General features: G+C 40.5%; 9 protein-coding genes across 11 annotated transcripts; 5 read left to right on the top strand and 4 right to left on the bottom strand.

The window, feature by feature from the left end:
• The first annotated feature begins 73,020 nt into the window (after positions 1–73,020).
• nkpd1 (NTPase, KAP family P-loop domain containing 1) lies at positions 73,021–81,715 on the top strand. The gene is made up of 6 exons (XM_063881238.1): positions 73,021–73,597; positions 74,433–74,489; positions 75,083–75,199; positions 77,483–77,811; positions 77,966–79,426; positions 79,718–81,715. The coding sequence occupies exons 2-6, from the start codon at positions 74,471–74,473 to the stop codon at positions 80,006–80,008; spliced, it is 2,217 nt and encodes a 738-aa protein (XP_063737308.1). The 5' UTR covers positions 73,021–73,597; positions 74,433–74,470; the 3' UTR covers positions 80,009–81,715.
• A 426-nt stretch (positions 81,716–82,141) lies between these two features.
• On the bottom strand, positions 82,142–88,313 carry LOC134863020 (LIM and senescent cell antigen-like-containing domain protein 1). Its single transcript, XM_063881239.1, has 10 exons — positions 88,087–88,313; positions 86,838–86,994; positions 86,662–86,728; positions 85,907–86,027; positions 85,552–85,701; positions 85,289–85,439; positions 84,404–84,496; positions 84,242–84,290; positions 84,066–84,141; positions 82,142–82,967 (listed from the first exon to the last, which is right to left on the bottom strand). The coding sequence occupies exons 1-10, from the start codon at positions 88,113–88,115 to the stop codon at positions 82,853–82,855; spliced, it is 1,008 nt and encodes a 335-aa protein (XP_063737309.1). The 5' UTR covers positions 88,116–88,313; the 3' UTR covers positions 82,142–82,852.
• Positions 88,314–93,205: 4,892 nt separating this feature from the next.
• On the bottom strand, positions 93,206–94,713 carry txnl4b (thioredoxin-like 4B). Its single transcript, XM_063881058.1, has 3 exons — positions 94,501–94,713; positions 94,261–94,412; positions 93,206–93,652 (listed from the first exon to the last, which is right to left on the bottom strand). Exons 1-3 carry the CDS (start codon positions 94,630–94,632, stop codon positions 93,487–93,489), a joined length of 450 nt encoding a protein of 149 aa, XP_063737128.1. The 5' UTR covers positions 94,633–94,713; the 3' UTR covers positions 93,206–93,486.
• Positions 94,714–94,908: 195 nt separating this feature from the next.
• Positions 94,909–97,070, top strand: trmt10c (tRNA methyltransferase 10C, mitochondrial RNase P subunit). The gene has a single exon (XM_063881055.1). The coding sequence runs from the start codon at positions 95,116–95,118 to the stop codon at positions 96,640–96,642; it is 1,527 nt and encodes a 508-aa protein (XP_063737125.1). The 5' UTR covers positions 94,909–95,115; the 3' UTR covers positions 96,643–97,070.
• On the bottom strand, positions 96,773–101,054 carry blzf1 (basic leucine zipper nuclear factor 1). The gene is made up of 7 exons (XM_063881056.1): positions 100,967–101,054; positions 100,558–100,636; positions 99,576–100,027; positions 99,276–99,475; positions 99,033–99,161; positions 98,231–98,486; positions 96,773–98,129 (listed from the first exon to the last, which is right to left on the bottom strand). The coding sequence occupies exons 2-7, from the start codon at positions 100,574–100,576 to the stop codon at positions 97,947–97,949; spliced, it is 1,239 nt and encodes a 412-aa protein (XP_063737126.1). The 5' UTR covers positions 100,577–100,636; positions 100,967–101,054; the 3' UTR covers positions 96,773–97,946.
• Positions 101,055–101,474: 420 nt separating this feature from the next.
• On the top strand, positions 101,475–109,626 carry ercc5 (excision repair cross-complementation group 5). Its single transcript, XM_063881054.1, has 15 exons — positions 101,475–101,744; positions 102,303–102,478; positions 102,601–102,716; positions 103,382–103,483; positions 103,705–103,774; positions 103,911–104,054; positions 104,137–104,347; positions 104,713–105,663; positions 105,755–106,035; positions 106,483–106,602; positions 107,139–107,352; positions 107,648–107,792; positions 107,931–108,133; positions 108,225–108,307; positions 108,631–109,626. The coding sequence occupies exons 1-15, from the start codon at positions 101,657–101,659 to the stop codon at positions 109,162–109,164; spliced, it is 3,438 nt and encodes a 1,145-aa protein (XP_063737124.1). The 5' UTR covers positions 101,475–101,656; the 3' UTR covers positions 109,165–109,626.
• Positions 109,627–109,741: 115 nt separating this feature from the next.
• mettl21e (methyltransferase like 21e) lies at positions 109,742–114,886 on the top strand. Its single transcript, XM_063881057.1, has 5 exons — positions 109,742–110,040; positions 111,390–111,547; positions 111,651–111,768; positions 111,898–111,995; positions 113,947–114,886. Exons 1-5 carry the CDS (start codon positions 109,989–109,991, stop codon positions 114,256–114,258), a joined length of 738 nt encoding a protein of 245 aa, XP_063737127.1. The 5' UTR covers positions 109,742–109,988; the 3' UTR covers positions 114,259–114,886.
• Positions 114,887–116,012: 1,126 nt separating this feature from the next.
• LOC134862879 (uncharacterized) lies at positions 116,013–127,057 on the top strand. Its single transcript, XM_063880978.1, has 13 exons — positions 116,013–116,294; positions 117,059–117,370; positions 119,727–119,901; positions 120,336–120,539; positions 120,640–120,785; positions 120,967–121,084; positions 121,443–122,144; positions 122,845–122,987; positions 123,066–123,183; positions 123,844–124,545; positions 125,243–125,385; positions 125,464–125,581; positions 126,242–127,057. Exons 1-13 carry the CDS (start codon positions 116,013–116,015, stop codon positions 126,625–126,627), a joined length of 3,549 nt encoding a protein of 1,182 aa, XP_063737048.1. The 3' UTR covers positions 126,628–127,057.
• A 404-nt stretch (positions 127,058–127,461) lies between these two features.
• tpp2 (tripeptidyl peptidase 2) lies at positions 127,462–140,862 on the bottom strand. Of its 3 annotated transcripts, XM_063881287.1 has the most exons (29): positions 140,637–140,862; positions 139,293–139,421; positions 139,047–139,142; positions 138,789–138,893; positions 138,523–138,647; positions 138,235–138,398; positions 138,000–138,154; positions 137,838–137,914; positions 137,628–137,755; positions 137,127–137,375; positions 136,901–137,016; positions 136,620–136,791; positions 136,366–136,523; positions 136,197–136,273; positions 136,014–136,120; positions 135,670–135,824; positions 135,375–135,491; positions 135,170–135,270; positions 134,978–135,074; positions 134,747–134,884; positions 134,343–134,587; positions 133,982–134,060; positions 132,835–132,873; positions 132,233–132,384; positions 132,039–132,135; positions 131,758–131,888; positions 131,005–131,272; positions 130,635–130,754; positions 127,462–130,482 (listed from the first exon to the last, which is right to left on the bottom strand). In XM_063881287.1, the coding sequence occupies exons 1-29, from the start codon at positions 140,799–140,801 to the stop codon at positions 130,393–130,395; spliced, it is 3,852 nt and encodes a 1,283-aa protein (XP_063737357.1). In that variant the 5' UTR covers positions 140,802–140,862; the 3' UTR covers positions 127,462–130,392. The 3 variants fall into 3 exon arrangements, with proteins under 3 accessions (XP_063737357.1, XP_063737358.1, XP_063737359.1); XM_063881288.1 differs by lacking the exon at positions 132,835–132,873; XM_063881289.1 differs by lacking the exons at positions 127,462–130,482; positions 130,635–130,754 and having other exon boundaries at positions 131,127–131,272; positions 131,730–131,888.
• Positions 140,863–143,318: the final 2,456 nt, after the last annotated feature.

The following is a 143,318-nucleotide window of genomic DNA, read 5'->3' as shown; positions in this document are numbered from 1 at the left end:
TCCATGATCGATTTTGTTATCGTATCATCGGACCCGAGGCTGCATGTTTTGGACACTCGGGTGAAGAGAGGGGCGGAGTTGTCAACTGATCACCATCTGGTGGTGAGTTGGGTCGAGTGGCGGGGGAAGCCTCTGGACAGACCTGGTAAGCCCAAACGTGTAGTGCGGGTGAACTGGGAACGTCTGGAGGAGTCCCATGTCCAGGAGGCCTTCAACTCACACCTCCGGCGGAGCTTTTCAGGCATCCCTGTGGAGGCTGGGGACATTGAACCAGAGTGGGCGGTGTTCAAAGCCTCTATTGCCGAAGCTGTGGCAGGGAGCTGTGGTCTCAAGGTCTTAGGTGCGTCAAGGGGCGGTAACCCTCGAACCTCGTGGTGGACACCGGTGGTCAGGGAAGCCGTCCGACTGAAGAAGGAGGCCTTCCGGGATATGTTATCCCTGGGTACTCCTGACGCAGTTGCAAGGTATCGACAGGCCCAAAGGGCAGCAGCCTCAGCCGTGGCCGAGGCAAAGCAGCGGGTGTGGGAGAAGTTCGGAGAAGCCATGGAAAAGGACTTTCGGTCGGCACCAAAGTTGTTCTGGAAAACCGTCCGACACCTCAGGAGGGGGAAGCAGGGTACCATCCAAGCTGTGTACAGTAAGGATGGGGAGCTGTTGACCTCAACTGATAGTGTGTTAGGGCGGTGGAAGGAACACTTTGAGGAACTCCTGAATCCGACAACTCCGCACTCTATGCTAGAGGCGGAGCTGGAGTATGAAGGGGGATCAATTCCAATCTCACGGGGGGAAGTCACTGAGGTAGTTAAACAGCTCCACTGTGGCAAAGCCCTGGGGGTGGATGAGATCCGCCCAGAAATGCTGAAGGCTCTGGGTGTTGAGGGACTGTCATGGTTGACACGTCTCATCAACATTGCGTGGAAGTCGGAAACAGTACCGAAGGAGTGGCAGACCGGGGTGGTGGTTCCTCTTTAAAAAGGGGGATCAGAGGATGTGTGCCAATTACAGAGGCATCACATTACTCAGCCTCCCCGGGAAAGTTTACTCTAAGGTGCTGGAAAGTAGGGTCCGGCCGATTGTCGAACCTCAGATTGAAGAGGAACAATGCGGTTTTCGTCCTGGTCGTGGAACGGCGGACCAGCTTTTCACTCTCGCAAGGATCCTGGAGGGGGCCTGGGAGTACGCTCATCCGGTCTACATGTGCTTTGTGGATTTGGAGAAGGCGTATGACCGGGTTCCCAGGGAGATACTGTGGGAGGTGCTGCGGGAGTATGGGGTGAGGGGGTCTCTGCTCAGGGCCATCCAATCTCTGTACTCTCAAAGCGAGAGCTGTGTCCGGGTCCTCGGCAGCACGTCGGACCGATTTCCGGTGAGGGTTGGCCTCTGCCAGGGCTGCGCTTTGTCACCAATCCTGTTTGTGATATTCATGGACAGGATTTCGAGGCGTAGTCGTGGGGGAGGGGGTTTGCAGTTCGGTGGGCTAAGGATTGCACCACTGCTTTTTGCAGATGATGTGGTCCTAATGGCTTCATCGGTCTGTGACCTTCAGCACTCACTGGATCGGTTCGCGGCCGAGTGTGAAGCGGCTGGGATGAGGATCAGCACCTCCAAATCTGAGGCCATGGTTCTCAGCAGGAAACTGATGGATGTCCACTCCAGGTAGGGAATGAAGCCTTACCCCAAGTGAAGGAGTTCAAGTATCTCGGGTCTTGTTCTCGAGTGAGGGAACAATGGAGTGTGAGCGGGAGCGGTACTGCAGTCGCTTTACCGCACCGTTGTGACGAAAAGAGAGCTGAGCCAGAAGGCAAAGCTCTCTGTCTACCGGGCCATCTTTGTTCCTACCCTCACCTATGGTCATGAAGGATGGGTCATGACTGAAAGAACGAGATCGCGGATACAAGCGGCCCGAAATGGGATTTCTCCGCAGGGTGGCTGGCATCTCCATTAGGGATAAGGTGAGAAGTTCAGTCATCCGGGAGGGACTCGGAGTAGAACCGCTGCTCCTTCGCGTTGAAAGGAGCCAGTTGAAGTGGTTCGGGCACCTAGTGAGAATGCCATCTGGGCGCCTCCCTAGGGAGGTGTTCCAGGCACGTCCAGCTGGGAAGAGACCGAGGGGTAGACCTAGGACCAGGTGGAGGGATTATATCTCTTCGCTGGCCTGGGAGCGCCTTGGAATCCCCCAGTCAGAGCTGGCTGATGTGGCCAGGGAAAGGAAAGTTTGGGGCTCTCTGCTGGAGCTGTTACCTCCGCGACCCTGACGGAAAAGCGGGAGAAGATGGATGGATGGATGGACTTGCTAATGTATGCCAATCGCGATGCATGCTAATACTGATGTAGCACAGTTTAGCCTCATTTTGAGCTAGCTAATGCTATTTGTACAATAATTTGTGCTGCATGTGTGCGGGCTATGTGTAAGCGTAATGTTTAGCTTCAGTTAAACTACTTCAAAGCCACATGTACCCCTGCTAAGCTAATACTACCTAGACTGGTTTGTAGGCTACAAAGTTATTGCAGGGCATTATACACATGTCTTTCCTTTATTTTCTGTGTTACAGAACCACACCTTACAGAGCTTACACACGTATCTATCACGTATCTCAATAAATGACGACTCAATAACATTTCTCTGGATGCCGTTTTCCCCCTTTGTGTTCTGATCGGACATTCTGTAGAGGTTGCCACCGGAAACTAAGTATCAGCATCACTCCTCCATAACAATTCTTTTCAACCACGCATAATTGGGGTTTATGTGTTTTGATGTATCTGCATCTTACATTGGGATGATTGTTATGCACAGGATCTCACTCCCTTGGTCAAAATTGTTTCAAATCAAAAACCAAAGTGCAATGTTATCGGTTCATTTGAAGCCACGAAAACACATTTGAATGTGTGTTTGGGTGAAAATAAAACCTTTATTGTAATAATAAAGAACTTAGATTACTTTTTTCGTCCAATAGTTGCCTTTTGCGATTCTGAGGACCACTACCATTGAAATTGAGCATTGTGTCCAGTGAAGGAAACACCCTCACTGCTACGTTTTATCAAATCAACACCCAAGTGGTAAATACAGTGATTGCAATGGAGATGCTCTGTACAGGTGGAAAAACAGCTTGAATATTCCATCACTTTTTTAACAGGTCTCAGGTAAGGGGCCAGACTAAGATTGGTTCAAAAAGACTCCATGCATAACACAATTCGAAGCGAGGATACCCGGCCCGGAGGAAGCCCGGGGTCCCCTTCTGGAGCCAGGCCCAGAAGGAGGACTCGTCAGCGAGCGTCTGGTGCCCTGCCGGGCACAGCCCGAAAAAGCAACGTGGGCAACACCTCCGCTTCTCCGTCCCGCGGGCCCACCACCTACGGGAAACAACGATGGGGTTGGGTGCGCTGCCAGAAGGGTGGCAGTGAAAGCAGAGGGTCTCGCAATTGGGGCTCTCTGCTGGAGGTGTTACTTCCGCGACCCTGACGGAAAAGCGGGAGAAGATGGATGGATGGATGGATGGATGGATGGATGGAATTTTAAAGATAAAAAGCCAGTGCAGGGCTCGAGTTACAGCATCAAGGGCAGTTATTAATACATCAAGTAATTAGCATTGTACCGTAGTGTTATGAATGAAAGTAATTGCATTGGACCTTTTTCCCACCTTGAATCTCTCTTAAATTTTATAGCAATGGAAATTCCATCGCAACCTTTTAACCTTGTGCATTATTCAGGGGAGCAGCATACTGACTATTTCTCTCACAATATAGCCCAGGGCCGAGGTTTTTAGCATGTGGTGAAACCTCTGCAAGGCTCTGGAGAGTCGAGCGGGGATTTATTACCCTTCACACACCCTTTTGGCTTTTTGAAAAATACCTCCCTTTGGATTAAATGTTAAAGACTAAGGCGCTCACATTTTGTAAGGAAACTCAATTAACCTGTGTACCCTACAGCTCTCCTCTTCTACCTCACACTAAAAGCCAAAAAGTTCATAAAGCATAATGTTAAGGTCTATGATACAGAGAGTGGACGAACCACATGCACAAACACTCAGCTTTTTTGCATGAGACTATGGAATATTATTGTAGTCACACAGTTTAGTTCTTAATAATAATGACACCTAATCTAGCATAAATTATGTTCAGGTCCACTTGGCTATACGCTGTATGTAGATGTGCAGCAATATGGCACCAAACTTCTTTATTGATGTTTACAAAAGACTGAGAATCCATAATAGATAATGTACATCATTGTTACTCAGGTTTGCCGCTAACATCTACAGTATACAGGCAACATCAAGCTGTTTTATACAGTGCTATTGTTCTGCTATAAGTGCTGAGCTCCTCCAAAAGTAAAGTAACATAGGGCCACTCACCAGACTTGTATAATGAATTCTTCACTGATCTGTGAGCATAAAGTGAAGGGGCTGCTGTTCACAGTATATCTACCAAGCTAAGTTTTAAGTAATGTGCTCTGTCAGGTTTGATGTATAGCCTTCTGTAGACTGCTACGAAGTCAATTAAAGGTACCCTGTGGAGTTTTAGGGGTAACAAACAAAGTTTTTTTGTGTTTCTCATCAAAACTCGCTGTATATCCCTGAGGCCTGACAGGCATGTTGAATGCATTACCTTATTCATAAAACATTTGCGATGCAGATTCATTTCATATTTTAAAATGTGCATTTTTGCACTCATGTTTGCAGGCTTAAAGAGTTTTTTTTTTTCCTTGCCTTTGTTTGCAAGTGGCTATATTATTTTACATATTGTGGTAACCAACAGTCAATGCAGGCATCAGGAAAATGTATTGCATGGCCTGTGTGCGTTTGTGTTTTCTGAAATATATATAAAAAAAAGAAGTATACTCTTAAGAGCATTGCTTCAGTTTTCAGAAACTTAACAGCGTAACTTTTATCGCTTAAATCATATCTAAAGCAAATGTTAAGTGTGACATATTAAGCACTAACGTATATGAAGCAGCACTTGCCAAAGTATGGTGTCTCTGTCAAACAGTGGGTGAAAAATGAATAAGGCAAACAAGATTTCAAATTCTTGTTTTTCAGGAATATTAAGAAGAGCATTATTTGTTAGATTCACCTGAACAGCAGAACAGCTACTTGTAAGGGTTGGTTCACCCTCTGCAGCAACTTACCATTGATTATTTAAACGGGAAAGGATTTATATGCCCAATGCTTTATTTTTCATAATTTATAAGCATGATGTGTTTCTTATTCAGGAAACAAGGGGCTGTTAACGTTAAACACCAAAGACAGAGCAGCATGTAGCAGCAAAACTGTGGGTGTGAAACCTGTTGTAATGTTTGCAGCCGCAGTCGGGTGTCATTCCAGCAACGCTCTGTTCACGGATACTAAGGCTCACGCCTGTAGTTTTGCCAGGGGTGACTGGCAGTTTCTAAGAGAAAGATAGAACAAAAAATATGTCATCCACAGCTCAGACTTCACCGAAATAACTTGATAGAAAGATACAACATTTGGTGCAAACTACCAGTCCACCAACAAACGTCTATTGGATGTTTGTATGCATCTTTGATCAAGTCTCAGCTGCTGATGGCTTTAATGAATGAATAAACATCTCACGGCATGTTTGCTCATTTGTTTTATTAAGGTTTTCTTTCTTTGATTCCTCAAAAAAACGCAGTTTGGGAAGCAGCTATATTTACCGTATCTCTAGTGTTTTGAAGTTATTGGTACACAAGCCTAGGGACAAACACAAAGCAATCCCATTTTTCATTCAGACAAGAACTCATTGCTTGGCCTTGTCTCTGGCTTTATGAAATCCCCCCAGTGCTCAGTTTCAAGTGAACATCTTAGTTTACAGAAGTCAGGCTGACATGCTGAACCCTAATAAGTGACTCTTATAATAAGCTAGAAGACGTGTGTGTTTACTTATTGATGTTGAACATTAATGCACAAGATATATATATATGCTCTCTGTAGTTTTGCAAGCAGGTGGATCAGAGCAAGGGGGAAAACAGTCTCCTTCCCTGATGATGCCATTTGGAATGGATATTTTAGTATTTACTTGTTTTTTTAGAGGTGTATGGACCCTTCAATGTAAACCCGTCTGGCTGTTTTAAGTTTCTCAGAATAGGCCTGGCAATTTAACAGCACTGCGCTGACAAGAATGCACTAGCCAATCTAACATCAGCCGTATGGTTAAGCAGTCAACAAAGCAGAAAGTGAGGAAGCAAGGGGGGTTCCAGAAGACGGCAGCTCTGTCTTGCGTATTCCATCGAGTACAAGCTTTTTTTTCTGTTAAAAGACACATTATTTGTCACAACTGCATGGAGGGTACAATTCTGACGTGTTATTTTAATGAACTCACAAGCACATTACCATAGTTTTCTCCTGTTTCCTGAGGGAAATACAAGCTGTTCATTAATTTATCTGTAATTATTTTTGTTTGTTTATTGTTAAACAGTCTGGGCCTGTGGAACCTTCAAACATACTTTTGATGAGTATTTGGAAAGAAAAATAAGAGTGAAATTATTAAGTAGCATCAGTCCGACTCATGGTTCAAACAGATTCACTTTGTACCATCAATTAATGCAACACACATAAACATTGATTTTAATGTTACATTTGACACCCCAAATGTCTCCTGAAAAAAGCTTTAGTTCTTAAGCTAAAAAATCGCTGAAATTAGCAGGCTTCTCGGTGTGTTTGTGTGTGCATGTGTTTGTCTGTGTTGGGAATCGTCAAAGAGAGGAAAAACACCGGGCCATGTGATTAACTCAGGCAAGCTTCATTGCGTCTTGTCAAATTCTGTAAATCCATTGGAATTGAAAAGGCTGTAATACAACTAGTGCACACTGGTTACCTGCCTTGTGCCTCTCAAAAACAAGCTAGTCAGAGGAGTGGTGTGGGGGCGATGTTGGTGCAGTGACAAAACTGGATGAATATTTCCTGTTGAAAGCAGGTAAAATCAGATCACAGAGCACAAAGTGTGTGAGTGGGGCTTTTGTCTAAATCCCATATTGTCTGTTGAATGTGTGCGAGGATGCTTAACTATTGAATCAGGATTAGCATACGTGATATCTGATGAGATGTTTTCATCTCAAGTGTAGGAGTGTGCTTCAGGCAGTGATGTGTATTACCATGCTCGACAGCAGGGCTGGGGGTGGATGGGCCAGAGATGCAGCGATGACAGGAAGTGAGCCATGTGAGGCTGATTCCTACCTGTTCAATGTCGATGCATGATACCTGATGAGATGATTTGGTCTCAAGTGGGAACGCAGCTGCAATCTGCCTTTCAGCTTTTAAAAAAACCTTCACATCATTACCTCGAAACCAACAGAGCAGACAAAGCTTAATAATTATCTCATTCATTAGAAGGGAGTATCTAACTGGGAAGAACATAATGAACCTGCATCTTAACTGTATGAAGGTAAAGGAATACCACCAAGTGTGTAGAATGCCAGCCCCAATAAGGCTGCAATGCTTGGCACGTCAGAGTTATGTTTATTGACTGGATGGAAGGAAATGATGAGGTCAGTTTGCAGATATCTGATCCTAACCACAATGGGAGGGCTCTACTTTAAATTCCCAACTCTTTAGCATGTGGTTGTTGTGTGTCTGATTACAGAGCCTGATATATTTTTTCCATAACAACTGATACGTTTCTTAAGGTGCTTCCCAAAGCCCTTCAGTCCATTTTAATCAAATCTTGGTGTTTGTGTGTGTTTGATTTGTTTTAAAAAATTGTTCCCCGGTGCGAACCAAAAAAACGGAAGTGAACCTTCTGGTTTGATTGCAGTGAAAACAACATCCGACCCAACTGACAGAAAGTGAACCAAAATGCAGGGATTACGGGCTGCCAGCTTGGGTATTTGTTGAGATGGACATAGGTCGATGACATGTTAACATGAATGGGAGTTTTTAGGATTAGAGCGATGTTAACAGCACATCTTTGGTGAAGCGAAAATACAAAATATGCTGCATGCTGCTTGGTTTGTGCAGTTGTTCATATACCCTTGTTAAAAATTTCCATTGCCCACATTTCTAACCAATAAGACAAATATTTCCTAGTAGATTTCTGGCAATGCTCCTTTCAACAAATGTTTGATGTGGTTTGCTTTCTGTGTGATTTGAAAATGAAACAGATTAAATAGAAAAAACGACAAAAAAAACACATTTTTCTCAAGTTCTGAGTATTCAAACAGCCTGTGGCTTGTAAAAAGTGCTGTGTAGTTTGAGGCAGCATGTTGTATAATTCAAAACACATGGCTCAGACGGTTGACTGTTTCAATATAAAGATGTAATATTAACATAGTGAATACTGGCTTCTGCTGCACAACCCTACCAAAGACCTAATGATAAGCAATGCACCACAGGTGTTGATAAATCCCAACACAACAAAAACAAATTAGAAGTAAGTCTTCAAATCTGCTGTTCTGCAGAGTGATTTATTTACTAACTGAGAGACTTTCAAAAATATCACACACAACAAAACTGACAAATAAATGAACTGACAAATGAATGACCACAGCTCTTATTGAGTGTTCAACTGAGATGTAATAACATCTCAATTTGTATTTTCTCTCTCAAGAAAGCCAGTGAGGGCATTCAGGTTTTAGTAAACAGCTTCAATCAGACATACAATGTGAGAACATGCAGCAGGCACCCAGCAGGCGAAAGGTGGACTGCAATAATTGCACAATATGGAGCTGGAGAAACAAAACAGTTTTGCTGTTTTTACTTCTCTTTGTGTGTGGGAAAGAAGTACGCTGTGTGCAATCAATTAGATCAAAGTGGGCTAACAGCTGACAGAGAACAAAAGAAACATTCAGTTATTGAAGGATTCATTTCAATTCACCCAAATATATTTGATGTGTTGTATTGGATAAGCAACTCAAGTTTTAGTGAAGGACATTTAATTTAATATTTTATCTACTGGCAAGCATATCCACTTTAGAGTATACCTAATATCTGTGCATAAGTACTTTATAAATAGTCAGTATTATTCATTTGGTTAATGTTTTTGTTCACTGTGGTTAAAAAGCTGTTACGCAATGAAATCATTTTAGAAAGTCACTAAATGTCAGAACACAAGTGCTGATTACACCCACGCTGATGTTTGATAGAAAGGTTGACACCTCCACTGGCACAGTTTTATTTTGTCCTCCTTATTGATATTCATCGGGTGAAATGTTACTTTTTAGCATTATTTTTTCTTCTTTCGCCATTGATAACTGCAAAGAAAAAGAAATTGTAATATGCTAATTAAAGTAATCAGGAGTTAAACGCAGGAATAAAGCTCATCTCGTAAAGGAATGTATGATTTCAGTCGTCAGAATTTTAAAAAACACGTGTGATCGTCTTGTGTCTAACTAATAAGGGCCACAGCTTAAGAATCAATTATTCACAATGATGACTATTTAACCCAGCAAAAGGATATCATCAAGAAAAGTGCCTATCTCTGATGTGTGGCATGACAGGGGACATAATTTAAGCAGTTGAGTTGATTCCTTTCTGAAAGATGACTCTAGGCCCCTCAAGAGGAATGCAGCCAGGGTGTATAAGTGATATCTGCTCCATGGTTAATTCAGTGCGATTTTCCAAGCACAAGGTCACTCATTGTCAGTATCTGGCAGAGGCCCATTCAGAAGAATGAGATGAGCTAGGAGAGCTTTCTCATTCTGAGGCTGCAGCTCTCGACTCATAATTATCTGGATGGCGCAGGCCTGCATGACATTGTCAGGGAACACAAAGCTGTAATCTCTGCCCGATTCTTCTGTAATGAATTAACACCAATGGCGTTGAAACAGCAATGCATCAAAGGCACTGATAGATTTCATTTTAGAGAATTATCAGCGGCAATATCAAGGGAATGGCTCAAGCAACACTGACTATTTAGAGTGGAATGACCTTTTCACCAATAAGGTATTTGTGTCTGGTCAACTAAACCTTTTATTGAAGCCACAGGAGCACTGTCTTCTCTCAGACATGTTTAAGTGTTTTACATTAGTGGAATCATGATGAGATACTGCAGATATCACTAACATGCAAAATCAGACTATAAGCAAACTATGTTTTCACCTTAGGTTGTTTGTTTGTCTGTCTATGATGTTGTTGTCATGGTAAGAATAATTAAGATATTGTTCATGTTATTTTTGAATACGCATGAATATCATCTATATAAACAACGTTGGCTGTCACAATCAAAATCAATAACTGCTTTGGAAATCATCATATTTTGGGGAATATTTTTCCCACACAGGGAAAGGGCCAGTATCAGGAGGCCAACACCCAATGACCAAGCGTTGATATTTGTCTCCCAGTGAGCGCCGACCAGGCTGGCAAAGTTTCCCTGCGTCGAATAGGGCCAAACCACCTAACACCATGGACAAAATATTTTCATGCAATGTATCTCAAGACCAACTTCCATTTGTAATAGTTTTGACATGGTTACTGTGAAAAGTAAAGTAAGCTCCACGGTAAGCTTCACGGCCAGTGCTTGTGTGTGTGTGTGTGTGTGTGTGTGTGTGTGTGTGTGTGTGTGTGTGTGTGTGTGTGTGTGTGTGTGTGTGTGTGTGTGTGTGTGTGTGTGTGTGTGTGTGTGTGTGTGTGTGTGTGTGTGTGTGTGCTGCGTGCGTGCGTGTTTCTGCAGCATATTAGTAGCCCTTGTTATTGCTGAATAAAACACAAAACCTTTTAATTCTTCCAAGGGATTACTGTTTAGTTATAGCTCATTAAAAAAACATATTGGCTCCAGCTTTCTTCCTCATTACTGTAAAACATTAAATCAGGTCATTTCATTATTCATACAAAAACATGACACCTTGGGCTTAAGACTGTGACAGCTCTTACAGATGTCAAATGCATTGTACAATATGCTCAAATGAATATTATTAGACAGTTATTAGTCCAGAATATCAAAGCTGACTCTTCCCCCTCTCCTCAGATCTTGTTTTAGAGAGCCACAAACCATGTGAAAAATAGATTACATTTTCCGGGAACCACAATCCAACATAATAGCATAGAAGATGGCTTCCATGTAGAGGTTAAATTGTATTTACTGAATATGTTTTCAGTTACAATATTGGTTGAAACCTTTTTTTTAATTCTAAAAACATAAATCTATTTTAATCTAATATTGCTATCCTCCTGCTTTTCTTTTATCTCAAGCCCTCCGTCTTTCCCAGCAAAAATAATGTGGACATATAAGGAAGATGATGAAAAGATAGCAATATATTATAATTTATAATAATATATGAGACGAAAGACAGCCTTTTGTACTTTCCTTCAGTAAAAGCAGTATTTGAGGTTTTCCCAACCGTGTGTTCATGCTGTGTGGCCAAACTGCCCTCAATGTGCATTAATGTCTCCACTTGTTATTTGTGTTGGCCAATGGGACAATTTGGCAGCAAGAGTGAAAGGCTCAGCATGATTCAAAGGAACTAGTTCATACAAATCATCCAAAAATGTCATTCTTTGAATGGTCACACACAAAGACTTTTACATGTAGTGCTCGTCAGATACATACAGACTTTTGAAATTAACTTCCATCTTCACACAAAACTACCTGGTTGGGTTGGGGAATCAATGCCTATAACAGTGCATTACTTTTACATAGGTATAGCCTTGACAACATCATGTGTCAGGTTAGATGCAATGAATTTTACAAAAGGAGTTAAAACCAACATTTCACACCACAACACAAATGATTTCATAGTGTTGCACTCAGTAGTACACACACAAAGGGATGGTTGTAGTTGTGTAAAAAATAAAAATCCCTTTTGCTTTGTCACCTTTGCAAACCGACCTAGTGTACATGAAGTATACATACTTGTTTGAATGTCAAGAGTTACAAAAATTGCTTACTGAAGTCTTGACACAACACACATCCAGCTACCTTTAAACATCCAAGCCTAAGCCAAACATGTGAGCATCAAATACTGTAAACACATTTGAGGCATGGCTTTAAACCAAAAAAGTCATATTTGTTTGTGAAAAACCAAACAGATTTTTCATTTAAAATAAACAAATGCCCAAAACCCTCCCAATTTTTTCTCCCTATTGGTTATGTGTCAACTAATGACACTTTGTCAAATTGATGCATTGAGCCAGCATACCTACTGTACACCAAAGACCCTCCAGTCCTTCATCTGAAGCAAACTTCCTAATGTATAATTCATATGGGAAGATGTTCAGGGGACACAACTCTGGTAATTAAGTTGTGTAAATGACAAGGTCATTAACAAAGTTTATATGGTAATGCCGTGCCCCAAAAGGAGATAGGCAGCAGCACCTGTCGTGTTGTGGATGCTGACCTCAGCAGGCTGCCCAACAGGGGCTGACGAGGCTCCCAGTGTTGCATTAGTAAGGGAAATGTTAAACAGCAGTACAGATGTATTTACATACACACCATCTAGTCATGAGGACTTTGACTGTGATTTATAGTTTATTTATTTAACATTGTTTACATTATGCAAGCTGAAATTGTACTTCAATTTGTATCTGATTTGTATGTAACATTTAGATAAACACATTTAACCAGATGATAAAAAGAAAAATGAATTTGGGTAAAAAATGAAGGGTGCCCACCCTGGGACCAGTGACGTGTTGTACAAATACAATTCAATAGAAGGAAGGCACTATTGGCTCTGCAGCTCAAGGTGAGGCAGTACTCCTGGATATTGATTATTACACCCTTAATTCATAGGTCTTGTTCCCTTATCCCTTTCCTTCTCCTGGCACTGATGGCCTTGCTTTGACAAATCTCAAGCAACAGAGGGGCGACAGAAGAGCAGATACTGCAGTTAAGTGGATGTAAGTCAACCTGCCAATGAAGGGTGTCCTTTAATTGCAGCACTTGTGCAACAAATCAACATAAATGGCCCTGGAAATGTGGTCTTGAAAATCAAAGAGGCATCGTTGAATCACGGCTCTAAAGATAGAATTAACAAATGAGGGTTTTTGCCGTATATTCAACGCAATGTAACTCTGCCACTAATGCTTTGAAATGCACACTAGATCTCATTAATTGCAAAAAAGGAGAACTTGGGTTGCAGCTCCGGATGTGTAATTCTGTAATTTACCTTGCTAATTCCTTTACTTGGGCATGTTTTTCTTTACTCTGATTTTCCTTATTTACATACCTCAGTTCTTATTATCAAGCTCAACAGACTCTTTGTATCTAACTTATTGGGGATAGTTTAGCCAGTATGAAAACACGTCTGGTGCCTGACAAGTTTGCTAAATCCGAATTCAATCCATTCCTGCAGTTGTTTTCAGTTAATGTAACAAAATGAGACAATAATGAAGACTAATAGCTTACCTCATTTGGTTAAATACGAAATTCATTTTGATTACTGTTCTGCTTTGCTAAAATTGTATAATCTCTCTAAATTAGCCATCGCTTGCAATGTCCATAATAATGAAAATATCAGTCAAAGTCCACACCTTTGTTGCATAAATAGGTTCAGTATGAATATAAAGTTCTTAAATTGTTCAAATTGTGAGGGAAAACATCAGAAGTTTTAAAAACATCGTATTTACCCCATATCACTTTTGGTCCTATACGTGACAACTTTGAAACGATTGAATTTGCAGAGACATTCGCTTTGTTGACATTCACCTGCGTAAAATTTGTTGGTGAAGTCTTTGATCATGCCCATCTTTTCACACTCTTCTAGTGACTACTAATTACTGGTATTTCCTTTGTCTGATTTGATGCTAAAGCCACCCTAATCCCAGCTTCCCCTCTGACAAGCTTTACACAATTTACAGAGAAAGTGATACAGAGAGATAAAGTGTGATGTGTGAAGAAAAGAAAAGCTTGTTAATGTGTCCATCTCACACACACACACACACACACACACACACACACACACACGAACAAAGTGACCTGCACAAAGACGCCACGTGTATCTCCCTTTGTGAGCTGTCAAAAAAACTAGAAAAAAGCATCACATGTAAACATTGACAATTTAACTTGCAACTGTTGCTGCCAATATGAAAAGGCATCTGCTTAAAAGTGTGAATGATTCATTATTAATTTTTATTCTTTTATGCCCGTAGTCCATTAGAAAGATTATATAACGAAGTGAAAAGCCCATGAATGATGTGATCATTTTCTATTTCACATTGGTCAAGGCAGCACTAAATAATGTTCTCCCTCAAGCTTATGTTAATTGCACAGTAATATTCCCAATGTGATCCTAATCCTGGCAAATGTTTGCAACTGGTCTTTCAATGTAATGTATTCCTTTACATGGAAAAGTATTCAATCAAAGCTTTTGTAGTTTTCCTCCTGTATATTGTTGCCATGTCATGACAAAAAGAGACATCATGTCATTACATGTTGCCAAACTTTGCATGGCATGCAAAATGAAGCCAAACCATAAGCAGATAAGCTTTCTGCATGCAAATATAACACATCATACTGTCAGAGCATGTTCTTCACTCATTACAAGCAATGAGAGAACTGGCTAGCATTGGCTATTTTAATAGATTTAAATATTCTAAATAAAAATCCCATATTAGTCTGCACACTTTTTGTGCTCATTATTATTCACCATGTCTGGTGTTATTCAGTTATAAAGCTTTGAATGGGAAAAGGGTAATCCTCTGATGATTAATACCACTCTTTTACCTTAACTACAACTTAACTAAATGTTCTATTATTCATTACATGTTTGGATATACTATAGTGTTAGAAATATAAATAAATAAATATAAACACATTTAAATAATCAGTACAATGAATTGTCATGTCACAGCTGGTTAGATCCATAGATACCTGGCAATATGCTTTATTAGGAAATAGGTGTCAGGAGCTGAAGGCAACAGAAGACAACAACACTGAAATTCAAGACAGGATTTCATATATACAAGGAGTAATGAGACAACAGGCAACAGGTGAGGCAGGAGATCATGTGGAATGATGAAGGAATTAGAGCAGGCTTACACAGCGAAGGAAAACACAGATTTTGTGTGGTAGGCAGATGAAGTATATTTAAGTAATTATATTAGAGGTGCTAGGTGCCTAAAACAAAGCAAACCAGGACATATTTCATTTTAACAGGTTCATTGAGCTAGAAGAAATTGAAGAAAATATTATACAAGAAACCATTACAAAATGTCATCACACCTATGCTTAATTTACTGTGTTATTGTTATTAATAAAACTGACAAGCAGTAGAGCATTGATTGGGTGGAAGTTATACATTTCTTGATACAATTATAAAATACAACCTCAGCCTTAGCAGCATTCTGGCACTACGGCAACATAATGCCACTCTTGTTTTCTCTTGGGATTATTCACATGACCACTTCAGGCCCTCTTTGGAATATGTAAACATAGGTAGACTGTCCTCCCTAGTGAAACTACAGCATCAGTCATTATAGCAAATGCCCTCAAACTGTATCTTAACGTTCAAGCAACAAAGCCCTCTAAAGAAGACACATGTCTCTCACAGGAAAAAGTTGAAGAAGTGTAACAATAGAGGGACAGATTCTGCATAGTAGAAGAGCCCGAGTAAATGGAAAGGTCAACATAACCAAATGTTTGAAAATGTTGTAGTGAAGAAATTATGAAAAGAAAATGTATGCACCTTGTGTACTCCATTGAGTCAGTAAAGGATGTGGATACAATACCATTTCCTTGCCCATAAAATATACATAGTTCTTTTTCTCCCATACCTACAGTATAGTCCGATAACAAGTAGAGAGTTTATTTTGAAAAAAAAACTATGCAGCAGGCAGAGAGTCATTCCCTCACCTCCAGATTCTCTTTGTATTAAATATAAGTTTATCATTATGATTGAGGAATGAAATATATATGATTTCGACTCGCACTGTTCTGTTTCAGATGTGAAAGATAACAATGTGAATGATAGGTGTAGCAAAAGCACAAATGATTGTTGCGAAATAAAGTGTATTTGCCTCTTTTTTTTAATGTTCAGACGATAGGCATCTCTGCATTTGTTAAAGAATACATTAGCTGCAATTTCGGTTTAGTTTTGCGTCTAGTTTTGCAATCTGAGTCCGTGTGGATTTGAAATACCCACCAATTTTTTAATAAACAGGCAGTCCTTTTGGGCTTTTAACTTTACTGTGAAGTGGTCACAGGAGAGAGACCATGAGGGAGATGAGCTTTAGTTCAAAAGAGCAAAGCTAGTGTCCCCTAGTGGAGATCAGTGGTAAACTTGTCTTTTCGTGGGATGTTCAAGAGCAGGTCTGAGCCAACTCTGCACATACAGTACTTCTTGCATGCACTAAAATGAATACACATAATTCACAGCAGCTCATCCATATATACATCTATGTGTTGCCTGTCTATATAATCCGACATTTCAGTTTGAAGTCATATATGCCTACTTGACATGTGTTTATGGTACATCCTGTACTGTGTAAATCAAAACTAAATGATGAAAGAATAACAGGCCAGGCATAATACCCTCAGTGAATTTAGAGGTTGAGGAAGGATGGCATAGTATGTAATCAGACAAGAGAGGTATGTTGTAATAGGAGGGAATGAAATCACAGTGCTTACAAAAAGCAAAAAATAAAGAATAAACCAACTAAATGTTCCTTTTTGTGTCCTATTATTGCTCGTTCATTGGTAATGATAACTGTAGTGTTCGACAGAAATTATTTTACTTCTTTGACCAAGGTAAAAGATTGTCTTCTACACTTTATATACACTGAAAAAACAGAAATGTTGACTTGACCAATTTCACATTAATGTATTAGGTTAGTTGAAACCAAATAAATTAAGTTGAACCTAATATTTTTTGATTTAATCTTAATATTATTGCTTTCAACTAACCTTTTACAGTTATTTGGAATTTGTTTACACAATACATTCAATCAAAGTCAACGTTTCATTTTTTTCAGTGTATGGTGTGAATATAAGATAACATTATTTATAATATCAGTGATACATAGGGTCTACAGACCTCTCACCGCTCAATTATTCATAGCAATAAGTTCAAATGTGTCTGGAGTTGTGCTTAATGGGGGCTAGAAAAACCTGAACTACAGTAATTAGAGCCATAAGGAATGGAGAATTCATCCTGTCAGAGCAAATACAAATCAGATCTTCACAAAAATGTCAACGTGTAGATGAGATTGCAGCATCTCACTGACTACCAGCATACGTATATATATCAATTATCTTGCTCTACAAGCTTGCATAAAGTACAATAAAAGTTAAAATTGTGAAAGTTGAATTGACTCCATAAAGATGCTCAATGAATTAAACAATAGGACCGTAAAAGAATATCAGAATTCAACAAAAGCAACATCCACTGAACACCCAGGGAAATACTTCTTGGATGTACATGAAAAAGACTTACACAAGCGACTGATACCGCAGCTTCCGTCACAACTAAAAATCTAGGCTGTTCATTTTCCACTTGGAACTAGAAGTAGGAGACTTACCCTGTCATAATTCTGGTCTGAAAAATATGACATGAAGACCGCGTATGTAATGAGAAAATGTTTACTGTTCTGTAGTATATTATTTATGTAAAGATGTCTTGATAGAAGATAGTCGCATCCCAGATCTTAAACACCCATATATCTTTTACGCTCTTAAGTATTTGTTAAATAATTAATTTCTCAAGATCATTAAGGCTTGCAAGACAGTTTGGTTATTGAATATAAGATCAGCAAGCAAAATTAATTATAATCATGATTGAATCCCCTAATTTCTTTTCTATTTATCAGTGGCTCCAGGGGTTTTGAGGTTGGACCAGATGCTTCCAAAGAAACCACCATTGGTAAGCTCTCAAATACCATCGATAGGGTCAAATAATACATGAATGAACTAAACCCTTTGGGAAACTCTGAAGCCAAAACTGTGAATGAGTTACGATACTGCTTCTATTCATTACTTTATTACTGCTTCACCTTTCTGTGGCTCTCAGAGCAATATTAATTGTCTTTACACCAGTTGCTAAATAACACACTCCTTGATCATGACGCAAGATGTCAAGGTGTATGTATTTGTTGATTTGCAGTGCATAAGGTGAAATTACAACCGTCCATTTGTTTAAATTAGTAAAGTCAATGTGCTGAGAGTAATTATTGAAGAAAGCTCCAGTCACAGTTTGTATGAAGATGGTCCTTAATGTTCTTAATGCTTTTTTTCCCATCACTGTGCCTTAATATTGTATGTCAGACTGAAAGATATTCATATATATAAATTCATTGTTAGTGTTTGTTGTTTTGTATATTATAAAATACTAATACTGTTTTGATAAAATCAGACATTGAGGACGTGTAATGTTAGGGATAACAGAGTCAGATTATGTGTTTGTTTTGATGATCCTGCTGAATATTTGGATCCAGATCATCTGAACTCTGTATGTTTTATTCTTTGTGTGAGAGCTGATGCACAAATGCAGTTTAATCTCACTCACTGTTCTCATAATAATGTAATCAAGCTACAGAGGTCAAGTTGTTTCCACTAAATATTTCTCTAATCAGAGCTCATTTGACATGGTCTACAGTATACAACAATTACAGATATTGTCCTAAAAAGATTTTGATTGCATAATAAATTGGTTCTCTAACTGTATTGTAGACTTTACTAAGCCATAGTACTGCTGCGTGTCGGCCATCTGGACAATCATTCATGTGGAAATAATAAAATCACTCATGTCATATTGGTTCAGAAGAAATATAAATGATCCAAAAACTTTTCAGAAGGCCAACTTCTTGTATTATATCAAAACAGAGTACTTTACGACCATATTGTCACTCATGCAGATAAATCCCACTAAAGTAAAAGCAATATTTAAGCAGTAGTTGATTATTTCTTTAGGAATGAAATAATTGAAGCCATTCCTTAATAAGTCACTCATTAGTGAAATCATTCTAACTCCAAACAGATTACAGCCGATTGTGCTTTATGTCTCCAATTTAGAGTCTTGATTTTTCATACAGTTTTTTAAAAGATCACAGTTAATCAATCGTACGAAAAGCCATGATTTTAAGGCAAGAAAAACATTTAAAATTGCACTTATTTTTCATAGTTCGCAGACTATGATATATCATATATGTACGCACTCTCAGAAATTGTGAACGTTGATTATAGGCCACCTGAGTTTTGCTTGTGTGCAGCCCTGACCTTTAATTGATTGGTAAAGACCTATTGCTTCTCCATTCACCAGCATAGTTATTGAAGGCTTAAATCCTTTTTTTCAAGTAGAGTTTTAACATTTGTATATATGTGTCCATGTTTAAGTATGTGCCTTACATTATGTTTAAGAAAAGATGTTGCTGTAAAAATTACAATCTCCAAAGCCAAATACAAACACAGCTCTTACGCCCCACCCTTAGGTGGCCCAATAATGGGGCTCACAAAATTCTACTACTGATCCAAATACAACACAGAAGACACCTTTCATCAAGCACCTCATTGTAGCACGTGGCACACCTGGGCAGAGCAACTAGAGGGCAATAGGAAAGGGGAACACATACAGCCATAACACAGCGCTTGAAGAAAACGTGATATCAAAATGCACACACAGGTCGTTCACAAAAGGTTCTGACCAGTTCTTCTGTGTAGTGAATGTAGAGAATGCTCTGTATTTTGTCATTTTCCATCTATATAATCCTAATTAATCAATAGTTATTTGAATTTTGCTATTTCGACCGAGTACGCGCTTATAAAAGTCTACTAATTCTTCTAACCAAACCCAGACATACAAAACATTGTGCCCCAAAATATAATTTTCTAAATGTATACTTCTTTAAAAAAAAATGGAAGAGTAGAAACAATGAGCCATATTATTTTCTAAATGATAATGAAACACACAAAGTTTCCCAGCTCACACTTCATGCACATCAGTCACTTCTAGGAAAGGGAATAATAACCAATCCGCGGGGCAAGATATTAAAGCAAATTAAGGACAAATGACTTTCTCAAACAAAATTGGTTGCCATAACAACAGCAGGTGGTCTCTCATGCATTCAAAAACGCTAACTGAGACTCATACATTTACATGATATCCCCCAAGTATTTAAGATCTAATTCCCCAAAAAAGAAATCCCTAAAACACTTTCCCGCTGTTAATAATTACACAGAGAACTGTTAGACACACTGTGCAGTGCACCAACACATTTAACATATCACAATCATGTAGAGCACAGAAAAGGTCTTTATTAACAAGAGTAAATAGCATGTGAAGGGGTTGTATATCATATCAATATATTCATGTAAAGGAATATTTTAAATAACACAATGAAAATAACATTATCTGCACTTTACAAACCCTAAACATAAAAACTTTACTTACTTGAGCTTAAGAGGCTCTCAACGCTTCTCACAGATGTACACATGCCTGCCTGACTGCCTGCGGCAAAAGTAACACTTCATAAACCAAAAATAGGATGAATCTTTGCAGCCTGAACAAGTTTTTGTGCATCACTACGGACACACAATTAAAAAAGAAACACACACACACTCACACAAAGCACTTGGTTGTTCAGTTTATATTGCATGTTTGTTTGATGAATGCAATATATTAATGGAATACAATATTTCACCAGACAGCAGCTTGTAATTTTGAAATAACCTTGTGCACCTCTGACGACAATGTCTTCCACTCAGACTGAAATACTTTTTGATTGTAAGCCAGGAAATGTAGCACAGAAATCCATGGTCTACAGAGGACAGACTGGACTTTACTTATCATCCTGGAATCCCAAAAATATAAAGTGGTACAGTAGAGGAACATTAGGCATATTAAGGTTTCGGAAAAAAAAACTATTTCAATTTTAATCATAAACCAATACAGTATTGCACTCTCTTTCTGCATTATGTGGAAGACACATAGCTACTCCATATATATTTGGTTACTATACATATTGGATAGAACTTTTCCTACCACTGACTGACATCTATGATTTAGTGTGTTATAATGTTTGTCTGGATTAGCGCTGCAGCGCTCTAGAGGATAGAAAACAAGTCTGTTTTATTCACATTTAAATGTGACAGATGAAAACGTACATCCAAACAGCCTTGGAGGAAGCATCTCCTTTCATCCAAACTTCTGTATTCTCTTCAGAATTTCTTTCCCATGTAGATCGCCTATAACCCTATCAAATAATATAAATAATATATGAGAAGTAAACTCCCTCAATTTGTTATTGTCATGGATCTGCTAGAGAGCAGACTGTTTCTGTTTTGGTTCTGTTTTCTGCTTTACCTCAGGCAAGTGAGCACACTTGTCAGTGTTCCTTGGGATCCCCTTTAATTTGTGTGTGTGTGTGTGTGTGTGTGTGTGTGTGTGTGTGTACACTTTTGTGTAGGATTTATTTTTCTTCCCACTTGTTGTGCATATAGATAGCATAGGGTGCGGTGGGCTTGCAGTATGTACATTATGTATTGATATTTTGAATATGCATGGAGAATTTGAGACTCCCACATATACACTTTTGTTTTTATAATTGTGAAATAGTGGGGAAAGCATACCTTTATAATAACGTTATTAATGTGAATCAAAATCAAATAAGCAAAAGATGGACAGCACCCCTAAAGAGCAACAAAGTTTAATTTACCACAGTTTTTTATTATTGGCAAATGCTTCAACACATTGGCCTTTGCTACTCATTGCAGAATCTTTCCTCATTTGCGACGAGATGGAGAAGGATGTGCCAAGATGTGAAAATAAGCCCAGACTTCCCGATGAGTATTCCACTCACAGCTCCCTGACCTTGAGGTGAGCTCATCCCTGGCCAGTGTGCAGAGCTGCATGAATTGTAATATCCACATATAGGTTCAGCCCTTGCCTCTGCCCCAAACAGGACCGGGCCTTGCACAGCGTCCCTTCGCCTTACACCAGCTGGAGCTTTTCACCACAAAATAACTCTTCTCACTGAATGATGAAGTCCTGGCCCGTTAAGACACTTGGTTCAAGAATACAAAGTAGGTCTGAGGATCACAGGAGAGCTGGCGGGAAGTTGTATATGTTTTCATATTGAGTAAATCCACGTTCAGGAAGAATTTCAGTTTCAGTTTTAATTTTAGATTTCATTTAGATTGTTTACTTGTACAGATGGCTGCTGTGTTTCCTCTCAGAGGTTAAGGGATATCTAACACTTGGTTGACAAGGTGATGCGAGGTACGTACTGCAGTGTTTTAGAAAAATATATTTTCACTGATTTATTCCTCGCATCAAGATAAACAACAAGTTTCATGTTACTTACTTCAATGGGAATATGTTTACTTTTAGCTCTGTTTAAGAAGAACCAAGACGATTTACGTCATGTCAATCATTGAAAAGAATCCCATGCTGGATACCAGATTGTAATGGTAATGAAATGGCTACATTGGTTTATTTGGCATTTGCTATAAGGCCTTTAAATAAGGTATAACGAAATGTCTTATTTTACACCATTATTCCGAATCAATGTAACGCATTGTAAAGGTGTATTATAACCTTGAGTGTTTTCAATTGCAGGCACTTATTCGCTTTCTGTGGAGAGTTGGATAAGAGACTGATAGCCTACCACTGTCATATAGATGTCTAAATATGATTGTTCCGTCCTCGATATGTCTAACCGTAATATCCTGACGGCCAGCTAAACTTTTTCCCAACACCAAGACTCTGAGGGTTAATTTTGCGTTCCACAGGTTTACTGACGTTACAGAGAAAAGGTGAAACTGCATCAAACAAGAACAAATTAGCACCGCGCCTTTTTAACTTCACACGAATAAAGGCTCATTTGCATTATTACTGTTGCATTTGCGTTCGTACTTATTTTAACTATCATAAAAATGCTTGTAGTAAACAACATGTTAACATTCTGGTTATTATACCGTCTTTCACCGTCGTGCACACACGCGAGACGTAGCATGCACAAACCGTGGCACATTGAGACCATACTCTACAAACCCAACATTATCGTCCAACATAACGATAAAACTCTACAGACAATCTCAAGAAAGAAGTATACATACCAACGATGATATGCCATACACAAGATGTCGACAGATTATTTTGGACGCAAAAGATTTAACAACTTGAATAAATCGCTGAAATGCGCTTGACGTGAATGAGAAGTTTACTTCCGAACTACGGGACATGTGATAGGACATTTAGAACCATGTGATCTTAAAGTGAACACGACCTAAACAGAAACACATAAGGAAAGGTATATTCCTTGAATACATTATATTTCTGTAATGCTAATAACAAATAAGAACATGTTTGTAAGACATTTTCATACTCATAACAAGGCAATGCTATTGTGAGCAGCCAGTTTAACTTCTCACAAAAAAAACAATTCCTTTAACTTTCTAAAACATTAATTGTTGAATGGGGTAAATGCTTAGCATGAACTTCATGTACCATATTTGCTTACCTACCCACCTTTGCACTGCTCCATCCTTCTTTTCAGGTTTGAGATCTGGTCTGTGAATCTGGTGAAACAAAGATCTTCAGTTTAAGTTTGTGTCAGACTGGTCACCAAAAAGTGAAATTCCAATACAGAGATTCTACAAGAAAAGATGTTGTCAATTGTATTTCGGAAATGTACATTGTCCCAGATTACATCACTGGAAGTGCACAATGAAAAAATAAAGTCCATGGATTTTTTGAATGAATTCAGCAAGTGAAATGATTTAACAAATATTGTTTTGATTTTGTTTGCCAAACCAAGTCGTTTTTTATTAGTTTTGTTTCATACTTAACTATGTGTTTGTCATTCATTGGTTTGAAAGGATTTTACTTTTCTGGTTGGCATTATGAACTTCAGAAATAAATTGTTACACTTGTGTTTAAAATGTCGCTCCAATAAATGTGTTGCTTACGGAACAAGTACAGGTGACAGAGAATGACAGAAAAGTTTAATGAAGGAGAGAAATGGCAATAGAAAAATGTTGATGGGTGCCATGCTTTAAATTATGCTTCAGTGAGCATTCATGGCCATTCCTGTGCTATTATGCAATATCTCTCTCCTCCTCCTCTCTCGTTCCATCTGTCTCTTTCGCTCCTCTCTGTCCATCTGTCTTTTCTCCTCGCCTTCCTGCCTGTTCTCCTGTAACCCCTCCATGTACCCCAACACATACACATACACACACACACACACACACACACACACACACACACACACACACACACACACACACACACACACACACAATCACCACACACACACTTGCTCTGCCTTATCTTTATTCCCAGAGAAGGCTCCCTGTTTGAGCTGTCATTATAACCACTTTGAATAGCCTAGCCTCATGGCGAATGAGGAGAGACATGCTGTGCCCAATCACACCACTTTCTTTCCTTCCAATAGATGCATGTCATATTTTATATATATTAGTTAGGTAATATGTACTGAAGGATTTTACTCCAAAATCCTGGATTGACTGAACATAGCTCAGCTAAGGTTTCTTATGAAAAATGCTCCCAGACACGACTGTCTTTAAACTTTTTGGAGGCCTTAAGCAAGAAGAATTCCTCTGCACAAAAGGCTCAATTGTTTTTTTCCTGCAAGGGTATAATCAGGGCTGTATCTTTGTTCAGTACTTCAGAACTCTTGATTGTAACAGGATATTGAACAGTCACTCACATGCCAAGGTGTTTGATGAATCATGGACCTCATGCTGCAGAATCCTAGAGTGTGACAAAAAAATGTGTAAACCATGTATTACTGCTACAGAGGAGATCCACAAGGCAATGAATGATTGTGGGATTGTTACAGACAAATGTAAAAAGACCTTACAAATCCTATAAACAAACAAACACCCATGATAACTTATATGATAACTGCATAAATAAGCAAACAGAGAATACACATAACAAGGTGTAGGAAGTCCCAGGTAATTCGATGAAAGAATTAAGTGCCTTTACGGTGTTTGAACTACATTAATTGTAACAAATAGCCTAAGGATCGCCCAAAATGATGTGATATGTAGTTATGTATACTGTATATGCACCTGGGTTTTTACCTACCATTACATTTGCATCCTTGTAAATGTAATGGTAGGTAAAGAAAAACACAGTTACCAAACACAATTAAATCAGCCAATAAAATAAAACAAAACAATTATTATATTATTATCGCATAAGAAACACCAAAGTCACGTCTAAAAGTATTTTAAAATGTCTATACAATCATTAAAAAGAATGTGACATAATTGATCACGACTCCAACTACTGTTCACCCAGTGTTGTAGTACTCGAGTCCGGGACTCGTGAGCTAAATTTAGAGACTCGTGACTTGACTTGAACTTGAGCACTCATGACTTGAACTCGGACTTAGACTCACGATGACACGAAAGGACTCGACTTTGCCATTAAAACCCTGAGGTCGACGAATGCGCCGGCGCGTTTTCGCAACGTTTTCGATATGTTTCTATTAATATTTATGCCATAATACGGCGTAGACATTTTGCCAGAATCGGTGGACTCTCTTCTTCCCGATGCATTCTCCCGCGAGATCCTAGTGATTCACAGCCGGAGCTAGCGGGCCAATAATAGAGCTTGACGTATACATCTTTGTGAATGATATCTGTGTCAAGCTCTCTTATTCGCCCTTTCAATGGCTTTAAGCGCCCGCCATTAGGACACGCCTAGGAGCTGCGGGACCACAGTTATGTTTTTTTGAAGTTTAACAACACAGGGTTTCCCACACATAGACTTTACTTGGGCGGGCCGCCCAGGTACACTGGGACAAAAAAGTATTTAGTCAGCCACCAATTGTGCAAGTTCTCCCATTTAAAAAGATGAGAGAGGCCTGTAATTTTTTATCATAGGTATACCTCAACTATGAGAGACAAAATGAGAAAAAAAAATCCAGGAAATCACATTGTAGGATTTTTAATGAATTAATTGGTAAATTCCTCGGTAAAATAAGTATTTGGTCACCTACAAACAAGCAAGATTTCTGGCTCTCACAGACCTGTAACTTCTTCTTTAAGAGGCTCCTCTGTCCTCCACTCGTTACCTGTATTAATGGCACCTTTTTTAACTCGTTATCAGTATAAAAGACACCTGTCCACAACCTCAAACAGTCATACTCCAAATTCCACTATGGCCAAGACCAAAGAGCTGTCAAAGGAGACCAGAGACAAAATTGTAGACCTGCACCAGGCTGGGAAAACTGAATCTGCAATAGGTAAGCAGCTTGGTGTGAAGAAATCAACTGTGGGAGCAATTATTATAAAATGGAAGACATACAAGACCACTGCTAATCTCCCTCGATCTGGGGCTCCACGCAAGATCTCACCCTGTGGGGTCAAAATGATCACAAGAATGGTGAGCAAAAATGCCAGAACCACACGGGGGGACCTAGTGAATGACCTGCAGAGAGCTGGGACCAAAGTAACAGAAGCTACCATCAGTAACACACTACGCCGCCAGGGACTTAAATCCCGCAGTTCCAGAGGTGTCCCCCTGCTTAAGCCAGTACATGTCCAGGCCCGTCTGAAGTTTGCTAGAGGGCATTTGGATGATCCAGAAGAGGATTGGGAGAATGTCATATGGTCAGATGAAACCAAAATAGAACTTTTTGGTAAAAACTCAACTCGTCGTGTTTGGAGGAGAAAGAATGCAGAGTTGCATCCAAAGAACACCATACCTACTGTGAAGCATGGGGGTGGAAACATCATGCTTTGGGGCTGTGTTTCTGCAAAGGGACCAGGACGACTGATCCGTGTAAAGGAAAGAATGAATGGGGTCATGTATCGTGAGATTTTGAGTGAAAACCTCCTTCCATCAGCAAGGGCACTGAAGATGAAGCGTGGCTGGGTCTTTCAGCATGACAATGATCCCAAACACACCGCCAGGGCAACGAAGGAGTGGCTTCGTAAGAAGCATTTCAAGGTCCTGGAGTGGCCTAGCCAGTCTCCAGATCTCAACCCCATAGAAAATCTTTGGAGGGAGTTGAAAGTCCGTGTTGCCCAGCGACAGCCCCAAAACATCACTGCTTTAGAGGAGATCTGCATGGAGGAATGGGCCAAAATACCAGCAACAGTGTGTGAAAACCTTGTGAAAACTTACAGAAAACGTTTGACCTCTGTCATTGCCAACAAAGGGTATATAACAAAGTATTGAGATGAACTTTTGTTATTGACCAAATACTTATTTTCCACAATAATTTGAAAATAAATTCTTTAGAAATCAGACAATGTGATTTTCTGGATTTTATTTTCTCATTTTGTCTCTCATAGTTGAAGTGTACCTATGATAAAAATTACAGGCCTCTCTCATCTTTTTAAATGGGAGAACTTGCACAATTGGTGGCTGACTAAATACTTTTTTGCCCCACTGTATATTAACGGCTGCCCAAGTGTATTTCGCGACCCGTTTAGTTTTTTTGGTTTTTTTTTATCCGTCCGCGAGCACGACGCCATCCGCGATCGATTAACTAGTGGACAATGATCTCCTCGCTCTACGCCTCCTCTACCTGTTCGCTCTGCTATCATGCCTCCCCCCCCCCCCCCCCCCCCCCCGGACTTCATCAATAGGGACTCGACTCGGACTTGACTTGGATGAGTAGTGGACTCGACTCGGACTCGATTTGGAAAACATTGTAATGACTAGGACTTGAACACTGGAGACTTGAACCTGGACTTGGACTCGAGGCATAGTGACTTGACTACAACACTGCTGTTCACTCATGATAACACACAAAGATTTACACCCAACTGTAAATTAGATCCCACCTTTGAGGGGGGGTCAGGACTCACACCACACATATGGTGATGAAATGTGCAATTGTGGTGACAGACACAGTTAATTTAAACAAAAAAAGTCAAGGTAAACACTTGAAGCTTAACTCCTGGTACTGTCCCCCCCCCCCCCACACACACACACACACACACTGTTTCACTCACTCAGTCAGGACACTAGGTGGGTCAATACTTGTCTAAACCCATGTATGAATAAAGAAATTACACTGGTGCTTGTTCAGATGTGTACTTGACTGTAAATTAGTTTACTCAGTGGTGACATTACCTGGTCTGATTACAAGTATTAAAGCTAATTAGGTTCCAATGAAGTTCACTCCTGATGGTGTGTGCTTAAAGAAACTTGGAGAGGAAACCCATGAATGATGCGAAACAGATTGTAAGAGTGCTTAAACATCTAACCGTTTTAGTTTAGTGAAAGCAACACTGTGTTAAAAAGGTACATTGAAATAAGAGCCTATTATCATTTTTGATTCGACACTGACTGTAATAGGGAGAAGACTAAACATCTAAAGGTGGATCTAGAGAGACCTTTAGTGACAAAAATGACTTTAATGTAAAGTATTGCTTAATTAAATGTTTTCTGTTTCTAAAACGTGTGGTTTCCATGTGTATGTCTACATTATACAGAACAGAATAAATAGAACAAAAAGATAAGATTTCATTTGATAGCAACTATAACAAAGACTGGGGGAGGGGGTGTTGTATAGCAGATGAACGCACAGAAGGCACAAACAGCTAGACATTCATAATAAACTATAGATGGCTATAACTGTGATTGGTTTATACTGAGAAAGTTAGGAAGAATTCAAAGATGATAGACAACAAAGCATGCATGAGCTGAGACACGTTGTTTTTTCAAAACCAAGTCGAGTTTAGGTTAGCCTTACAATAGCCAATTTATAACCTGTGGTACCGATGTGACAATGGCCACATAGCACCTCAACTAAGGAGCCCTACAGTGCCACCTCAACAGCCTTTAGCTAAGATGTAAAATTACAAATCTGTGACTTCACTCTGGATAAAATCAAAAACACTTGCATCTTGACCTTGACTGAATATCAATGCCCTGCTCTAAGCTCAAAGATGATCAACAGGATGCTTCCCTTTATGGCTCTTGGGATCATGTGTTTGAGACCAAGAGATAAAAAGACGCCAGGTATGTAACTGTGTATTGAGGAACACAATGAGGATCAATATGGACAGCCTGGAGGTGAGTTACGGACATTTTGATAGTGCAGTGAAAAACAAGGTGACATGCCATGAATTATTTTCTCTAAATAAGTAACCCACCATCTTTGACCATCAACCTTTCAAGCATACAATAAATAACAGCTAAGTAACTTGGTCAACATGATTCAAAAGGGCCTCAATTCAATTCAATGGTATTATGTTTCCTATAACACATTTTAGCAAATATTTATTATATAATAAACGTAGTTTGAGGCAAAATATTTCTTGAACATTAATTATAGTGCGGCCTCAACATTTTGCAGGAGCACCAATGGAGGTAAGCAAAACATATCTGTATAGACCTACCTCTTATTTGTCTCCTAAATTACAAATACATGGACAATAATTAGCTATTATCACATAGCATACCATTATTTGCCAGGGTTTCCTAGACGCATGGCACTCTGTTTTAATAACTCAGATTTATACCAATTTGGATAAAAGTTGTTAAAGAATTGAAATCAATGTTGATGCTTTTGTTAAACGGCTGCACCCTGGTCTGATTATAACTGTCTTTAAGAATTAGTTTGATCACCATTTTATTACCATTTAATGAAGCAATTTTATTTTAATTGAATTCAGTTTTTATTGAATGTTCATTGTACTATTGTTGTTACACTGTTTCTGTTTAATTAATTTTAACGTCTACAATGTTTCTCAGATCAATACACTCTTCTGTTCTTTCTCTTCTCCACTGTAGCTTTGAGGGGGAGAGCGACCCTCTTCACAGAGTAGACCTGTAGACCTGGGGGAAGGGGCTCAGAGGGTGTGGAGGTATTTTACATGTATGCATTTGAAATAGATGAACTACATGAAAGGAACATTGGATAGTCTAAGAAGTAGAAACATACAAAGCATGATTGGTTATGTATGCAGGCCAGGGACTACAGAATGTTTTCTGTCTTTTTAAATGTTTTATAGCTGAGTATGTGATTTCAGCTGTGTTATATAAAAAATGAGCTCACCGTTTAAACTTTCTTCTTTGGCAGGGTCTTTCTTCCTCTCTGAGACTGTTTATTTAATGGGGAACATATACTGTAGGACCACCTGAAATTGCTGCAAAGGTTGCTGCACAAACACAAAGAGACAAGCTCTGTGCAGACAGGTCTAAAGGGTGTGCAGGTATCAGAGCCGAGCAGCAGGTGGTAATGATTGACAGCTTGTGTTGTATCCAAGATTGTCTGGCCGTTTTGTTTCTGTGTATTAAGCAGGTGAACTAAAACAAGGCTCTAAAGACCAAGCATATTTTGAAAACAAGCCCAGAAAAACAAACCATGTGGCTGCCAATATTACCAAGCAACACTTAGTTTGAAAAACAAGCCAAAATGTCTCTCAACAAAAGTGGCACTGGCAGTAATGCTGTGAACACAGCAGGAGTAGTTACAGAGCATCCATGCAAAGCCACGTCCTTTCTGGCTTTGTTCTCTTAAGAACAACACTTTACTGTGACGTTTGTCTGTGCTAAGGATTCATCAAGCATTTAACATAATGTATAGACATGTTTATTTGCATTATGCAAGCAAATAGAAGGTACGGATGATGATTGTAATTAAGTGACGCTGTGTATAAAAAATACAGTGAAGACGGCAGGGCAACAAGTGCAGACTGCAACATCTCTCACTGCTACATTTAAAGGCATAAGGCTTATTCCTACAAAATAATTGACTTTTATTCTAATGAAGTATGCTGAGACATAAGGGGTGCAGCAGGTTTTCGGAAATGGTTTGATGAGTCTCATCACCATAGTTACGATACAAAAGTACTGTAGGCGTTTCATCTGCACTGTCCAAGCCACTGTCCAAAACAAAATGAGCTGTTGGAGGAGTGTGAGCTGAAAAACGAGATTAATCTACACATTTAGAAATGTATCAGAAGATTTCACATCTCACTTCTAATGCTTCTAATAAAGTAAACCACTTCATAAATTATAAATAACTTTGTGACACATCTTCCAAAAACGGAATCAGTCATGGTGCACTAATTAAAAGGATAGATAAAATGGGTAATAAAGTAGAGACCATGTAGAACTGGTAAACTTCCTGTCAATTATTTTTCCAATTAGATGTCAGTAGAAAGAGTTGTTTAACAGAAGGTCAGCTTAACCTGCAAAAAGAAAGTAAAATAAAATAAATAAAGTTTGCAGATAAATTAATAAATAAAAAGTATTAACGTGTATCTAAAATGAGCAGTTCTTCCAGGGAAATACATATGATCATTGTAATTAGAAACAAATACATTATTTTTAGGAAAATGCAGTTACAATGCTTGTATGTTTTAAGGTCAACTCCGTCCACACATGAGTCGCCTGTGTTCACTGCCCTAGATGCTTGATTTTTCTAATGGGTCATTCATCAGTAGTAATTTGTAAGGATGATCTTCCCATTTAGTTATGTGAGGAAAAAATTAACCTAGCCAATTCAGACTGATGATTGAACCCATTATCAACGTCATGGTAAATTGAGAGGTCAAAGTAAGGTGGCAACTTGGGAAGCCAGGACCCTCCCATAAAGGAAACGCATCAACACTTGGAAAATGATCCTTCACCGCATCAGCAGTAATTAATAATAGTAAAATGTATTAAGAAAGGTAATGTAAAGCATTGCTTCATAGAGCAAAGTGTTATTCAAAGCCTCTGTTGGATGGGATTAATATTCTAGGCGGAGATGGGTGATTGAGTACAAGCAGTGTGGCAGTGCAATGGCATTTTAGCTAATTCTTCATCATAGAGTGTGGCTTGATATTAAATCACACCTCGGAGATGCACTGTAAGATAGACTTAAGACTATGAAAAAAGTACATGTCAACCTAAAGCAGGGGAATGTCCTTTGAAAGTTGTTTGTGTTATACAAAAGATTATTAACAGGACTTGTTATATTTGACATAGAATACATTTTAATAAAATAAAATGCCTTGATAACATCAATCTTAAATAGACATCCTATCAATTATTTTCAAACTTAATAATAAACACAGATTATATTTGACCAAAATGTATCTGTTTTGTCCAGGACACTGAAATCATCCCCGACACGTGAATTGGCATCAAAGAAAACTTTGGCCCACAGGTCCAAAAGCAAATCATCTGGTTGAGGCAACTGAATTTAAATTAATTGATGTCGGTCCAAAATGCCTGAGTCATAAATGTTGGTGTGCTGAGAATGATAAAGCTTCAAATTACCCTGCCATCACAGGTTCCACCAAATAAACATAGACTGAGAGGGAGCTGTCAATCAAGCACAGTCCATACACACCTACACAGTTCTCAAGAAGACATCTAATCAGGCAAGATAAGTAAAATTGTCTGTGTAGGTGTGTGGACAAAGCAAAATCAATACCAAAATCATCAAGTCTGGTGCTTAACAGGATTCTCTTACAGCGCACAACTCCACTACTCAAACTTAGGTATAATAAATTGATAATATAAATCACTACTTCATCCAATTTATGGGGTGTCTAATGGTAATGTGCATGCTTACTAACAGGGATACATGGAACAGAGAAAATTAGTTCCTGTCAGGCTTAATCAACAAAAGGTCATTTGTTTTGTAAATATGTTTTCAGTAAGTGTCAAAAATGTGCTTGTAAACACACTTTACACTGAGACTTTGAAGATATTCATCGAAAAAACTTTTCTCAGAAGCTTTGAAGAAAATTCAATGTATAGACCGGATATTACAAATATCTGTTCACTTGAGCCGTAAGCCTCAGAACGTTTTAAGACTGCAACGGTGTACTGAGTAAACCTAGTCTTATCCTGGCGAAAGCCAGTAAGTGACTGTAGATAAGCAGTAAAATTGAGCGTGCTGCCACATGCACTGTGGAAAATAGGCTATAGGCTTCAAGCGTCATGTGCCTCAGCTTATACATCATCTCTAAGTGATCATGTGGCAGTCTAGTGTCTGGTCAATATGTTATTTGAAAATATCCCAGGTATACATTTCATCGACAGAGGACTTCTCTATCAAATTAAGCAGGATAACAGCTTTGTCTTATAGTGTTTGTCTGTTTTGTTGAAAATCGGATACATATCAGTTCTATTTTAAACTCTACAAATAAAATAGCAAGTGGTAGAGAAAGAATAAGGCTGTCATGTTTTCAGAAGTGTCCACTTGCTTTCCTATACCTGGGATGCCTTGCAAGAGTAAACACTCAGTGAACCTTCATCATTGACCTGAATCCAACCCAGCATAACAAAGACACTTCTTTTGCTTGCTTGTTCAGACTGGACTATTGATCCTGACAAACAACCCATTCAGGATGTGATGCAGTCATTCAACACATCACTCCTCTTGTCTCAGTTTGAAGTTACCTCTATAAACAGATCCCCTCCTTTTTGCGTTGCAACGCAAACAGTCCACGGAGTGTACCTTCAATGAGCAGAGCCATAACAACTCACTAAGTGTTTGTTCAAGCAGAAGGTGAGGAGTAGTGCAGGAGGGAGGGATTGAGGGAGAGAGGGTGGCAGTGATGATAAATCACCAGTGAGGAATATGTGAAGCTGACAGTATTACATCCTTGAACTGTTCCTCAGTAGGCAAGGTTAGGCTGTCTATCGGTGGGCTGTGGCTCCCCCTGAGCCTGCAGGAAAGGCAAAATTAGGCAATTACAGGCAAATAAATCTTGTATCCCCTGACAGCAGCTTTCAGAGTCTGAGTGTAAAATGGTGTTAGGATTCAGATGAAGTGCCTCTGTGCAGTGTGCACCAGGACTTGGGCGTGCATGATGTACTCTGCACACCATGAAGAAAGGTCCTTCGCTTGTTACCAAAAGCTGCAGCTGATTCTCCATGCCACACACGGCTTTACATTACATAGTGTGAATTTGGAAAACATATGGTATCTCAATATTTCCTGACCAACCATAGGTAATGGCATGGTATGATGTTGCACATTTGTTAGGTTGTGACTGCTAGGTATTAATCTTCTTTTTATTTTGTCTGTTTTCACCTGGAAAATTTCAGTTAATACCTTTGCAGGGAGAAAACAACATAAACGACATCCTCACACTCACAGTTATTTTAACAGCTCACACAAAGTAGTCAGCTGGCAGTAAACTTCCAGAATAGCTGTGCAGTGGTAATGCTAGCCAGGCTATCCCTTTTGGTCATGTGACCCTCAACCTTCAGGTCGGAATGGTTTTTCAAGTCTCCCCAAATTGGACATTACCCGGACTTCATGTGATGTGTTTGAGGCCTACCTATTTATTTTAGCATTTTCACTCCAGAAACATGAAACTTACTGAGTCATTGGCTGTTGTTTCTGTTTGTATTGGAAACACATTGTAGTAATTTGTATTGTAGAAGCAAAGGGAAAGATGTATACATTCATCCCGTGTAGACGGTTTACCAGTTGATATTCTCCGCATGAAATCACACTTCAGTGCTCCTGACTTTACCAGCAGCCGAGGTGAGGCTGGAATAGTAAAGATACATTTAATGATAGTGAAACAGAGGTATAGTTAGTATTCATGAAGAGACACGCCACTCCTTCGCCCGCTCTGCTGCGGAGGGACATGGCTGGCCAAACACAGCAGCTTGAGGTAAATGCACAGAGGTAGTTTATAATGTTTGGGAGTCATAAACATTCTGCCCTTGGCTCTTTCCTAGCAGACGGACCATGGAGAATTTTAGTACTGCCATAAAGCATGTTCATCTTCTGCCTCTCCCTTTGCCGTCTCTCAGTTATAACACTCAGAAACACGTTCATACACAAACACCCTCACACACGCCCATCCCTGTCATAATTCACAAACACCTTTTGCATTAAAATGAAGGAAGTAAAAGAGAATGTGTTCTGTAAACACAACGGTTTTCCTCTTCACAATACTTGTACTTCATTAAAGAAAATAAAAACTAAGGAATAGGTCGTCTGTCAGCTGATTTTTTTCATTATGAAATGTGAATTTTATTTTCTAAAGGATAAGGAAAAATATAATTAATGGTAAGGGACTAAATAGAGGCCATGAGGCACTGATTTTTGGATTCAATTATATTTTAGTTTATTCATTAAAACAGTTTGGACTGTATCCCAGATGTCAGTCTAACTGATCATCTAAAAACACAGTGAAATGGCAGTAAGGGATGAATTTCCTAATGTAATGAAATATATTGAGTATATTATTTTGATACAAATTTGACAAGAACATTTAATGTTTTTTGGAGAATCACTGTAAAGTTTATTCTCAGAACTTCGAATACTACAGAGCTTTAAAAGCAAGAAAACAACAGGGAATAAATGTGAAGAAGGTACATTTAAAACCAAGTATTAATGTATACATACAGCACACAAACAAACATAAAACATACATACTAAGCATATAATGTGCCTGCATTGGGACCATGCCAACCTGAACACACCCTTTATTTTGATCTCAACCACACATCTTAAAAGCCTTGTGACAGCGTCTTGCACCATTGCAAAGCTATTGTGTTGACAAAGATCTGTCCACAGACGCACTAACACAGACTCACAAGGTGAAAACAGTGCCAGGGCTACTTTCATTTATTAAAAAGCCTCTCTATAAAAGTAGAACTTCAAGTGCAATACAAATCTGTTCAATCTGATTTTAGAATTTAGAACAGCGCAACTCCATATGTCAAGAAAGAAATCAAGAAATTATGCTGTCGTCATGATTTCGGTTATGTAAGCTAAGTTTTTGCTGACTGAAATACAGACTTTGACTGATGATAACCATAGCTGCGAACATATGGTAGTGGTTGGCTGTTAAAATGTTTTTATTGTTGTTTACTTTCCAAAGTTTTTTGTGATCAAATGAATAGAAAAACACCCCCCCCCCCCCATGTGACTTGCTGTTTGTTAATCAACACCTAAAGGTGATGTGAAGTGGTTAATATGGTAATTATGCACTTCTGAAATCACTTCTGAATGAGGCTCATGCTAAAATGACTGCAAATGAATGTACTCAAACTAGAACTTGTGCCACTTGTGATCAAGAAAATGGATTTCTTGAATGGATTTAATGTATTAGAGCCTCTATTGCCCATAGCTTGAATGCACTTATTGCAAGTCGCTTTAAACCATGGCATCTGTGTGATGGATTTGAGTGGTTTGTATGGTTAAATTAAAGCCTTAATCATAGACTTAATTAAGGTTCTATTTTTAGAACAATGTTTCTCAGAAGAAAGTGAAAACCTGTTAGATCCAGAGAGATACTGTGATAAATCTTCTTTATGTGCAATTCTTTAGTCTCCCTGAGGCCTCCGGTTCAACCTAGATCATAACCAGCAGTTCTTTATTAAACTTCTCTAAGGGTCAATATAAATTTGATTGAATATAATGCCAAAAGATAAACTTCTTTCTTGTCACCATTTTTTCCCCAAAATCCCTAACTGAGTATAACTTTTAGAAAGAAACTTTCTAACTGCAGTCCTTGCCGGCTTTTGCTTTGTTAGAAAATGAGCAAAACCAGAGCAAAATGCAAAATGCACCGTCTTACAATCACTTTTTACAGCAGTTTAGACATGAAGGACTTTTAGAGATTAGTCTATCATTGCTCATTGTAGGAGGGTTGAGGTGTCCGTCTTTTTGGGGAATTTTATTTGCAAGCTGAGGAAGAACAATATGATTTAGCAAGTAGACTTTTCAGTTAAGGAGAGTAGCGTTTATAGATCAAATATGGTCTAGGATACATAGTTTAAGTTCTTGAATATGAGTAACACTATCACCTTTATTAGCAACAAATGTTTTTTGGTTAAGAAATTGGCCTGATCCATGTACATTATGTCTGTTGGCCAGTAGTGTGTTTGCCTTTGGTCTGCTGTTGACAATTTAACAGAAATACACATTTATAATTAATGTAAAATGCCATGTTATGTTGGATGGACAAATGTTGTGTACAATTCTTTCATCATTATCCTAGTTGTGAATGGATTATTCCATCAGAATTGTAGATGAGTTTGCCTTTCCTAAAGTAAATGTACTTACATAGTGCGATAGGAAGCATCTGACAATTAGATAATGTCTAACAAAGCCTGACAGTGAGATAATGATGATAGCCTAAAATATTATCATAAAGTGTGTCTCTAAGGACTTCACAAAGACAAGCCTGTGTACGTCTAATTAACCAGCAATCAATCAAAGCACAAAATAAAAAATAACTCTATTCCCAGCTGCAGACCACATGACAGTAAATGTGCCTCCATACCAAGATCAACATAGATGAAGATTTCTTAGACAGATCTCCTTGTATGTATGAACAGGATTAGGTATACTGGTTGAGGATCAATTGCATCCATACCCAAAATGCATTTGTATTGTTGAATCAAGAAAATATGAAAGAATTTAATAAAAACATGGCACTAATACATTTACTTAGAAGATTGAGCCTTTGCTTCCATTGCTTTGTAAAATATTAGTTTCATTCAAACCCATAGCATGTCGCACACTGCTTTAGTGACATACAAACTTTATGGCAAAATAAAGCTTATAAAATGCTGTTTCATCATGACACCTTACTTTGGATCCATTTAAAGTAAAAGTTATAAAACATTATACTCCCACATTCAGTTAACTATAGGCCCTGTGAAACCTGTAGTATGGTGGGTACATTAAGGAGCTGATGTTATAACAGATACTAAGAGTGGAATCCTTTAAGCTCACAAAAATCTGTTGGAACACCATGATGAAAGAATATGTATGTATTTACTGTCTGTGTGTCTTTGCGGTGCATGTATAAACATCATTATCATCATCAAACAGTAATTTAACAACCCTTGAATAATATGTTGGGAAAATGAATCCCTTATAGGTTCAGCTAAAGCAAATCAGTGAACAGGAAGAGTAACGGGATCCGAGAACCAGCACCTTATCGTGGTGGAGAGGTTTGTGTGCCCCGATGAACCTGGGGGCTCTGTTGTCTGGAACCTTGTGTTCCTGGTAGGGTTTCCCATGGCAAATTGGTCTCAGGTAAGGGGCCAGACTAAGATTGGTTCAAAAAGACTCCATGAATAACACAACTGGAAGTGAGGATACCCGGCCCGGAGGAAGCCCGGGGTCCCCTTCTGGAGCCAGGCCCAGAAGGAGGACTCGTCAGCGAGCGTCTGGTGGCCGGGCTTGCCACGGAGCCCGGCCGGGCAATGCCCGAAAAGGCAACGTGGGCAACACCTCCGCTTCCCCTTCCCGCGGGCCCACCACCTACGGGAAACAACGATGGGGTCGGGTGCGCTGCCAGAAGGGTGGCAGTGAAAGCAGAGGGTCTCGACGGACCAGACTCAGGCGACAGAAGCTGGCTTTGGGGACGTGGAATGTCACCTCTCTAGGGGGGAAGGAGCCGGAGCTTGTGCGGGAGGTGGAGCGTTACCAGTTGGATCTGGTGGGGCTCACCTCTACGCACAGCGTCGGCTCTGGAACCTTGCTTCTGGATAAGGGTTGGACTCTATTCTTTCCGGAGTTGCCCAAGGTGTGAGGCGCCGAGCGGGTGTGGGGATACTCACAAGCCCCCGGTTGAGTGCCGCTTTGTTGGAGTTTACCCCAGTGGACGAAAGGGTCGCCTCCCTACGCCTGCGGGTCATGGGGGGGCAACCTCTGACTGTTGTGTGTGCTTATGCACCAAACAGCAGTTCAGAGTATTCGGCCTTCTTGGAGACCCTGTAAGAAGTCCTGTATGGGGCTCCTGAAGGGGACTCCTTAGTCTTGCTGGGAGACTTCAACGCACACGTGGGCAATGATGGAGACACTTGGAGGGGCGTGATTGGGAGGAACGGCCCCCCCTTGATCTGAACCGGAGTGGTGGTTTGCTACTGGACTTCTGTGCTAGTCATGGATTGGCCATAACAAACACCATGTTCGAACATAAGGATGCTCATAAGTGTACGTGGTACCAGAGCACCCTAGGCAGAAGGTCCATGATCGATTTTGTTATCGTATCATCGGACCTGAGGCCGCATGTTTTGGAGTTGTCAACTGATCACCATCTGGTGGTGAGTTGGGTCGAGTGGCGGGGGAAGCCTCTGGACAGACCTGGTAAGCCCAAACGTGTAGTGCGGGTGAACTGGGAACGTCTGGAGGAGTCCCATGTCCAGGAGGCCTTCAACTCACACCTCCGGAGGAGCTTTTCAGGCATCCCTGTGGAGGCTGGGGACATTGAACCAGAGTGGGCGGTGTTCAAAGCCTCTATTGCCGAAGCTGCGGCAGGGAGCTGTGGTCTCAAGGTCTTAGGTGCCTCAAGGGGCGGTAACCCTCGAACCTCGTGGTGGACACCGGTGGTCAGGGAAGCCGTCCGACTGAAGAAGGAGGCCTTCCGGGATATGTTATCCCTGGGTACTCCTGACGCAGTTGCAAGGTATCGACAGGCCCGAAGGGCAGCAGCCTCAGCCGTGGCCGAGGCAAAGCAGCGGGTGTGGGAGAAGTTCGGAGAAGCCATGGAGAAGGACTTTCGGTCGGCACCAAAGTTGTTCTGGAAAACCGTCCGACACCTCAGGAGGGGGAAGCAGGGTACCATCCAAGCTGTGTACAGTAAGGATGGGGCGCTGTTGACCTCAACTGAGTGTGTGTTAGGGCGGTGGAAGGAACACTTTGAGGAACTCCTGAATCCGACAACTCCGCACTCTATGTTAGAGGCGGAGCTGGAGTATGAAGGGGGATCAATTCCAATCTCACGGGGTCACTGAGGTAGTTAAACAGCTCCACAGTGGCAAAGCCCCGGGGGTGGATGAGATCCGCCCAGAAATGCTGAAGGCTCTGGGTGTTGAGGGACTGTCATGGTTGACACGTCTCATCAACATTGCGTGGAAGTCGGAAACAGTACCGAAGAAGTGGCAGACCGGGGTGGTGGTTCCTCTTTAAAAAGGGGGATCAGAGGGTGTGTGCCAATTACAGAGGCATCACATTACTCAGCCTCCCCGGGAAAGTTTACTCTGAGGTGCTGGAAAGGAGGGTCCGGCCGATTGTCGAACCTCAGATTGAAGAGGAACAATGCGGTTTTCGTCCTGGTCGTGGAACGACGGACCAGCTTTTCACTCTCGCAAGGATCCTGGAGGGGGCCTGGGAGTACGCTCATCCGGTCTGCATGTGCTTTGTGGATTTGGAGAAGGCGTATGACCGGGTTCCCAGGGAGATACTGTGGGAGGTGCTGCGGGAGTATGGGGTGAGGGGGTCTCTGCTCAGGGCCATCCAATCTCTGTACTCTCAAAGCGAGAGCTGTGTCCGGGTCCTCGGCAGCACGTCGGACCGATTTCCGGTGAGGGTTGGCCTCTGCCAGGGCTGCGCTTTGTCACCAATCCTGTTTTGGATATTCATGGACAGGATTTCGAGGCGTAGTCGTGGGGGAGGGGGTTTGCAGTTCGGTGGGCTAAGGATTGCACCACTGCTTTTGCAGATGATGTGGTCCTAATGGCTTCATCGGTCTGTGACCTTCAGCACTCACTGGATCGGTTCGCAGCGGAGTGTGAAGCGGCTGGGATGAGGATCAGCACCTCCAAATCTGAGGCCATGGTTCTCAGCAGGAAACCGATGGATTGTCCACTCCAGGTAGGGAATGAAGCCTTACCCCAAGTGAAGGAGTTCAAGTATCTCGGGGTCTTGTTCTCGAGTGAGGGAACAATGGAGCGTGAGATGGGCCGGAGAATCGGAGCAGCGGGAGCGGTACTGCAGTCGCTTTACCGCACCGTTGTGACGAAAAGAGAGCTGAGCCAGAAGGCAAAGCTCTCTGTCTACCGGGCCATATTCGTTCCTACCCTCACCGATGGGCATGAAGGATGGGTCATGACTGAAAGAACGAGATCGTGGATACAAGCGGCCGAAATGGGATTTCTCCGCAGGGTGGCTGGCATCTCCCTTAGGGATAAGGTGAGAAGTTCAGTCATCCGGGAGGGATGTAGAACCGCTGCTCCTTCGCGTTGAAAGGAGCCAGTTGAGGTGGTTCGGGCACCTAGTGAGGATGCCACCTGGGCGCCTCCCTAGGGAGGTGTTCCAGGCACGTCCAGCTGGGAAGAGACCGAGGGGTAGACCTAGGACCAGGTGGAGGGATTATATCTCTTCACTGGCCTGGGAGCGCCTTGGAATCCCCCTGTCAGAGCTGGTTGATGGGGCCAGGGAAAGGAAAGTTTGGGGCTCTCTGCTGGAGCTGTTACCTCCGTGACCCTGACGGAAAAGCGGGAGAAGATGGATGGATGGATGGATGGAAGAGTAACTGACACAAGGAAAACAAACAAACTGATGTCAAGAAGGCACACAGATGCTCTATTCCTTTTTCATCTTCTTCTCATCTGATTGTTCTAATACTCAGATATTTGAACCTCCACATGGTCGTCTGAAATCAAGCTAATTGTGAGTGGTGTGAAAATGGTTGGCAAACACTGTTTGTTTTAATGTGTGCATCATAGCAACGGCTTCTATATTTTCAGTACTTCAGTTTCCATTTTCTCTTTTTGAATGTTGAATGTTGTTATGAAGAGTTATTTCCTCTCACAAAGGCGGGGACCATTGTTAATGGCTGGCTGCTAGCAATTGAGGTGTTCAAATTCGACTTTTCGGCCCAGACACAGGCAACATGAGGCAACACAATAATCAGCCCCATTGCATCCAATTTTTCATAGCCATATTTCAAAACAGAGATGATGTCAATAATTTTTTACAGAGGCTGTCCAAAGACTTACAGATTAATAACTGGTTTGTCGTTGCTAAACCTTTTTTAACTAAGAGCGCACCTTTATTCTGACTTTTATTTTGCTCAGAATGGCTGACCCCATCTTATCACACATTCACATCCAGTGAAAAGCTACACAGTTTGTTGTGGCAATAAGTGAGCTCTTTTGTTACAGCTTCTGAAGCTCAGACCGTTGCTTTGTAGAGATGTCCCACTCTTTGAAGCCCTCTCTCTGCCATGTTTTGTCCACAATGGTAAGTTGGCCATGGGGCCAGCGCAGTTGAAGAGAAAGGTTCATTCCAGTTCAAATGGCCAGTCAGAATTGCTTTCTGGTCCTTTATAGTTCTACAAAAGTGATTGGTATGCATTAAAGAGATAATATTTGCAGTTATACAAGTTGCTGTCACTGAAAGTTTTTCTCAGCATTTATTTTTGGAGCCAGATTGTAGCAATTTCCCAAAATCTAAAAGTCAAAATTATTCATGGTGCGATATGGAGCTGTGTTAAGCAAATAGACTGGCAAAAGTTGTATAATTCAAGCTAGTTTTTCAAGCAAAATTGCAGCAAGTATATCTTTACTGTTTAATGTGGGTAAATGCTTTTTATCGGACTGAAAGAGCATACCAAAATTATTACGATTAGATGTGTCCAATGTAGCATGTGTGGGAAGGCCTGCTGTATTTGGGCTGTAAAAGCATGGGCGCATCATTTTGAGAAGGAAGCAGCAGGTGTGTGCCTGTTGCTAAGCAGCACCAGGAAATTGCAAATGCAAAGCTAAAAACAAGGCAATTTTTATTTAGAGATCAACTTGTTCATTTAACAGGAACATACTGTATTATGCTCATCAGGTTCAGGTTCTTTATTTGTACCCGTAGGTAGATTTTGAAAAGACAAGGGACACACTCTAAAAACAAACCCAGACAACAGACACATCTCTAATAAAAGTACACCATGCTCCATCAAATCTCAAAACATTTAAAAACATTTAAAAAGCTCATTGTTACGTTTTTGTAGGCTACTTCAGGTTTCTACTAGATAAGAAGTTCAGAGGCTCAAATTCAGCCTTGATTTGCTTTTCAGGCTGTGTTTAATTAAATGTTATTTTCACCAAGCAAAAGTACCATAGCAGTGTTCATATAAACTCTGTTTTGGGTTAGTAACATGTTGAAAAGCTTATAAGACAACCAAACACTACACATTTACTTGTAATACTCAAAGACATAACTTTACAACTCTGGAGAGTCCTCAATTATTTTATCTTTACACAAGATGCCGTGTTGCAGAAAAAGTTGACCAATAAATAAAAGCCTTGCTGTATTCAGAGCTGAACTAAATATTGAGGGCTCACAAACAGAAAACGCTAACCAAGATTGATGACTACAACTATGTATGCCGGATAATGTTAGCTCATCACTCATGATCTTTTTTAACTATAAATGTATACAGTTTTTAGGCCTCAAATATATTTGAACAAGAAGAGAAAGCTGATGCGGTTTGAAATACTGTATATTAAGTAAAGCCACACTGATCAGAATTTTAAAAACCTTTATGTGGCAACATTAAAAGATGATGTCATTGAGCGTCAATGTTATTTTTTAGTTAAAGGGTTTGATAGAACAGATGCTGGAATTATATTGTAGATAAATACTGTCAGACTGTAAAATGTGTCAAAAGGAAATGTGCAGTTATACATTACACACATCATATGATTCATATTCATTAAATCTAGTTGTTAATTATAACTGGAGTAGTTTACTTTTATAGCCATCTTCCATCGCTTTCATATTCATATAACGTATAGTGCGATGGTAAAGAGTGTGACGTAAAGACATCTATTGACATCTTTAAAGCTCAGATGCCGCTAATACAGTGTCGACATACTGGACTGCAAACATTCCAACACACACACACACACACACACACACACACACACACACACACACACACACACACACACACACACACACACACACACACACACACACACACACACACACACACAAACACACAAGCCAGCAGCAAAACATGCAGTCCAAGTAAACAACAGATGACTATCAGTGCCACTTCCCACAATCCTTTTCTTCCTGCTGTGGTCTTCCTCTCTCCAACACATGCCGCTGAACTTGAGCGAAAATTGCTTTTCTGATATCTCACAAAGTGTGACCTTACTCACAAAAACACTCACTCAACCACTCCAAACCAGAAATGGGACGCACACTCTCCCACAGATGAATACAGATATCTAGCTGTCATGTCAGATATACTGCTTGGCCTCAGTGAGCTGCTAGCCTAAATCAAAAATCCATTATTAGTTTCATTTTGTCATCACTCATAATATGCCCAAATCAAAGATCAATGAATCCTGGTGAGTTAATAAATGACTGCAGCAATGAAAATTGGCTGATGGGTAAAATCATGATTATGTAGTATTTTCATTCAACAAGAATCACTTCGTATGACACTGATTTAGTGTTCGTTCTCTGATCCAACTTAAAGAGGAGGCTGGAATGAAGCTGCAACTGCTGGAAGTTGATGCAGCAACAAAATATCCTGAAGTCTTTATTACATTTGCTCTATTAACTGGCCTTAGTGACAATAAAACAAAATCAGATAATGGGAAAAGTTGGAAGCAAGGAGATGGATCCTCCTTTAGGTAACAAGACAGATCTTACTACCATCTTTAAAGGGTAATTCTGGTTTATTACAACTTGTGTGTCGTTTTGGTGAGTCACATATAATAAAATTGTACTCAACATGGCCATTACCGAGAAAGACAGACAAACACAAATCGAAAATAATCATTGCAAACAAGCCAACAGTTAAGCTAGCATTTCTGAAAGTTAATCTAAATCTGGCTAACCTAGGTTAATGAGTAAATCATATATAGGGATAATAATGATGGCCGAATACTATAAATACAGCCCAGTCTCCTAGGAATTATTTTAATATAACACTTTTTTTTAACATCAAAACATTTGACAGAATACAGATGTATGTAATGTTTACAACACATTATGTTTTAATCAACTCATTTCCTATCAAGATGTTCACACAGAACTTATTTTGCAAAAACATTTAACATATTTAATTTGTTTCCCCTCACTTATTCTCTCACTAGTGCTGTTCAGGTTGGAAACCCTGGTCTCAAATGTCAAAGCACTGCTCTTTGTACAGCAACTATTCACTCCTTTCTTTGAAAAGCCTTTTTTGAGCGGTACAAAAACTTAGCAAGTCCCTCTTTTGAAAATTCGATGTATATTATGCAGGCAGCAGTTATCTTCCTTGTCAGACAAGGTTAGAAAATCAGGACCAAGTTGTAATACATTTAAAATATTATTTTTAAGGTCATCGTATCAGGATTTCCTGCTTCTAGTTATCTATCTATTACCAAATGAAGAGGTCTAACAGTTGTAGAAAACCCAAATAAAAACTTCTTCATAACGAATAACAAAGTATTCTCGTTTCTAGTTAGAATTTGTATTTCCTCTCCCATGTATTATTCATTCCTTGATAAAGTGTAGTGCAGCCCTTCTGTCATATCTCACCTGCTCTGTCTATTTATACTACAATGTGAACCAACAGTACATTTTCATAAAGCTTATCTTCCATATAATAACTAAAGAGAGGTGTGCAGGATGTGCAGCAGACATTGATAAACGTGATCAATCCTCTAAAACGACTCAACCGTTGAGTGTATTTTAAGACTATCTGGGGTTTATGTTCAGCCTATTAAACTGAGCTCACTGTTAGTGATTTGACCTTCAGTTCTTCTGTCATGAGCTGGAAATCCAGAGTTAAAGTGACATCTAGCTGGCATTCACTGTCAGTAGATGAGGAGGAGGTTTAGATGTGTGCATGAGAAAGAGATATTAAACCATTACAACCTAGTGTGAGTGCGACTGACAGCTCCTCCACTCCTCTTGTTTCCTGCTCTCATCTCCCCCCGTGTTGTTTCCCTTTCTCACTCAGTCATCTGACAGCTCGCTGAAGAACTGGGAGCCCTTCAACGAGGGGGTTGCCATTAAATTGCTTTTTCTACAGTCAAATGCTCTTGCGCACAGTTACATAAAAATCACTTACATGTGTACAGAAGCAATAAAGCATACAAAACATATTCACATAATTCAGATCGATTGGGGCTGTGGATCAAAAGAGGTCAACACCGGGGGGTGTCGGAAATGATCTGCCAGCTTGTTTATTTTTTACACGTCAACGTTTTAGAAGAAGGAGCATCAAATTGTGTTGGTGTCTTTTTTATTTCCTTGCTCATTCTGCGTGGAACTTAGCCTGCAGAACAAATAGCATCTTATTTTGAAAATGCTAATTGGAATTCAGCAGGCGTCATATTGATTTATTCAGTCACAGCTGGTCACAGACAGTAATGTAGTGGGGAATAAAAGCACTTAAATCGTTTTAATTTCTTTATAACCCAAATGTATTTGTGTTTTCTTAATTTATGGCAAAGAACAGTCAGTATAAAAATGTCAATTATGAAACAAACACTTTACAAAACACTTTTTTTGATTACGGGAACCTAAAGCTGCTGGGAATCTTAATTACCAATCCACAAGCCAGCTGTGTAGTTTTACAGAATATATAGGAAGCCAGGCTTTATCTGTTCAAACTGTTCATTTTATTTTAAAATATATTTTATTTGTTAAGTTTTCTTTGCCTCAAAATACTGCTGCCTTGCTCTCAGGTAATACTGTCAAAAACCAAGCAAGTTAACGTAGCTGCCACCGTGAAACTGAATGGTAAAAACTGAACATACAGTATATTCATTTTTTGAGCAGGCTCCTTTTAACTGATGAAAACAACTTCACAACAAGGACAGGTAATGATATCAGCCTTCATGCTTTTATCCCTCAACTAAGGTAGAGCTACTTTTAAACTGGACCTGCAGTAAAGTAGAAGAAAAGACAAAAAGTCTGAGCGTGTTTGTTGCAGAGTCACGGCCACTTAGAAAAAATATCAGTCCTTTGTGCTGGGAAGTCCATTGGGAAATTATGTGACTTGGTTATTGATTGTTATTTCTGCGATGAAGGACAAAAGGTCTTCTTTTTAAATAGGGTCACATGCCCCCTCTCTCTCTCTGTGATTATGTGTATAAACATAAATGATACTATTGATATGGTTGTTTATATGGTAACTTTATAAGGCTAACTGTAAAAATAATGTGACTTATGTGCCAGGAAGTAGTTGTTAAGATTATAGATGGGGCACAGAGGAGCCCTGCACACTTAGGCTCCAAATAAATACTTGATGACTCTTATTGTTTTTTTAAAGCGGTGTTTTGATCCACAAGGTTTTCCTTAGGCCTAGTAGATTGGAACAGTGCCTTCAAAAGAGAATAAAAGAAATACAGTATTTATTTGGAGCTTTCTTTGTGCCCTGCAGTTATTTTCAGTCTTGCACCTGAGTATTCCTGGATGTGAGCACACTTGGTCCCTCTTCTAAATTACAGGCAGGCCCACTGAAGTCATTTTTCATTGCATGTTGTCTCCACAAAGTAGCCGGGGACCATTGTGTTTGGAATAAATTATAATATTAAAAATCAATCCCGTATTGGGCATTTGATAAATAATCATTTCTTTTTTGAACTTTTTTGAATATCCATTGTAGACAATGTTTTTGTCATGTGTGGATGAATGTTCTGTTGTTGATTACTGTATATTTACTCTGATCTGTACTTGCTTTTAGATTAGACATGTATGCAACAAACACCTAAATGACTTTATAATTGTTGTGTTGTTTTGTTTATGTTCAACCTTCTTTTTGTATCAGCGTACACAACATGGTGCTGCAAAATTGGTTCAAAGAGACAAAAGCTTGACAGAGGTGAAGACCGAGGTGTTAAATCTTAGTGGAATCAGCAAATCAACAGCAGTTCTCTTTCATTCTATTGAGACTACTACTTAAACCTTAAAAGATAACACACATTTTTGGACAGTTTTGGTGACAGGTGGTGATCTTTTTAGCAAACCATTGCTTATTTACTGCATCCTGAACAAAAACCATTAACATTTATTTGTTATGTGACTTTGGCCGCCTTGTTGAATATGTAATTTCCCCTCTCTTGTAGCTCTGTTTTACTGATAATTATTTGTGGGTTCATCACTAAGAGGGACATTTTTTTCATACAATACTCATGTGATATATACTAAAGTTATTTCATTGGTTCATTTCTTTACTTTTCCCTGCTTGACATGCGCAATCTCATAAACTGAACATTTGAATTGTCATTTAGAGATAGTCAGATCAGGTCTGAAGTACAATTCTGAAGCCATACAGAATCTGTGGGAGATAGAAAAACATTTCAGATTTAGTTTCCCATCTGTGGGTTCATGCACATGCACATTCACACACACAGACACATTTGAGTTTGCTTGTGTGAAAATGATGACATCACCTGCATGCAAGGTTTTTACACACACAGCCCTATTTGGCCCAGCACAAACGCATACACACTTCAAAGGCGTGGGGTTTGGATCAAACGCCGTTGGTGTAGGTAGGTGGTGAATGTACACAACTCTCGCCATGGCTCTGCTCCCTTCATCTATGAGTCTTTTTATGTCTGTGCTTGCAGGAGCCACATTCACTACAACACTTGAATCTTAATGTGAATAAATGAGCTTTAATCAAATAAAACTGTGGTTCAAATAAATTACATGTTTGAACCTGTGTGTAAAGTGATACTTGACCCTATGCCTTTTGGTCATAAAAGTCATTTGAATTCAAGGACTTAGCTAGAAAGTGTTTTAAAACTCTATGGACCTTGAAAGCTGCCTTTCAGAACAGTCTCTTATACAACCACATTAGTACCCTTGCATTGTAGGCACCACAAGGCAGTTTCTTCACATCAAAAGACCCTCAGCCCTCCTTCCATCGTAAAAAAGTGAAGACAAAATACCTTTCATATCTCCCCCCCTTATTATAGCATCTAATAACAGGGAGAAGAACTATTTAAAATTACAGAAAAAAATATATTTGGAAGGGACCTGTAAGTGTTGTCCAAGTCCCATCCACTAACATGGATGGAGCAGGATTTGTTACCAATTCTGCAACTATACTACACGGTTATCAAAATGTTTGGCTTTAATGGAGCTGACATGTGTCCATATGAATAGAGTAGACAGAACATGCTCTTGTTAAGCAGGAAAATTACGCAACATCTGTTTCAAATCATCAATTTCACATAGATGACCCAGATCTGAGTGCGTCCTATGATCCTGCATGAAGTGGCCACTTATAAACTTCCACTTAAGTGTGTTGATAGAAATCCCTGTGGCTGTTCTGCTGCCCATGTCACACAGTCCTTCAAGTTTATGCTTGAAGTTTGACTCGTGTTCCTTTGGGACCTGAAGGTTGGAGGCGGCGGGTTGAGTGTCCCTTCTGCTTTCCTTCTCTTCTATCCCCTCCACCTCTTCTCCTCCCTCTCCCGTCTCCTCACTTCCCCCATGGTACACGGGGAAGGTGGAAGGGGGTCGCACAACTCAAACGCATGACCAGCTCTATGTCCATTGTCAGTGACCAGTGCAGTCATATCAAAATCTGTATTTATTCTAAATTCAACCTTTTTTTCGCTGTAGACAGGTATCCGAATGATGCATGAAAGCAATAATTCTGTTGAAAATGGCCAGAATCAAGCCCTTATCCAGAAAAGTTTCAAATATGTTTTGACTTTTGGGGAATTCAATAACTCTTCACTGCAGATGTGTACTTGCACCTTTCTAAATGAATATTGTGTAAAATATGACTGTATAGCTGAACTTAATTGCTTTTTTATTACATTTTTATTGACTTTGTTTACTTTCACTACCCTTACATGCTGCACTAAATGTATTATCGTATTTTGAAAAGATATGGTTGACAACTACGAAGTTTACAATTGTGTTTTTGATAAACCAGTAACATTAATCACAGGTAACAAGATTACACTCATCAAACTCCCATCCCAACCCCGCAGATTTGTCCAGATTCATATCTTCAGATTCTGACTGTGTCTTTATTGAAGTCCTAATCGAACGTGATTGATGATAAAATATCTTGTGATTAAAAAGATCTGTGAAGGAGATGGTTCTGTTGTTGACTGCAGAAATGTCACTATAATGTATTTAATGGCATATTTTCCAATTGCCTCTGTGATTTACAGGGTTGCAAATAATTTAATATGCCAGGCCAGTAACATTGTTGTAATAAGCCATCTAAAACAATTTATTGGATGTTCTCTCACAATAATTCATGAGGGTCATGCATGTTTTATGAACAATCAATCATACTCAAACACCAGCAAGCTGGATAATGAGGAACTATTGAGAAGAATGAACCAGAAATCCGCCTACGAGCTACCCTGAACATGGTGTCGACATTTTTGTGTGTGTGTGTGTGTGTGTGTGTGTGTGTGTGTGTGTGTGTGTGTGTGTGTGTGTGTGTGTGTGTGTGTGTGTGAGTGTTTGTGTGTGTGTATGTGTGTCTCTGTGAGTCCGTGTGTGTCTGTTTGTTTTTGTGTTTCTCTCATTGATAGAGAATGCATTTGCATTAGTTCATTTTGTGAAAAGATGCACTGTCATTTGTGACATCTGTCCACTGTTACATCCTACACTTCTTTTTTTTCATCCAGTGTGCCATCACAATTCAATCCATCACTCATTTTTTAAGGGGAACCACATTTAGACTAAGCAGAGAGAAACATCTAGTTTAATGCTCCCATTAGCTTTATAACTTTGCATTACCTCCATTACACTCGTAATATACTGCATTGTATTGCAGAGGCTACCAGGAGTAGAATTGTGGTGCAATACATAAATGTGTGTACCACTTTTAATTCAACAACACAAATAGCAACTTCATAGAGGTGATATTCACCTACTTTGGGGGCTTGAGGGGATCGCAAAAAAATACACCATCTGAGTGCCATAAATGTACAAATCTAAGTGGCAATCCAGTCAATCATTTCAAGACATTATGCTCAGAAACAAAACTGACAACTTAATTGTGGCACTAATAGAAAAGTCTATGGAAACAAAAGTCATTACGCCTCATCCTTCTGGGACCATGAATGTCTGGACATGTATGTATGTATGTGTAAAGATTTATATTTATTAATACACTATTTCTATTCTTAAACCTTTTTACACTATGGTCATTTGTGTACATTTAAGTACATGCATAAACATCACTTTGTATTGACAAGTATGTCAAATTTTAATGAACTAAACTCTTTCACTTCATGTTTGCTCTCCCCCAGGGAACATGCAGTCTCTTGCTCTATTACCTGCCCATTATTGGGCTAGTTTCCAGATGTGTGTGACCATGCTGTAGGTAGAGCTAATCCTGTAATGACACAGACACTCAATTGATTGCAGTCTGATCTCTATCCAAGGCTCTCCCCTAAATGTGGAACTGGTGGCTTGTGAGAAAAGAAGTTAACCTTCTTTCAGTAAATTGCTTGAGAGAGGGACAGAGCAGGAAACACTGTAAGCCCATCCTCGGTGTGGAGCGGATAAGCAGCTGAGAACAATTACTGATATGTCATTTTGTCAGGAACGCTGCACTATTCTGCCGTCATTTCATTTTGAGAACATGGAGCGAGGCAAAGATTTTCCAAGAAAAACACTCACATAAGAATCAGATCCTTTATGTATTCTGTCTTTTATATTCATTTTCATGTCCACGTTGCTACGCACATGATGCAAGAACATGCAATGAATTTGAAATTGAAAGCAATAAATCTGATTTCCCATCTTCAAAACCAAACTCTGTATTGACGTGAACTGATTCCTTTGTAAATGTGGATTACTCAGGAGAATTTCTCCAGCTGAACAGACTGGGTGGGCATGCCCTGAAGTCATCTACCAAGAAAAGACTCATTTAGCAATAGCACTGTTCAGAAATGTTAATGTTAGTGGTTGAATATTTGATGAGGGGCAGAAATAAAATGTCAGGAATAATTTGATAAACTCAAACTACAGGAGACTGCGTGGATCCATATGCAGTCAATCCATAAACAAAATTGATTTGAATGACATTTAACACATTTCTAAACTCATGCAGAAAATAACACTGTGGATCAAAAGCTTACAAACAGACTTTGTCCCTGCTTTTAGAAAAGGAAACCACTTAGGTACATCTCGTGCTAATTTTCTGGTTCATGATTGTACTTCAGATTTCTACTATAAAACATGTACATGCTTTAATATTCAATAAACATCCTTTTTTTCTCATGATGTCTTTTCTAAATATAATGAGTATTCATCATACTGTCTGAAAGCGCTTCTTTAGCACTTTTCCCTTCAAGCCCACCTCCAGATAAAGCCAAGTCAATTGAAAGGTAGTTCTCAGAGCCATGGTAGTACAGTCTCAAACTATTTATTCCTATGAGCCTGCGTGTGACATAGGAGGGGGAGCAAATCTGAATAGCTTGATATGTTATTTCGTGACTTAGGTAGACCCACAAAAACCTGACTCTGTTGTCATATTTCAAAGTTTGTGGATTGGTTGCTCTCCAGATACCCAAATGTATCTGCACTAAAAAAGTTGGTTATTTATAACATGTCTCCTTTAATGGTTCAGTATGCTTGGAACAAACCAGGTTGTTCTATTTGTCCGGTATACAGTATATAATATAATATATATTGATTATATATTATATATATTGTCTAATGTGCGAACACACCTGAATGCAAAGTGTTCAGTTCTGCATGCCCACCCTTGAAGGTGGGTTGAGTGGGCGAGCTTGTCTGAATACACAGAGCTTTCCCAGTTATCCAATATCTCCCAGTGATGTAAAGGTGTTTGGAAACATATTTCAGTTAAATTTCCTGACAAGGACTTCTTTTGAAGCATACTGACCCTCACCAAGTGATGAATGATACAATAGACAACACATCCGGGGATCTCTAGCTTGAAAGATGAAGAAGCATTTTGTCTATAAGTGCAGACACATTGAGTACCTCAGTGACCACATTTATCACACTCTCAAGAAGCATTTCTGTTCACTGGATCATCTCAGAACAAGGGCGCATTTCAATACGTAAATTAAATATTTACATAATAAATGTATTTATTTTATTCTCCACATCTGTAACTACAACTGCCTCCAACCTCATTGCTCCCAGTGTTTTATCAGCCCATAGATATCCCCAGAGTATAGTAATGGAACCGCGTAGTGTTACCCCAGGAGTAACAGATAAGGGATGTTGGTTTATTCCAATGTAAACTGTATAATAACTATATATATATATATATAGTAACTGTGTAATTAACACTGAACCAAGCGTCCCTATATTGCTATGCTGCAATGAACATGATTGACAGATGGGTGTGCAGGAGAAAGGTTAGAGGGGCTTTGGAGGTAGCAATGGAATTATGGGTTGGGAGGGGGCGTTGAGTGCAGATCACGGTAGAGATCACGGCATGCTATCCATACCAATGGGCTCATGCACAGACACTAGCGAACAAATCTTCAGCCCAGTGAACTCGGTGTACACATGGATGCATTTGCACACATGACTAAAATCAACACAAACGGGTAATGTGTTGCGTCTCCTCATTTGCTTCCTGTATATAAACAATTCTTACCATCTCATTTACCCATACATGAAAACAGACTACTGATAGGGCCTATTTTTATTTTATTTTTTTCTGGGCCAATACCAATTTATTATAAGTCTTTAACGAAGTTGATATTTGAGATCATGGATTGAAGATTACACATGATACGAACACTTTCTTAAATCATGAAGCTGATTGTTACTGTACAATTATTTGGTTCATCAGTGAATTTCTAAACAACCCTGCAGACTGGTTTCTCTACTAAGGCTGATAAGAAGAACATGTCAAAAGCAGTTGACTGCACACGTGTCTGGTCTGGTTAAATATGTCTGATGTGTTTTAATATACTCTCACTACACAGTATTTTAATAAACTATGATAAAATGGTCATCACATCTCTGGGAACAAAGCAGGTCAAATTCATGAATTCATCAATAAATCGCATCACTTGCAATAATTTCAAGGTCTTATACACGTCTTATACAGTTTATATAATAAATACACTTCCCCCCGGAATTTGTATGCACATGGGCTTTATTCCAATATTTTTTCATGACAAAACTGAGATTGCATCCTGTCATTGAATCCTGAAATAAACGTATTTGAGTGGGGTATAATAATATCAGGTCTATAATGGGTCAATCCTTAGCATGGGCACATACACGCCGGTCCTTAGGTTAGAGGAGCCCAGTGTGTCCCAGGTTACACAGCAACTGGGCAGAGTCACCGTCATCTGTGAACTGTGTCTCACGCTGACATTGTATTGACGGTCAGCTATGATGGGGTGGCATGCTGAGGCAAGTTCCAGGTGACTCGATAAGAGAATGGTAGGGGACTACAATTCGCAAGAAAAATAGAGAGGAGAAAAAGACATACACGGACAGAGCAGAAACAGAATGGTGTGAAGAGTTGTACAAAGCCATTTTTTTCGCAAAGAAGAGTTACAAAAGGGAGAAAGGCAGGAATAACAAGATAGGAGAGGAAGGATTTGATTTTCTAAGAAAACAGCACAAAAAAGAGAAAATATGGCAGAGCAACAGAGAGAAAAGACGGGTCTCAAAGAGAAGAAAATGAGGTAAAGGAAGCTGTTTTTCATTTGAACAAAAAGCCCAGCATCAGTATGAGCAGAAAAGTGAGCTGCAGTCTTGTCATCATGTCCCTTCTTCTTCCCAGATCAACCTGTTTGATGTGAACAGAGTAATATGGTGAACAGTGGGGGGTATCCGCAGCATCAAAGAGAATTTAAAACACACACTGGCCCATTACAGTATGCTTATTGTGTGTGTGTGTGTGTGTGTGTGTGTGTGTGTGTGTGTGTGTGTGTGTGTGTGTGTGTGTGTGTGTGTGTGTGTGTGTGTGTGTGTGTGTGTGTGTGTGTGTGACTTTGTGCCTGCATATTAGCGACTGATTGCATGTGTGTCAGTAAATGCACAATTTGACTGTATCCCTTTGACGCCCGGTGACAATTAGCAACCAGCAGGTGTTCTTAGCATGATGTGTCTTAACTACCAAACACAAATAGCCCCATGTCCGTTGACTGTAACAAAGGAAGTAATAACAATGAATTGCTTTTGATGATCCATGACAGAAAAGACCAGGGCACAGGGACAAAGTTTGTTTTTCTGCAGAACTCTGTCGTTTCTACTGAGATCAAGCACCAGCAAACACCCGCCGCTCTCTGGTAGAGGGAGGAGAGGTAAAACAGCACGAGAAAAGAAAGGGGACGAAAGTTACTCCTAACCTGAGTGCGTTGATGGATGGTCTACTCAGTTTGGCTCAGAGCTCACATGAATAAACATACACGGCTGGTGTTTGCTGCAGAAACTCCACATGCAACCCTTTGCATAGTAAGTAATTAAATAAAAATAAAAAATGGAATCTGATTATGGCTATGGCTAGAAGAGAGATTCAGTTATGGCTGAATTGTTAATGATATTGTGAAGGGTACGGTTTTGATTTTTCACAGAAAACAATTTGATGTGACTTCACGTTCACTTCCCTAAATTGTCAACCTTATGTTTTTCACCTTATGCAAATCAGAGTAGGTGTGAGGTGCATGTTATTACCTATTCAATAGTTTCAATCAACGCCTCTGCAGAACCTTTTCTGACTTTTATCCACTGTCTTACAGCTCTGCTCAGTGAATTATGGACATTAATTTTCATTCATAATTATGAGAAATAGATTTTCTGCTTTAGTTTCTCTCCGTCTCCCTGAGGCAAGGCCCACACTGAGGCCCAATCTTGTTCCAGTATTGGCCGACAGTTCAAGACTGCCGTGCTGAACAGCTTGCCAGGATCAGTGTTTGAATGTGAAGCATTGCTGAAAAATTAGCAAGTATGCACGGTCAGTCTTATATTTAGATGAATAAACATTAGTGAAACCTTCTGAGACAAAGTGTCACATATTTCCAAAATTAAGTTTACAAACCTTTTTATTTTATCAGAGTGAAACTTTTATTGTATTTCAAACCTGTAGTAACATGTAATTTCAGTGCAATATACTCTTTTTTATACTCAATTTACTCTTCACTAACTCCAGAGAAATATACATCTAACAAGGATCAAAATGTTCCACTGCATTCACCAGCTGTCTGGTGCTGAGCAGTGTGTTTTCCCTTTCAACAGTTGCATGCCTCTCTTAAACAACATTAATGAGATTGAACCAACATTTTTTTTTAAAAGCTGCCGACCCTGCATAACACCAATCCAAATGAGATGAAAGATTCTGAAGTGCTCTGGGGAGGTGAGGAAAATTTGCAGTGGCTTCTTCACCACAAGAGACACCCTTTCATACCAGAAGTCATGCAATCCATAGTTGATATGAAAATATTGATTATAAGAGATGCCCTCAAACCAATACAAAAAATGTGTGTCAAAGCTGAGGCATATTTGAATTCAATATTGGATAAATAAAGACAATAAAAGTCCCAACAGCATGAATGACTCTGATTTCTGACACCCAGATTGTCAAATTAACACAAGTCTTTTATTTTGGGCAAAGAAGTGTAGAAAACATTTAACTAGGGGAGGATGTGGCTCACTGAGTTAGTTAGCGCCAATCTTCAGATCAGGAGAGCACTGGTTCAAACCCAACCGCAGTCAGCATGATGTTGTGTCCCTGCGCAAGACACTTTACTCCAAATTGCTCCTGTGGGGATTGCCCATAGTATTGAGTGTATGTAAGTCGCTTTGGATGAAAGCTTCTCACAAGTGACATGGAAATTAAAAAGATGTAATGTCGCTAGCAGCACAGAGTGTTTTCCTTGTCCAATTCCTCTAAAAACGTCACCTACTGTTGGCATTCCTTCATTCAACACTTTAGGTCACTATCCACAAACAGCGCCACACCCCCTCCCCTCTTTTTGGTTCCATTAATCTAATGTAGCTTATATTTGTCATGGTTGATGTCATACCCTTTCTCCTGCTTTATGTCTTGGATAAGGCTATGATTGGAATTTACTTTAAAATGTTTTCAGGTATTCATCAATCGTTGTAAAGATTGTTTAAATAATTGTGCAGTTTAAATGTCTCAAGGAACATGAAGGATCAAATACAAAACATTTAAATTGATCATCATATTTACAAGTGACTCTGATGTGATTAACACGTGATTTTTTGGGATTGACAGCATATGCAAAGTCATACATAGCCTATTATGCTCCATGTTGTCAACTCTGGAGAAGCCTTGTCAGTCAAAGAAGTCCTTATTTAAAATAACACAAATGTTCATTATATTGTATCCAAATGAATAGATCAAATTGTTTGAAGTCTTTATGGGAGTGTGTTGACAGAGAAATATTTGTGCATTGTTGCATGAACTGTCTTGATTATGACGTCTTTATCACACATGATTATGTTTAATATGTCATAGTGGTTACAGTATAGCAGGACACGCTGTTTTTCCTTATCGAGGCAGTGGGAGAGCTGAAGAGAGATGGGCAGTCAGGGAGTCAGAGGACACATCTCTGCAGGGTTTTCGTCCCATGCCAGCAGGGTTAACAGTGTGTAGTCTCTCAGCGGAGGGCAACCAATTCTTCTTCATGGTTAGTCTGAATCTGATGCCATTCACTTCTCCTACATAAAAAAGGACATGTCTTCTTTTACTTCTGGCATTAGCAATAATTTTGGTTTATATTGTCTAATATGTTTGTATACTAAACATATTAGTCATATAATATGTTTAGTATATGTTTGGAATGTGTATTTCCTGCGTAAGTTTTGACCGATATGTTACTGCATTAAACATGATGTTGCCTCACACATAAAGGAATCATCGTTGTCTCTGTAATGGCCTACTAAGGCCTATTCACATCAAATGTATATTAAAAGATTCGGATTCCTGGCCACACCAACACAGTGAGAAGGACACCAATATGTGTATAAAATGATTTATTTATAATTCGAAGTTACTTTAAAACATTCCATGTATAGATATTTAAATAACATATGGTTAGAATGATGTTCAATTTATCTCAACTACTCAAATACAACATGCAGTTCAGACAAGGGGTTCAACCATACTAAAAAGTCCAATCCGGTTAATACCGAACTCCACTCTGGTTCCCTTTTTGCCGGAAGAAAGTGTCTTTCATTGTTCAAGTCCGGTTAATCCAGTGCCAGAGTTTGCACTTTGCCGGCCTGCCACGCCGTCCGTCAGCTTCTGGTCGCAGAGCCCTCGATATACAAATAAGACGGAGACTCAGGGTACACCAATATAACCTTGATTACTTAAAACCAACAGCCGAGAGCAGGAGAAATAGCTACTTCCCTTAATCTGGAGTCTGCAAGCGTTGGATCGCAAGGGTCGAACGACAGTCTGGTCCAGTGGCGAAGAGGAACTGCGGGGGTCCGTCCTTTGCGAGTAGCAGTTAAGGGATCCGGTCCGGTCCGATCTGCGGCGATCTGAGGCAGTAACTGTGAGGAGAAAAATAAAACGCCCCGTCTAACAGGTAATCGGCGTATTTATGGGGGAGTGGATTTGCCAACTGGCGAATGGGATCGCTGATTTTCACTGGTTTCTGGTGTGTCAATTTGCAGTGTCTGTGTCTTTGTTGTGACAGTTCGTTAGGGAGGTTAACCCTTGTATTATGTTAAGGGTCAATTTGACCCATTTCAGTTTTTGTGTTGACCAAAGTACTGGTTATCCTTTCTTTTTCTTGATGAAATTTGGTGACTTTTCATCATCTAGGGTCATGAACTGGTGTGTAAAATCTGGACACTTTGATGTGTAGTGGAATGTCTGTGCAGAGTTTGTATACAAAGATGATGTTGCGGGTCATTTTGACCCAGACCCTTTAATGTGGGTAAATAGCTGTTCAGATCCAAAATAAACATGTCTCTTTGATGTACTTTTTACTTTGATGTACAATTGTTTGTATTTTGATTGCCTCTGAGACCCAGAGCCAGGTGTGTGAAGAGAGGGAACTTTCTCACACTTGTCCTTGTCACTGTTCTCATGTCATCTCTTTGACAAACTCACCAAAAATGAGCTCCAGAAGGACGGCAGCTGAGGAGGCTTTATCACAGATTTTGAACTGGGATAGTGATGTAGAGGAAGATATTTCAGAACCAGAGGATCTTTCAGAGACAGAGGACAATGTTATTGCTGGATTCAGAGGACGAGTCTGCCGTTGTTCCTCCAACAGATGAAAACCAAGGAATGCAGCAATCATCATCCACAGAGGGGACATGGGCATCTAAGGACGGTAATATAAAATGGTCAACATCACCACACCCAAGCCGAGGCAGACTGTCATCTTCCAATGTGATCAAAATGACTCCCGGTCCTACAAGATTTGCTGTCACACGAGTTGATGAGATTCAATCAGCATTTCAGCTCTTCATATCCTCACCAATAGAGAGGATTATACTGGAAATGACCAACTTGGAGGGGAGACGTGTGTTTCAAGAGAAATGGAAGCCACTGGATCAGACTGACTTGCATGCTTACATTGGAGTTCTGTTATTAGCTGGAGTGTACAGGTCAAAGGGAGAAGCAACTGCAAGTCTATGGAATGAAGAGAATGCAAGGCCAATCTTTCGTGCAACAATGTCTCTGGAGACATTCCACATGATATCTCGTGTGATCCGCTTTGACAACCGCGACACCAGAGCTGGTCGACGTGAAAGAGACAAACTAGCTGCGATCAGAGATGTGTGGGATAAATGGGTTGAAATTTTACCTTTGTTGTACAATCCTGGTCCCCATGTTACTGTAGATGAGCGCCTTGTTCCATTCAGGGGGCGCTGTCTTTTCCGACAGTACATGCCCAACAAGCCCGCCAAGTATGGCATCAAAATATGGGCAGCCTGTGATGCAAAATCCAGCTATGCATGGAATATGCAAGTATACACTGGAAAGCTACCTGGAGGAACATCTGAGAAGAATCAGGGGATGCGTGTGGTGCTGGAAATGAGTGAAGGGCTGCAAGGTCATAACATCACATGTGACAACTTCTTTACATCCTACCGCCTTGGAGATGAACTTCAGAAGAGAAAGCTGACCATGTTGGGAACAGTCAGAAGAAATAAGCCAGAACTTCCCACTGAAATTCTGAAGATGCAGGGCAGACCTCTGCATTCCTCAATATTTGCTTTCACCTCAGGTCACCCGACCAACCTGCAGCCTCACCCAACCCAACCTCACCCAACCAACATCCAGTGGACACAGGTGGAAAGAAAAGGAAAAGATGCCAGGTCTGTCCCTCCTGAGAGGACAGTAAAACAAGTACCTCTTGTGTGAAATGCAAGAATTACATCTGCAGAAAGCACACAGTAACATTCTGTCCATCATGTGGAGAACATTGAAAATGTTGAAGAAAAATGTGGAGAACATTGAAAAGTTGAAGTTCGCAGGGATGAAGTTAAAGTTGAAGTCAAAGTTAAAAAGAAATGTGTTCATGAAGAGGGAAAAACGTAGCCCTTGTGCTTTCTTTGGTCAAGGAAGGAGGAAGGGAGGAAGGATAGAAGGTAGGAAGGAAAGAAGGGAGAAAGGAAGGAAGGAAGAGAAGAAGGAAGGAAGGAGGAAAGAATGAAGGAAGGAAGGAAGGGAATAGAGGAGGATGAACAGAGAGAAGGAAAACAGGATGAGAAGAAGGAAGGAGAGAGCATGGCAGGAGGAAAGAAGGAGGGAAGAATTATCATTTTGACCCGGGAGGAGGACAAGAGGATTAGACTAAATAGTTCTTAAATATAGTGTTGGAATTAAAAATGTATTGTATGTCACTTTTCTAAATGTTTATGTAATCTAAAATAAAGTTGTTATTGGTTTAACCTGTTTTCTTGACTGTTTTGAGTGCATTTACACAGTATGGGTCAAAATGACCCGCAACATAATCAATGTAATTTTTTTTCAACATAATACAAGGGTTAAACAAAGCATGCATATGTTTATAAATAAAAAAAGTTCATCGCTAAATAGTGCACAACAACCATCAAAAATCACAACAACATATAAAAAGGTTTAACCATCCATCCCACTGTCTAACATGTTGACTTCATTCCATGACACTCCTCCCCCCTTTAACAGTTGTCATCCCGACAATCTTACTGTCCATACCTGTCTGGAGGCCTACCCCTATTTTGTCTTTGAGACCTTCGCAGGGGTGATGCATTTCTTGGGTCTTGTGGGGCCACAGGGTCCTCTCCAACAGGACCTGTGGGAGGGGCAATTACTGTGGGCACAAGGGTCAAAGGCAACAACAGGGGCCTATGAAGTAGCGCATTGGGGAAGATGGGGTTCGTTTCGATATCTGGGGCATTTTGTGGTACTTGGGGTGGATCGAAAGGGCAAGGCCTAAGATGGTTACGATGGATTGTCTTAATAGGGCCTTCCTTTCCTTCTGGCCCGATCTGGAAAACTGGCAGGCCAGGGTGTAGTTGATCCAGAACAACATAGAGTTGGGGCTACCAATGGGGCGCCAACTTGCCCTGCCCTCTGCGGCGGAAATTTCGCAACAGCACCCGCTCTCCGGGTAGCAAGGGGAGGTGCTTTGCTTTGTGATCATACCTGTCCTTGTCTCGCAGTCTGTTTGCTTTGGTCTTTGTTGCCACTTGTTTATAGACTCTCTGCAAGGTCAGGTTATGTTGGTGAACCCAGCCTACCAGGTCATGTCTCTGGGTCAGTGGTGGTGCACCCACAGCAGTTTCAACAGGCAGACAGGCATGTCGGCCAAACATTACAAAATGTGGGGTCATTCCAGTCATCTCACGAGTGGTATTGTTATACATCTGGAGCAGAGAAGGCAAGTGGTCTTGCCAGTGTACTTGGTCTTCCAAGCTCAATGATCCTAGAAGGGACAGCAGAGTCTTGTTAAATCTTTCACAGGCCCCGTTTCCTTGGGGCCTGTAGGGTGTGGTTCGGACCTTTGAACACCCATAAAGGCTGCACAGCTGTGCCACTAGATTTGACTCAAAGGCTGCACCTTGGTCAGACAGGATACGTTCCGGACAACCCCATGGTTGGATGAGGTGTCGCCAGAGAACACGAGCTGTGGTGGCTGCCGTCTGGTCCTTTGTAGGGATGGCCCATCCATACTTTGTGAAAAGGTCAGTCATAACCAATAGATAAGGGTAAGTGTCACCAGGCCGGCCAAGAGACAGGTAGTCAATTGCGACAATTTCCAAAGGGTATGATGTTAGGATAGGAACTAAAGGGGCTCTTACCTCTGGGCCCCTTTTCTGTTGGGTGCAGCTTGCACAATTGGATGCCCATGTCTGTAGGTCAGTTCCCATCCCTGCCCAGTAGAAAGTCTTCCTCAGCAGGGCATCGATCTTGGCTACGCCCATGTGCCCTGAGGCTTGGTGATACTTGTCCCACAGCTCCTTCGTTTTGTTAGCGGGCACCACAATTTGGGAGAGGTTCAGCCCAGTATGGCGTTCTTGGGTTCTCCGCACCTTCTTGGATGTGTAACCGGCTCCATTCTCGCAAGAGGCGTTTTACTGCAGGCTGACTGGCTTTCCTTTCCTCAGCTAGTGGGAAGTGTCCTCTTGTCACCCACTCCTTCACTTGAACCAGTGTTTGGTCTCCGTCTTGACAGTGCTTCCAATGATCTTCAGTTTCAGGGGTGCCCTCCGATTCCACCGCTGCTGTCTCTGCTTGGACCTGCTGGGTGGGTTCTGCATCTTGTGATAACCTGGACAAAAGATCAGCATTCTTGTTTGCAGAGCCAGGGTGATATTTCAATTCAAAGTCAAAGTTTGCCAGCTGGGCTGCCCACCGCTGTTCAGTGGCACCCAAGTGTGCTGTATTCATATGGACAAGTGGGTTATTGTCTGTAAAAGCAAGGAATTTGCTGCCCCACAAATAATCTTTAAACTTTTCAGTGACAGCCCACTTGAGGGCCAAAAACTCCAGTTTGAATGAACTGTAGTTTTGGTCGTTCCTTTCAGTGGGGTGTAAGCTTCTGCTGGCATAAGCAATTACCCCCTCCCTGCCATCCTGTACTTGTGATAGCACTGCCCCCAATCCTCCTAGGCTAGCATCAGTGTAGAGATGGAATGGCTTTGCAAAATCGGCATATGCCAAAACTGGGGCACTCACCAAAGCAGTCTTCAGAGCATCGAATGCCACTTGGCAGTCTGTAGTCCAATCAACAGCATTCTTCCCTTGTCGCATACTGGCAGAACCTACTAGGAGAGCGTTAAGGGGTGCAGCGATTTTGGAGAAACCCTTCATAAATATACGGTAATATCCCACAAATCCAAGGAATGACCGTACCTGTTTGACGGTTGAAGGGGTTGTCCAGTTCTTTACAGCAGTGGTCTTTTTTCAGGGTCTGTGGATACTCCATCCTATGAGATGACGTGTCCAAGGTAGTTGACCTTTATCCGAAAAAAGTGGCACTTATGAGGCTGTAACTTCAGGCCATGGATAGACAACTTTTCGAAGACCTGCTCCAGGTGTTCAATGTGGGTATCGAAATCAGGGGAGTATACTACTACGTCATCCAAATAGATCAGTAGGGACTCGTTTACCTGTCCTCCCAAGCAGCGCTGCATTAGTCTTTGGAAAGTGGCAGGGGCATTACAAAGCCCAAAAGGCATCTTCTGGAACTCGTAGAGGCCCATGGGAGTGGTGAAGGCCGTCTTCTCCCGATCCCTTGGATCCACTTCCACCTGCCAAAATCCACTGGCGAGGTCTAGAGTGGAGTACCAAGTGGCCTGTTTTAGACTTGTGAGGGATTCTTCAATTCTGGGCAGGGGGTAGGCGTCTTTGTGAGTCAGGGCATTGAGCTTTCTGTAATCGACACAGAAGCGCCAGGATCCATCTTTCTTTTTCACCAGTACGATGGGTGCTGCCCAAGGGCTAGAGCTTTCCTTAATAACATCTGTATCCAACATGTTTTGGATAAGGCTCCTCAACTCAGGGTAGAGGCTTGGTGGGATTGGTCTGTAGCGCTCCCGGCTAGGTGGTGCAGAGCCTGTGGGGATGGAGTGGAGGACAGCATTTGTTTGGCCAAAATCCTCATCCCCTGCTGCAAAGACATCCCTCCATCGTTGCAACAGGGAGTCCATTTTCTGCTGTTGTTCGATCGACAATCCCTCTCCTTTTAGCAAGTTCACTGGATGCTGGCCTTCACAGGTGACCCGGTTCACCTGGACATCCACCTCTATTACACCTGGGTCTGAGGTTTTCAGCACAAGGTCCCTTTCTCCCCGAATCTGGCTCGGTTCAACCTGGAAGATATTAGCAAGCGGGCGCCGTTGGGGTATTACGACTGGGTAAGGATTTAGGTTACATACCCTTATGGGGAGCCGTCCTTTTACCACCCAGGCGACGGTGCGGGCTACCTGCCACTCGTCATCTCTTTCTGGTCCTTCCACTAGGGCACAAAAATCTGACTTGGTCTTCGCCCCATACAGCTGTGTCCAGAGCACCATCTCGCTGTTTGGAGGCACAACCACTGATTCTTGGTGGGTCAACCTGGCCACTCCCACCGGTACGTCTGAGGAATCTGTTTGTGACACCTTTTGGCAGACAGCAAAGGCACGTTCCCACTCTCCTTTAGCTTGTTTGGACATGGTGGCTCCGAATGCAGTCAGCCCGGGGTGGACTCCCTGAAACCGTTCTTTCCAGCAGTGTGAAATCACATTCATCCCTAGTATACCTCTTTCAGCCTTCAGACACTCATCTTTGACAATGATGACTCCTTTACCTTGCACAGTGACTCTTCCCACTGAGAAATCCAGGATGGCGTACCCGGTGTAGGGGATCTGTAGTCCATTGAGAGTTAGCCAGTGCAGGTCTTGTGGGCTCCTTTTTTGTTCTCCACTCAACCATTTCTGAAAGAAGGTTTTGCTAAACAGCGTAACTTGTGAGCCGGTATCAAGCAAGCAGGGTAATTTTACTCCTGAGACTAGTATTTCAACCCCTGGACGCTCCCCAACCATAGAGGGCCTATCTGTTTGGTTTCCCCTTATTCCCCTCCCCAACCACTTGGCTCTCAGTGACTGGGGCTGTTAGTTTAACTGTCCCCTTACATGCTGGCAGTTTCTCTGGATATGACCAGCCTGCCCACAGCCTCTGCAAATAGGTTGGCCACGTTGGTCCCACTCAAACCTTTGTTGCCTGGGTGAGGGTGTGTTATGTCCTCTCTGAACTAGTCTGCTATGGGGTGGGGTGGAGTCTCTGTGACCAACTGGGGCATTTTGAGGGGAGAGTTGGCGTCTGATCTCTTCTGTGAGGGTTTCTTTAATGATAGACAGTTGGTCTTTCATTTCATTCCTGAGTTCAGCTCTCACTGTGTCTCTCCATTCTTCCAGGCTAGGTGATGCCATGGCCGACCGTGGCTGTCGTACTGAAACACATGTAGACTCCATCCTTAGTTCAGTTTCTAAAGCTCTAACTTCACTATACACCTCACGGAAGGACATTGTAGGATTTCTACGCACCTGCCTTTGAAGTTCCTGCTGTACCATACCGGACCTTCTTGACGAAGGAGGACAAATACGCGCCGGACGCCGGACAGGGCATTGAAAAGCCGGACTGTCCGGCCTAAAGCCGGACGTCTGGCCACCCTACCTGGTCACCCTAGGGTACACCAATATAACTTTGATTACTTAAAACCAACAGCCGAGAGCAGGAGAAATAGCTACTTCCCTTAATCTGGAGTCTGCAAGCGTTGGATCGCAAGGGTCGAACGACAGTCTGGTCCAGTGGCGAAGAGGAACTGCGGGGGGTCCGTCCTTTGCGAGTAGCAGTTAAGGGGTCCGGTCCGATCTGCGGCGATCTGAGGCAGTAACTGTGAGGAGAAAAATAAAACGCCCCGTCTAACAGGTAATCGGCGTATTTATGGGGGAGTGGATTTGCCAACTGGCGAATGGGATCGCTGATTTTCACTGGTTTCTGGTGTGTCAATTTGCAGTGTCTGTGTCTTTGTTGTGACAGTTCGTTAGGGAGGTTAAACAAAGCATGCATATGTTTATAAATACAAAATGTTCATCGCTAAATAGCAAACAACAACCATCAAAAATCACAACAACATATAAAAAGGTTTAACCATCCATCCCACTGTCTAACATGTTGACTTCATTCCATGACATCTCTTCCAAGACTCATAATTAATAATCGCTGTGGTCGCTAGCTTTCTCACGCTCACAACATTAATTACTTTTTGTGACATTCCCTGATACAAAACTGTTGTTTTCTTGGGAGGATAGTCAAATTGTAACTGACCTTTAATACATCCTGAAGGAAAAAAGCAATCACTGAGCACTGAGTGATTGTCCTAAAATAATATCCTTGGAGTAATACACATCATATTTTAAAGACAATCCATTTAACAATATGTGGGGCTAATGCAATATTATACAGCGTTCACTCTGAGAGGCACAGCCCCACCCTTTAACTACATATTGATCTTATCTGTGCAATTTAGCACTGCCTCTCTTCCCTGCAGATCCCCTCCCTGGAGGAAAAAGCAATACAGCCTCATCATAAACACACAGACACACAAAAACACACATGTTCATACCACACACTGTGGGTGCATGTGTCTGTGTGAGTGTGTTTTAGTGTGTGTGTGTGTGTGTGTGTGTGTGTGTGTGTGTGTGTGTGTGTGTGTGTGTGTGTGTGTGTGTGTGTGTTTTAGTGTGTGTGTGTGTGTGTGTGTGTGTGTGTGTGTGTGTGTGTGTGTGTGTGTGTGTGTGTGTGTGTGTGTGTGTGTGTGTGTGTGTGTTGGTGTGGGGGGTCACACTCGAATACATGACTAATAGACTGTCGACATAGATAAATTACTTTTTAAGTAACAGAAAATTGCTCTGTATTCCATTCACTAAACAGTGGTTTCCTCTCGTCTCTTTATCTGCCTTCCATCTTTCTTTCCCTTGTCCTCCGCTCATTCATCCTCCATTTTTCTGCTCCCTAGTCATCATATCTCCATCCTCTCTCCCTCTTCATCTCTACACCTCTGCAACACTCCAGTCCTTTCTCCTCTGCCAGTTTGCTGATCCTTGTACTGTACTGCTCTTCGTTTCCTCCTGCCCTGTTCCCAAAGCAACAAGTAGCAAAGGTTCGAGACTTGTTTTTCTTGTCCTTTTTTCAGCTGTGAAGGAGGACACTGAAAAATATCTGTGACTGCAAAATAGTGGAATAAAGCACATTAATCCACCCAGTGATTTAGTCTCCTAAATTAGATTCACTTTCACGCTAACATTTGTGTGTCCACCTTTTGTCTTTCTCCAGCCTGGTTATTTAAATAGCTGCTGTATCTCTGCACCATGTACCAGACATGTGGACTCGAGTCACATGACTTGGACTCGAGTCAGACTCGAGTCATGATTTTAATGACTTCAGACTTGACTTGATCAAATTCGGCATGACTTACGACTCGACTTGGACTTGAATACTATTAACTCGAGACTTGACTCGGACTTTGCCTCTTTTACTTGTAATGACTTGACATGCCTCGAGTCAAAAGCTAAATTTCCTGATCATGGACATCCTTCCCTGCAATGCGAACCTGCGAAGCCCCAAAGACCGCAAAGTGAGAGAGCCGGCAGGCAAGTGCGAGCAATGCAATCATGTGGTGGATTTTGGCCTTTTTGGATTGGATCAGGGACCTAACCAGCGTGATTGGATAATCCCCGGGTTTCCCCTCATTAATATTCACGATTTCCCCGGATTTCATCTACGGAAAAGATGCAATTGTGCCACGGAAGGGAAGCCTAGTCGAGAGCTGTCCGTCTGGTCTGCGTCTCTCTCTCTCTGTCTCTCTCTCTCTCTCTGTCTCTCTCTCTCTCTCTCTCTCTCTCTCTCTCTCTCTCTCTCTCTCTCTCTCTCTCTCTCTCTCTCTCTCTCTCTCTCTCTCTCTCACACCCTTACATTTGGAGGCACAACCAGAGAAAAATAAATGTTCCTGATGACTGTACCCGTATTTTTCTCTCAACTGTACTGATTTCTGTTGCACAGATGTTGTAGTTCTGCACAGATGTTGAACACACTGTTGTCAAAGTTGACTTTACAAATGCTATTCATCTTAAGTTCATCAGACATCTTCTTATTTTCACACACACACACACACACACACACACACACACACACACACACACACACACACACACACACACACACACACACACACACACACACACAGTACATAAATACACGAACACACTCACATACAGTACACAAATAACTAAGATTAGGGAGGTGTACTCTGTCTCTCTCTCTGTCTGTCTGTCTCTCAAGCGCCTACCCCCAGCACCTTTCATTGTGTGTAGTCATGCTGCTTAATTGTTATGCAGATTAAACATTGTTTTATTGAAATATTAGGTTTCTTTGTGATTTAAGCAAAATGTTGACCTACTGTAACTGGCATCCACTGAAGCATCAATGCCAGTTACATGCATCCACACAGTCCATGCCTCACTAGTCAAGGCGCTTTACCAACTTTAGGATGACAGTGGTGCCTTCCGTGCTCATACATTTCTAACCCACCATTCACACACAATACTTTGAAGGTCTTTGGGCGCATGCGTATATACAGATATATAAAATATATGCATAGTTTAATCTGTATGTATAAAAAAATACTGAAGATTAGGTTGATATGTTGAAATTGTGTGATCGTTAGTCTGATAATGGCATTATTAAGTGAAGAGTACATGATGACTTGTTCAGGACTCGAAGAAGCTTGGGACTTGGACTTGGACTCGACTTGGCTTTGGTGTTACTTGGACTTGGACTCGACTTGCCGTTCTCTGTCTTTACTTGGGACTTGACTTGGACTTGACTGCTGAGACTTGGGACTTACTTGGGACTTGCCAAACAGTGACTTGGTCCCACCTCTGCCATGTACACAGACCTGACATCTCAAGAACTGGAAACACAAGCAAAACAGACTACAAGAACACATTAATATATCTTGACACCTCTGCAACAGAGAAATCTACATGTACATGTTTATATGTGTGAAGTGTGAGAAATGTAGTTTTGATGATGAGCCTGTTTTTCACACATACCTGAGCGACTCCTACATGTTACCACCGTTTCAAATCTCATTTACACCTTATTATGTGTATGACACCAGAATGGTTTCATTTAAATAATCTGTATTTCAGATGAGCCTGTTTGTGCATTGTAAACCACCAAGTTTATCAAATCATGATACAGGCAAGACCAAACCAATCCAAAGGCCACCGGAAATGTCTTGGAGCTCCTAATCTCCATTTTGCCCCTGGCTGGATTTTGCCTCGTGAAATTACTTTTTTTGTTCCTTCTTTAAATTTAAATTGATGTAATATGCAACCTGACACCTAATGCAAATATGTTACTCTGCAGAGGCAATAGCAGTGTGTGTGTGAGGGTCTTTGTCGGGAACAAACTGTACGCCCAAGCTGGTCATTTACAAGTAACTAATAACACATGGAAATCCCTGTATATATTTTTATTGCAAAGTTGGCTAATTCAAAAACAACATGTTGTGTTGCTGTTTATGCATGAATTTTGCATTTACAATTTAGCCTGTCCAACATGTCTCTCACCACCTTTGAAGTGGTTTGAGAAGCTAGATCTTAACACATACTCTGCGTCATCAGAGGCAATCACATTTGGACTCGTACTGAACTTCTATATAGATGTAAATAAGAGTTATAACAGCAAAGCTGGCAGCTTTCTAAGGCTGCACTTTGTCACTCAGGTGCTTTGAGCTCAGCTTGCTAACATGAGCACAAAGACAATGCTAACACAATGTTCAATGTTCACCATCTTAGTTTAGTGTGTTGCTTCTCATATGTGTACTAAACAAAAGGAGAAGATGTCATTAGGTGGCAGGTATTTGATATAAAACCTTATTATTGTAAAAATCTGATTTTTTATCAGATGATGCGCTACAGGAAGGTTATGGTCTATTCTGAGAGGTCAGGAATATCTGCAGCATATTTCATTGCAATCCATTCAATTGTTCTTTAGACATTTAACTCCAAACAACACATGTCAACCCAATGGTGGCATTAAATAAATGTGTTAAGAACTTAATGGCAATGCATTGATAGTTGTTGAGATATTTTAGTCTGGACAGAGGAAGTGTTCGTACTAAACTGACAACAGGCCGAGAAAATCCAGAAATGGTTATGAACAAACTGAGTAAAAAGGTTGCGTTATAAAAAACATAAATATGAACAAGCTTACTTGTTGATAGACGGTATGTGTATCCTTCAAACTGAAGTGTCATACACATCCTCCACAGCAGTACGTGCCTGCAGGTTCACTTTTTTTATATTTGTTTGTTCAAACCCTGAGACATAATGCTTTTTACAGCATTTTTCTCTCTGATGCTGAAATGATCAGTGAATGCTCAGGTATGTTGTTAGAGCTTTGAAGCAAGCTAACAGCAGGTTTCGTTGTCATGATGCAGCGTATGCTGCGTGCCTTGAGGTGTATTATGCTCATGAAATACAAATACGATTAGTGTCCTTTCTCATATGACAAAGCAATTCTATCATTCGCATACAGAGAAAGACTGCAGGCTGTGTTGACTGTAAAACACAGATACAGGTGGTTTAAGAGAAATGTGTGTGTTTGTGTATGAGCAAGGCAGGAAGGAGAGTGGGAGTTAAGAGCGGATCTATAGGAGGAAGGCAGAGACTCAACAATTGTATCTGGCTATACAGATACAACCCCCCATGCTTCAGTGAAGGTCTGATAGGGATCAGATTTCATAACAGCCTAATAACACCCTCCATGGGATCTCAACCTCAGCTTTTCTATCTCTGCAAGTGCTTCCATCATCTTCACCTCAACAATCCAGCCCCTGTCAACAGCCATCAACCCCTCAACCGACTGATATTGACAATAAAACAGGAGGCAGGATCAGCGGGTTGGAGTGAATATGTGCACACATGCGTGTAAGGTTGGGTGAAAGGTCCAAGAGCTGGCACTCTTTCAAACACCACCACCCAGAGAGGAGCTCGTTGTGAACCTGGTAGCTATACTCTCACACGGTGGGATAAAGACAGATTTCACGGAAGCGTGGAGAGGAATACAAAGAGGCAGCCGCACAGAAAGAAAAATGTATAATGATCCCCGTTGTCACAGCCATGACTTTTGGACAGCTCCACTCGCAGCATGCTGCAGAGGAGATGGAGAATTGTAAGTCCTGTCATGCATCATAAATGTAATACCATATGGGAATGTAGCACTCACACGCAGAAGAGAATAGGAAATTTGTGCGCCTCATAAAGGAGAATGTATTGCCTTTTACGAGGTAGCGAAGGACATATTGTGTGGCAGGCCTCATAAACATACACGTTTCTTATGAGTTTTTCTGGGATTTGAAGAAAGGCTGTATAGAATAAAAGGGTAGGATTAAGAACTGGATAAGCAAAGACACTATTTACATTGAAATGGCTGTACTGCTTGAGAAGGGATGAGGATGAGGAGAAGAGGATGAAATGGAAATAGATGAGAATGAGATGATGTGATCTGGGATCTGAATGTGAATGGAAAGGAGGTTGAAGTGCAGGCAAAAATAATCATGTATGGGATGTTTGTGCTGATGGATACAAGATCAGCATGCATACCATTCTGCTCACCTCTGCACCCCCAGGGCTCTTCGGTGGCAATCTCATAGCTGCCTTTTTTTTTCTCTTAATATTTGCCACAGAGGTATCAAGCAAAAGTGGATTTTGCACGTGTGCAAGAGTTTTCATCTCGCTGTCTCTGGTGGGATTGTTAAAGCAGACAGTGTCTATAGATCTTTGGAGGTCACAGCATTCAGAAACCTCCATTTGTTGGTGCCATCATCCCCTGGTGACAATAAAGGACAATTGGTGTGTGTGAATCAGCTTGTGGCAGGGATCTGGACCCCTGTGCCTTAGGGTGAAGACCCTATCATCATCCTTGCTTGCTGCGCAGGTCTGCCGAGGGAGCAGCAAAGCTTAAGACATCATGCCCAGATTTAGCAGCGTTACTCTCATTATATCTGGCTATTTCTCTGTCCTCTCCCTGTGACTTAGCACAGTCTGCAGAGAGACTGATCAATAGATCACACCAACAAGAGGTCTTGAGGCCAATTAGGCCTGGCAAGCCGGTGTCAGGTGTGTCAATACTGAGGCTTGTCTGCCGTCAGGAACAATGGATAAGGTATAAAGCGGATAGATATATACGTGAATGTGTGCCTGTGCGTGTGCTCTGCAGCTTCTGATTAACGTTAAAGATCATCAGCCCATCCAATATAAGTTCTAACACATCTTAAGCTCTTGACCGCTCCCCATTTTCAGTAAATGCCTCCTTCACTGCCGGGTCTGCCCCTACATACCAAACAGAGCACAGAAGTGTGATGAAGGGTGCTGATCAAATGTCATTGTCCAGCTTCCATGCACAATACTTTAGCGCCCTCTGTTGGTGTGTTAAATTACAACAGTCTTTTTCTAAATACTACACATTATTTGACTCCTGAATCACAGTTGATGCAAATGACCCTAAGTGCACACAATTTCAACCAGAATCTGACAGAAAAAAATTACCTTTTCCTGAACCTAACATATTAGAATATAAGTTTAATTTCCCTTGCCTCAAACTTAAAATCCCTCCAAGTCTGCCCAATACTGAATACAATTTATCATCGTCTGATACCTATCTTGGATTAATCATGAAGGTGAATTCATTAACTTAACTGCAAGGTTTATGTGGTGAAAGATTGAGGTGTGTTGAGGGTTCACAGAAGGGGAGATACAATCCAATTAAATCAGTATTGGTTTGCAAAAGACTCCTGGCCAAGTAATAACTGAGAACCTCTTTCTCTCACACACAACCTCACAACCACACACTCACACACCCTCACACTCTCTATGACAATCAAGTTAATTAAAGTAGTTGAACAATCAGGTACTCTGAGTAAAGGCAGAATTAGTCACCCTCAGGCAGAACATTTTAAATCTTAATCAGACATACACTAATTAAACTTCATTTCATCAATATCACCTAAAAACAGAGTTTTTTGCTCTCTGGTGCTTATGTGGGGAGTTGTTTACGTATTGACACCAATGTGCATTTGAAGCATGTATGTTAACATTGGTAACAATACAAAAAAATGAAACTTTAAAAAATCACATGCATGCCTGTATCTATTGCTAATGGTAATATTTCTGTACACCACTGTGCACACAATGCTCTCTGTTGGTATAAATCAATGGTTATTATACATCTATGTTTAAATGCATTTGGAGCGATCTCTTAATAAATGACAACCAAAATAGAAATGCTACTTTTTTAAACCCTTCAACAAAATAATGTAACATGTTATGTACATATAACTTTGGAACATTATGTATTAAATACACAGTTTATTTGTAGTAGCTTTTGAAGGACTTGTCTTGTGTATACTGCGACACCAGATGGTAAAAGAAAGCTACTGCAAAAAATAGAATCGAGCCAAGGGAAATCTGGCTTCTAGCTTGTTCGTCAAAGCTTGACTAACCAGTTATGTCATAACAAATACGGCTCTGGGCAGAAAGGCTTTGGTGCTGCTGCTTTGGCAACTTAAGCTCTATGCATGTCAGTTCAGGCCAGGAAGAGGAATCCAGCTATTCCCAACCTGAGGGACTTCCAACTAGGAATTCAGTTCATGATTCATGCAGACCTAAGGCTCCAGCATGGCAATCACTCATTTGTTACATTTTTGCAGGAAGTGAAAAACTTGGATAGTGAATGCCAGAAGCTATCAACAGAATGATTTTTGTACCTCGTAATGCTTTCAGGAACTACCCACTTCACTCGGATGTTATGAATAGGGTAAAAATTGGGAGCAGCAGGAGTAGTATGGTGTTACGGATTGGAAAAGGAGAATGGAAAAAATGTAAAGCTCCATCCCTCAGAAATTATTCTTGCTTGTGACCTCACTTCCTGGAAAATATCCGTCCCACAGACGTTGCCTGTGGTCACCAGTTGCCTTTTCTTTCCTTCTGTTATCAGTGTTATTAAGTTTTACAGCATTTACGTCATGGGGGTTTAATGTTCACCAAGCCTTAGCTGCATGGTCCTTTCCTCCTTCTGGATATGTTAATATTAGCTATTCAGAGAAGAGTCAAAGTAAAGATCAGAACTGACATTGGAAGATAAACAGGTAAGCTTGTTTCATTATTAACACATTTCTACCACATCAGTTATTATCTTGGGAGCTGGGAGCATAATTAAAGTTCTATGGTTTACAGTACTGGTTTGTTAACATTTATATGACGTGTACAATCAAAGTAAAACATACCTTTTCTTTAAGCATATCTTTTAGATGTATTTTGGTCTGTTAGACTATAGAAGTACATTAGGCATGTGCAGACAAGAAACAATGGGAGTGAAGTATGTTGCCAGAAGGGGAAAGGTCTAGGTAGTGTAAGGTAATCATTGACAGAGCAAAACTGTTGACATTTACATGCACAAAAGAACAGCCTGTATTCCATGGAGAGAGCATAAAACAACTCCTTGTAATGCCTGTCAATCAAAACTCAGAAAAAGGAAAAATACCTGTGGGTTGTAAATTGTTATTTTTGCTGCTTAAGCACTCTCAAGTACCTTTATTCCACATTTCCATTTAGTTGTAGAGGTGTTAAGTACATGAACAAACAGATCTTTCACACTGAATACCCAAGTTAAACTGAGTGTACTTAAACAACACAAGGGTTGTCAAAATGATTGGGTTTTTGCATAGGAGCTCCTCTCACTGATGACTGAGAGCACCATAGTTTAATCAGGCATGATATACAGCGAGGAGGGACCTGTTACCAAACGGAAAACACACACACACACACACACACACACACACACACACACACACACACACACACACACACACACACACACACACACACACACACACACACACACACACGTGCACACACACACACACACACACACACAACTCCACAGTCTGCATTGAATTCCCTTATGTTTCTCATTCTTTGCAGGTTAAGGGGATTTCTCTCAAAGCTCCCACACAGTAGTCATGTATAATCCAACAAAAGGTGAGTTTTGCAGTTTATGATTTAATGGATGAATATTAGAATTAATGTGTGCATAAGTATGAATGCCAAAATATCTAAACCACGGATGAGCGGGTCATTAATGCAGGGTCCTGTCTTACCTCATGCAGTTTTCATCACAAAACACATAATTTATCCAGCAGTATTCATCTTGAAACACCTTCTCTATGACTTGTTTCTCTTAATTGTTGTCATTATGGATAGCAGAGAGTACAGAGGATGTATTTTTGGTTTGACACTCCTTCTTTGTGCATTAATAAGTTCACCATATAAATTCCTAAATGAACACGTGTTATGTGCACTACACCTGTCATTTCAGCTCAGTTCAACACTATTGATCTGAAATCATCCTTGGTTTTAACAAATAATATGTTCAGTAAAGATTAGTGTTTTGAGCATGTCTATGGGAGATCCAGTTTTCTCAGCTTAAATGTCTCAAATATCTATTCAGCTATTTATTGTATGTTATGTGTTTGCTATTAGAAGACTTTGGTTAAAGATATTAACTAATGGATTCAGAATTTAAATATTAAATGAGTATCAATGTTGTGTTTTCATCCCAAATTTCCTTTCAGATGATGTATATGCATATGCATTGTCGAAGACCCTGACAAAAGTTTCCTCACCTGCAACTGTAGGACTCTACTCTTCATGTCAGAATCGAATTAACATGATCCTCGGACAAATGGAAGGTATGTTAACACATAGCCTGTCGTCTCTTTTGACTGCTGTATGATTACAATGACAAATTTAAGGCAGTGTCCAAAGTCTACTTTAGAGGAACTTCAGATTAGATTAGATTCAACTTTATTGTCATAGCACAACGAAAATGTAGTTTGCATCCAATCAGAAAGGGCCAAGAGTTGTGAAGTGCATTAGTTTTCAATGAATTTACATAACAGAACAAAGATAAGTTTTAGTATGTTATCTTGAAAATGAATGTTGGCATCAAACATAAAACTTCAAATGAATTATTGTCATTTAATTGACACCACAAAGTACACTGTAAACATGACTGAAGTGCTTGAAACAATGATATATGTTGACTGTAAAAACTGCACATGCTAATTAAATGCTATGGCAGCATAGTAAACCTTGTGTTTTTTCTTTCGCACTGACATGGACCCTGTGGTCATAAAAATCACTGAGGTACTTCTTGGCATATGATTCGGCTGTTCACAACCTCAGCGCCGGCTCATAGTTAAATCATTTCTTTACAACTGACTGAAAGTAGACTGTAGATTGTATTTCTAATCTGTAGGCCTCTAGGGGATATTTGTGTTCAGTACACATTCTCCTCAACATTGTTGTCAGCAAAAAAATAAAAACAACAGTGCATTCAGAAAGTTTTAGGACCCCTTAACTTTTTGTCATTTTGTTGTGCATCAGCTATATGCTAATTTATCAATGATTCTACACCTGTGTTTCCGACACAAAGACTTGGGCTGGCCACCCAGGAAATGTAACAGAGCGAAATACATTATCTAGTATAACGCTAGATAACGCAAACATTATTTGCAAGGGACAAATCATATTAACATAAACTCATCACTCAGTTGAAACACCTTTGGCAGAGTTAAGAGTCCTGAGTGAGTCTTCCTGGTTATGACTGATTTCTTCCTGACAAGACATTTATAGTTAAGGCCAAACAGTTAAATTGTTTTCACAGACCCCAGAATCTAGAGTTGTGTAGTTCTTACAGTGATTTAGGAAAGGCTTCATGTGGATATATGGTTGTCCGCCTGACTAAAGCCTTTCTCTCAGTTTGGGTCCCTGAGTCCCCTGCTATTATAAACTTCCTTACAGACGCTAAAGTCTTTATTCACTGTGTTCCTGGAAACCTCCAAAACAGTCTATTTCAATTTATTTTTAAGCTTTTCCCTGATCTGGGCTTAGACACAATCTTGTTTCTGCGGACTGTTACGTTGACCTCTTGGCTTGATTTTTGCTGTAATATGGTTTGTCTGCTTTGAGACTCATATGGGTCTTTCAAAAAAATGTCAATTACACTGAATTTACCCCAGGAGGACTCCAATCAAGTTTGGAAAAACCTCATAGATGATCAAGACAAATAAAGGGTACCTTTGCTAAATTTCAAATAACAAAAGGTTGAATACTTATTTGGGATACTTCAAATTTTTGTTTTTGATACATTTGCAAACATTTGCAAACAAAAAGTTCCTGTTGTTGCTTTGTCATTATGGGACATTATAAAAGGGGGACAAATAATAGTGATCTGAATGCCTTCTGAATGCTCTGTTTATCCGAGTACAAGGTCTTCTCAAATCACACAACTTAAATTATTATAAGCATATTTTCCTTTCATCAATGACAGATAAACAAGTGCCACCTTGAACTATAAAAATACATTTATGAATAACAAGCTCGGCGACTCCAAATGAATATGTAGTCAACATGCACAGGAAATATGTGAAGACTCAAACATGAGAAACACTTCTGTATTTGTAGAGTGACATTGAACAGACTGAATGGAACATGTGCTGCTATAGTGCAGGTCTCAAATTGAAAGGACCTGTATCAGGTTTTCTCTTTGTGTTGTCCAAACGGTTTTGTGGATTGCCATCATTTTTTTAAATCGTGGTGGACATTATTACCCAAGTTCGACCAGGCTTGGTGTTCACATATTATTTTAAATTACAGATTGAAAGGCACAATCTTTTGCATGTTAGTTTTCCTGCAGACTGATTATTTTCCCTGGAGCAAGTTTCATGTTTAGCACCATGGCCAGAGTTGGTGCAAGCCAAATTTGTCCAATGAGAAGTTAAGGCTATAATATTCACATAACTTCTATTTATATCCTGTTTATGTCCAAGCCATTACCCAACATGGTGTTTTATCTATCTCAGTGTTCTCTCTCTCTGCTTTAACTTATAGGTTTATCCATTTATGTACCCCAAATTGCTTGAATTATGTATCTTATATAATAATATTATCTATGTTTTGTGACTCTTCAGTGTACATGAAGCAGGAAGCGTCGAGGATTGAGCAGGAATACAAAGGAAGGTTCAGGCCGCGCTCAGCTACACCATCATTGGGCGGTTTGCTTGCGCTCATTGGAAGAATGCTCTTCTACAGGCCCATTTGGACAGAGGACAACCTGCAGCATGATAACATCAGATTCATTTATGTGCATTTCAGTGCCTGGCATTTTGCAGGCAGTGACTTGCTGTGGGCCGGGCTTGCCATACGACTGTTTCAGGCCATGCAGATGAACTTTGGGAAATTACAGATTGTACTCTATCGAGTGGCTCAACATGATGAAGAAAAAGAAATCGAGAATAAGGTTTGGGAATTTATTTTCACTTCTCTAGGTTATTAAACAAAGAGTCTAGAGTTGTGCTAGCGGTTCTTCATGCTAACCTTCTTGGTTTATGATTTTAACTAGCATGTTAACGTTGTTCTGTTCCGTCTTTTTGTTTTTCATTTAAAAAAATTAGAGAGTGGAGGAAGGTCTTAACCATTGGAGGTCCAAAAAGGTCTGCTGCTGCCCTTTGTGGTTTCTTCTCCTCTGCATCCTCATGGTACCACTTTTCATCCTGGTTTTCAAGTTGACTTTTGGTCTTCCCGATCCTGAGATGAATCCAGGTGGAGCAGTGAATGGAACAGACACAAGCAAGGTAGGAGTGTTTGAGGGCCTGATCATCACTTCCATTGGACTCCCTGCAGTAAGCGCATTGAGGTTTGCCTTTCCGATGGTTAAGAACCTCATCTTCAGTCCGAATCAGAACATCAGTAAGGGAATGGACAATGAGCGGGTCAGCAGCCAACTTGGCTTCATGAACGAAGTCAGGAAAGAAATGTGGTTTCTCTCTCAATTCATCCAGTTTATGGAGGTGTTTGAGAGAAGGAAGATCAGAGTGGTACTGAAGATCACCAATCTTGACCGCTGCTCCCCAAAGAAGATAGTTGCAGTTTTGGATGCCATTAACATTCTGCTTTCAGATGAGGAAAGTCCATATATTTCCATTCTGTCCGTAGATCCAGATGTTCTTGTGCAGAAAGTGAACTTTGCAGATGGTTGCTTCAGCAAACAAGACAGAGCTTATGCACTGTTGAACGGAATCGTGACTCTGGCCTTTACAGTCCCACCACTGGGTGATGACTCAAAGCGCAGTTTATTTTACAACCTCGCTAGCAATTCAAAATCCCCTGAAGACATGAGCAAATATAAGCAAGGAACTGGGGCTCTCAAAAAAAACTCTTCCTCAGATTTATTCTCAGTGGAGTTTGCAATTGAAACGCAAGATTCATATCCACTGATGGATAAAAATACAGCTGCACTGGATGTAGAGGACGAGGAAGTAGAGAAGTTGGTTAGGAGCATCCAGAGCAGCAACGAAAGGAATCTTAACCAGTACATGTCAGAGGACGCCATGTCTATGAGGAGGGTGATCAACTCCATTCGAGTGACTGTGATAATCATGAAGGCATTGCAGAAAGAGCTTCCTAAACCAGAATACGTCGCTGCATGGGTAGTCTTAGCTAATCAGTGGCCCTGCCGCCTCAGCTGGATCCTACAGTGTGTGGAAGATGCTCAGCAGAGAGTAGATATTGATGTTGACAATGTTCCAAGGGCTTTCGATTCAAAGACCTTGTGGAAAGTCTTCCAAGAGAGCCGGGCAGAGCTGTATGTGATGAGTGCACAGATTGAGGACCTCCTCGAGCAGGATGGAGATCCTGAAATGTTTGAAAGATTTCTCACAGTAGATTTCAAATTCACCATAAAGGACTTGAAGACATTTGAAGAGTCGACAGTAAACCTGGATCATTCAATCAGGAAGCAGCTGGCTCACATCAGAGGGACATCCAGGCTGAAAGATTCTGGCTGGATGAGGAACCTAGCTCCTCTGCCAATCACAGCCATCATCAATATGGATACAGAAGATGTATGTAAAGAGGTAAGAAAAGATATGTTTAAGATTACAGTCTGGATTCATTTGGATTGAAAGGTGGTAACAGCAAGTGCAGTGTAACATTTGTTGGGGACCTACTTTATCAGATATACAACAGAAGAAAACCGTGTACATCTGAAGCGAAAACATTAAAATGTTTGGAAATTTTATTGCAAATGCAACAGGAAAAAAAAGTTGATATGATCACAGTATGATCACAGTAATCACAGGGAGGATTTAAAATAAATCATATTACTCTTGTGTTTATAATGCTCACATTTTTCTACTTTTTTGTAGTTGGAGAGGCTGGACTACCACAGTAAGTACAATGAAATTGTGAGAAGAAATAACCTCAATGGTTCAGCCCTGCTCTTTGGTGATAGAAAAGACCTCAAAGAGCTTCTTCAAATGTCCTTTGGTGAATGGACAACTTTCAGACTGCACTTCCTGGGTGTACCATCACATCTCAGACCACCATACAAGAACATGGCCCCGACAGCTTCTCATCCTCAGGCCCAGCCACCAGGACATCACTTCCACATTCCTAATCAGTACTCGTCTAATCCAAATCTAGTTAACAGCATGTAAGAATCCAATCCATGTCCAGTATCCCTAAAATGATGATCTGTAACACATATTAACAATGTTTAGAGTAACAACACGTGTGCAGAGTTCAGAAGTTTATTAACAGTGAAGTCATTACATTCGCTTTGTTCAGCTACAAGGGCTCGTGTTACTTGATTTTGCTAATCTCATGCAACTGTGACTAATGATTTTCACATACATGTCCGTTAACTTAAAGAAAAGCCCAACAATCAAAGATGTAGTGTTACCTAGAGGTCCAATCAAGTAGAAATGATCGAGACGTGATCGTACAATTGTGTTTATCATGGACACATTTTTCATTTTTATCAAATTATGAAATGCACATTTAATGCTTTTTTTTCAAGGTCCTGGTATTGTACATGCTAAATCAGTCACACCCATAGCTACAATGTGACACTTTGGTAAAAGTGTTTGTCACCAATAACACCTGTGCTTTTCCTTTTATAAATACGGAGAATGTTTGCTGTGAAAGACTTATGAGTAAGTGTATTTTTCTATCAATGTGCTATTATAGGTGGCACATAGACAGGATCAGAAGGACAAAAAGCTGTAAAACATGTTACATAAGAACACACACTCACAGACCTACTGCTTTTTTACTTTAAATCATTTTCCATAACTAATAAATATACAGCTTTGGAAAAAACAGACCACTGCAGCATTATCAGTTGCTCTGGTTTTACTATGTATAGGTATGTCTTGGGAGTTTCTTTATTGTATTCTATAAACTACAGACAACATTCCTCTGTGTTGGAATTCAACAGACACTGGAATGGCTGCCACACATGTAGAGATTGAGATTTAAGAACCACTTGGAGTGGCGTCTTAATTTTTTCCGGAGCTGTACATGTACAAATAAGAATACCATCTCAGTCTAAAATATGAAGCTCTAGAGGTGCTATTTTACAGTCAGTCTTTCTGTTTCTGCTCCTCTATCACACAAACTGTTGGGAAAATACTGAATGTAATCTTTCAATGACAGAGGTGCACATGATCATGAAGGCCCAAGTTTATTACAGTGTATATGACAGGATGTAAGATTAGAAGAACAGGACACACTGTTTTAGGCGTATGATAAGCTATGTGACAACGATTAACATGATTCAGCCTCTAGGAGATTGGCATATGACAAGCATGATCCATTCTGATGTGGGCCTTCGCTTATCTGAACAAAACGTTGTATACCGCTTTATACCGGTATTCTTCCATGTTGTGACTGTAACACCCTCTCCTGTGTATAAGCACGTTAAGGCGGTTGATCGGGAGGCTCCTTAATGCAGAACATTGCAAACTGATTTTAGCTTTTAGATTCAAATTTGTGTTGACCTTTTTTTAATTGTTTGTACAGTAACTTTACTCCCAAATCCATGAATGTTTATTACAAGGTGTGTGATCTGCCCATGCCATACACAAACAACTTTATGTTCAGGTTGTTGAAATCCTTTTGATGCATGGACAGAGGGATTGCACTTCAGAGGCAGGACAGGTTTTGCCAGAATATATTTGATATTTGACCAATTTAAATGTACTATGTTTACGAATACTTGATGATCCTTAAGAAAACATAAATATAATTACTGTATATGGTGCGGGGATCTGTAAGTGAATGATTCAGGAAACTCAATAAAATGTAAGTCCTTACAATAAAATGCAAGAGTAACCAAAAATAAAAAGGCTCATCAAAGCAAATGTTTTTTCAGTAGCATTTCTTCCTTTTTCTAAATACTTTTGCCCAGGCAATGTGCTGACTCAGTAATGATATTTCTACATCAAAGTGTTCTCATGGTGCATAATCAGCTGACGGGTTCATTTCATTTGGATTCCTTTGAACTATTTCCCTTGGAAAGTTGCAAACGTTAATTTAGAAATATGAGGCTCACAAACTGAGGCATTTACAGTACAAGCAATAACATTTCACTATCACACATCTTCAAAACATTCAGTACATACTGGAGGTTAATTTATTTTTAAACAGAGGATTTGTATCTTTTCTAATCTCATATTTGTTTGTTTCAAAACATTGGGATTAAGGAGCTGTGAAAAATCAGACAGCAATTATTTCAGTCAAACATTCCTGTGGAGACAGGTGGATAGAAAAGTGACAAGAGGCACGAGTTCATCAACATTTTATATTCATTTTATTTCCAGTGGATTCATTAACACGTAAGGTTTAGTATATGAGCCTTGCTCCTGGTAAAGGCTCTTTCTTGAAACACTTTATCAGAGGATGCATCATTACAACATCCTCATGAATACAGTGGTTGTGTTGTTATTAATCATACTGAGGTAAAAAAAGAGCAACAATTAAAAGGCTAGTAACATTTTGCTTTAAAATGATACTTTGTCTAATTAAAATTGATATAATAAGGCATAACAATAGCTGCAGGTAACTCACATTTAACCGTAATTCGCATTTTAAGACACAGTTCATATATTCAAGGCACACGTGTAAATCAATATAATGTCAATCATTTTTTTCTAATTCCAAGATCATTTTAGACTTGCAGTTGGCAATTATGCTCATGGTTAAGTCAAATGAACTACATCACCACGTGTCTGTTTGAGGAGAGAAAAAGTCATTTGGACAATTTAGGAATGATTCATAAAAATAAAAACATTTGCATATAGAAGAAACAAAAGGTTAAAAAAAAGACTGCTAACAGGCACCTTTAGAACAACACCACAGTGATATATATTTAATGTTTAAATGGATCCCAGATTATTAATACTGGTGTACCTTTATAAGACCGCGTCCTTGCGTTGACATGCAGCAGTTATTCTACCATCACAGGCATAGCATTTGCAGGTTGTTTGGCAGAAAGCAGCTTACTTGCGTCCCAACGACTCAGCCAGCTTCTTCAGCCTTTTCTTCAGCTCCAGAGGAAACTTCTCATAACACTTTTTACACACAGGCTTCATGTCAAACTCAACAAATTTGTTCCTGCAAAGAAAGGAAAGAGAGACACCGTCAACACTAAATATGTAAACCAATGGCTCGTCACGGCCCTTATTGACCTTTTTGATTTCCCTACCAGCTGCATTATCTTTCTCTTAACATAATCATCACTGCAGTGTTACATTTATTTCGATGTCTCCTCATCAGCATTAGGGACACACACGGAAGCAACACGTCAGGGAACTATCTTGCAAACCATGGAAAATGTATGCAGCTCTGTCCTTTAGTGTAGCAATTACTTATCCCACTCAAAAATAAGCATGAAAATTGATGGAAGTGGGGCTGAAACAATTAGTAAATTAAGCTATAAAACTATCTACAGATTGAATAAACACCTATGTCGAGTGAATATGGTAAAAAATACGGCAATTCTGAGAGCTCAGCATACAGCAACTTAAAAAACACATGCAAATAGCCAAAAGCAAGCAAATGGAGAAGATGTGTTGAATGTCTTTTTGGATTTAGGCCATCAATTGGAATAAACAAGATATTTAAACATGTCATTTTGGACTGTGAATGTATAATGATTTGATTTATTTTCATTTTATATTAAAAAAAAACTAATTATAAGACAATCTTAAGCAAATACAATTTTAACAGCCATATTCATAAGCTTGTGCCAACATTGTGCCAGACAAATGACATCAGGCCATGCTGCCAGGCACGTACCAGCACAGAATAAGAGAAGAGGAGGCAGGGAAAGCACCAACCAACGGACGGAGTGGTGAGTAAAGAATCATAACTAGACAGCCGGTCTTTTCTTGCGCTCTTTGGCATCGAGCTCACGTCGAGCCAGGCGGCGTTTCAGCTCCTCGGGCATGTGCTCATAGCAGTGCTTGCACACCGGCTTCAGATCAATTTCAACAAACTTATCTCTGAGTAACCAGGAAGTGAAGTGAAGCATGTAAGAGGAGAAATTTGAAGAAAAGTTGGGAAGAGCAGAAAAGGGAAGACTTGTTGTAGAAGATACAGTGTTAAGACGGGAGTAGGGGTTAAATGTTAGAGACAACTGGTGAAAAACTGGTAGTATTGTACGCAATAAGTTAGTAAACAAAGAGGCTATTGATGAGCCACATCACTTACTTGAGGGTGAGTTTTGTGTTGCAGGTGGAGCATGAGAAACAACTGACACACCAGGCCTTGTTGAGAGCAGAAACCACTGAGAAGAAAACAGGAAATGATGAACATTCAACTCCAAATGCTATGTAAATGATTAAATACAATGTACTAAATGTGAGCTTGATTATATTCATACTCACCATCGCCTTCAATCACACGGTTGCAGTGATAGCACACGTCGCCGAAGAGCTGGATGACAGAGAAACAAGGAGAGTGGGTTTCTGTTCAACAAGGGATGCTAACATCATGATGTCCGTCATGTCCTCCAGTGTCATTATTTTCCCTGCACTTGTGTTTCTTACCTGGTTATAATGAGTCTCACAGTAAGCCAACCCCTTCCTCTCATAATGCCGATGACCGAGGAAAGGCTTCTCACACTTGGCACATACGAAATGCTGTAAACAAAAACAAATGTTGCTGAGGGAGAGAGAGAAAACTTCTAATGAAGGCATGAGAAACTGACTGGAGGAGCAGGAGCCTATACAACATGAATAATACATGAGCCTCATATGAATATGTTTACTGAGATTTTTTTAGTAAGTGATAGACCTGACCTATTGGGAAATATTACTGTTGTATCCTGAAGTGTAGCTAAAATCATCATCTGCTGTTGACAGTCTCTGGAACAGTATGACATTTTGAAACCTCCACACACATTGACAGTGAACTTATTCAGCCTCAGAATAACTTCTCTTTTTTAAACTGCTCACATTTCTCCTTCTTCCTCAAGTGATCTCATTAACAGTCTTTTGGTACAAAATTAAGAACATGTAATTGATTAAAATGCATAGGTAATGTTACTGAATGTAAAGTTCATCAGTGTGAAGTCTAAACATACAATATATCAACTGCAAAAAGGGGTAGAAATTACATTTTACCACTATTATCAACCACAGTCAGAGGTCTTACTGACCATACTCCATTTGGTCAAACTTTCAGTGTGCAGAAGAATTTACCAGAAACACTTGCATTACCAAATGGCAATCCTTTTGTTATATTATTATTTATTTATTTAGATTTAATGGTCCCTATTGTTGACCTCTATCTGGGTTCGACACATCAAGGTGACAATTCAATGTACTTTAATAGGATGAGCAAATTCCTAATGTGAACCCTGCATCAAAACATCAAAGACACAAATGTAATGTTGTATTGAGTGTATTATACATTGTCTTATGTTGACAAACCTCCACATGCCACTGCTTGCCCATAGCGTTGACAACACGGCCCTCGATGGGTCTCCTACACGCACCACAGATCGGTACACCCATCTTGTCGTGGCAGGGCAAACAGTAGAGCTCTCCCTTCAGTTCCCTGGCTTCAACTGTCAATTCCTTCCTGTAGACACACGAATATTAAAAACACATTAAGATCATTTTTATGTGGTAATATATTCTGAAGAGTGTTCCGTGTTCTGCACTCAATAATAGGTTGGTATGGGAAGACTGACCCACAATTGCTGCAGTTGAAGTGGTCTGGGTGATAGGGGTCATTCTTAAAGATCAGCGGCTGCTCTTCAATGATGGCGTGGCACTTCTGGCAAATGTACTTGCCCAGGCCCCGAGCTTTCTCGCGGTTATGGCACGGGCGACATAGGTGCCTGAGGTAAATGAAGGAGGACAAAATGTTAGGGGTGTCAAGAAAGTATAATCAGTATAACATAACGGTTTAACATACTCTACCACAGCTCCTTAAAATGTCAATACTTCAATAAAAATTGAGTCAGCAGCCTGACGTGTGTAACCTGCCTGATTCACAGGGTGCTGCAGTGTTATAAAAAGAATGTAATAAAATAAGATACGCACCTGCCAGCATTTTTGACAAACCCCACATCTGCAAGCACAGCCTGGCAAATGTCACAGCAGAAGCAGTCGGGGTGCCAACTATTGTTCATGGCCTTAATGACACGACCAATGATGAACTCCCCTGAGGGAAACCAATAAGTGAGACAGCAATTTGAGTCTAAGTTGGACTTTTACAACATTTATTGAGACAGAATTATATTTTTTAGATAATGTACAGTAGTTCATAATGAGCTCCATTTGGGAGTCCTGCGGTTTCTCCAATGCTCTGCAGTGTTTTTATAGGGTTCTCAGAGTGACACTTTAATGTTAAACGCATTTTAATTGTCCATGTATATTAATTACAGCATGTTTGTCTCTCCCTGGACATAGTCCACTAGTATTTAAATTAGGCTTATGGAGCACTAACATGCATCATGGGTAATCTAAACACAAGTGGGAAGTTCTAAATAAAAGTATGATTAGACTTAAAGATCAGTGAGGATCTGAACTCTCTAACAAGGTCAGTGATGCTTACATGCACATATGTACTGTACTGCATTGCACCAAAAAAGAAAGCGGTGCAAGGAACTCTGTACAATACACAAAATCATCACTTGAGGCACATGAGATGTATTCTATGTAGAGCCCAATTACATCCAGATGAGGCCATAATACATCTGGACACAAGATATTTTATTCTTTACACAAAGTGGGATCCACACATTCCCACCAACACTAGTGCAAGCCCTAAATGAATGAAGACCTCTAACACTCACCACATTGGTGACAGCAAGGAGCAAAGAGCATCTGGAAGTCATGTTCACAATATTTTCTTCCTTCAAACTGTGAATAGAAAAAGATTGAAAACACTTAACTCAAGAGAAAGACAGGAGTATGGTTTAGCATTGTGTTGATATGTGAAATTATTTTCAATTATCATTTTGTGCACTACCTCATAGAAAAGTCCTTCTGGGAACTGCTGAAAACACTGGGCACACACAAAGCACTGCTCATGGTACAGCTCTCCATTACTATTCACAATCTTCTCCGTAGCAGCAAAGCCGCTCTTACATCGCTCACAGGCCGCACTGGCCAGGGCATTAGCAATGCTGTTGCATGAGACAACAAAATACATATTAATACATTACTTCCCCAGAGTCCCCCTTTGAACTGTTAGGCTGACAAATAACTGGGATGCAAGGCGGACCAGTGTTTATCATTTCTCACATAACTCCTACAACTGAGCTTTAGCAGCTGTCACCATGGAGAGGGGGAAATCATTTGTGAATCATTTGGGGAACTCACTAACACTGTTACTCACTGCACCGCCAGAGCCTAATTTGGTAAAGGAGTAGATGTACTGAAACATAGCTGAGGGACGATGAGCAGCCTCACACTCTCTCTCTCTCTCTCTCTCTTCTCTCTCTCTCTCTCACACACACACACACACACACACACACACACACACACGTTTTAATGTACAGTTGAGTGCTATGCCACATCTTACAAGTTTTTTTTAGAGTAGTTTGGTAAATACCGAAACTATTTAAGTTAAGCTGCAAAATAAAACTACAGTAGCTCACGATCCAAGTAATTACATTTTAGTTTCTGTAATTTCCCCCACTACAAAATAATAATTGAAAACTGAATAATAATTATAAACTTGAGTTGTACAGCACCTTTGAACACATATGGATTAACATGTTAAAAACAAGTAGCCTATACAGCAACACTTTAAAGTCGAAATGGAAAAAAAACAATAGTAATTTAAAAACAGAGGTACGATGGTAGCAATGGAATAATTTGCTATATTTGAGTAACTTCAAATTAACTTGTCAAACTGAATTGTCTTTCTGATCAGGGAAGGGGAGTGCTAATATTACCCATTATTTTACAACAACAAAAAACATTAAAACGCTAGCTAGCATGTTACTCATAAAGATAGCTCTAAATCAGGGGAGGAACACCCACACAGCTATGTCTTCTAATATTATTTAACAAACTATAACGCATCATTACGTCAGAAATAAACCAACTTTTAAACTGTGACCCCGAAATTCATAATTATACTATTGTCGCCTTAAAAAGGGTTAGCTAACTTCACCCCAATGGTTACGTTGGCAAGCTAGTTTGCTAGGTAAAGCTAGCGGCTGTGCAGGTTTGCTACAAGCTAACGTTAGCAAGCTAATGAAAAGTCTTACCTGCCCGTCATCCCAGCAACACCAAGCATCACCTCTCAGCACGACAGTCTTAAAAAGGTAGTTCAAAAACTGACATCTGTTGGTGTGTGTGCCTGTTCCTTTCGCTGAAGTTGTGAAAAGTTTTCAAGTGAATGCAGGAGGCAGTAGCGCCGTGTCTTCCACTCCCAGCAGAGCCTGAGAGAGCGAACAGTAGCTTCTGGACACACACTGGGGGAGTGTCCAGAGGTGGGAGAAATACTCAGATCTTTATAGAGTAAAAGTACAAGTACCAGAATGTAGGAATACTCTGTTACAAGTATAAGTCCTGCATTCAAAAGGATAATCAAGTAAAAGTACACAAGTATTAACATCAAAAGTACTTATTATGCAGACGTTGGGTCTCATGCCAACATGTTTCATAGTAACAATTACGAGTGATTGTTACTATGAAAATGTCTAGAATTCAATATCAATGTTACCTCTTATCTACATACGTGTCTTTCAGTCACTTCTGCCCAATTAACTCATTGACTGCTAATAAATGTGCTTTTACTTCCAACATTCACTCTGAAATGTGTCCTCCTGTAACTAACGAGATCCCAAGGTAAAGTACCGTTTAGGGGATGTAAAAAGTGTTGCACCAATGCACCGTTATGTCTGTTATGATTGTCCTTGATAAATCATATTCCCAACATAATTAGTCAATCATTAATAATCATACTCTCCTTAATAGCTATCACTTCTTCCATTGGTCAGTACCTGCTTGTGAAACATTTTAAGAGATATAAATGAAACAGAAGCACTTTCTGTTTTTCACATCAGCTTCAAATGTGCAGCCATACCACTTTATTTATTATTTGTCTCCTAAGATTAATTGTCTGAAGAAATTAGGGTAGATATCCCTATAACGGATATCAGTTCGGTTTCATTAAGTTTGTTATAGCCCAACCCCCAATAATTGGTAACTTATTGGTTAATTAAAAAGAAAGGCTTAATTAGGTTTGGCCCCATATTATAAAGCACTATCAATTAAGAAGGCCTGAAAGGTTCATATTTAGGGATGTAAATGTCTTGCCTTTTATTTTATTTTATGTTAGCTTTGCTGAAGTTTATTGCCACATTTTGGTCAGGTCGGGTGCTCAAAACAACCAGCCACTGATCACACATTCTGGCGCCAGGCCTGTAAATGATGTTACAGGTCAGAGAAGCTCATGTGAGTAATCGGCCGCAATAATGAGGAACATTTTGGTTAAAATTGGCTAAAATTGTAACTTACAAAATGTTATGTATAAATTGTGTCACCAGGTCACTGTAAAGGCAAGAGAGTGGCTAACCTTTCCCTTCAAATAAAGATGATCATTGAAATAATAATTTGGCTGATGCGTACCTTGGGCAGACACATAATGCTGGGCCTGGCTGTGAAGATGAGCCCCAATATATTCAGAGAATAGTTCACCAGCTGTGAGAGGAAGTTGCATGCTGCCCCTGCCGACTCTCTGCTGCTGTCTAACAGAGCAGCATGAACAAAGAAAATAAAAACCTAGTGTATTTTACTCAAACTGAACATTCAGAAAAATTCACTTCACTTCCATTTTTTATCACTTTACCCCCCATCTCCTCTTCATCATTAGTTCATACCCTGAAGCTGACATACTGCAGGTGGTTGGCATGCTTTTTTATTGTCTGTTGGATGAGGTCTGCGTGTGTGGCCTTCAGGTAGGAGCTGGCTGGCTGGTTCAGCTCTAACTCAAAGCAGCGCCACAACTCCAGCATGTTAAAATCATTATTCCAGCCCAAGCACACCAGTAGTAACACCGAAAATAAAATACAAATCTAACTCAAACGATCTAATTTACAAATTCAAAACTGAATTAACAGAAAACAAGCACTGTTAACCTAATAGTCGTTTTAATGTGTCTCAAAACAGCTAACATCAGCAGCAAAACTAACCTCAACTGAATTATTTAAGTATTTACAATGAATACGATTAGCATTAACTCATACTTTAATAACATTAAGCAATATTTATCACAATAGAAATTGTTGACTAAAATTGCAGAAATCATTACTGTAGCCTGAGGCACCTTCACCACAGCGCAAGTGTAAGGAATAAAATACTTGTTTTGTGTGTTTATCCCTTGCTGCTTCCTTGTTAAGAGTCAAACTGTGGAAACAAGCTGTGTCTGTCTTTCTCTTTGGTGCTGAGCATATAGTGTTCAATGGGGAATAAGAGCGATTTTGCCGAAAACAACTTTATGAAAGGAGTGGGACTTGTAAGATTGAATGCTAACATTAAAATTGAGGGCTAAAAGGCAAAACAATGAGTTGAATATTGTTATCTAGGGAAACTGCAAAATCATGTAACAATTTTCTGTATGTTCATCACTGAGTTCACATTGCCACTCTATTTTATTGTTTTCACTTGATATGTTGTTGTCATAAAAAAGAATATGACGTGTAGCTGCTTTGGCATTGATTTAAACTACACAAAACCCAAAGTAAGAATGACTTTACACAGCACATGACTGCTATTTGTGATGAAAATATTGTGTGTTTTATTTATTGTTGCAATATCGCCACTGTGTTGATGCAACCATTTGAATAGGGCGAATCAGTCAGAATTTAATCACATACACTTAATTTGTTATTAGTAATCCAGTAGAAAAGCATTGAAAAAAATAAAGCAACCATGCATTACTCAATCATGTGTAGTACGGGACTTTCAAAACAACTTTCTTGTCATGGATTCTGCCTCTGCAAATGCTTCCTTTTCTGAGACAGATGAGAGTATGATATAAAACTACAGGTGGTGAATAAACATCATTAAACAACAACTGAACAAGCATTGCTTCCTTTGTAGTGATCATTACATGGGTACCTGAAAAGTGTAAGCACAGTCCAGCAGAGGCAGGTATGGGGAGAAGTGGAGCAGGATCTCCTGAGGTAGACACCCCCAGCGGGGTCCCTCTTCCAAATCTTTCTCTTTCCTCTCCTTGCTCCTTGTTTAAGAATCTCCATCCCAGCTCTCCACCTCTCCTACTTTATTCCCATAAAGACATATTTTCAACCTGAGTAAACAGAGGGGATGTTAACAAAATCAAGATGAATGGGCATTTCACTCAAGAAACATTTGAAAGGCATATTTATATTTTATAAATGTCCTCCCATTAATCCTATTATTGACAAGCTTGCAGTCCATGTCTTGTATGCTGATGCTTGATGACACATATTGAATATATATTTTTGAAATTATTCATGGTTGTAGTACTTTAATTTCTTTCATTACCTGTTAATAATTCATATGAATTATGTATGAATCAATTTCTTAGCACATAACATATTCAAAATAATAAAATAAATGAATTGCACAATGATGTGGAAATAAATCACATTTGTGAAGCTGCCAATTATATTTTGATATTTGCCAATTTATATTTTCTTTATTACAAACTAACAGAATTTTACAGATTCTTTAAACTCTCAAGAGTAGTTATTCATGTGTTTGCCCTACAGGGTTGTAGCATGAACAACCCACTATCTTGAAGGGGATTACTTGTCAGTAGGTATTCATAATAAGCACTTATATATACAGTAGATAGATAGATAGATAGATAGATAGATAGATAGATAGATAGATAGATAGATAGATAGATAGATAGATAGATAGATAGATAGATAGATAGATAGATAGATAGATAGATAGATAGATAGATAGATAGATAGATAGATAGATAGATAGATAGATAGATAGATAGATAGATAGATAGATAGATAGATTATGTTGCCTCAAGGTGCTGGGTGGACTGAAGTTACATTGAACTGTCGAGAAAAGGCGCCAATTACCTTAGATACAGATATTCTTCTCTTTTTTTTATGACCGCTTACGTTATATCCTTAAAGTTGTACTACTGCCATCTTCTGGAGTTCTGGAGTTAATGCCTACATTGAAGGGGAGTGTTATTGAAAGCAATATACTGTAGGGTGAAATGTGACTTGTTCTACTTCCAAAAGATTGCAGCAATCTTGTATAGTACTGGTGTCTCTGTTTGATACTCTTAATCCTCTCTTTTTTGACATTTGCTTTCATTGCAACTAGGGCTGGGCACATTTTGCCAAAACACTTGAATATCAATAGTGTGATGATAATTGATCATTAACGCATTCACAAAATATTTACACAATGAGTATTATTCAGTAATGTGAATATAATAACTAAGGTGGAAAGACAAGTTATAGAACAGCTAGAAAAACATAGTAAATCAATTTTAAAAAGACATTACTTTACAGAGATACAGCGTTTTAACCAGGGGAAAAAAACACACTTACGCTATTCAAAACCTAAGATAATATTAAGTCACACATACAGAATTATTATTTTTTAAAGCTTTTTGATAAATATAAGCTGCTGATTATGCTCACCTTTATCACTCTAAAGTTCACAGTATTTAGGCTTAGAAAGATACATAGTGCAACATCCTCGTAAAATAAAAAAAATGTTTTGAAAATGAAGGGTGTAAAATAAAATAAGGACATTTATTATCAAAACCGAGCATATACATTTGAAAAAATAATTGTATCTCTTCTGATATACAGCGCTTTTACATGGGAAACATCAAGATAAGATTAAACAATAAATAAAAACTGTAGAAATATAGGACTACTGTATATCAAAATGCACATCTTCTCCATCAAACATAAAAACATGATAAAGACTTAGAAAATAGCAACATTTATGGAATTATCAATTGATGTTTTATGAGAAGAATTTCCTACTTTTTATAAATAAATACAATTTAAGAAAGCCTGTTTTATTGAATGTACTGTCAGACCTTAACAATACCTTAAAAGGTGCCCTGTGGACTTTTCTTGTTCTCGTTTACATTTACAGTGTCTGTTAAGTAGTATATATAGTAGAGGGCTAAAAGGCATGTATAATGCATTACATTCCTCAGAAAACATTTAGCATATTGTGTAAATATTCCTTTAGATCCGTTACGAGGATTGCTGTCTTTTTCTTCATTTTCCCAATGTGCCTTCACTTGAGTGTAAATGTTACCTGTAGATCAGGATAATATTGTGAAACCATTGGCTAGAATGTGTGCCCCGATGTGTGCATGAGAGATAATGAAACTAGGATCCATACAAAAATATATATTGTTTTAATATAGTGTAAACAGTGGTCAAAAACTCAACAAGGTACATTTAAACATAGCAAAAGGACAAGTAGTAAATAGCAGTATATTTTGGCAAGTCAATTCTATATTAAAATTAACTTCAGGCGCTTTATTGTGATACTTCATATAATTGCTTGAATGTTAAAGCTATTTTGACAATAAAGCAATTCAGTAAATCAGTCAGACGTGGTTGAAGCCACTCAGTGAAATCCTCTTGGGATAAGCTCACAAAGTGGAGGTATTGATTTTAAATCCCATGGTAAAGGAGATCAAATTTGGGAATATTTTGAGGATCTATGGGACTCTGGACAATCATCTTTCCACGCATGGCTCCTCTGTAAATGACCTCTATAAGATCCATGAAATCTTGTTTGGTCTTGAAGCTGCCAATAAACTTGGTGTGATCTGGGGAGCTGAAAGAGAAAATAAAGTCAAACTTACTCATTTTATTTACAAAGTAGGACATCTTTTAGCAGCTAAGGTATGTATGCAAAAGGCAGCTTCTCAAAAGTAAATATTTGCTACTTTTATTTAGTGTCATAGCTTGAGTTATGGACTTTTGGCTCTAGGGAACTGTGAAGAACTGTTTACAGCCCTTTTATTTACACAGCTACATAATAAATTAGAAAAGGGCTCTGTTAATTTGTTGGTTGATTAAATGGGTTGATGTTAAGGAATTTCCTTAAATGTATGCAGTATGTTGTTTTTATGGTTTTACTGTAATTGTAAATGTGTCAGTCAATATACATGCATTGGCACTTTTGTGTAAGGTAAATTCCGTTTATTCAATCAATCATGCAGGCTATCTATATTTTATTACCAAATGCTGCGTCTAATGTTTCAGTTGTTCACTGTTTTCAACTGTGAGCACGAATGCGAAACTCAAACTACACCTTTTCCACAATTCCTCATTATGAAACATTAAGCATATTAGTTGACGATAAAAATCCTACATTATAGTCCCATTTTCAAACAAAAAGAATCCAGTGTTATCAGATAATAGTTCCCTTCTTTTACGTACCCATAATCCACTTTCATGTGCTGTCCGTTGAAAAAGAAAACAGTGGAGGGGATGTAACTGATGTCAAAGTATCTTGTGTACACAGGGGATTTATCCACATCCACGATGTAGATGGACGCCATGTTACTCAGGTCATGGGCAGTTTTTGACAGCTAAGATGGTAAGAAACGGACAAATTAGAAAAACAGTCATGACACCAACATACAGCACCCATTTTACAGATATAGTTATCTTGTTTACAATCTCGTCAAGATGGAGACAAATCGAGTCCTCGTCCCTCCCAAACCTCAGAACTACGACCTTTTCTGCTACCCCTTTAATAACTTCATCAATGTCTTTTTTGCAAGTTAATTTTGGCAAAAACAAACTCATTTTCGAAGATATAGGCTAGCTATCCTTGCTGTGCCGAAAGGAGGAAATCACGTCATTGTTACTGTACGACACAGAAATAAGTCCGACTAGAAATAGCATAAGGAAATGTTTCGTATTATCATTTATATCGACCTTTCCTAAAATAATTTAAATAAAAATAAAATTGTATTGATTGGATTGTCTTGCTTTGGTCCAGCTAGGTAATCGTTTAAGATAAGACGAGCTAAGTCATCTGTTCATGTCATGTGGTGGCATTTCACTACGACACATTATAGTGTGACACCTTCTAAACAACGTGACCTTCTCCTAATGTTTGAGAAGCTTTAACGCCGCGACAAGTAGATATACGTTTGGGTATATTAAAGGATCGAGATGAAGATGTGGCTTGTCACATTATTGTGAAACTGGACTTAGAGGGTTCCGTTCAATTCCGTAAAGACACAGTGTCTGTATTTCCTTGTTTCCCTACTTTTGACAGCTGCAATGTTGCGTCTCTTTGCTAACCAGGGGTTTTATAAACTCTGGAAAGCCAGTCATTTTGCGGCAGCGTGTGTAACCAAGAGGCAAGTCACAAGTTTCCTCCCAGTCAGCAGCACCGCTCATCCCCGACTACACATCTCTGCTCGCCCCTTCAATACTGGGATCCCGGGGAGGAAAGACGCCCTCCAGCCAAAAGAAGATATTCCCGAGGACACAAAGACGCTAGATCTGGATAAATGGAAATCTGTAATGAGAGCCCAAGCATCAGAAGAAAAGCAAGTTAGTGATAAAGAGGAAGCATGTGATGATAATGACGACCTGACAGAACCAGGTGGCGATTCAAAGGATAGTTCTTCACTGGAGGCAACTCGGGATCTCGTTGTAATGTGGCGCCAGGCTGGCAAGCTTGTTCCTGAAGAGATGACGGATGAAGAAGTCCAGACGCTGGCAGAGCTTACCACCAAGTCCTCCAGGAAGAAGTACCTCAAGTACCTGTCCATCAAAGAGGGCCACAAAAAGGCTCGTAAGGTGAAGCAGCAGAAGAAGAAGGCAGAGAGAGAACACACAATGGAGGACCCCAGAGAAGATTATGAGCTTGAAAACACATTATTCCTCAAGTTCTGGAGCCGCACCATGGACAAGCACCAGGCCTGGAGGATCGCCCAGTCCATGATGTTCGATCAGCCACTGGTGTTTGACATGAGCTATGACTCCAACATGGCCAGGCGCGAGTTGGAGAACACAGTGCAGCAGCTGATGGAGGTTGAAGGTTGGAACCGGCGTGCCACTGAGCCCTACAACCTCCACTTCTGCAACCTAAAGGCAGACGGGGCCTATCACAAGGAGCTGCTCAAACGCTACGGTGCAGAGGTCTGGGAACGCATGCTTATCAACAGTTCTGACCAACATTACATTGATCTGTTTCCCCGTGAACAGATTGTATACCTTACTGCAGACTCCCCCAATATTCTCCGCAAATATGACCACTCAAAGGTCTACATCGTTGGAGCTCTGGTGGACCGGTCCATCCAGTCAGGCTTGTCTTTAGCCAATGCCAAGCGTCTGAATCTGGCCACAGCTCGTCTACCACTGGATCAGTATCTTCACTGGGAGATGGGAGCCAAAAATCTGACTTTGGACCAGATGATCCGCATCATGCTCACAATTAAGGAGACAGGGAAATGGGAGGAGGCGTTGAAGTTCGTACCTAAGAGGAAGTACGATGGATTCCATCATGAACGGACACAGCAAGAGATTCCCAAAAACAGAGGAAAGGGAGTTACAAATTATAGACCAAGACAGGATGGTGAAAGGTTGTTAAGGTCTGGAGAAAGGACATTTAAAAATGAGGACCAACGTCTTTACCGGCCCCATAAAGAGTCTGGATTCAGTGGTAGAGACAGAATGGCTGGACTGACAAGTGACAGAGAAAAGATACCATCTGCCACAAGAGTACGATCTTCATTTAAAAGCAAATTTGAGGGAAGAAAAAGTGATGGCAAAGGAAAGATGTGGTGGAATGACGAGTGAAGTCAAACTTGGGATAAAAAGGACACATTTACATGCACTGTCTGAGGAAATGTCAGGCTGAGATGTAAGAAGTAGTCATTGGTTCTTACTGAATACTTTTTTGATGGATGGAAGACATTTACAAAAGAAGTACAAACATCTTTGGTCTTTATTTTCATCTGATCTGTAAAATGAAAAAGAGATGTATAGATGTTTTCTGGTGTTATTTCACTGTAAAGTATACACTCAATATCAATGCAAACTGTTCAATAGAAATGAAATAAACCAAAGTGTTATACAGCTTGGTTTGAGAAAAAATGTCAAAAAGGCATGTGCAGTATGTTACTATCATTCATTTCATAATAGCGTATTCCAAAGCAACAGAAAACAGTCTTTAAATCAGTTTTTTAAAAATGCATTTCAAAATAAATCACCCAACTATGCCATGATTCAATGAAAACAATTTGACAATCATTTTTGTTAAAGATGTTAATGGACTTTCTAAATAATTATTTTGTTGTTGCAACAAACAAAAGTCAAACTCTTTGCTAATAATTGGACACACATCTACAATAAGTCTATTTTAGTACCGTCAATGAATATATATTCAAATGCCTTTGCAACATGCATTATACAAAATATATATTTATAATATATTTGAAAAAAATATAATGGCATGGCAAACTGCAAAATTTGGGCCACCCCTTCAGTGTAAGAGGCATCATCACTTTTTTTATTTGAAAGGTACAAATGTTTGACTTCAATTAGCTAATTTACAGTTTGTTAGCTTACCCAAAGGTTTTACCACAACAAGATGCCTGGTTTGCTCTATTGCACATTCATTCATTACAGTAATGGGTAAATACAATTTAAAACATACTAGTATAATGTTCAAGTTTGGATAAGCAGACACCCTAACAGTGTCTGTTCACCATGTAACACTGACTCATCTCGACCTCACATCCTAGCAATAAATACCACTCAATAGTTTAAACCAGGATGCAATGGCTCTGAAATGCATACATCATCAGTTTCACATCATGACCCCTGAAAAAATAAATTAAAAAAAACATTTTCCAAGTTAAAGAGAGCAAAACAACAGCAGGTTGTTTAAAGGACAATGATATGTGTAGCAAAGGACTCACACCGATAGAAAAAAGGTTTGCTGCAGCAGCTAAACCTCTGGTGTCAAATAAAGCCACTCAGCCAATGCAAGGCAAACATGTTCTCTAGAGTACAGTCCTGTTAAGATCTCAGTCATTTGAAATGAGCTTTGAGGCTGCATCTCTGTCCCATTGGGACATTTTGCTGTTTCTCCATGTCCTCTACAGCACCATAATGTCTCCAGTGCAACGCTCGCAGCAGTTAAAGGTAATGTTCTCATAGCGAGTGTAGGGGTGAAACCTGCCGATGCTCTTCTTATTGCTCAGGAAACCAGAGGGTAAGTCACAAAGCGGGGGGTCAACCTGGTTTTCTGTACAGGAAATTGGATCTAAACTCTTCAGCACCTAAAATACAAAACAGAACATTTTTTAAGCACTGGATTTTAGGATACATTTTATAAAATTATTTTATATAACATTTATCTACAAGGATATAGACTCTGTACCTTCTCAGCCATCTTCTCAGCCGGAGTGTTGCAAAGCTGCTCCGCGGCTGCACTGCTGCTCTTCACCACGCTGCTGCTGCTGCTGCTGCTGCTGGTGGTTGTGGTGGTGGTGTTGTTGCCCAGCAGGTGGGAGTTGATGGCGTCTGCTAGCTTGTGATTGGATGCTGCCAGCTCTCCTGTGCTAAGGGGCTGTGCACTGGGGTAGTATGTCTGCTGTCGTCCCCACTGCAGTGACACTAGGAGCTGCTCCAGAGATCTGACCACAGAAAAGCAACACGTAAACTCTCTCATTTGCCGTGTTAGTAAAATATTTCAGGAGGTGCAAAAACTGTTGGAGGGTATTTCAATCTGTTTTTCGGTTGTGCATCCTAGACTGATGTACAACCATCAGTGGCTAAACTGGGACTGTTAAACCTTGTGTGTAAAAGATTATTGTTATGCAGCGAGACAAGTTGTACAAGCAGATTCCTGCCGTGGTTACAAGTTACTTTAGTCTACATGGATAATCAAAAATAACTATAGCCATGTCCAATCTACAAGTTTGTGAAAGCGAAAAATATGTGTCTATATGAAGCTAGTAGAGCTAACTCTTGCATAAACGCACCAGAGAGGGGACATCTAAAGTAAAGTGCTTACAATCTTAATTTTGATGAGTATCTGTTGGTGGATTAAAGGTTACAATAGAGCAACGTTAAATTTAAAAGGGTTTAAGTGTCCCTCTTTTTCTCATTTCCATCTGTATTGCAATTTATTATTATTATAAACAATTTTCCTAATTTAGTGGTTAAAGACTGTATGTTACCTGTGAGTGAGCACCATGTTTCTGGAGAAGTCTTCTCTCTCCAACAACAGGTCCTGAATGGCTCCTTGTGCCTCTCTGGTCTGCCTCTGCAGAGTGGCTCTGGCATTGGTCAGCTCATCTGCCATGACTCTTAAGTGACAACAAGTGTTTAGTCATCATGACAATGGTAGTGCTGTGAAGAACAGTCTTTTTTAAAATCTTATTTGATTAAAAAACAACAATTATTTGGTCTGTTATTCATACCTGCTAGCCAGGAATTTACTCCTCCAAACATCACACTGGATACTCATTCGCTCCAGCTGCTCTGCGGTGTGTGCATGACATCGACCCAGAGCCTCATTCTCCAGGATCATCTGATTCTTTTCCCGTGACAGACGCTCAAAGTGGTACTGTAGGTCATCACCCACCGAGGCAACCAGAAGTTTCTTCAGCTCACGGTTCACCTGGCACACGGAATGAAAGAGGTTTACCAAATTCATTCAGTTTTTCTTCATTTTCACCTAAAAGAAAAACAAAAAGTATCTGCTTCCTTTCGGGTGTTACCTCTGTCATCACACGGAGCTGATTGGAAAGGCCTTCCTTGTCCTGCAGTAGCCTGCGTTCAGAGTTCTGCAGCTTCTCCATCTGTTTTCTCCAGTCATCCACAAGAGGCCGCGGGGGAGGGCCATGCTCCTCAGCCTGTTGCCCCACCTCCCCTTTGCCCTGAGCAGGTCCTGTTCTGATGCGCCGGCTGATAGCTGCACGTGGGACGATGATCCTCACTGCCTCCACCTCTGTGCAGGCCTCTCGACTCACTTTTCCCAGGTGGAGCACTCCGAGAGGCTCAGGGGGAGCAGGAAAGCTAGATTTTGGGCTGTGCTTAGGGCTAGATGCCTTCACAAGGGGAACAGCAGATGGTCCTGGTGGTAGTGTATCTGTGATAACCTCGAGGATAGCGGGCGGTTTTTCAGTTTCCATGCCATCGCCAGCGCTTCGAATAGGCCCTCTTGCAGAGCCTGCAATGAAGAAAAAATTAAGTTTACAACTTAAACTTTACTGTTAACTAAGATCAAATCAGAAGCAACCCACTTTTAATGCAGGGGTGAAAAATCTAATAACTCATTATTTTTATTGAGGTGTCAAAAAAAGGCTCACTAGCAGCATGTAGCTGAGTGAGGAGACTTAATATTTGTGTTGGTACCCACCAAAATATGAAAAAGCACTAACGTTCTATAAAAAAAATGTGTATCCTTCTTGTGCAGTGAAGTTATACAATGTTGCATATATTGGAATAATTGGGCACACATGACATGAAAGCTACGGAAATTAAAATAGACTTTTCAACAAAGAAACTGCTCCATTTTCATAGCTTTATTCATATCAATTAGAAACCACACGAATCCTATAAACAACAGGTGTGACCCAGTTGTTCAGTGTATTAATACAATTTTGATTCGGTTTCTAGTCACTGAACAGAAATCTCTGTCTGTCGAAACTGATTGAACAGGTATGATTTGAAATTACTTGAACAAAAAAGCAAACATACCTCTCACAGCAGCAGTCATGTTGATGGCGGTGTTGGGAACAAAGTTGATAGTTCAGATGAAACCAGGTGACTAGTCGTCCTATGACAATAGACAAAGGAGTAGGTAATTTGGTGTTCGTATCTATAGCCTTCCGTGATTGTAACGGCGATCAATGAAGGCTGCTATCTAAAGGTCAACACAAAAATGTATTATTTATAGCCGAGTCACTGATAACGTTAGATAACGTTACAAGATAACAGTAGCTTGTCTGGCTGGTAAGCTAACTTGCTTGCTAACTTAAACAACCACAAGATACAGTAACGTTGTCGCTTTTTGATAAGGTGCCACTTTGCTATCCAGACAAACACTTTGCACTAGCTCTATTTGGTATAAAATGTGATGATTCGGGAACATTTATAGATAACATACCGAGTTACAATGGGTCCACCGTCCTCGATAAGTTCACCGTAGGCACCGGAAAGCTGTTTATTTTTCCGTCACCGGACACAGTTGGCCACTGTAGTGAGAGGGGTAAAATGTGCCTTAAAGTTAGCTTTTCAGGCAACACTTCCTGCCAAGACACTTCCCCTTTTTTGCAAACTAAAGCCTCAATGGGTTACCTGTTCAGAACTGTTCACAGATAAATAACTCAAGTGATTATTCTAACCTCTATCTTTACAATATCTTCAACAATGGAAAGGTTATTGAACCAGCAGAATTTGACAAAAACACCCTGACAGGCTAAACTTAGGGAATAACTACCTGTGTAGTTCTTCCCGTACCCATCACACAAAACTGATCTGCAGTCAGTTTTTATGTTGTTGAAATGGAAGTCTTATTGAAGCAACTTGTGTGAAACTGAATTCAGATCAGAAAATTGATGCTGCCCTGGATGTAATAGTGGATCGTAAACCGACATGTATAACGCGGAACCTTCATGAGAAGTCTATGGTTGCTCTACGGACAAAAATAGCGTTACAGCAAACGTTGAAAAGTGCCAAATAGTGCATTGTTCCATTTTAGTGGTTTTGGAGTCGAATCGGAGATGCTTAAATTTGTCGAAAGTTAACCTGATGCTGTGTGTTTCTTGATAATCACATTATTTGAACAACAGTTATCATGGGAGTGCATGGACTGTGGAGGCTGCTGGAGAGTACAGGGAAGCCCGTCAACCCTGAGACTCTGGAGGGAAAGATCCTTGCTGTTGGTATCCTGTCCTGGCTGTCATATACATATATATTTATATTTGTCCCTCATTGTTTGATAAGGGTCATCTTTCCCTTATGTCCCTGTCTGACGAAAGCTGTTGGTATATTATTAACTTGTTTATGTGGATCCCCGTTTGGAACTACCCCTACTATGGTCCACATAAGATACACACATCATATTTATAAGTAATTAAAAATCTAAGCAAAGTGCCATTAGCTATTTTAATCTAATTTTTTAAAAAGTGTATACTTATGTAAAACTAAGTGTTTATGTGTGATGGTAAACTATTCCATATTAATTTCCCCTGAACATAATAGTACTTTGACTTACATTTTTTTTAGATGAACATAGATGAAGCATTTTACACTTATGTCTATTACTACTATATAAAATGTAAACGCAGAGCAAAATTGCATTTATGCTCTGCGGGTAAAGTCCAGAGTGAGTCGTGCAGCTCTATGCTGGACTAACTGCAGTGCTTACTCATTTGAACTGCCATCTAGTATTGTGGTCAAGAGCATCATTTAGCATTTACCTTAACCAGACTTCCCCACAGACATCAGTATATGGCTGAACCAGGCAGTGAAAGGGGTGAGGGACCGTGAAGGTAACAGTGTGCAGAACGCCCACCTTCTCACTCTCTTCCACCGCGTCTGTAAGCTGCTCTTCTTCCGCATCAGGCCAGTCTTTGTTTTTGATGGGGACGCACCGCTGTTGAAGAAACAGACTCTGGTACGTGCAGTGTTCTCTGGAGAACATAAGCAGGATGTGTTCATTATTTTAAATTATTCTCCCAAATGGATTTGATTCTCCCACATATTTTGTCATTCAACATAGCTGTGGCTTTCCTGCAGGCGCTGAGGAGGCAAAGGAAAGATGAGTTGAGCCGAGAGTCCAAACAGACAAATGAAAAGCTCCTCAAGACGTTCCTGAAGAGACAAGCTATCAAAGCTGCACTTGGAGACACCAGGTAAGGGAGAGGGGGTTATACAAGTGGAGGGATGGTTTTCTGTCTGTCGTTCTCTACTTAGCTGCTGTCTTAATAAATAGTATCTTAAAGAAACGACAAGATAAATTGTCTACTCTTGATGGTTCCTACCCACTATCGAAATGTACTAGTTTTACTGTTGTTTTCACATCAGTATAACTATCGAAAAAGGTACCGAAAAATTACAGGTTTCCAGACTGCTGCCACTATTCTACTTTCATAAATATACCATTTAGAGTTTTGCAAATTTAATTTATCTCACAATCAGACTATTTAATGGCATGTGGAGCAGGCAGTCGAACTTACTGTGTATTTTTGTGGACTGAAAAGTGTGTGAACAAAATGCAAGTTTTCCAAAATATAAAGCCTGGTTGGCTAATGATTCTTAACAGGAAGAGAGAGCTAAACAGCTCCCAGGCAACATTTTTAAGCCATATGCAAGGGACAAAGCAATGTTGTCTTGTCACAGCATCTGCTGCATCCTCCCATAGTCACCAGGTCAAATATGGACAGAGAAATCTACAGAGAACTCTGGAAATTTGAGTCGTAAAAAGTATGGAAAATGTGATGGAACACAGTCTCCTTGTAGAGTCATTGTACCCTCAACTAGTTTTGTTTAAAGTACACCGCTTTTTTTCCTTTCACAGTAAGGATCCTCTACCCAGCCTCTCCACTGTGAGGAGAGATGAAGTGGACGACATGTACGTTCTACCAGCCCTGCCAGCTGCAGAGGAGAAGGACAAAAGCAGGTCAGAAGAAGGTTACTATTTACTAGGTATTTTGGATAAAGTTGTGAGTAATCCTATCAGAATACCTACAGTACACACCACAGTTTTACATCCATTGTTTGCAGTTGAAGCTTGAAGGCCTTCATGTGTGTTAGATAGGAGAGTCACAAGAGGCACTTTGGATAGTACAGTCATTTCACGTATAAAACTGACACATTTTAATAATTAGAATTTTCTTGCAGTTCAGAGGAGGAAGAGGAGGAGGAGGAGAGAGAGTTGGAGGAAACAGATGAGGGATATCAAATGTATCAGGTAAAATTATGACATGCGTAAAAGAAAAAAAGCATGACACATCACATTATAAAGACAAGTTTGTTGGCTTCATCCTGCCGCCTTTCTTTGTATTAATGCCCAGTATCATAATTGACACCAGCTTACTGTGTTTCAGGGAGAATTATATGAAAACCCAAACTCAATGGACATCAACTCAGAAGAGTTTGCCAGCCTTCCACTTGAAATGAAACATGAGATACTCAAAGACATGAAAGAGTTTTCCAAAAGGCGTCGGACCATGTACCAGAAACCCCCAGAGGTATTGTTCACTCTCATTTACACACACACATACTGTCCTATAGCCTGCTCATTCACACTGACTCCTCTTCACTTTCTTTCAGCGCTCAGGAGACTTCTCACAGTACCAGTTGGCCGGCCTGCTGCAGAGGAACCATCTGAACCAGCGTCTGCGGGGTGTGGAGAGCGAGATGTGCCAGCTGAGTGCCGGCAGCGCTCCACAGCTCTACCAACAGGATGGTGACCAGCAGAGTCACAGCATCGAGTCACACCGCCTGGTTTCAGAAGACAATTCCCACTATATACTCATTAAAGGTGAGGACATTTATGAGGGTGTGTTTACTCAGTTCTCAGTACAATCATCAGTTGTCAGATTGCTAGAGCCCATCAAAACAAAACATTTCTCAAACAGTCAGTGCCCACATCCGTATTATTAAACAGTTTCACTTTAGAATAAAGGTAAGCAGACTAATTGTTAAGGGTTATAAATGACTAATTGCAAACATAATTTAAATCTCTGCAAAAAACTTTTGTGTCTACAACCTCTGAATGTGTTTTAGACAGTGGTGTTATCGAGTGCATTTTGCAATATTTGTGGGGTTTCCCTTTGTTGAAAGAGACTATCATGTTGATCCGTAAAATGCAAACTTGTTTTAAACACAAACATTTTACACACACAGGCTCTAAAAAGATCAAAACCGCCCCTGAGAGCCGCCCTGCAGCTGCAGCCTGGGCTGGCAGTGCCTTGACAGGCTCTAAAGGACGAGCAGTGGACAGACCTGAGCCCCTGTGGCGTCCTGCCGCAGAGGAAGGGGCCGACCGGTGGGGTCATGCCTCAGAAGACTCCAAACCTTCTGTCTCCAAACCTTTTTTTGGAGACACATCCCCACCCTCACCTCGTACACTCAAGGCGATCCAAGGTGCAATGGACGACAGCTCAGATGAGGACAAGGTGGACCAAGATAGGGGGCAAGGTGGTGTGTCCCCACGGACCCTGCTGGCAATCCAACAAGCTCTCACTGAGGAGGAACATGGCCATGCTGGACACGGGACTCTAATCTACAGCTCGGCCACCAAACTGCAGGTTAACATTCCTCCTCCTGCACCTCAAGTGGTCATCAGCAGCTCAGAGGAAGAGGCAGAACCAGACACTTTGCCCAATACAAAATCTGATTTTAAGGGAAACCCAACAGGCCAAAGTATACATGTGAAAGACATTTTACTTAGTAGTAGTTCTGAAGATGAGACTGATGCCGTAATTGGTAAAATAAATGAGGCTGTTCACTTTGCAGCACTGCAAAAACCTCACAAAACAGGGCTGGGGATGGAAAGGGTGACACAGAAAGGAAAGTTGGCAGAGGATATGAAGATTGGCAGTAGAGGACAAGATGAACTGGAGATAAGAGAATCAGAGGACGGGTTGATGTCAAAGCCAGAGGGTGCTGCTGCTTCCAGACAAAACACATTATTGAACAATGTCTCTGCTGCAGTGTGTGTGAAACCTCTCAATGCAGAGAAGGAGGTGCATCCTGTGCTGTTAAAGCAGGAGAGTAATAAGGTGATTAAAGCTCTACAGGAGAGGAATGGGGATGATATGAAGCTGCAGCGCAGTGAGGAGAGCGACTCAGAAGGTGCAGTAATATTCACGGTTAAGATCAACATTTTTCATAAGTTCTTAAGCAAGTAGATATTAACAAAAGTGCGGTTTTCATTTTTTCCCAGGAAGTTTCATCGAGGTATCGGATGAAGAATTGAAAGAAGAGGAATCTGATGATTCACTTGTAATTACTGGAGACGAAGGACCTCCGGAAGAGGTCAATAAGGACGGGACCAAACAAGAAGAAGAGTCCAATAAAGGTTTGACAGAGGTTCCAGCTGCTGCTTTACAGGTAGAGGATGAAGAAGAGAAGAAGAGACAAACTGAAGAGGAAGAGTTAGAGGAGGGCACAGAGACAGAATCCAGCTCAACTCCAGCGATCAATGAATGGGAACACTTTGATGTGGTAAGCATTCCTGCCTGTGAGAATTTGACTTCAGTGTTAATAACTATTTTAAAGCCAATGCATAATTAATCCACCCTCTACATAACGCTCCCCCATTTTCTTCTGACTGGCCATTCCCTCGAAAGCTGTAATGCATGCTTTTACATTCAAGCCCTGCCAAACAAATACACACAATGCTGATTAAGCCTATCACTGCCAATAAAACTCTCTGTATTTTGCAGTACAGCAGTTGTGGTGTCGCTGTAGGCACACTGTATGGGGCTGCAGCGTTGAAAAGCAGAAATCTAGATGTTTTTTGAGTGATGTGGTTGAATCAGGCAGATGTGCTTTAGGGTGACGATTCAGTGATGTGATGTGTATGAGACACGGCTAAAGGTGTGTGTGTGTGTGTGTGTGTGTGTGTCTGTGTGTCTTTGTGTCTTTGTGTCTTTGTGTGTTGTGTTGCAGGACGAGCTGCAGGCTCTGGAGAGCTCTCTGCAGGTGGAGCAGAGCAGCCTGAGGGAGCTGAAACAGCAGCAGGAGAGGATGGCCAACACAGTCACCGGACAAATGCAGCTAGAGAGCCAGGTGAACCAAAGACTCTGTGAAATTACAACAGCACTTACAGACACATTTTAACCGCACAAGCATTCCAACCTCACTCCTGAGATATGACAACCTAGCGTTAGGCCGACAGTGGGATACATTCATCTGTGTTGCCTCTGCCAAAGATTCCCAAAGATGTTCAGACAGTATTACTTCACAATCTTTGATGCAAGTGTATGTGTTAGCGTGTGAATGTGTCTGTCAACTCACTCCCACTCTCAGATGTCACTGTCAGCATCTTCTCTTAAAAAAAAATCCCATGTAATTTAAAACCGTAAATGGCCAGTTCTTTATTAAACTCATTAGCTGTTTGGATAATGCTGCTAAGACCCACTGTATTTCTCAGATAACTACAGAAACTTGCACATTATAAAAAAGTTGTAGGTAAGAGTGCAGTGCAAAAGATCATTGAACTCTTGGCAAAAAGTGTCAGTGTTATCAGAAACCAGTATGAACCAACATCAGGTTTGGACATCGTGTATTGATAAAGACAAATTTGTTTCCCTCTCTGGTACCAGGAGCTGCTGCGACTGTTTGGCGTGCCATACATGGTGGCTCCGATGGAGGCCGAGGCTCAGTGTGCAGCACTGGACCGCGCTGACCACACAAACGGGACCATCACAGACGATTCTGATGTGTGGCTGTTTGGAGGGAGACATGTGTACAGGAACTTCTTCAACCAGGATAAATATGTTGAACATTTCCAGTACAGTGACCTTCAGAATCAACTGGGTCAGTGCTTGCAATCATATGCTTAATGGTTTGCCCTTCAATTGTTTAAACAAGTTTTAGAAGACATTTAAAACAAGTCCTGTTTTTTTAAAGTGTTAATCTGGTCTTAGTTTAAATGTATAGTCTATAAGATCATATGAGAGCTATATTCCCTTTTTAAATTTTGATTCAAGATGCTTAATACATTCAGGAAACTTTCATATATTTTTGGACAGATTTTGACACAGTTCACATTGTTCCACGGACATCAACTTTTAAACACTCTTGGTTTTCGGTCCCCCTCTCTATCTCTCAGGTCTGGACAGGACTAAACTGATAAACCTAGCCTACCTGCTGGGCAGCGACTACACCGAGGGTCTGCCCGGGGTCGGGTATGTGACAGGCATGGAGATACTGAATGAGTTCACAGGGCCGGGCTTGGAACCTCTCACACAGTTAAGGTTAGTTAAAGAGGTTATTGATCTTGATGTATTGTATGGTATCATCATTGTATGGGTAAATGTTTGTCATAACACATTTTTAACACAATATTGCATGTTTAAACATTGATTTGCCTGCTTATTGTATGTTTTCTCCAGGGAATGGTGGTCAGAGGCCCAGCAGAACAAGCGTCTGGCTTCTGATCCTCGGGACACAAAGGTGAAGAAGAAATTGAGAACCTTGAAACTCCATCCTGGGTTTCCAAACCCTGCGGTGGCTCAGGCCTACCTGCAACCTGCTGTGGAGCAGTCCGACAGCTTCTTCAGCTGGGGACGTCCACAACTCGACATGATCAAAGAATATCCTTTCTCTGTGTGTCTGTGTCTGTGTGTGTGTCTGTGTCTGTCATTATTTATTATATGTATGCAGTTTCCCTAACCAGTCTTTTACATTTTGTCTGAGTCGTTTTGGCTGGAGCAGTCGGAGGACAGAGGAGACTCTTCAGCCTGTGATAAAGCAGCTAAACACCCAGCAGGTGACCTGGAGTACTTTTGCATGTGGATTCCTAACTCATTATCAGCTCATCTAAATTAGTTTAACTTAAATACATTTGAGAAATACTAACATGTTTGTGTTTAGGGGAACACCATTACCGTTGTTGAGCCGCGGAGGAGAGGACCGCTTTGAATGTTGTTTAAAACCACCATCAACAATATCTCAAATAGCTCATAGTGCCTTTAAAAAGTAATCGAAAAATAGTTTTAACATCCAGTTGCAAGTAGTACAAATGCATACTTTGTTCAAATGCACACTTTATCGTTCTTACATCATTAACACTTCATCACTGTTTTGGTTTAGACTCAGCTGCGGATCGACACATTCTTCCGCTTGGAGCAACAGGAGAAGCAGGCGATCCGCAGCCAGCGGCTCCGCAGAGCTGTCACCTGCATGAAGAGAAAGGAGAGGGAAGGAGGAGAGGAGGGAGAGGACAGTGAGGAGGACCTGTCACCCCCTTCAAAATCTAAGAAAGGGAAGGCACCATGCAAGAGTCCGAAAAAAAGAGGAGAAGGACAGAGAGAAGTCGAGATGTCTGTGTCCGGAGGAGGGTTTCTGGGGTCGGAGGCGATTGTTAAATCTCCTCCTCCATCTCTGAAGGATGTGAGTTGCACCAGCCAGGAGTCCCTGTCAGTGAAGGCCATCCCTCAGTCTTCTAACATTTTACCTCAGAGAGCTAGTGGCAGCAGCTCTGGGGAGGACAGCGATGGTGGTGGCGGTGAAGTTGCTATGGTTACAGCCCGATCTGTGTTCGATGGCGGCCGACGAGGGCGTGGAGCAAAAAGTACAAGAGGGAGAGGAAGCACGAGAGGAAAGAGAAGGGGAAATAAATCGTGAGGGGGGAAACTGAACTTCAAAAAGCAAACGTGAATATATCATTCATTCAAAATGATGTCTGCAAAATTAGATATTTATAACGGTAATTATTGAATCATGAACAGTGATGAATTGACCTTCCTCTGTATTAAATAATCCAACTGTTGATGTGACTGAAAATAGGTTACCTGTTTAGAAGTATATCTGTCGAGAAATGAGAATATTTTTGCATTAAATCTTTGAGTTAAAGGTTTCTGTACGTCAGTTTGGCTCAGAATTCAGCCACTTGTCGTGCCAATATATGACTGAGACAGGTGCAAGTCTTCACATAGCTTAAATTACCTTCTGGCGGTATTTCAGTCGCCTTCTGCTTCTGCATGTACTCTCCCCCTTTCTCCCTCTTCCTCACACACAAACAATGAGGCTTTTGAACAGGAATTAAAATCTGAATAAATGGCTTAAGTTTTTCATTAATTGCACCAAGCATATTTGAACTTTTTTTGTTGAACTGGGTAGTTCTGTGGCCTTTTTCTTTTTTTTTTAGACATGACCCCCCCCCCCCCTTCTTCGGTCCCTTGCTGCAGCTTATGAGTTGGTTAGAGCAGCTGTCTCTGTCAGTCAGTCCGTCATGCTGCATCATAGAAGGTTTAAGCTTGCCCACAGAGGGCTAGAAATGTTGGGTGGAGACAAGTAGTTCGGATTCACTGTATTTCTGTGTAACTTATCTGGATTAATATTTACACAAACCCAAAGGTATTGATCCTAGACTACAGACAAAAAACAATAGTTGCTTTTAAAGATTTTCTGTGTGGGGCATTCTTGTTTCCTGCTTGGACACTTTAAGCATGGACACTCAACAGTCCAATGCCATGAAGGAGGACTCAAAGACCAAAGAAGGTGAGACTTTGGAGCAACACAACAAAAATCTGGAGACTTGTCAGTGCATTTGGTTACTGCTGGCAGCTTGGCACAGGTTTTACTTTTTTTGGAACCAGATCATACTTTCAGGGCAAGCGTTTTTCTTAAAGATCGTGTCAAATATTTGAAGAGGTAGTATTCATTCCAAGTTAAATATAAATCCCATAAATCATGTATTTTCAAAAAATGGAAGAGCTGTGGTTGTGTTGAAATATTTATTCCATATAAATATCTGCATCTCTGCTGGGAACAACAAATATAGCAGTTGTATTTATAGTGAGCAATAAACTGAGCACCAGGGCATTTCCGACCTTAAAATTGTTCCTCTGTGGGCTCCCCTGACCTTTTCACTGAAGCAGTGTTGCATAACTGAAGTGGTAGCTGTTATCACCGACACATAGCATGAGTCTGACACACTGGCATTATGTTACACAAACAGCAGGATAAACGACTTAATGTAATTCATTTATAGATCAGAGAATCAAATGTAACCTGTAATGTGATATGAATGAAACAACACGATTACTCATCTGCTGGATTTAAGTCTGGAGTATTTCAGTGCCACTTTTAAGTGATGACAGGTCATGGACAAGATAAAGGAAACACCTACTGCACTCACACACCTCTGGAGGAGGCTTGGTGTTATCCCCTAAAAATATGTGCATTAAAGAAAATGAACATGTCTTTGCAGATACACTGACACTGTTAATCTTGGTGATCCACCCACAGCCCTCACTTTGAAGACTTTTACTTGAAACTATTGCAGTTCTAACTTTAATCACATAAGGAAAATTAAGGCTTAAAGAGATTTTTGGTAATTTGGTCTTTCCAGTCGTAGTTATGTTGCACTAGGAATTCAGTTGAACTCCTGATATCAGAAGTATCAATGCAGTTTCACAGGTGTGTAATAGTAAAACTAAAAACAAATTAGCAAATTAATTGAGTTGCTGGATCAGTAACACTTTAAAACCTGGCGAGAAATCTGAAAACTCTTACATACCAGACAGGGAAACAGCATTGGGAACAAAGAACGGTGCTCAAGAGATGGGAATAGACTGCAAACACTCCAATCTTTGACTTCTATCAGTAGAAATGTAGAGTTCTTGCTGCAGAAAAAGCACAGGTGGAATAAGGTTCATAATAACTCACTATCATTTAATTACCAATGATGCAAGGGTATTACACTCTATGATGTCAAAATGTCAGCTGTGAAAAATATTTATTTGCTTATTTTAAGATTCTGCTTTCACTCTCACAGGGTCACAAGATGTGAACTCTGTGTAAACATGTTTCTTATTTGCTCGTCTCTTCTGTGGATGCCTGAGCAGGTGCTGCTGTGGATGCAGAGCTTGCCAAAGCCATAATGTCTCGATGTTTCCACCCCTCCGTCCTTGGACCTGAACCCTGGGAGGGATACATCTTCTCTGATCTGGAGATCCGTATCAAAGAGTCCACAGACCTCTATGGAGCTGTTCTCTGGCCCTCGGTACGCCCGAACGTAAACATTATCCCAAAAATATTGAGCTGATGTAGCTGACACTTACTTTGAGCCCTGCCAGTGAACCATGAACATGTGTTCCCAACAACAGGCAATGGTGTTGTGCCATTTCTTGGAGACCAACCGTGACGAACACCACATGATGGATAAAAATGTGATTGAACTCGGTGCAGGAACCGGGCTCGTCTCCATTGTGTCCAGCCTGTTGGGTACGGAAACAAAACACTCTGGGGACTAGCTGTCACAAGCCTTGACTAGGTTTTACACATTTCTTTAAAATACTTCTTCTGCCTTTTGTATATGTTTTCCTTCAACGCTTAGCTGCTCTGTCTGTTCAGGTGCTAAGGTGACTTCAACTGACCTGCCAGATGTTTTGGGAAACCTCCGGTACAATGTCATGCGCAACACTAAGGGTCGATGCAAGTACATTCCTCTGGTAGGTTTTCTGTTCAGACATCATATACAGTATCTCACAAAAGTGAGTACACCCCTCACATTTTTGGAAATATTTTATTATATCTTTTCATCGGACAACACTGAAGATATGACACTTGATACAATGTAAAGTAGTTGGTGTACAGCTTGTATAACAGTGCAAATTTAATGTGCCCTCAAAATAACTCAACACACAGCCATTAATGTCTAAACCACTGGCAACAAAAGTGAGTACACCCCTATGTGAAAATGCCCAAATTGTGCCCAATTAGCCATTTTCTCTCCCCGGTGTCATGTGACTCGTTAGTGTTACAAGGTCTCAGGTGTGTTATCGCTCTCACACTCTCTCATACTGGTCACTAGAAGTTGAACAAGGCACCTCATGGCGAAGAACTCTCTGAGGATCTGAAAAAAAAAGATTGTTGCTCTACATAAAGATGGCCTAGGCTATAAGTAGATTGCCAACACCCTGAAATTGAGCTGCAGCACGGTGGCCAAAACCATACAGCGGTTTAACAGGACAGGTTCCACTCAGAACAGGCCTCGCCATGGTTGACCAAAGAGGTTGAGTGCACGTGCTCAGCGTCATATCCAGAGGTTGTCTCTTGAAAATAGACGTATGACTGCTGCCAGCATTGCTACAGAGGTTAAAGGGGTGGGGGGTCAGTCTGTCAGTGCTCAGACCATACGCCGTACACTGTATCAAATTGGTCTGCATCGCTGTCGTCCCAGAAAGAAGCCTCTTCTAAAGATGATGCACATGAAAGCCCGCCAACAGTTTGCTGAAGACAAGCAGACTAAGGACATGGATTACTGGAACCATGTCCTGTGGTCTGATGAGACCAAGATAAACTTATTAACCAGGTGAGGAGTATGAACACAAGTGTGTCTTACCAACAGTCAAGCATGGTGGTGGGAGTCTCTTGGTTTGGGGCTGCATGAGTGCTGCCGGCTGTGGGGAGCTACAGTTCATTGAGGGAACCGTGAGTGCCAACATGTACTGTGACATACTGAAGCAGAGCATGATCCCCTCCCTTCAGAAACTGGGCCACAGGGCAGTATTCCAACATGATAACAACCCCAAACACACCTCCAAGATGACCACTGCCTTGCTACAGATACTGAGGGTAGAGGTGATGGACTGGCCAAGCATGTCTTCAGACTTAAACCCTATTGAGCATCTGTGGGGCATCCTCAAACGGAAGGTGGAGGAGCGCAAGGTCTCTAACATCCACCAGCTCCGTGATGTCGTCATGGAGGAGTGGAAGAGGATTCCAGTGGCAACCAGTTAAGGCAGTTCTGGAAAATAATGGTGGCCACACAAAACATTGACACTTTGGGCACAATTTGGCCATTTTCACTTAGGGGTGTACTCACTTTTGTTGCCAGCGGTTTAGACATTAATGGTTGTGTGTTGAGTTATTTTGAGGGGACATTAAATTTACACTGTTATACAAGCTGTACACCGACTACTTTGCATTGTATCAAAGTGTCATATCTTCAGTGTTGTCCCATGAAAAGATATAATAAAATATTTACAAAAATGGTGTACTCGCTTTTGTGAGATACTGTATATTTTAAATATCAAGCCAAGGTTTAGTGGACAAAAAAGCCATGAGAAATATATAAACTTAATACAAAATGTAAGGAAATGTATGTTTGGTAGCTGATTTCTTTTTAAGATGTATTGCCAAGAAGCATTGTTACTACAAAGAAATAAGCTGACAAACACAAAGTTCCTTACTTTTTGTGTTAAGTTTATTTTATTGTGTTTTGTTGATTTTTCTCTTTGGCTAATGGACCAACAATAACATTTACTCTTTTTCGTTCCTTGAAATTGTGTAGCTAACCCGATATGAATTAGATGAAAAGTAGCGTAAGAATGGGCTTTGCATTATAGAAAGGGATTTAATAAACCGTATAACTCAACCCTAAGTCTGTTGTGTTTCCAGGTGACAGAGCTCTTCTGGGGTAAGGAGGTGGATCAGCGTTTCCCACGTGCCACACATTGTTTCGATTACATCCTGGCAGCCGATGTGGTGTATTCCCATCCTTACCTTGAGGAGCTGATGGACACTTTTGACTACCTGTGCCAGGAAAACACACAGATCCTGTGGGCCATGAGATTTCGTTTGGACCCAGAGAACAGCTTTGTCGACCGCTTTCGGCAACGCTTCAATCTGGAGGAGTTGTACAACCTCCCCAGCCTGAGCATCAAACTGTACCGAGCTTCGAGGAGGGACAAGAGAGCGACTACTTCCTGATTGTGTGTGTGTGTGTGTGTGTGTGTGTGTGTGTGTGTGTGTGTGTGTGTGTGTGTGTGTGTGTGTGTGTGTGTGTGTGTGTGTGTGTGTGTGTGTGTGTGTGTGTGTGTGTGTGTGTGTGTGTGTGTGTGTGTGTGTGTGTGTGTTGATATGGCAATGTTCTATTTCTTTTTTATGTCAAGTGCTTTCATGGATGTAGTCCAGTGGTCTAAATCTCTCTTCTACCTCTCGTCTTTATGATAGTGGTTTGATTTGCCAATATTTTGCAACATTAAGTTATGATCCATGTTTTTCACCTTTTGTAATTTGATTTACTTGTGTATTTATTTACTAAAAATGCAATACAATGCAATAATATTAAATATGACCTCAGACTCCAATAGTACCATTAAATTCAATCTGCCACCGTTTCCTTGTTGCTGATCTGATTATTAAGTGCCCTCTGAAAACTAAGGGATATTTTGAACCTAAATTGTTTTCTTTAATAATTAATTTGGCAACTTTGTTTCAATGCACACATTTAATGTTGTTCATGTTTAATAGGGTGGCATTTTGGGTTGGTCTCACCAGTTAGGATGGTGACATCAATACTCCAAATGCTTTTTTGTTTTTGTCACATGGCTAAGCTCCCCCTCTGCAGGATCACATTCAGTTTTTAAAGCTGGTTGACAGCCATCAACAGCCACACTCTCAAATTTCAGGTCTTGGTTGATCATGTTTTGGTTCAGTCACCTCACAGCACTAGCGATTGGGGTCAAAATGGCTCTGGATTTTCAGTAGATTTCTGATGACCTTATGCATTTTAGTTAGGTGGTGTGTTGCTGTTTAACTCAAACATGGACAATTTGATCACGTTTTAATCACTGTCAGAAGAGGAATATATTTATTTCAATATTTCAATCAAAGTATTGAAGCAAACCGAAACAAAACACTCCGGGGACTAGCTGTCACAAGCCTTGACTAGGTTTTACACATTTCTTTAAAATACTTCTTCTGCCTTTTGTATATGTTTTCCTTCAACGCTACCCCTATGTGAAAATGCCCAAATTGTGCCCAATTAGCCATTTTCTCTCCCCGGTGTCATGTGACTCGTTAGTGTTACAAGGTCTCAGGTGTGAATGGGGAGCAGGTGTGTTAAATTTGGTGTTATCGCTCTCACACTCTCTCATACTGGTCACTAGAAGTTGAACAAGGCACCTCATGGCAAAGATCTCTCTGAGGATCTGAAAAAAAAGATTGTTGCTCTACATAAAGATGGCCTAGGCTATAAGAAGATTGCCAACACCCTGAAACTGAGCTGCAGCACGTGGCCAAGACCATACAGCGGTTTAACAGGACAGGTTCCACTCAGAACAGGCCTCGCCATGGTTGACCAAAGAGGTTGAGTGCACGTGCTCAGCGTCATATCCAGAGGTTGTCTCTTGAAAATAGACGTATGGCTGCTGCCAGCATTGCTACAGAGGTTAAAGGGGTGGGGGATCAGTCTGTCAGTGCTCAGACCATACGCCGCACACTGTATCAAATTGGTCTGCATCGCTGTCGTCCCAGAAAGAAGCCTCTTCTAAAGATGATGCACAAGAAAGCCCGCCAACAGTTTGCTGAAGACAAGCAGACTAAGGACATGGATTACTGGAACCATGTCCTGTGGTCTGATGAGACCAAGATAAACTTATTAACCAGGTGAGGAGTATGAACACAAGTGTGTCTTGCCAACAGTCAAGCATGGTAGTGGGAGTGTCTTGGTTTGGGGCTGCATGAGTGCTGCCGGCTGTGGGGAGCTACAGTTCATTGAGGGAACCGTGAGTGCCAACATGTACTGTGACATACTGAAGCAGAGCATGATCCCCTCCCTTCAGAAACTGGGCCACAGGGCAGTATTCCAACATGATAACAACCCCAAACACACCTCCAAGATGACCACTGCCTTGCTACAGATACTGAGGGTAGAGGTGATGGACTGGCCAAGCATGTCTTCAGACTTAAACCCTATTGAGCATCTGTGGGGCATCCTCAAACGGAAGGTGGAGGAGCGCAAGGTCTCTAACATCCACCAGCTGCGTGATGTCGTCATGGAGGAGTGGAAGAGGACTCCAGTGGCAACCTGTGAAACTCTAGTGAACTCTATGCCCAAGAGAGTTAAGGCAGTTCTGGAAAATAATGGTAGACACACAAAATATTGACACTTTGGGCACAATTTGGCCATTTTCACTTAGGGGTGTACTCACTTTTGTTGCCAGCGGTTTAGACATTAATGGTTGTGTGTTGAGTTATTTTGAGGGCACATTAAATTTACACTGTTATACAAGCTGTACACCGACTACTTTGCATTGTATCAAAGTGTCATATCTTCAGTGTTGTCCCATGAAAAAATATAATAAAATATTTACAAAAAGGGTGTACTCACTTTTGTGAGATACTGTATATTTTAAATATCAAGCCAAGGTTTAGTGGACAAAAAAGCCATGAGAAATATATAAACTTAATACAAAATGTAAGGAAATGTATGTTTGGTAGCTGATTTCTTTTTAAGATGTATTGCCAAGAAGCATTGTTACTACAAAGAAATAAGCTGACAAACACAAAGTTCCTTACTTTTTGTGTTAAGTTTATTTTATTGTGTTTTGTTGATTTTTCTCTTTGGCTAATGGACCAACAATAACATTTACTCTTTTTCGTTCCTTGAAATTGTGTAGCTAACCCGATATGAATTAGATGAAAAGTAGCGTAAGAATGGGCTTTGCATTATAGAAAGGGATTTAATAAACCGTATAACTCAACCCTAAGTCTGTTGTGTTTCCAGGTGACAGAACTCTTCTGGGGTAAGGAGGCGGATCAGCGTTTCCCACGTGCCACACATGGTTTCGATTACATCCTGGCAGCCGATGTGGTGTATTCCCATCCTTACCTTGAGGAGCTGATGGACACTTTTGACTACCTGTGCCAGGAAAACACACATCCTGTGGGCCATGAGATTTCGTTTGGACCCAGAGAACAGCTTTGTCGACCGCTTTCGGCAACGCTTCAATCTGGAGGAGTTGTACAACCTCCCCAGCCTGAGCATCAAACTGTACCGAGCTTCGAGGAGGGACAAGAGAGCGACTACTTCCTGATTGTGTGTGTGTGTGTGTGTGTGTGTGTGTGTGTGTGTGTGTGTGTGTGTGTGTGTGTGTGTGTGTGTGTGTGTGTGTGTGTGTGTGTGTGTGTGTGTGTGTGTGTGTGTGTGTGTGTGTGTGTGTTGATATGGCAATGTTCTATTTCTTTTTTATGTCAAGTGCTTTCATGGATGTAGTCCAGTGGTCTAAATCTCTCTTCTACCTCTCGTCTTTATGATAGTGGTTTGATTTGCCAATATTTTTGCAACATTAAGTTATGATCCATGTTTTTCACCTTTTGTAATTTGATTTACTTGTGTATTTATTTACTAAAAATGCAATACAATGCAATAATATTAAATATGACCTCAGACTCCAATAGTACCATTAAATTCAATCTGCCACCGTTTCCTTGTTGCTGATCTGATTATTAAGTGCCCTCTGAAAACTAAGGGATATTTTGAACCTAAATTGTTTTCTTTAATAATTAATTTGGCAACTTTGTTTCAATGCACACATTTAATGTTGTTCATGTTTAATAGGGTGGCATTTTGGGTTGGTCTCACCAGTTAGGATGGTGACATCAATACTCCAAATGCTTTTTTGTTTTTGTCACATGGCTAAGCTCCCCCTCTGCAGGATCACATTCAGCTTTTAAAGCTGGTTGACAGCCATCAACAGCCACACTCTCAAATGTCAGGTCTTGGTTGATCATGTTTTGGTTCAGTCACCTCACAGCACTAGCGATTGGGGTCAAAATGGCTCTGGATTTTCAGTAGATTTCTGATGACCTTATGCATTTTAGTTAGGTGGTGTGTTGCTGTTTAACTCAAACATGGACAATTTGATCACGTTTTAATCACTGTCAGAAGAGGAATATATTTATTTCAATATTTCAATCAAAGTATTGAAGGGCAGTCTATAATGTTGTACTCTGGGGACCTAAATACAGGAGGGTAAATCTTAGCTTCAAAGTTATTACACATCAACTTATATATAGAGGTGTATGATTTGCCATCTTCAACTCAAAATATTTTAAATGCACTTCTTGGAGTTGGGAAAGTAAAAAAGATTAAAACACAACAAAAACTTGATTTTCTTTCATTTTTTATTAACACACAAAAACTTTGCATGTTTCGGAAACTCTACAAATAGCTTGTTTATCTTAGAAAGATTCAGTTTGAGTCATCTGTTATTAACATGACCTATTTAATCTGATACTGAACACATCCTTCCAAGTCTTAAAACATTTTCTGTCCAGCTATTCTTGTGAGTTTTCCCCTGTGACGGAAGTGAGGCAGCGATGCACAGTGCAATACATCACTGACAAAACAAACAAAGACTCAACAGCTGATGACTGTCTGCACCCTAAAGAGGTATCGAGTAACTTTATCATTCTTTCAACAGTCTTTAGAGAAGAGAAACCTTTCACTCAAGGATCAGAAAAAACTGCTGCCCTTCATCAAGCTTAAAAACTCTTATCTGTAATCCAAATAAGGCTTCAACACATCAACACACATTTGAGCAATGACCTAACCGCTGTACACTCCCCATTAACATTGCACTTCAAGTTTTGGGATGTTAGTGGGTTTAGTTTCACGATTCCTGAAACTGGGAAGGAAAACTTTATGTCCAAAGGCTGTGAATGTGTAACTCAGAGACATCGAATTGAGGTTTATCTTACAGGAGCACCCTCCTTAGCTTAGGGGGGCTAGGGTGTAAATGCCAGCCTGATCCTGTTACCTCCCATTTCTGGTAGAGCAATTGAGGACATTGCAGGAAAAAAAGAGCAGCATGGACTCATTCTAGATTATGTTTGTTACCTTTAAGTAGTAATATGCATGAGGCCTCTTCAAATGAGGCTTTTGCGTTCAAAATGTTTATGTTTCAACTCACAATTCGAGGGCTTTCTGCTAAGATTCTCTCAAGTCAAACACAAATCATGTATCGGTCTAGTTTTTTCTACCTTATTATTTGTAGACTACCAGCTGGATTACCAGTGCAACATGCAATATTTGTCTGAAACCCAAGACATTCATCAGCTGAAAATCATTCAGTATAGTTAAAATAGGAGCCAATAATTCACTGCTTCATTTTATATCCATATAAGTGATATTCCGTGTGAGGTTACAGTCCATTGTGGCTTCCAGAAAGTACAAGCAGAGAAGCCCATAAGTTTTACTGGAGGCAAAGATAAATGGCTGCTTGGTATCGTCACTCGCTCTTCTCGTTTTGGCTCCCCCATGGACTCATCTTTGTTGTTTGTGTTAGTCTAAGCGTGTGTGTGTGTGTGTGTGTGTGTGTGTGTGTGTGTGTGTGTATGTGTGTGTGCTTGTATCTAAGTACACTCTTGCCTGTGTTCGGTTCTCCTGCAAGGGTCTAAAAATACCCTATGCCCTTGTGATGGTGATGGGTGTGGCAACAGGATGCTCAGTCTCTATAACCTCAGAGTCAGAGGTCTCCGGATGCAGTCTGATTTCTCCTGAGATCCTTTACTGGGAAAACGAGCGCCAGCAGGTAAGGTCAAAGGTCACCGGCAGGGGGTTTGCGAGTGAGGTGTTGACTATGTTTACAAATCCCTGTAAGAAGAAGAGTAGTATGGTATACTGTATATCAAGTGACACTGCAGTATTTCATTTGATGGTATTGTTTTTTTTTAAGAATTTGCAAAGTATGTTTGGAAACGTTTCTCCCACATATTCATAGTTTTTCCATGCTTATCATGCTTTACAGTATTTATGATCACATCAGCTGGTGTAAGTAAAAAATTATGGTATGAGCATATCAATTACATTACAATATAAAAATGAAGGGGAGAAATGCTGAACTAAAAGTGACAAATAACAAATATATGTTTATCCTCTTATCTGTTTTATGTATTTTCCATTTTAAAAATTAGGACATAGTATCAGAAATAAATATATATATTAAAGAAAAGATTCAACTAATTTAAGGACAACTTTACATACAATCTGTCTGTCCTAGGCCAACAGCAGACAGGATCCTACATGGATACTTTGCCACCATACTATTTGTTGGGAAACTATCATATGATAACTTCGGAGGAAGGAGAGGAGGTAGAGGAGGAGGAGGAGGAGGAGGAGGAGGAGGAGGAGGAGGAGGAGGAGGAGGAGGAGGGAGAGGAGAGGGAGGAAGATGGGGGTGAACAAGATAAAGAGGAGCAACCAGGTAAAATGAATATGAGCAATATAAAGCATGATGTGAAACATTTCAAAACTCGTACAGAGAGACCACAGAGATCTAAGTGTCTGATTTTTGTATCCTTCAGAGGAATCAGAAAACCAGGAGCAAAAAAAACTACCCTGGGTTCCGTGCTTCTGCTCCAGAATAGATAAAGATGTGTACAATTTTGCTGGGGAAAGGATTGTCATTGGAGGGGCTTTGGACTCCTTCGCAGGCACCGTTTGGCCGGGGGTGAGAAGCACTTTTTTTGTATTGCATTCACCACAATTTGAAAGACAGTACATCTTTACACTTCTTAATACGCTTTTGAATTATGGGGAGAATTATTGACATGCTTTTGCTTTTACTCTGAGGCTGTACGACAAAATTAACTCAGAGATGTTGAATTGTAAGTCATGTTGGTTTCCCTCAGGCTCTGACTCTGTGTCACTACCTGGACACCCAACGCCAACAGTTGAATTTAATGGACAAATCGGTCCTGGAGATCGGAGCAGGAACTGGCCTTCTGTCCATTGTAGCTGCGCTCCTTGGTGAGAGGTTCAAATATATATACATGGGCTCTTAAAAGTAAGGAACATCAAGTTGAAACAGAAATGTTAAAAATCCTTTATTCATATGGTTATTTCAGAGTGACTTACTTAAACATAGACAGAAGTTAAAATAAATCAAATGTAATAAAAATTGAATAAAAATAAATGCAACTGATTGGTCCATTTTCCCTACATTACGGTGGACCTTTTTAACAGCAACACTAGAGTTAGAAAATCCAGTTATTCTCAGTTTGTGTTATGGAGTCGGGTGATGTACTGTGAGTTCACGTGCTGTGGGTTTAAGGTATCTTTCTCCAGCCAGAACAAGGAGAAACCATTAACCTCTTTTTGTCCTCAGGTGCCTGGGTGACAGCCACAGACCTCCCAGATGTACTGAGCACCCTGATGACCAACGTGAATAGAAACACCAGGGGCCGCTGCAAATACACACCCCAGTCAGCAGCTCTGTCCTGGGGCTACGACCTGGAGAAAACCTTTCCCAAGTCTAAATACAGGTACGACTACGTGCTGGCAGCTGATGTGGTCTATCATCACGAATTCCTGGACGAGCTCCTGGTCACCATGAAGCATTTCTGCAGGCCAGGAACTACTTTGATCTGGGCCAATAAGGTGAGGTTTGAGACTGATCTAACTTTCACTGAGAACTTTAAAAAAGCTTTCAACACAAGTCTGCTGGTTGAAGATGAAGAGATGAAGGTCTTCATGGCAACGTGCAGAGAAGAAGGGGGAGAGAGTGATCAGGAATTCCAGAGTGTGAGAGGGAAGGAGGAAGGAAAGGAGGAAGAGAAAAGCAACGAAAAGCTTGTAGAGGAAAATCACGACACTGAACTTCAGCTTGTAAATATAGAGACAAGTGAAGACAATGATGTAACACATGAGCCAGACCCCAGGAGAGATGATAATGAAGGAGAAAACATGCCTGAGTCTGATGGACAGGAAGAGACAGAGGAGACAATGGTCCCCAAAGTCGACTGTAAAGATGAGGAGGAAAAACCAGAGTTAATTTCTAACACCACAGCCAGTGAGGACAACGTTACAGGTGAGTCAACTTCATGATCTGTGAAAATGCAAATTCACCAAATTCACCTCTGTTTGAAAGGTCAAAAGTTTTTGTCACCCACCTTCAGCGATAAAGACACAAAGAGAGAAATGTATACAGGAAAGGTATACTAATGTTGTATTTTAAACCAGTGTGGCTTGGATCAATGAATTTCAAGTTTTGTTGTTGGTTGGCCCATCAATCAGCACTTGATGCTAGGGCTCAGCCTTTTAGGTCTTCATATGGTTTTAAATGTATTAAGGTTTGATACTTATCAAAAATGGAAAAGTTTACACAGAAAGGAAGGAAATATATCTGGAGTAAACAAACATTTTTAATATGCAGTGTTTTTCATTGATTGTGATTTTTTTTTTTTTTTACTTCTATAAATACAAAACACCTGTAGGGCTGTCCTGTGGTTTACATTAATATAGCAGTAATAATAATAAACTTTATTTATAAATCTTTATGAGGAAGTTATGAGGAAGAGAAGCAGCAACTTTTTAATTCACATACGAAATGATCTGACATATTTTAAATGCATCATATCAAACAGCTGACTCATGATCCTTTTCCTTGTGTTTGATGTTTATGTTGCATCAATGAGTGTCCACAGTGTGTTTGTTCATTTGTATTTATTGCTTTTAAGGCTGACTGTAGATATATCTCTGTTAAAGAATGATCCCTCCTCTCCTCGCAGAAAAAGCTGAGCATCAGGACAGACGTCCAGCCTGGGTCCCCAGCAGCAAAAACCCCTTTGGTAAAGATGTCTACCATTACGCAGGGCACGACATTGTCATTCGTGAGTCCATAGACTCCTATGGTGCAGTGATGTGGCCAGCAGTGAGTACCTCTAAATACATTTAATAAATACAGTGTTGTAGTTTTCTGTGGTTTTACAGAGGTGTGTTTGTCCTGCAGGCGTTGGCTCTGTGCTCATATCTGGACAGCAACAGGCAGAGGGTAAACCTGCAGGGGAAGCGGGTGCTGGAGCTGGGAGCAGGAACTGGCCTGGTAACCATTGTGGCCAGTCTGCTGGGTGAGCGCCTCTCCATCGACTTACACAACAACAGAAGTAGAGACACTGACATCATAATCAGTGAAATTTAGGAAAGTCCAGATGATAAAAGACACACACTTTGACACAAAGCAACAAAATACTTAAACTTAACAAAGACACACACTGTGAAAGAGCTGTAGTGATTTGGGCATAATTTGATTTAAGCAAACTGTACAAGTTACTTGATTTTGCTGGCAGATCATGCATTATACCATTAACCCCTCTGTTTCAGGCCTGCTTCAAAAGTGCTGATTCTATGTCTGTAGCTATGAATACAAATCCACGCCCTCTGCGAGGTATAAGGGTGCTCTAGGAGGAGATTCATGTGACAAGGTGGGCGGGTGTACCTAGGTTGGTTATTGGCTCATGGTTACAAAACCCCCCCAAAAACGTGGCCAAAATCTGATCAGCTAATATTCAGACAGGTTTTCATATAAAACTGAATCTTGTTTATGAAAAATACTTAATACCAGTCACTTATGAACATAATAAAAGCTGAGGTTGTCTCTGCTTTTCAGCAGCGTATTTATGATGTTTTAAAAAACAAAACAAGCACTGACTATCTTAACAAAGCAGTATGGTGTGTTTTACTGTTTCTGTAGCCATGTTGATGACAGATCATTGTTTCTGCATCCTCAGGAGCCTCAGCCACAGCTACAGACCTACCTGATGTGTTAGGTAACTTGCTGGCCAATGTGATGAGGAACACCAGGGGCCGCTGCATGCACACGCCGCAGGTAGTAACTCTGTCCTGGGGCTACGACCTGCAGCGCACCTACCCTCTGTCTGCTCATCACTACGACTACGTGCTGGCAGCTGATGTGGTCTATCATCACGAATTCCTGGACGAGCTCCTGGTCACCATGAAGCATTTCTGCAGGCCAGGAACTACTTTGATCTGGGCCAATAAGGTGAGGTTTGAGACTGATCTAACTTTCACTGAGAACTTTAAAAAAGCTTTCAACACAAGTCTGCTGGTTGAAGACGGAGAGATGAAGATCTTCATGGCAACGTGCAGAGAAGAAGCGGGAGAGAGTGATCAGGAATTCCAGAGTGTGAGAGGGAAGGAGGAAGGAAAGGAGGAAGAGAAAAGCAACGAAAAGCTTGTAGAGGAAAATCACGACACTGAACTTCAGCTTGTAAATATAGAGACAAGTGAAGACAATGATGTAACACATGAGCCAGACCCCAGGAGAGATGATAATGAAGGAGAAAACATGCCTGAGTCTGATGGACAGGAAGAGACAGAGGAGACAATGGTCCCCAAAGTCGACTGTAAAGATGAGGAGGAAAAACCAGAGTTAATTTCTAACACCACAGCCAGTGAGGACAACGTTACAGGTGAGTCAACTTCATGATCTGTGAAAATGCAAATTCACCAAGTTCACCTCTGTTTGAAAGGTCAAAAGTTTTTGTCACCCACCTTCAGCGATAAAGACACAAAGAGAGAAATGTATACAGGAAAGGTATATTAATGTTGTATTTTAAACCAGTGTGGCTTGGATCAATGAATTTCAAGTTTTGTTGTTGGTTGGCCCATCAATCAGCACTTGATGCTAGGGCTCAGCCTTTTAGGTCTTCATATGGTTTTAAATGTATTAAGGTTTGATACTTATAAAGATTGGAAAAGTTTACACAGAAAGGAAGGAAATATATCTGGAGTAAACAAACATTTTTAATATGCAGTGTTTTTCATTGATTATGATTTTTTTTTTTTACTTCTATAAATACAAAACACCTGTAGGGCTGTCCTGTGGTTTACATTAATATAGCAGTAATAATAATAAACTTTATTTATAAATCTTTATGAGGAAGTTATCAGGAAGAGAAGCAGCAACTTTTTAATTCACATACGAAATGATCTGACATATTTTAAATGCATCATATCAAACAGCTGACTCATGATCCTTTTCCTTGTGTTTGATGTTTATGTTGCATCAATGAGTGTCCACAGTGTGTTTGTTCATTTGTATTTATTGCTTTTAAGGCTGACTGTAGATATATCTCTGTTAAAGAATGATCCCTCCTCTCCTCGCAGAAAAAGCTGAGCATCAGGCCAGACGTCCAGCCTGGGTCCCCAGCAGCAAAAACCCCTTTGGTAAAGATGTCTACCATTACGCAGGGCACGACATTGTCATTCGTGAGTCCATAGACTCCTATGGTGCAGTGATGTGGCCAGCAGTGAGTACCTCTAAATACATTTAATAAATACAGTGTTGTAGTTTTCTGTGGTTTTACAGAGGTGTGTTTGTCCTGCAGGCGTTGGCTCTGTGCTCATATCTGGACAGCAACAGGCAGAGGGTAAACCTGCAGGGGAAGCGGGTGCTGGAGCTGGGAGCAGGAACTGGCCTGGTAACCATTGTGGCCAGTCTGCTGGGTGAGTGCCTCTCCATCGACTTACACAACAACAGAAGTAGAGACACTGACATCATAATCAGTGAAATTTAGGAAAGTCCAGATGATAAAAGACACACACTTTGACACAAAGCAACAAAATACTTAAACTTAACAAAGACACACACTGTGAAAGAGCTGTAGTGATTTGGGCATAATTTGATTTAAGCAAACTGTACAAGTTACTTGATTTTGCTGACAGATCATGCATTATACCATTAACCCCTCTGTTTCAGGCCTGCTTCAAAAGTGCTGATTCTATGTCTGTAGCTATGAATACAAATCTACGCCCTCTGCGAGGTATAAGGGTGCTCTAGGAGGAGATTCAGTAGACAAGGTGGGCGGGTGTACCTAGGTTGGTTATTGGCTCATGGTTACAAAACCCCCCCAAAAACGTGGCCAAAATCTGATCAGCTAATATTCAGACAGGTTTTCATATAAAACTGAATCTTGTTTATGAAAAATACTTAATACCAGTCACTTATGAACATAATAAAAGCTGAGGTTGTCTCTGCTTTTCAGCAGCGTATTTATGATGTTTTAAAAAACAAAACAAGCACTGACTATCTTAACAAAGCAGTATGGTGTGTTTTACTGTTTCTGTAGCCATGTTGATGACAGATCATTGTTTCTGCATCCTCAGGAGCCTCAGCCACAGCTACAGACCTACCTGATGTGTTAGGTAACCTGCTGGCCAATGTGATGAGGAACACCAGGGGCCGCTGCATGCACACGCCGCAGGTAGTAACTCTGTCCTGGGGCTACGACCTGCAGCGCACCTACCCTCTGTCTGCTCATCACTACGACTACGTGCTGGCCGCTGATGTGGTCTATCATCACGAATTCCTGGACGAGCTCCTGGTCACCATGAAGCATTTCTGCAGGCCAGGAACTACTTTGATCTGGGCCAACAAGGTGAGGTTTGAGACTGATCTAACTTTCACTGAGAACTTTAAAAAAGCTTTCAACACAAGTCTGCTGGTTGAAGACGGAGAGATGAAGATCTTCATGGCAACGTGCAGAAATTGAGAGATTTATCAATTACCCCTACAGGCCTCTGTTTAAATGCATCATTATCATTATTCTTTGGGAAGTGAAGGGCGACAATCACAGCATAGTGCACAGTTGAGCAAATATAATAAGTAGAAACACTTCAATAGTTTGGGACAGCGCAGCTTTAAAAGTTCAACTTGCATCACTTGTGTCCTTTAATATTATTTACACATTTACTCGCTTCATCTGAATAAGTCCTGTTATAATTGACCTGGATAAAACATAAATGATCAAATGAGGCCTTTACCTGTGTGTGCTTTAGCCAACTGGCTCATAATCTGTGCGTTTAGGTGCAGCTCCTGGACACTTGCACTTTTTACTACACATCATCCAGGTCTAATACTATATATACAACCTTATGAGCTACATGTATATCCTGATAAGCTCAAAACTGTTAAACATAAGGTCTGAGTCAAGTTTATCGGAATCAATTCCAATATGTGTCTGTGAGAAGGGGGACAAAAATATTTCAAGGAAAAATGGTTGATTTTTGCATTTTTCCACTTTGTGAATTTTTCTGATTTATTGTGTTCTCTTTTTTCGGTGTGATAGTATCCTTAATTTGTTTATGTTTCACATTGTTTTGAATGCACACGTTTGAAAGAGATGTTAAAGACAAAACAATTCATCAGTTAAATCTAAAAAATAGTTTGCTGCATGGTTGTCTCAGTTATGAAATGCCCTGTTCTTGTTGGCATGTAAAATGTTTATATTGTTGAATACAGTCAAATAACGGTTTACTAAAAACACAACAAAAACACTCTTGAAAAACGCTCAATTTACATGCAAATTATGATTAGAGCACAGTAATTCTTCCAAATCGTTTTTATTCAGTTTTGTTTTCCTTGTATGTGACTTATTTCCATGTGACAATAAAATAGTGTGACAGTAGCTCGGGTCTTTCCCATGTCATCAAGGAAGAAGGGGTATAAAATTATACTAAGAGCATACAACCTTATTTCATAACATTCTGTAAAATATTGGCATTTACTACATTTTATGACTACAAATATAAACACTCAACATCCAGAAGAAGTATTTCCTGACACCAGTAGAGTGAAAGCAACAGATAAAGAGAAATGGACGGTACAGTCCTGTGGTTAAAGTTAAGGCCATTTGTGAGAGAGACTGTTAGTGGCAATGTACTTTAGACAGGAGAGACCTGAAGGTAACATCTGCAACAGCCAAAGTCCAAACACATGAAAAAGAAAAAAGACAAAGAGAAAACAAAAGAAAAAAAAAGCCTAAAAACAATGAGCACAAATTCATTTAAACCCAAATGACTTGAGTAAGCCCTGGGCACTCTGAGAGGCCGGTGCTGACACTGCTGCAGAGAGTGTCTGCAAGCCCTGGCTAAAAACAGAAACACGAGGTGGCGTTAACCAGGGTCAACATGGGCTGCGCCAACTGCTCGGCGGAGTGTGTATAGTTAGTATAGTTTACAGTCATCTCAGAAGATATTGTTTACTCGAATGAGAATGAAAGGCCTCGGCTTTCAAATAGCTGCATTTGAATTCCTATGTATGCATCCTTCACATGTGAGGTCATCGAATACAATTTCGAGCCATTACATACGTGTGGTTCTCACACTGGGTGGTTTTAAGGCAAGTCAATTTCCTCCTATTGTAAAATTTTATAATGCTGTGCCTTTTGTGTCTTCACACCAACTTATCATGGGGCAATCCTTTGTTAAACTGGTACCACTACAGACCGACAGAAAATAATTCTCTTAGTTTTACAGATTCAAAGCGGAAAAAGGTCACAAATCTAAAATAATTTAAAGTACAGATTTAAGATAATTGATGAGGTGACATTTTTTTTAAAGGAACATGCCTGTTGTATGTGTATGAGATGCAGTTTTATACTTGGCAGATCATTTTTCTTCTCCTCTTATATTCTGTGACATTGCCTGTAGAACCTGAACCCAGTGAGGTAGAATAAACAGAAAGCTCTCATGTGGAATAAAAACGTTCTAAATTTGTCAAAATGTTTTATCCTTATGTAAAATCTCCACCATTCCTTGGTAAATAGATGAATACATTTGGTTTAAAGTCCTTTAATGCAGACTTGGTGTTCAGTATGAAGGTTTGAAAAAATCTCCTAATCAATCTTGAAAAAAAAAACAGTTGACTGAGAAAACCCATTAAACATAACTTAAGATCCCATGTTAAATTGCTATGTATTTTTAGAAAAGCTAATAAAACATACAAAACCACTGGCACGTAAATAATGTATCAGAAAACAAACCAAAAACAAATCCATGCTTAGCCTCCTAATTGGCTACCATCCGTTCTGTAGGGAGAAAATGTTCAGGGACACAAAAATATGTTCACAAGTAACAAAGTCATTCACAAACACACACTCATGAAAACAACAAACAGTGGACAATCATCAGAACCTTGTTTGGGATTTAAAACCTTTCTAATTGAAACAAACTAAAATCTGCTTCAAAATAAACCATTGTTCCTCCTTACACCCTAGAAGACATGCATATATGCAAAATACATCAATTAGAATAATATTTGTTGAATATACCTATTGCATTTTAATATTTTTTTTACGTTATGTGTGTATGTACATTATTTTATGACACTGTGTACAAATGCAACATTTTGAATGCTGCAGAAAAAACGTCTAATACTGCGTGGACATTTTACAATGAAATGTTGACATCCTTCCGCTCTCTCTAAACTGCAAATTGGATGTGATTGAGGTCTGTAAGTAAAGTTTTTATTGAAATGTGCTGCTCATTACATCCGAAGCCTTGAAAGTGTTTGTGGCTTCCTAGTAGCTGACAAGTCACTGACGGCCTGCATACTGCAGATATATGAGCTTTAGGATGATGGGTAAAATGAGTGTTTGTAGACGCTACTGGTTCTGCAGCCTCGCACTTTCTCATCGCAACTGAAAAAAAGGGTAAGGTACAAGTAGAAAGGCACCCTTAATATTGTTTTGTGTACTCTAGTCAGAGCCTAAAAAGACAGCCGGACAAAATGTTAAATTTATCGACCAGGCCTGGCTGAAACAGTCAACAAACAAAGAAGAAGTGATCAAGTTCTGACTCCCTTTTATTTCAGGGATAGGGCAGACCGTGTGTGACCTCGTATGTCCGAACATCGTGCAGCAGCAAAGTCCTCCTGTCTTCTAAGTATCATAACGGCCAGTTTTTCTGCTGTCCCTTTTGAAAGTGAGTCGATAGGGTCGCAGTCATTTCTTTCTTATTTTCTGTAAAAGACTTCGAATGCGTCCCTGGAGTCCGCAGTGGCCTTCTACAATATTTACATGAGAGATTGAGGTGATCTATGTGATGTGCAGTGAATGAGGTTACGTGTGTGATATGGAGTCTGGAAATCTGACGGACGAGCAGGGATATGAAAGCCTATAAATGTGTATCTGACACCAAAATAAGAAGGACAACAGCCAATTAAGAAAGCACCGAGCTACAGTATATTCAAGCCTTGACAGCGGTTTAAAAGGTTTAAAGAATATGAAGTAAATGATTTGTAATTTGTCTGTTGTGTCTGATGTTGAACACTTACAGACAGGACGAGAGTGATCCCCTCTCGCCTTATAAGTTGTCGAGTGTCTCTAACTGTTCACACTCTTTGTCATCCTTCATTTTGGTGTCCGTCTACATCTACATTTGAAAACCACAGATGCATAGACCATGTAACCCTGAGGGGCATGATATTCAAGTTACCATGTGATGGACTGTGCTCGTGCATGCATGTGCGTCTGTGCCTAGAAAGCAGTGTATTCTGCGGGGTACATGACAGGGAGCCAGTTCTCACTGAAGGTGGCGCAGTGGGTCCATCGGAGGTGTCGCATCAGCTGGAAAACAAAGAGAAAGGTCTTACACAGGAACAAAGCGGACAGATTACAATAAATAACAACTGTGGTTTGTTTATAATTCCATTTCATATTTGGAGACTATGTAGCCAAAAATATTGAGTATTTCATTACTGGTTGCCCTGCTCTCGTACCTGGATGCAGTTCTTCATGTTGTCTTTGCTGGGCTTCTCCTCCACCATCTTTGAGGCATATTTTAAAGCTCGGCCGTACATCTTGTTCACGAGAGCGTGTTTGTATGAAAACATCAATACCTGAAGAGTGGCAAAGATGAAAGACAAAAACAAATGATACGCTTAAAGTGTATCGCAATCCCATTAACAGTAGAGAAAATAGTTTTTAACCGTTTTTGAAAAAGGAAAATATCGGTATTGGTAGTAGACCACAACAATGGCAGATGAAATCCAAAATGTTTACTTCCAATAGCTAATTAACTTAAAAATCCTCTTTTGAAAGGGAAAAACGTTGACCTCTTCTTCATTTCTAAAAAAACATTTGTCTCACCTTGGAGTCAGTTAGCTCCGCCCACTTCTGCACCTCCCAAAATGTTTCCGTCAACGCTATAACCACACTCTGCACGGAGTCATCAGAGCTGCTGGCCACCTGGTCCCCAATTTCCTCTTCTTCTTCTTCTTCTGCTGCCGGTGGTGGTCCCGTCAAGACCGCAGCGGCACCGTCCTGCGGCGTGGGGGGCAGCAGGAGCTGGTCGGCCTGAGCGCAGCCCTTCCTGCACAGAGCGTCCAGCAGCGACGACTTCTGCTTCTCCATGTCACTGAAACAGAGGGGGAAGAAAGGTCAGAAGCGGGTTCAGCAGTTCAGTAATATTTGTTGGGATGATGACTTTTTCACAACTAAGAAAGATCCTCCTTACGTTTTGATAACTTAAGCATTTGCTGGCTGTACCAAACAACTGCAAGCATGACAGAAGAGAAATGTGTAAAGGGCTGATTATTTCAACTCCCCACCAAAAAGCTCCACAGAGACACGTGCCGTTATTGTAAACTCCAAATACAAACTAACTTTATAATTTGGTGAAATATGTCACTATCTGTGTTACTACCACCCAAACCCTGCTACTGTTTCTATGAGTTGATGCCAGGTAAGACACAAGTTGAAGTTATGTTCAATGGGGTACTGTCATTTTCTTTTTCTGTGGTTAACTCTCTTATTCTCTCACTCTGTTGCATCAATTCTATCAATTGACTGTGACAGTGATAAAAGAAGTTTACATTTCTTATTTTCTTTTGTCTGGCATACGTTTTGATGGAGGCGGCATCAGGCCGAGGGTCAGTCTTCAAGGTGAGGTAAACAGCCAAGGCCGTCTGGTCGATGTGGGAGATGACGATGTCGGCTGCAGACACAACCTCCTTCAGACGTTTGGCGCGCTCCTGAACAAGAACAGAAGGACACAATGTGAGCCGAGGAAGTTGCTGTGTTTAGTCTCCTTACTTGAGGAAAATAATGACATGCTCCTGAGGTTTAATGCGGCTAAAGATTTGTCCATTTCCTCTTTTATTCCTGCTGGTGTGCTCCCTTACCTTTTCAGAGTCCAGCTGGTGTAGTCGTTGCACGTGCAGGGGGAGGTAATCTTGGTAGTTTTCCCTCAATTCATCATAGATGATGCTGGTGTCCAACCTAAACAGAAAAGAGGGAAGATGACGGATGGTTAACTGAGAATTTAAAAGAAAAGCGAGCAATGTGTGAACAGAAGCAGGAGAGTAACTGTGCACACTTTGTCATCCACTGGATCTTTAAGTCTCTCATAGCTTCCGCAAACTCCTCCTTCACGTCCTTCTCTTTGTCTGCTTCCTTGTCCTTCTCCTTTCCTCCGTTCTTCGTTTTGTTGGGAGCAGGAATTAGGTGGTAGATGACCGGAACGATATCCTTTACGAACACACACAAAAATTGTTCTGTCAAAGAAATAACTGATTCAATATAAAGAATGACCTCCTGTACTACTACTGCAAATATCCCCAACTCTCAACCTCTTCTTGCTAATGTTCTGTGACTCCAAGTCTTTCATATTATGTCCTTTTTAAATCAAGATAATTGTGTTTAATTCCCAGTTATACAAGATTAAAAAGTGTCATTATCAATCGATGTTCATATTTATAGATACGATATTAAGCTAAACCGACCACCAGAAAACTTTATCTACTCTATATCAAAAGAAATACCCACTAAGGCTAGCCTGTGCATATTTCACTACAGCAATTATGACATAATTTGGAATAATTAATGAAGATTGAAGAAATGCCATTTAGTTGTAAGCTCCATCTGTTGCAGGAGAGCAGTGGACGTTCTGTTGTACAGTGTTTCTAGCTCATCCAGTACCTTTTTAAACTTTCCTTGTCGTTTTGCAGAGGCCTGCCCCTGGTGGTCAGAATAACACACAGTAAGGAAAAGACAACACAAACAAACCAAAAAAAGGATTCTCTCTTCATGTTTCATCTTTCATCCTCACTGTCAGGAGTGTAACCCACCTACCTGTCATACTCTCCTCAATGATAGTTGTAAACAGCTGTGTACTTGATGTTGACACTCTGATTTATCTCTGAATATTTGACAAAAGTAAAATTCATGTGTGCAAGAGACCCCAACTTAAGAAAACGCAAAGTGAAACAATACATAAAAACATTGACCACAATTTGTTAATAGGTGCTGATGCCACCGAGTCACACTAAAGTCTTCAGAGATGTGCGATGCATCAACACTTTAGCTCGGTAAAGAGGAGCACTTGCAGCCCATAGAGTTTGTGAGAATCAGCTCAAGAAGAAAATCCATTTGCCATTGTACTGCACACATCAGAGAGCCTTTTACATTTTTGCTCTTCCATTTAAATATGTCACTTAAACATTGTCTGCTATGATATCTGTTCCTCCATTAGAAACGACTGATCATTTTATACAGACCTTCTGTTTGTTTTATATCATTCCTCGCTATTATTTATATCATCTGAGTCCGTTCGATCAGGTTAGCAGCTTTAATTATTATTAATAATTTGCAATCCAAATGAGCCCATACACAGCCAGAACCAGTAAGTGGAGATCTGACAGCGGTGCTCACAGCAGAAGCGCAGACAAAGGCAAATGAGAAGGGTAAAAAAAAAAAAAGAGAAAAGTTCCAAATGGTATGCATCAAACAAGAGGTTAATAACCAATTCAAGCAGAAAAAAAACCCAGACTCCGACCAGGTCTAAAGGTGGTGACAGATACCATAGAGAACCTTAAAAATGGGAAAGCAACAAGCATTGGAGCAATGATCTTCTTCTCTAGGAAGAAGTAGCTGGGGCATTACACATTAAATGAGTGAATTTCTGATTTGTATCATTAAATAAGGTCTCGCTATAGGATTGACCAAGATCTGTACAATTGTGTATGTCTGAAGTATCTAGTGTAGACTGAAAGCTACCTGACTTTAAATCACGGGATGCAGGAGGACTAATGCTCTGGAAGATAGAGGGTAACAACAAATAACTTACTGCTTTCTTGCCAAATTCGCTCTTGGGAACAACCAGCGAACCTGAAAGATAGCATCCTGGACTCGTCCCCTTTGGGACCCTGAAAAAAATAAATAAAAGAGAGATAAACAAAGGGAGAAAGAAAAAGACAGGAATATTAAATAGATTTTTCACAATAATAAAACAAATAATGAAATATTTATTTATTGTGTTTAGAATATGGATTCAATTGTATTCTGTTACCGGGGGGCAATCTTAATCTCTGAGCCAATTTAATGAGAGATTTTGAGGGTCTGAAAGGATCGACAGCTGTCAAAGCTGGTTGTTCCTCGACTGTGAATATGTTATTACAAGAGAGAAGTCCCTAGTCAAATTGACTCACTTGTCGTCTGGCAGGGCTGTGACGTAGAAGGGCTGAGTGGCGCCCGGGCACAGGGTGAGAGAGTTTGCCTTCTTCTTGGCCATGAGGGCAGCACGGTGCGACTCGTAGACATCCAGACTGAGTGTGGTGGACAGACGGTGGGAAACCACAAACGGTAGGTCCTTAAGGCGCTCCAGCTCGCTGGACTGCTCGTGGCGGACCTGCAGACGCACAGTGTAGTCCCCCTTTTCCAGCTTCAGAGAATACTGGAGAAGCAAAAAAGACAGAGGGGAGATGTGTTAGCTCATTGTGTGCACTTATACCTGTAAAATCCTACACTTCAAACTACAACAAACAAAACCACAAATACGAGTGAACATCTGTAAAAGACAATGTAATCTTAGCTCTTATCGTGGCTATGGTACCTGGTGAGGGTAGGCATCCCCAGAGCCCAGTAGCCTCTTGTTCTGGTCATACAGCATCCAGAGCTGACTGTCAAACTCAGACTCATACAGCAGCTCACACAGCATGGGACAGCTGGGGGTGACCTCTCCGCTCTTCGGCTGAGGACAGAGCAAAAGGAGATTAGATACACACACACAAGAAAACAAGAACATCAACATTCCCTCTCAGAGTGCAGATGGTGTTGGCAGTACCTGGTGAAAGCTATAGGTGAGCACAATCTCATAGAGTTGTCGGTTGTTTGGCAGAATGTCCCTCAATCCAAGGGCTTTTATCTTTGAATTTAACGGCCTGTAACAAGAAGTCGAAGAAGGATGAAACAATGAACTGCACAGATGTGGAACAACACAATCCACGTGTGTGTGTGTGTGTGTGTCTGACGTTACCTGAGAGGCTGAACCCAAGACTTAAAGGTGATAGTGGGGGACACCTCCTCGTACCTCAGTGGAGACGACACATCAAAACTCGTCACTCCCTCTGAGGCATGCTGGGAAGAGACAAATGAGAGTTACAAACTGACAATGCCTGGGTTATCTGTCAGCGTTGCTGATATGTATTTTTGTTCTGTTTTTGCTCTCTCGCTCTCCTTACTATGTGCAGGGGTGAAGGGGAAGTGTGGAGTCCATGGAAGGAAATGCTGTAGTCCACTGTGACGTCTCCAAGGCTCGCCCACCAGCGTGCAATACAAAACTCTACTATCCTGCCAGACTGGAGAGGGGATGCAATAATAAGTAATGAGTCGTTTTTGTTAATTTACTAGATAAATAAGTTGCTACATTCAAAGCACTTGTGGAGATTTATTTGAGCTGCTTCACACACACACAGAATGACTGTGTAAAACCCTAGATAAATAAAAGTTTTAAATTTGTATATTAGTTATACGTACCAGCACTGGGAAAGCTTCAATTAGTGAGCCTCTTTCCAACAGGGAGGAGAACTTGTAGAATTCATTAGCTCGGTAGGCTTTCTGTTTGACCAGGTGCACCGCATGGAGAACAAACTTGGAGGACACGTCCACCGAATGAGAGGTCAGTGTGATCTCTGCAGGTGGGGGGTGGGATGAGAGGGAGAAACAGCAGAACAGTGAGAAGAGAGAATGTAGATGATGACAAAATGATGAAGGGAAAGTGATTTCAAGTCACTGACAAGAGTATTTAAAAAGATACACTCTATTGAACTAAACTTTAGAGCAAATTTATATTAGAAATGCAAGGCACGAGGTGCACTGACCTGCCCAGGAGGCTCCCTGAGGAACCGTGATGAAGTGGCGTCTGATCTGACCCGGTCTGAAGTGGACGTCTGTGAAACACACCTCTGGATTACGACTATCTGTCACTCTGTCAGGTCAAAGAGGGAGACGGTTGTCAGCCACAGAGATACCTCTAAGAGAATCAATTTGGTGTAAGAACTCACTTGGCAGGGATTATAACTGTGATTGGGACTCTGAAAAGAGGTCCACAGCTAGGTGCTGATGTGTCATACCCACACACCTAAAAAAAACACAATCAAAGCGACCAGGTTTATACGAAAACACACAGAAACAACGCCCATATTTTCATTCTTCTCTCTTAGTTATCCCTACCTCTGTGTAGTGCACTCCCTCTCTCAGCCCCACAGGATCGATGCGGACGTTCACATGGCGACACTGGTTCATCAGCTCTAGATGGGAGGGGCACTGGACCCAAGGGGCGGCACATGTCAGCGCTAAGTGTAGCTGCAAGGTGATTCGCTCAGGGTTCCCTGTGGTGGACGTTGGAAGATGGATTAAAAGATATAAAGACTTGACAAATAGAAAAGATGTACATGTGATGAGTGTGTAACCAAATATAAAAAAACCTGTGTTTTCCGGGAAGATTGGTTCAATTCCTACTCCGTGATCTGAGGGTGCGAGAACATGGGCTGGGTCCCTGAGGTAGATGCCTCTCTGTGATCCGACACTTACTGAGAAGCCTAGTTGGCTTGTGGGTAAAGAGGCGTGTTGAGTGAGGTAGTCTAAAGCCTTATCCACCTGAGATGAAGAGAGGGAGCAGATTACAGGAAGGCACACAGAAACATGTTAGGAAACGGCTAAACACTTATGATGATGCTAAGACGGTCACAAACCACACAGGAGTTACCTGGATTATTCCATGGCCTTGTGCAAACACCTCGATGTCATCGATCTTCAAAGCTGTTTGCTCCAGCGCCCTTCTCACCGCAGGAACAGAGGGAGGGATACCATTCTGCTTTAATCCTATAATCACACACAACCACACACATTAGCATCATATTTAAATGTTTGTGATTCTTCCATACATGCACTATATTCCTACATCTATTATGAGTCCAAGATCCTGTACGCACCTGAGAGGATCAGTGCGATGCCGCCACAGGCATTAGGGGACGACATAGAAGTGCCGTTCATTAGCTGTGTACCACGAAGAGTCCAGTTGGGTACAGATGCAATGGCCCCACCTGGCGCACTGATGCTGACTCCCAGGGCCCCGTCTGTACTGGGGCCCCGGGACGACCAGGTGTACTGGTTGGGAGGTAGCTTCTCTCTCAGGGAATACTCTGCCACCATCATGTCTGGAGTCACATATGCTCCAACTCCTACAGAGTGGAAGGGGGCAGGAATTAACATGTAAATCAAATGAATACATACATAATTTGTAACTCAATGTACTTTAACCTTTTTCTTTTTTTTAACCATGATTGCTTTCAGAATTTCCATGGTAAAACATACTCCTAACTATTTTAGCTGTAGGAATAATGGCCATAATGTGTTTCTGTATTTTCTACTGTAAGTATTAAAAAGCCATCACGAACAAAGTTAAATAGGCTAAACTATGATTGACTACGTACCTATGACACTGCTGGTGGTTCCTCCTGGGCAGCCGACCGTCGAAAGGCAGGGGCCGTTGTTTCCTGCACTTGAAACAAATATCACATTGTGCTTCTGCACAGCCTCAGTGATCACCTCACAAATCCTCCTGGGAAACAAATTGACAAATCAGTGAACGTGTTCCACACAAAACAAACCCATACAATCACACCCCCAGCTGCAATACATACCCTGTATTAGGCCAGTGGGTGGCTTCCCCATAGCTGTAGTTAACCAGGTCACACTTGTAGTTGATGACTTCAATCATCTTTGAGTGAGAAAAGAGAGAAAATTAAAAGGCTGCAAGAAGAGGAAAAAATGATTGTTTGTCTATATTTGTCTGGGCATCATACCGCGCGGATGAGTCCAGTGCCTGTTTCCATTGTGCTGAGGCGAGTGTCTCCAATCTTAAGAGCCAGGATTTGGGCACCGGGGGACACGCCGTTGCGCTCAGGTTCCTCTGGGAAGTACCCTGCTGCGATGCTTGCGACATGTGTCCCATGAGCCCCTTTAAAAAGCACATAAGCAAGTTAGACTAGAGAATGCGCCGAGTACTTTAAGAGATGGACTACTTGCTTTGGGAAATACCTCCACTGGTGACGATGCAGAGTGTGTTTCCCTCATCATAAATATTAACGGAGTAGTTGAGCATCTCAGCATTTCCCAACGTGGCATACTCTTGTGACTCTTTGTAGGAGGTCAGCACGGTGCACTGGGGCAGGTCTCCACTCTCTGAAGTGTCGACCACAGCCCTAAAGAGAACAAACAAGAACAGACAATGTGAAGGAAAAATATGCTATTGGTAAGGAATAGTATGAAGTGACGAGGAGTGGGAAAAAAAAATGTGTGTAAAGGATAAATGTTGGTATGGTTTACCTCCATGTGAATCCATCATGCCAAAGAACACAGTCATATACAGGACCAGGGTCACTGTACTTCTTTTCTAGTGACGCCAGCAGCTCAGACTGACTCTGCAGCTCTTCTTTCTGTAACTTCTCCATCTAGAGAGAGAAAGCAAGGACATATTGGAAAGAGAAAGAAAATAAGATTAGGAAACACCAAATTACTGTGACTAGAAACTGCATTGACTCAAACTAAAGAAAAAAAAACTCAAAAAGAACTCAAAAGTGTGTAGGTCTGACCTGTGAGGGTGTTGGGTGAGAGAGGTCAAACTCTTCGGATTTGCGTGAGACCTCTGCTAGTGCTGCTCGGTGTGGTGGGTCCCACAACTTCTCCTTTCGCTCTTTCTAATAGATGTACAACATAGGTGCAATAAAACAACCACAGAGGATAGCAAGCAGATACATTTTCATAACTTTTATCTACAGGACTCTGAAAACATGCATTTTGAAACAAACCTATGACAGACATGGTAGAAAATTAATGTCATGTCTTCCTACCTGTATTCTTTCTTTTAGAGCCTTAGGGAAGAACTCATAGCCATTTTTAACTCCAATGCGATACTTCCCTGATGGATTTACCCAGGAAGGTGGGATCTGGAAGACATAGATAGACAGTGTGAGATTATACTCAAACAAAATACAAAAACGTAGATCCAATGATATAGTTAGATAAAACAAACATGAGTATTTGCTATGCAACATACGCGTTATCCTTTCATTTTTTTATTTACTCTTTGTACTAACCTTAAGTGTTCTACCAGAGAGGCCAGTGATTGTCCCATCTTTAGGTTCTGCCAACGTGGTCATATTCACGTCACCGCTGCCTGTTGTATCGATGATGTCGACGATCTTTGGCTTCCCTTCAGTTGTGACCTAAAAGAAGGAGTGATGATTTTTAATTTGACTGAGTAATGCTCAAACCATCATTAATAGTGAAGAAACTTCAATTGCTTTGCCCCTACCCCATTATCATCAGTGACAAAAGTAGACCTTAATTAGCATATCTTTAACTTTAATAGTTGAGTTTTAGAGAACTATGAAAAGTGGTTGATGTCATTGGTTGATGTATTTATTGTAAGTGGTTTTGGATAAAAATGCCAACTAGATGAAATGAAATGTATAGAATGTAAAACAGGTATTGTGATGGTTCACTTTATTAAAATGAGAAAGACGGAAAATAAAAATCAAATAAACACTACAAAATAAAAACATAAGTAAAAGTATCTTATTATATCTAACTATTGTTCTAAAGTAGGGGGTTTGGTCTTTATTGTCATGTCCTTCTTGTGATCTCAGTTATATAATTATGACATAGTCATGTTTATTTCCAATGTACAAAACTTTCCATTACCCTGGATACCTTAACTGAAACATACATAGTCTCCCAAAATGAGAGCAATTTATGACATTCCCAAGAAATGTGTGTGGTTTGCCTCTGAGTTGCCACACAGTACCAACACGATTGTTATGCACAAGTGGGTTTACTCTTTATTTTAAGTGTAATAAAGTAGCGGTAAGAAAAGTGTCAGGATGTGCCAAACACGCTGGTTTCAAACAGACAAAACTGTATGGAAACTGTCAATGACTCACTGGCTTTAAACGGTGTCGATAGCTGCTAAGCTAACGTTAGGTTCCAGTGTGACTTGGCAGTAAACATGTAGTAAGGACACACTAACATTCAACTAAACGACCATACTATATTTTTGCAACTAATAATATCGTTTAAAAAATAATTTAGCTCCTAATCGTAACAGCCAAATGGTAGTTAACCAGCTGACAGGCAAAACTATGAATAATTAGTGGGGAGGTTGAATCAAAACTAAAGCGGTCATATTTAGCTCTTAGCTGCCAGGCTAACATGCTAGCAGGTATGTCAACCAGAACATTTTAACGTTAGTATGTTTTTCTAGCACCGAAACACAATTGAACAACTAGGGGAAACATATGCAGTCAATTTTTCACAACACCCATGGAGCTTGTTTTCATAGTTATTGTGAGTATATAATGTAAAAGAGTTGGGCCTTTAGATTTGCTAGCTTCCAACTGCTAGCTAACAGCTATCGTGAGACAGCTGCCGGTGAGATTTACCTGCATGCCGGGGGCCCCGGGATCAACGCCAGTGTCCAGGATAGCGATGAGCACTCCTCGGCCATCGTACTCGGGGAACCTGGTGAGATAAGACGTGGCTCCTGTTTCTTTTTTGGGAAGCAGTCCATGGAAGGGGAACGGTTCTTCTGCAGAATGGGCAGCCATGATCAGAGGAGCAACGATGAAAACAAAGCAGCGAAATGGGGAAGAGAGCCGCACGGAGAGGGAGACGAGAAGGAGAGATGTTTAAAGGGGCAGTGCCAGCCACATCTACCTTTAACCTTTAATTCCTAAACCACTACACATTATAATGTTTACCTATCCTTTAATATTATTATAATAATTGTGTTGCTGATTATGAGTCAAGGCTTATCTAAAAGTTTAAGCCTGGACCCAGAGCTTTTCTGGGTCCAAAGGGCCCGAGGTCAACATTGCCAGTCAATTTGTTTTAATTTGATTTACAGAAAATAGTTTTGATGTAGCATGGCACAATATACCTGCTCTATATTGATGTATTTGATATTATGAGTCACACTTTCCTTTCTCTTCCTTTTTTTTGTTATTTGATGCCACAGGTCAGAAGGTGTCATACATGTCCGTAGTTCTGAATTACCCTTGGGGTTGCGAAGTTTTAAGGCTTAACACATTTGGCTTTAAATATGTGAAAATATATTTTTGATTCACCAGTCTAAGGGTAACATAAACACTGCCATAACACTATACAAGGCAGTCTTTTTATGATTATCACCCCCCTCTTGTTAATGATTGGGCCTTTAAGTACACACTAGGTGGTGCTATAACACTGATCAGTCTCACTTGGTTCTCTTTTCTCTCAATGGCTGACAAACTGATGTTATTTATTGCAGAGTTGGCAATGGTGCTGCTACATTAACTGCCAAATAAATTGATTCTTTACGGTGTTTTCGGACAACCTATTGGACATTAATGTCTAAAGATTTAGGTACAAACACGTTCAAAAACAAAACAACTTTTCATGCAAACGTCCATCATTTGAAGGGAAGCTGCTTGCACTAATCACAAGCAGAAATTCTGATTTAGGTTAAAACTGTACCTCGCACTTTATTCTGTTGAGTAAAATTGCATTGAAGTGGTTTAAAAGAGACGGTTATTAAATTCTCAGGCTCATCAAAAATCCAAGCTATCTAGGTAATAAAGAAGCAAACATAAACAAGGATGTTTACATTTTTGAGATTATCCCCTAAACATTGGTGTAAATTATTTGTCTGGGACTTAAACAATTTCCTAGTTCACCTTCTTTCTCAGGTCGACTTTTCTAACATTGTCTAAACTACAGGTCAATTCAGACTCCAAATTTGAACTGAATCCAACATAGATATTGTATGTTTTTATCTTTTTGGTCCCAATTTTTGATCAGAGACTATGCTAGATAAAAACAATGTTATGTTTAGATAAATGTTTAGATCCCTACTTTAGCTGAAAGGATGGAGAATGGACCAACAGCATATTAGAATGTGTTGCCCATTACTTTTTCTGTAACCCCACTACTAGCCTACAGCAGGATTTCTGCTTTTCATTTGTTTACTGTATTTTCTACAGATGCAGTGTTGAGAATGAAGGAAGGTGGAAATAATCAACTCAGAAATAACAAGTTTGATCAACATGGAGGTTCTGCTCATGTGAGTTGCTTATATAAAGTTGTTTGATGTTCTTTCCACAAATCACAGGCATTCATCTAAGGTGTTATTCATGTACTATTCATGGAGATGTTTCTTTGTTTTGTTCCTATAAAACCAGGATTAACTCTGCACTTGTGAATTGCCATCTGTTCAACTTGATACCCTCTATCCCTCTCACATATACCCATACACAAAGAAGTACTGTGTATGTGTGTGTGTGTGTGTGTGTGTGTGTGTGTGTGTGTATGTGTGTGTGTGTGTGTGTGTGTGTGTGTGTGTGTGTGTGTGTGTGTGTGTGTGTGTGTGTGTGGGGGCAGGGAGGTTTAGTTGTAAGTGTGCAGTTATTTCAAGTGTGCCAACGCCCTCAGACGCTGCTTTTGTGGCTGGCTTATGCATAGTAAAACAACAGTGAGCATCCTTTCGCTAATCTGCTTAGAGTCAGCATCTGCCTCATCTTCCTTTTTCTGTCATTGGATCTGCATTGTTACACACACACATATGCACACACTTGTACAAACACTGTTTAATGCCAAGCTTATAATTGGACACACATTTTTATATCTTTGTACATTTCTTTTACTTAAGATTAGTTAGACCTACAAAGTTTGAAAGACTCTTTCTGTTCCACTTTTTTATAACATTAACACTCACACACACATACAGTTACACACACAGGCTTGTGGTTTACCACAGGGCGTAGTCTCTTTAGCTAAACTGAAATAATCGTACTTCATAAACGTCTTTACAGCATTATTTCCTTATGTGATGCCGTGCATGCTGCTACAAAAACTGTATTATTTTCCTCCCCCTATTTTTACTTGCTGATAGGATACTACTTTGGTTGGTATATCATGATAGTGGCAACCCTTGACTCTTGCATTGTAGTCTTATATTACAGCAATTTGACTGGGTTTAGCCTACATCTGTACATGCAAATGTATATGACCTGCTGGGATAAAGACTTTATATCAAGTAAAATCCCAAATCGCCCTCCCATCTCCACTAAAGCTGCCCAACCATGCAG

This window comes from Eleginops maclovinus, chromosome 4, assembly GCF_036324505.1.
Source record: "Eleginops maclovinus isolate JMC-PN-2008 ecotype Puerto Natales chromosome 4, JC_Emac_rtc_rv5, whole genome shotgun sequence".
Lineage (NCBI taxonomy): Eukaryota > Metazoa > Chordata > Actinopteri > Perciformes > Eleginopidae > Eleginops > Eleginops maclovinus.
The sequence above is the reverse complement of the archived record's forward strand: the minus strand, read 5'-3'. Positions and strand labels throughout refer to the sequence as shown.

Coding starts and splice junctions, on each gene's coding strand:
- ercc5 (XM_063881054.1), top strand. CDS start 101,657: ATGGGAGTGCATGGACTGTGGAGGCTGCTGGAGAGTACAGGGAAGCCC. Junction 102,479..102,600: donor TGTTGAAGAAACAGACTCTG/GTACGTGCAGTG, acceptor GCTTTCCTGCAG/GCGCTGAGGAGGCAAAGGAA. Junction 105,664..105,754: donor TGAGGAGAGCGACTCAGAAG/GTGCAGTAATAT, acceptor ATTTTTTCCCAG/GAAGTTTCATCGAGGTATCG.
- nkpd1 (XM_063881238.1), top strand. Junction 75,200..77,482: donor GATCCTCGGACAAATGGAAG/GTATGTTAACAC, acceptor GTGACTCTTCAG/TGTACATGAAGCAGGAAGCG. Junction 77,812..77,965: donor AAAAAGAAATCGAGAATAAG/GTTTGGGAATTT, acceptor TAAAAAAATTAG/AGAGTGGAGGAAGGTCTTAA.
- txnl4b (XM_063881058.1), bottom strand. CDS start 94,632: ATGAGTTTGTTTTTGCCAAAATTAACTTGCAAAAAAGACATTGATGAA. Junction 94,413..94,500: donor GTCTCCATCTTGACGAGATT/GTAAACAAGATA, acceptor TTACCATCTTAG/CTGTCAAAAACTGCCCATGA. Junction 93,653..94,260: donor CACATGAAAGTGGATTATGG/GTACGTAAAAGA, acceptor TTTCTCTTTCAG/CTCCCCAGATCACACCAAGT.
- LOC134862879 (XM_063880978.1), top strand. CDS start 116,013: ATGAGTGCTGCCGGCTGTGGGGAGCTACAGTTCATTGAGGGAACCGTG. Junction 119,902..120,335: donor CACCGGCAGGGGGTTTGCGA/GTGAGGTGTTGA, acceptor TGTCTGTCCTAG/GCCAACAGCAGACAGGATCC. Junction 122,988..123,065: donor GTGCAGTGATGTGGCCAGCA/GTGAGTACCTCT, acceptor TTTGTCCTGCAG/GCGTTGGCTCTGTGCTCATA.
- trmt10c (XM_063881055.1), top strand. CDS start 95,116: ATGTTGCGTCTCTTTGCTAACCAGGGGTTTTATAAACTCTGGAAAGCC.
- tpp2 (XM_063881287.1), bottom strand. CDS start 140,801: ATGGCTGCCCATTCTGCAGAAGAACCGTTCCCCTTCCATGGACTGCTT. Junction 132,136..132,232: donor AAGATCCAGTGGATGACAAA/GTGTGCACAGTT, acceptor TTTTCTGTTTAG/GTTGGACACCAGCATCATCT. Junction 130,483..130,634: donor ACATGAAGAACTGCATCCAG/GTACGAGAGCAG, acceptor TTTGTTTTCCAG/CTGATGCGACACCTCCGATG.
- LOC134863020 (XM_063881239.1), bottom strand. CDS start 88,115: ATGCTTGGTGTTGCTGGGATGACGGGCAG. Junction 85,702..85,906: donor TTTGTCAAAAATGCTGGCAG/GTGCGTATCTTA, acceptor CATTTACCTCAG/GCACCTATGTCGCCCGTGCC. Junction 84,291..84,403: donor GTGAGACTCATTATAACCAG/GTAAGAAACACA, acceptor TCTGTCATCCAG/CTCTTCGGCGACGTGTGCTA.
- blzf1 (XM_063881056.1), bottom strand. Junction 98,487..99,032: donor AACATGGTGCTCACTCACAG/GTAACATACAGT, acceptor TTCTGTGGTCAG/ATCTCTGGAGCAGCTCCTAG. Junction 98,130..98,230: donor CTGAGAAGATGGCTGAGAAG/GTACAGAGTCTA, acceptor TTTGTATTTTAG/GTGCTGAAGAGTTTAGATCC.
- mettl21e (XM_063881057.1), top strand. CDS start 109,989: ATGGACACTCAACAGTCCAATGCCATGAAGGAGGACTCAAAGACCAAA. Junction 110,041..111,389: donor GGACTCAAAGACCAAAGAAG/GTGAGACTTTGG, acceptor ATGCCTGAGCAG/GTGCTGCTGTGGATGCAGAG. Junction 111,996..113,946: donor GATGCAAGTACATTCCTCTG/GTAGGTTTTCTG, acceptor TTGTGTTTCCAG/GTGACAGAGCTCTTCTGGGG.